Below are 144,179 nucleotides of genomic sequence, written 5' to 3'. Positions count from 1 at the left end.
ATACAGTAAGTGACTGAAATAATGCAGGAAATCCCAATACTAGTGTAGACCAGGACAGGACAGCACACTTGGCAGAGATCAATCCAGATCATATGAGGATAAAAAATAGGTCTCTGAGTATGTCCCACCATTCGATAAGATTATGGCTGATCTGATTCTGGTCTCAACTCCACTTTACTGTCTGTCCTACCCCACTTCCCACCCTCTCGATACCCAATAACACTTCATTCTCTATAGATCAAATATCTGTCTAGTGCAATTTCAGTCACCCAACCTCAACTGCTCTCAATTCAAGAAGACGATTCTAATTAATAACAATTATTGGAGAGAAAATAAATCTTTGTCATCTCTGTCTTAAGTGGAGGACCTCTCTAATTGAAACAGTGCCCCTTTAATTCTATATTCCTCCACAGAGGGAAATAGTCCCATAGTAACTGCTCCACAAACCCCTCTCAATGAGATCACATCTCATTCTTCTGAATTTCAATTAGCATAGGCCCAACCCCCTGAACATTTCCTCATAATACTACTCCTTTCATCCTGGATATCAGCCAAGATAAGCTTCTCTGAATGGCCTACAATGCAATTATATTTCTCCCTACATAAGGAGGCCATTAGGCATAATACATTAGGGGTGGTCTCACCAATGCTCTGTACAGTCATAGCAAGACTGCTAAACTTTTACACTCCATTCTCATTACAATAAAGGCCAACATTTCATTTGTCTTCCTAATCATTTTGCTGTCCGTGAAACATCAACTTTTTGTGACTCACGTGCAGATACCTCGAACTTTGTATGTGTCCTACAGCATTCTGCTTTCTGACTCAATTTGAATAATATAAAACAAAAAGCTGTGGATACTGAAGATCTGACATTAAAATGGAAATTGCTGGAGAAACTCAGCATGTCTGCCAGCAGCTGTGGGAATAAAACAGAGTTAATGTTTTAAGTCTAGTGACTGTTCGTCAGCACAATATTTAAATGACTAAATAAAATAATTAATATTCTGCATTTCTATCCTTGCCATCAAAGTAGACAGCTTCCCATTTTGTGCCATTATATTGCCCATCCTTTAACCTATCTATTAACTGACTGTGAGTCCTCCTCACAACTTGCTTTCCTATCTAGTTTTGCATTGTCAGATCATGGGGCTTCAACAGAATTGGTTCCTTCAGGCAAGTCATTATTAGATTGTAAATAATTAAGCCCTCAGTGCAGATTTCTGCCGCATCCCACTAGCTGGAGTTTTCAATTTGAAAAGGACTCATCTATCTTAATCTGTTTCTTCTAGCTCTGCTAAATATTACCCATAATATCATACACTCTTGGCCGGTACACTTAAGAGGAGGTGGTGCAGTGGTAATATCACTGGACTACTCATCAACAACCCCAGGTTATTATCCTGGGAGGCATAGATTCAAACCTTATCATGGCAGATGGTCAAATTGGAATTCAATGAGAAAGAAGAACTGGAATTGAAAAGTAGACTAGTGGTAAAAAGGTAACCACTATCAACTGTTGTTAAAACCCATCCGGTTCACTAATGTCCTTTAGGGAAGGAAATCCTTCTTTCTAACCTGGTCTCATTAAACTCTGATCTCGACCCAATGCAATATGGTTGATTCTTAACTGCACAGAGGGATGGGCAATCAATAGTGAGGCTGAACAGGCTGGGGCTGTTTTCCCTGGAGTGTCAGAGGCTGAGGGGTGACATTATAGATGTTTATAAAATCATGAGGGGCAAGGATAGACGAAATAGACAAGGTCTTTACCCTGTGGTGGGGAGAGTCCAGAATTAGAGGGCATAGGTTCAGGGTGAGAGGGGAAAGATATAAAAGGAACCTAAGGGGTATTTTTTTTCACATAGAGGGTGGTGCGTGTATGGAATGAGCTGGCAGAGGAAGTGGTGGAAGCTGGTACAATTACAACATTTAAAAGGCATCTGGGTAAATCTCTTTAGAAATGTGGGAGGACACCTGGGAAAATGCCAGAAAGATCTCTATCTGTAACAGAAGTCAGGCTATTCAATTAAATATACTCTACAGGGCTCACATGGCACCTGAATGACTCACAAAGTTCAAGGCAGGAGCATCCCCAATGTGTCCTAAATGCAAAACAGAAGTTGGCACTCTCACGCATTGTCTATGGACATGCTGTAAGATCCGTAGGTATTGGGATAGAGTAGCGAATGCCTTGACAGGGATCTTGGTTATGGAGATTGGATTAGATCCAGTCTCCCTACTTTTGGTCTCTCCAATTTTACCCTCCCTGGACGTATACGGGAGGAAATTATTTTCTATCCTCTCCTTTTGTGTGAGGAAAAATATTTTAGTGTATTGGGTATCCAAAGGCCCCCCCAGGACTTTCAGACTGGCACAAGATAGTCATGGAATATATCCCCCTTGACTTCCTCACGAATATGGTGCACCAAAAAACGGAATTATTTTAGAAAACATGGCAGCCATTTTTGGACTACATCGACACAGATATTTCGGCTACGTTGTTCAGGGCCTTTGCTTGGCTGTGGTAATGGTTCTGGCTGGTTCGGGGCCCCCGGGAGGAGGAATCCCGTATAAATACGAGTTCTATTGTGACTTGATGTAAATCTACTTTGAGCATGTATCTAGTTATTTAATTATTTTGTTGTTTACTGTTAGTAATGTATGATATCCTATTTTATGTTTCAGTTGTTTGTATAATTGATTAGTTGTTAATTTTTTAAATCTATTTATGTTGGCGTTGTTATTACGTTGTAAAGTGGAATACACAAGTTTGTATTATTTTTGTAATTTTGTAAAAAAATCTTTAAAATTTTCTTTTTCAATAAAAATATCTTTAATAAAAAGCATCTGGGTGGGTATATGAATAAGAAATGTACTGGCAAATGGGACTAGATTGGGTTGGGATATCTGGTCAGCATAGACAAGTTGGACTGGACGGTCTGTTTCCGTGCTGTACATCTCCATGATTCTAATGAAAGAATTGATTCCTCTTTATCCACCCTGCTTCCTACATACAGCGAGAACACTAATAAATTTATCAAACACAGTTTCCTTTCATAAATCCATGTTGATTTCACTTGTATGGTTAATTATTTTCAAAATATCCATCTACAACATTCATAGTAATGAATTCCCATATTTTCCCAATGACAGATGTTCAACTCACTGGCCCTAAGTTCCCCTATTTCTGGTTCTCTCCTTTCTTTAATAGGAGCATTAGATTTGGAGTTTGCCAATTCACTCGGATTATTCTAGAATCTAGAATATGAATATTCCAGAATAAGGTTGCTGGACAATTACAAAAAATACATCTAGTAATTATTCAGCTGTTTTTTTCAGACCTTCAGATGCAGGCCACCAGTCCAAGAAACCTGTCATCTTTGGGCCCATTAGTTTCCCCAATACTTTTTGCTCAGTGATATTAATTCTTTAAAGTTCCTCTCATATCTTTATTTTTTTTTAAATTTTCTACTATTATTGGAACTCCTTTAATGTCTATCATGTTATTATATAGGAAGTGTCTAATCAAAGGCTGTCATTTTCTTGTTTCACGTTACTATTTTCCAGTCTCGTCGTCCCAGGTGTTAGAAATGGGGAAAAATGTTGTTTTTACAGATATAGAAAAAGCATACAGAAAAGGGGGACAGCAAGAGAACTATTAACCTTGCAGGTATTTAGGGGAGAGTATCTCTACCTTTCAGTATATAATTGTGGCTAATTAAATACTAACTTTGGTGTGTAATTATTATAGCAAATAAGTTCATTTTAAAAATAATGTTTTCAGCAAAAAGCTGAGATAACCAAAATGCTTGGGCTAAAATAATGATACAAGTTAATGAAATATCCGAGGATGGAATGTACCAGCAGAATTGATACAAAATGTTAAACCAGATCTTGATGTACTGTCGACAAAATAATGTGTGTGTCAGCACTTAGAGAGAGGAAGGTTGCCAACCTGGGGAAGGGGGCAATGGGCGTGGAGCATAGATGGGCAGAGGCAAAATACTAAGAGAGATTGGGTGATGCAGGAATCGGGAGAGGTGACCTCACACAGCTCAAAATTATAACTGTGTGGTAGTTTGAATAATCATCACTTCAATTGCTTTCTGCAATTGGGGTCCTTTCTTGCAAGATCATAGAATAAATTGTCTTGTTTCCAGCTTTGGTGGCCTCGTCTAAGTTTTATTGAATTTTGTTTCTAACAAAGGAGCACTATTTGTTTCAGCTGTTCATTTCCTTTTCATGCATCAGTTTGAGTTCTTATGGTCTGCAATTGTATTTATTGTTAGTTTATACTCATATTCCAATTTCTAACTCTTGGAGCAGATTCTTCCCAACCTTTACATGAAGTGTCAGAAGTCATACGACGCCAGGATTATAGTCCAACAGGTTTATTCGAAATCACAAGCTTTCAGCGCGCTGCTCCTTTCTAAGGAGGAGCTGATGAAGGAGCAGCACTCCGAAAGCTTGTGATTTCAAATAAACCTGTTGGACTGTAACCTGGTGTTGTGTGACTTCTGACTTTATCCACCCCAGTCCAACATCGACATTGCCACATCTTTGCATGAAATGGGCATGGGTGAATCAGATGGGAAAAATGTCCAAATCTCCAAGCTGGTTTTGTATGGTATGGCATGCATTATCCTACCATTATCCTTAATCTGCTTAACTCAAACATATTTATGTAATCGGCCTTATTAAGTTTAACAGTTAGGAACCCGTTCACTCCTGTGTTCCGACAAAGGTTTGGAAATTGTCCATTCTGGATGTTTTTAATGAATCTGTTAGAGATGTTGTTACATGCCACTAGAGCAGAATCCTGCTGGGACTAGAAGCCAGGCCTCCTGACTCAGAGGTCAGGACACCATCATTGCGCTATAAGAGCCCCCTAATTTACTAATTCTATTGAAACAGCTAGAATGAAAACCAAGCACTGACTCCTCATTTGAATTATTTTAATGCGCAGCCTGACATGACACCATGCTGCTAATTGGAGGTGCTCTCAACCAGGGTCCCAGCAGTGTATAAGGCTAGTGACATTCCAGCAGCCTCCAGTTCTTAAAGGCAGTCTGTTCCTTTTAATAGAAAGGCTGCACTGAATCCATTGTTAATGCTGCAATTACTGTCCAATTAAAGGTAACATAAGCTGTAACAATTACACTAATCTATGTAACAAATACACTACTCTATGCTGTACTTTATTAGTTGTTTGTCACATGATGCCTTCAAGTTTAAAGGAAGCGCCCACATCTTCACTCCTGGTGCAAACCTTTTCATTTTAAAATTCATTTCAGAGGTACAAAAACTAACCACTGAACAAATATAGAAACGTCGGAAATAGAAGCAGGAATGGCCACGGTGGCACAGTGGTTAGCACTGCTGCCTCACAGTGCCAGAGGCCTGGGTTCAATTCCCACTTCAGGCAACTGACTGCGTGGAGTTTGCACATTCTCCCCGTGTCTGCGTGGGTTTGCTCCGGTTTCCTCCTAAAGTCCAAAAATATGCAGGTTAGGTGAAGGGGTAAATGTAGGGGAATGGGTCTGGGTGGGTTGCTCTTCGGAGGGTCAGTGTGGACTTGTTGAGCCAAAAAGCCTGTTTCCATACTGTAAGTAATCTAATATCTAAATCATTTGCCCGTTCAAGTCTGTCCGACTAATAATCCAGACCCCAGGCTAACTAGAGAAACTCAGCAGCATCTGCAGAGAGAAGACAGAATTAACATTGAGAGTCCAGTATGACCCTTCTCCAGGGTACTGTGGGGACGTGGGTTCAAATCCTAATACAGCAGCTGCTGAATTTGAATTCAACAAGAAATCTGAAAACTGGCATAATGGTGACCATACAGTCATGACTGAATATAGTAAAAACCCCAGCTAGTTCTCTAATGTTCTTTAGGGAAGGAAGTCTGTCTTTCTGATCAATATGTGACCCCAGACCTATTGGAATGTGGTTGATTCTTAACTGCACTCTGGACATTTAGAGTTGGGAAATAAATACTGGCCTAGCCAGTGTCACCACATCCCCCCCAAAAAAATCACAAAAATAGAGAGATCAAGTTGTGTAAAGCCATCTAGTGGTGAGAATTCACATAGATCTACACATAACATCACGGGCAGGGTGGTTTTGCATCAGGCAACACTACTCCCAAAGAAATGACCAGTGAAACATGAAATAAGACCCAAATGCTGGTGTGATTAGGCCTCAACTTGAATTTTCTTCTAGTTCAACCTTATCCAGTGTACCAGAATTATTTGATTTTTATTGGTTTTACATTAGCAATGCAGAAGTATTCACTGCTTTCTGTTGCACATGCGTGGGCGGCACGGTGGCACAGTGGTTAGCACTGCTGCCTCACAGCGCCTGAGACCTGGGTTCAATTCCCGACTCAGGCGACTGACTGTGCGGAGTTTGCACGTTCTCCCCGTGTCTGCGTGGGTTTCCTCCGGGTGCTCCGGTTTCCTTCCACAGTCCAAAGATGTGTGGGTCAGGTGAATTGGCCATGCTAAATTGCCCGTAGTGTTAGGTAAGGGGTAAATATAGGGGTATGGATGGGTTGCGCTTCGGTGGGTCGGTGTGGACTTGTTGGGCCGAAGGGCCTGTTTCCACACTGTAAGTAATCTAATCTAACCTAATCTTAAAACATGCTGCAAGAGATTTCCCTTGCACTGTTGTTGAGAAACCAGAGAGTCACACATTAAAAGCAGCAAGTATGCAATAGGTAAGATTACAAAAATGCTTACAGGTAGGAGATAGGCCCTGCAAATCTGTACCGTCTAATGGTGCACTTTGATAGAAAGTAAGTGAGAAAGGCATTTATACAGCATCTTTCACACCCTCAGGGTGTGCTTTACAGCCAATGACAAACTCAAGTTTACTCACTGCGACCAATTTACGATTAGAAACCCCCCGACAGACAGCACTGTCATAATAACTAGGTAATCTTTCTGAACAGTGTTGAGTGACAGATAAATATCTTCCAAGGCAGGATACATAAATCCTACTTCTCTTCAAAATAGTATCGAGGGTTTTTTTCTGTGCAATCGTAAGGAGAAATGTCTCAGCTGAAAGGCAGCATTATGTCTGTGTAACACTCCTTCAGTGTGAGCCTACACTTTGTCTCTGTTGGTCTTGAACCCATAATATTATGATTCAGAGGTGATTATTTCATTTGATGGAGATTGTTGGGAGTCTCATGAGTGAGCCGACATACAGGCTGGCTGGTGAAGGAAAATCTCCATCTAATCATAATATGGACTTTAATCACACAAGGTAAGGGTGGTTCTATGCCAGGAATTCTCTTCACATTAACTTCCTTTTGGCAATCCTTTAAGGATTATCTGTACCTTTAATTGGTGCCTAGGCTATCCAATGGTCTGATGTCTTTCAATGATAGGATTAGCAATCAATATCAGAAAGACTAAACTCAGTCACATCTTGCTATTTGGTCCAATGTAATTTTATTAATAGAGCCATAAAGTCATACAGTACAGGAAAGGAACCTTCAGTCCAACCATTCCATGCTGAACATAATCCCAAACTAAACTAGTCTCACCTGCCTATTCCTGGCCCATATCCCTCCAAACCTGTCCTATTTATATACTTACTTAAGTATCTTTTAAGCATTGTAACTGTGCCCACATCCACCACTTCCTCATGAAGTTCAATCCACACATGAACCACCCTCTGTGTGAAAAATTTGCCCCTCATGACTTTTATAAATCTCTCTCCCCTCACCGAATGATTCTTTGTGAGTGAAACATTTGGCAAGGCCACACTTAGGGGATTGTATTCAGAAATTGTCAGAAATAATTTCAGACATTTATTAATCAACCTTGAAATTCTTGTACAATTCATATTTATTAATTATTGAGGCCTGTTCTGTTCCAAAGCAAAATTGCTACATGACTGATGATATCCAGCTGCCTGGCATGTCTACCTTAAGCAAAGCTTTGGACCAAGTTTCTAAATCTATCCCATGAAATATCAGAATTATGGACCAAATCATCGATAATTTGATTACGGATCTTTAGGACACTGGAGCAACCTAGTGACGATGTCATGGAAATGCTCCCCATGGGACATAAATAGCACTATATGGGTGGAGCTTGATAGAAAGTAAATTTGAAGAAAGAGGCACATATAGAGAATTGTCTTCACAATGTAACAGCAAGATTAGAGACTGGTATACCGCAGGTTACTAGGTATCAGCATTTAGATTTAATATGCAATAAACAGAGTTCTAAAGAAGCCCTAAATCTCAAGACAAATTTTGACCATGCCTTGTTCTCGATCTGTCTAAAGTGGACCCAAACTCTTAGGTGCGGGCATAAAATCACAGGATCAAGCATGATGACAATGAAAGGGTCTACTGCCAAGGAAATGATGATGGTCGTGAATATTAAGAAACAAACTTGAGATTGTTTAGAGCAGAGAAGAACTCAGAACATATTTTTTCCAAAACAAATTTGTGCAGCTTTAAGACCAGCTGGCAGCTGGAAGAGCCGCAAAACAGAACAGCTGCTGTGGGGGTACAATATCTGAAGAGAAAAAAGAGAAACCACAAAAGGCAATGTTAATTCAAACTTCCTGACATGAGCAGACCATTCAGCCCATCCAGCGTGCCGGCCCTTTGAAAGATTTATCCCCTGAAGTTCTCACGCCTGTCTATATTCAAATCCAGTCATGCTGAGGGCCAGCTCACTGCTTGCCATGCTATCTCCTTGTTGCACCTGTCCACCAGCTCCCAGTGAATCAGAGGCAGGGTGAAGCTATCTCCCACTCGACTGCTCGCAGTGGGGGCAAGCTCCACATTCTCCCCGCTATGTGTGTGAAGACATTTCTCCACAATTCCCGATCAGATTTATCAGCCACTGTCTCGAGTTGATGGCCATCTTAGTTCTGATCTCTCATGACCAAATCACCTTGCCTCCCTCACCACAAGTACAAACACCTTCCCTTTCTCAATCCACCACAATCACTGACTACCCAGCTCCTTGGGACCTGCACATGCAGAGGGGAGCAGGCTGTGGGGTCGAGAGTGGGAAAATGGGAAACATAGAAAATCAAAGGAGTAGGCCTTTAAGCCTGGTCCACCATTCATTATGATCATGGCCAATCATCTAACTCAGTAGTTTGTACCTGCTTTTCCCCCATATTCTTTTGATCTCTTTAGCCCCAAGTGCTATACCTAACATCTTCTTGAAATCATACAATATTCTGGCCTCAATTACTTTCTGTGGTAGTGAATTCCAATTCACTCACTGGGTGAAGAATCATAGAATCTCTACAGTGTGAAAGCAGGCCATTCTGCCCATTGAACCCACACTGACCCTCTGAACAGCATCCCATCCAGACCCACTCTATCCCTGTAAGCCTGTATTTCCCAGGGTTGACCCACCTAGCCTGCACATCCTGAACACTATGGGCAATTTCCCATCGCCAATCCACCTAACCGGCACATCTTTGGACTGTGGGAGGAAACCAGAGCATCCGGAGGAAACCCACATAAACACGCGGGGAATGGAAAATTCCTGGGGAAAATTGATCTACAGAGAGATTAGATTACTTACAGTGTGGAAACAGGCCCTTCGGCCCAACAAGTCCACACCGACCCGCCGAAGCGCAATCCACCTACACTTAGCCCTTACCTGACACTACGGGCAATTTAGCATGGCCAATTCACCTGACCTGCACATCTTTGGACTGTGGGAGGAAACCGGAGCACCCGGAGGAAACCCACGCAGACACAGGGAGAACGTGCAAACTCCACACAGTCAGTCGCCTGAGTCGGGAATTGAACCCGGGTCTGCAGGCGCTGTGAAGCAGCAGTGCTAACCACTGTGCCACCGTGCCGCCCATCTGGGTGTTCAGGCCCATTCTTCCCTGAAGGTGGCAACACAGGTCAGTAGAGTGGTCAAGAAGGCTTTCCTTCATCGGACAGGGTATTGAGTACAAAGGTTGGCAGGTCATGTTATAGTTTTATAGACACTTTGGTTTGGCCACATTTAGAACACTGTGTAAGGTTCTGGTCACCACATTACCAAAAGGACATGGAAGCTTTGGAGAGGATGCAGAGGAGGTTCACCAGGATGTTGCCTGGTATGGAGGGTGCTAGCTATGAAGAGAGGATTAAGATTATTTTCAGTAGGAAGACAAAAGTTGAGGGAGGACCTGATTGAGGGCTACAAAGTCATGAAAGAAGACAGAAACAGGGGAATATATTACGGGGAACAAAGAAATGGCAGAAGAATTGAATTAGTACTTCAGATCTGTGTTCACTGGGGAAGACACAAGCAATCTCCCTGAGGTAACAGTGGCTGAAGGACCGGAACTGAAAGGAATTTATATTTGCCAGGTATTGGTGTTGGAGAGACTGTTAGGTCTGAAGGTTGATAAGTCCCTGGGGCCTGATGGTCTACATCCCAGGGTACTGAAGGAGGTGGCTCGAGAAATCGTGGATGCGTTGGTGATTATTTTCCAGAGTTCGATAAATTCAGGATCAGTTCTTGCGGATTGGAGGGTGGCTAATGTTGTACCACTTTTTAAGAAAGGTGGGAGAGAGAAAACAGGAAATTATAGACCAGTTAGCATGACCTCAGTGGTGGGAAAGATGCTGGAGTCTATTATAAAGGATGAAATTACGACACATCTGGATAGTAGTAACAGGATAGGTCAGAGTCAGCATGGATTTATGAAGGGGAAATCATGCTTGACTAATCTTCTGGAATCTTTTGAGGATGTAACTCTGAAGATGCACGAGGGAGATCCAGTAGATGCAGTTTACCTGGACTTTCAGAAAGCTTTTGATAAGGTCCCACATAGGAGGTTAGTGAGTGAAAATAGAGCACATGGTATTGGGGGAAAAGTACTAACTTGGATTGAAAGTTGGTTGGCTGACAGAAAACAAAGAGTAGTGATAAAAGGCTCCATTTCGGAATGGCAGGCAATGACCAGTGGGATACCACAGGGATCAGTACTGGGACCGCAGCTTTTTACAATATATATTAATGATATAGAAGATGGTATTAGTAATAACATTAGCAAATTTGCTAATGATACTAAACTGGGTGGCAGGGTGAAATGTGAGAGGATGTTAGGAGATTACAGGGTGACCTGGACAGGTTAGGTGAGTGGTCAGATGCATGGCAGACCCAGTTTAATGTGGATAAATTTATGGTTAGCCACTTTGGTGGCAAGAACAGGAAGGCAGATTACTACCTAAATGGAATCAATTTAGATAAAGAGGCAGTACAAAGAGATCTGGGTGTTCTTGTACACCAGTTAATGAAGGCAAGCATGCAGGTACAGCAGGTAGAGAAGAAGGCTAATAGCATGCTGGCCTTCATAACAAGAGGGATTGAGTGTAGAAGCAAAGAGGTTCTTTTGCAGCTGTACAGGGCCCTGGTGAGTCCACACCTGGAGTATTGTGTGCAGTTCTGGTCTCCAAATGTGAGGAAAGACATTCTGGTTATTGAGGGAGTGCAGCGTAGGTTCACGAGGTCAATTCCTGGAATGGCGGGATTACCTTACACTGAAAAACTGGAGTGATTGGGCTTGTATACCCTTGGGTTTAGAAGACTGAGAGGGGATCTGATTGAGACATATAAGATTATTAAAGGATTGGACACTCTGGAGGCAAGAACCATGTTTCTGCTGATGGATGAGTGCTGAACCAGAGGACACAGTTTAAAAGTACGGGGTAGACCGTATTAGGACAGAGATGAGGAGAAACTTCTTCACCCAGAGAGTGGTGGTTGTGTGGAATGCTCTGCCCCAGAGAGCAGTGGAGGCCCAGTCTCTGGATTCATTTAAGAAAGAGTTGGATAGAGCTCTCAAGGATAGTGGAATCAAGGGTTATGGAGATAAGGCAGGAACAGGATACTGATTAAGGATGATCAGCCATGATCATATTCAATGGTGGTGCAGGCTCGAAGGGCAGAATGGCCTACTCCTGCACCTATTGTCTATTGTGCATTGTCTATTGAGAGGTGTAGACAGGGCAGATACCAAGAAGCTTTTTCCCACAGTAGGGTCTCAATTACTAGGAGTCATTAGTTCAAAGTGCGAGAGGAAAAGTTTAGGGGAGATATGCATGGAAGGTTTTTCACGCAGAGGGTGGTGGATGCTTGGAATGCGTTGCCAGCGGCGGTGGTTGGGGCATCATTTAAGATGTAGTTAGGCAGATACATGAATGGGCAGGGAGCAGAGGGATACGGATCCTTAGAAAATAGGTGTCAGGTTTAGATAAAAGATCTGGATTGGTTCAGGCTTGAAGGGCCAAAGGGCCTGTTTCTGTGCTGTAATTTTCTTTGTTCTTTATTCCACATAGGCAGTCAACTGAGATGAGAAACAAACCTGTTTCTGGTGCTATGAGACAGCCGTTGAACCACTGTACCTTTTGATCTTCATCCTAAATGGGTATCCCATGTCCTTAGAATGTGAGCCCTGGTTCTGCATTCCCTGCTCATCAGAAACATCCTTCCTGCTTTTACTCGTCTCATCGTAGAGTCATAGAGGCCTACAGCACGGAGACAGGCCCTTTGGCCCAATGGTCAATGACCAAAATGTCCATTCATACTAACCCCATTTCCCTTCACTTGGCTCATATCTTTCTAAACCTTTCCTATCCATGTCCTGTTAGACTTTTATGTCTTTCAATGAGATTGTCTTCTTATTCTTCTGAACTCTAGTGAATATAATTCTAACCATTCCTGTCTCCTTCTTCAAGATAAATGGCAGAGTAGCAGCTCAGCATGGGGCCGCTTGCCCAGAGTTCATCTGCTCCTTCTACTTGGACATTTTTATCGTCTTTCTATTGCTTTTCGTTTTTCTTACTTTAATCTGTGTACCATCTGTGGTCAGTGAGTTTGTGCAGCTTGGAGGAGCTCGGGTGAGTATAGCAGAGAGACAGATCCCCAATATCTGTGGGGGCAGCGAAAGCAGGCAGCCCGAGGTCTCCCAGCATCTGCAGCAATGTCAAGGATTGAGTGGAGGGAGTCAGCACAGGGGAGAGGGAGTCAGCATGGGGAAAAGGACCTAGCTTGGGGGAGGAGGGAGTCAGTGCGGGGAGAGGGAGTCAGCTTGGTGGGAAGGGAGTCAGCGTGGGGGAGGGGGAGCAAGCACGGGGAGAAGGACCCAGCTTGGGGGAATGAGGGAGTCAGTGCGGGAAGAGGGAGTCAGCACAGAGGAGAGGGATCTAGCGGGGGGAGAGGGGCCCAGTGTGGGGAGAGGGAGCCTGCACAGAGGAGGGGGAACGAGTGCAGGGGAAAGGGGGAGTCAGCGTGGGGGAGAGGGAGCCACTGTGGGGAGAGGGTGCCAGTGTGGGGGAGCGGGAGCCAATGTGGGGAGGGGGAGCCAGCAAGGAGGCGAGGAAGTCCATTACGGTATAAGAGCTCAGAGCGAAGGAGGTCAAGCCCTTCTGGGGATTGCAAGTCCTGCATGGCTAAACAGTTAAGAAGGATTGTAATGTTGAAATAATAACTTTGTTCGTTCTTTCTACTTTATAAGGACTGTAATGTAAAACTTGTAATTTTTTTTCTATTTTGTACCTAAGATTTTGTGCCTCATTACCTTTGTACCTAAGATGACAATGGGAATGATGTCCCTGTACCTTTTCACCATATCCCTGTAATTGAGTACATGTGACAACAAAATCTCTTTCTAATTTTAATTCATACATGACTTCCGCCATCCCAAGAATCAGTCTCGTAAAACTTTGTGGCACTCCCTCCATAGACAGAATTTCCTTCCTCAGGTCATTGATTGGAAGTGAATGTATTGGGCCTTTGTGTTAGAGGATTACGGTTGTAAGTCAAGTCAAGGTCCAATAGTTATCTTACTTATAAACTTGAAATTCAAGAAGAAATCTGATCTGGAAGAGGTTCAGCAACTGGAGAAGCCACAGGAGTGTAGTGTAATAAAACCATGAGGACAAAACCAATTGTTTACCAAACTTAAAAAAGAAGTATTTGCTCGGCTGGACTTTCCTCCTAAACCTTACAGGAAACAGGAGAAATAACACATAAAAATCAATCATCAAGATCTACCATCAGATAGCCTTTCCCCAACCTCAATATTCCTTCCCCATTCTTGCAGGCATCAGTGGTAACCAAATGTGCTTGTCCATTACTTGTGAGTATCAGTCGGAACAGAGTACCCAACTGGGGGTGAATTCTTTTTAGTTCAATTTCTTTGTCTCCATGACAGAAGGATTTGCAATTGCAGGAAGACCCTCAATGCCATGAGAGAAAGAGAGAATCATGTCGCATCTAATTTATCGGCAGCAATTATTTTTACATGAGCTGACTATGTGAATTCAAGCTTTTGCAAGTAACACAAAATATCAAACTACATTTGCCAGTAACCAGCACTGATCTGGCATTCAATAAAATTGTCAAGTCTAACAACTTGGCTGGATGTTTAAGATTAGGAAAATGTCTTAAAATTACAAATGGAAGTTTCATGAATCTGCCTGTCATTCAATAAATGGATTTTGTTTAAAGTAAGGTTATACTTTTAAGGTTGAATGATGTAAATGATCATTAAAAATGAGAAATGTTTTGTATTTTCTTACTGATTAGAGGCATGCTTTAAAACATACATTCCTGTTTGTGCTCTGGTTCTGATTTTGTCCTGAACCCAAGGGTGTTTGGGAAGTGTATTTTAATTGTACATCATCTTGACAAAATGTGACCATGAAAGCAATCAGGAGTAAATTATGCAAATATGTCTACAAGACAACTGGAACCTTTTTTTTATGTAAGTACTTAGGTCTACCTTCTTAATGAGTGAAGTCCAGGTGTAGTGGAACATAATAATTACACTATTGTGTCATTTTGAAGCTATTGAATAAAACAATTAATCTATTCTGTGAAGAAACACAGATGACTCAGCCAGAAAAGAACATAATTGGCAGCAAATAAGTGAACAACTTGCAATTAACACCAACTTTCATGAGCTCAGGATATCCCAGAGCAATTTACAACCATTGAAGTACTTTTGAAGTACAGTTTACCGTGGTGATGTAAAGATTAATCTGCATCCTACAAACTAAACACTGTGAAAATGACCAAAAACAGGTGAACACAGGGAATTTATCAGTGGCTGGTTGCTGTTAGCAGGCACTTTCTAATCTGTTTTAGTGATGCCAGTTCAGGGATTAATATCAGTCAGGTCCATCCCACAGTGCATTGTGAGAGAGGATCAAACAAATGGTGTCAGAATTGAATTAACTGCCCTCCATCACAATCATAGAATCCCTACAGTGTGGAAACAGGCCCTTCAGCCCAACAAGTCTACACCACCCCTCTAAAGAATAAGCCACCCCCACTCAACATTCTTCCCTGACTAATACACCTAACCTACACATCCTTGAATACTATGGGCCGTTTAGCATGGCCAATTCATCTTGCCTACATATCTTTAGACTGTGGGAGGAAACCAGAGCATCTGGAGGAAACCCATGCAGGCACAGGGAGTATGTGCACATTCCACGCAGACAATCACCTGAAGCTGGAATCGAACCTGGATCCCTGACACTGTGAGGCAGCAGTGCTAACCACTGAGCCACCGTACCGCCCCGAGGTCAGAAGTAGGAATGTTTGCTGATGACTGACCATTGGTGACTGCTCAAACATGGCCAAATGCAGCAATATCTAGGCTTGGGCTATCACATGATAAGTAATAATCACACCACATAAGTGTCAGACATGGACCATCTCCGACAAGAGGAAATCTAATAATCATCCCTACTCATTCAATGGCATCATCATCATTGAATCCTCCATTATTGACATCCTGGGGATTATCATTGATAAGAAACTCAACTAGACTCGCCATATAAGTACCGTGGCCATAATACTAGGTCAGAAGCTAGAATATCAGTGAGTAACTCACCTCCTCACTCCTCAAAGCCTGTCCAGTATCTATAAGGCACAAGCCAAGAGTGTGATAGAATATTCCCCACTTGCTTGGATGAGTGCAGCTCCCACAACACTCAGGCAGCTTGACATCAGCCAGGACAAGGCAGCTCACTTGATTGGCACCACATCCACAAGCGTCCATTCCCTCCATATCTTGATGCACAGTACGGGCAATATGTACCATCTTTGAGATGCACTGTACAAATTCACCAAGGTTCCTTAGACAGCATCTTCCAAACACATGACCACTTCCATCGAGAAAGACAAGGGCAGCAAGTACATGGGAACACTACCACCTACTAGTTTCCCTCGCTGTTCTGACTTGGAAATATATTGGCATTCCTTCTGTGTTGTTTGGGCAAAATCCTGGAACTCCCCCATGGCACTGTGGGTCTACCTACAACACATGACTGCAGTGGTTCAAGAAGGCAGCTCATCATTTTCTCAAGGGACACCAGAACCATAGAGTCCTTACAGTGTAGAAACAGGCCATTTGGCCCAGGGAGTCTGCACCAACCCTTCAAAGAGCATCCCACCCAGACCAATCCTCCGTACTCTTTCCCTGTAACCCTGCATTTCCCATGGCTAACCCACCTAGCCTGAACATCCCTGGATACTATGGGGTATTTTAGCATGGCCAATCTACCTAAACTGCTTATCTTTGAACCATGGGAGAACACCAGAGCACCCAGAGCAACCCATACTGACACAGGAAGAATGTGCAAATTCCAGATTTTTGCTCAAGGGTGGAATTGAACCCAGATCCCTGGTTCTGTGTGCCACACACACTAGAGATGATCAATGAATTAATAATAAGCAATGATAAATTACTTCTTGCATTACTTGCTATCTTTAGCAATTTTGCTGTTAATCTTTGATAGTTTTCTATGAATATACTTAACACTCAATTTCAGAACAACATCGAAAGGAGAAGATGAATTCCCATTTCATCAACACAACCAAGATTTTCCATTTTAAAGCCAATCAATTTCTGGTCTTATATTTGTCCATCAACTCAGCTAGCAGCTGTAGCTGAACCAGACATTGTGTTGCTTCAACAGTTTACTTGACTCTAAGCTGCCCTTCCACACCCTAACCTGTGAGTATCCATCCTAAGTAAGTGTAGAGGGTGAGAGCAGGCAGAAGAGTTATGTTTTGGGTTGTGTGAGACAAAGGCTCAGCTAGCATGACTTGGATCATATAAGAACTTGCAGTAAACAATGAGCTACAGGATGCAAGGGTAGTGGGTTAATGAGGTGAAAAAGCACTCATTATGTAAAGCCAGTTAAAAAGATTAAGAATATTCATTGTATAACACCAGATAGTCTAATGTTTACTGATTGTAACAGTCACCCAGTCAATGTAGATGTTGCCTTATTTGGACATTGCTCCCTGTAAGTGACTATATAATTCATTAAGAATCTGCTGTTTGAGAGAAGAACATGAACTCATGTCTCTGTGCACACAGGCGATGATTCTCTCTCCCTCCAGGGCGAGGAGTAAAGCAAGATAGAACCAAACTGAACATTTGCTTCAACTGAGGTGGGAACAGGAAGACAATCCGAGAGTGTATTTTTCCCATCTCTGCAACGTTGTCCCCTCATGTCCTAAATCTTTCCCCTTATTATATAAAAACACCTAACCTCCATCTCAAATTTATAGTTAGGAGCCAACTAGCAGCAATTTCATTTCAAAATTGCCTTTTAGATAGACAAGTTGCATTGGTTCCACCTAATCTTACCACATCTCCTTTCAGCGTGTGAGAATACAATTGATACTATTGCAGCAGACACAGTAATGAAGTACATGCAAGTAAATCAATCAATTTATACACAAGTAAAAGATTTTCTGCATTTTAAATGGGGGGGGAGGGGAGAAAAACAAATGACTGTTCAAACACTCTCCTCAAGCTTCTGTTTTTCCTGTTTTACTGTCAGGTCTCAAGATGTACTCTTGCTTTTTTTCTGCAGTTTTGGAACTCTCACTTATTAACCCAGCGTGAGTTGTCTCATCCACTCTGAGAATATTGGCCTCAGTCTCCGTTTACACAGTGACTTCAACATCACAATGCAGCAGAAACTACTACACTGTGACACAATAGCTGACATGCCAATGCACTGAGATCCTCCTCATAGAAGGGATGTGAGACGCACATATGATGTTTTCGTCAGTGCCATTCTATTCCCATACTAATGGCACATTTCTGACATAATTCTTTCATGATGTTGGTGCTGCAGCATTTGGCATGAGTGTTGACAGTAATACCAGGTAAACACCTGCAGGATTTGCTATTTCAGAAAGACAAGTGGAAGGACTTGCTGCTGAAATCACAACATCGGTGGTAGAAATAGCAGGGGCTAGGTGATCCATTGAATGTGAAGCTTTGGTGGGATTCAAGAAGGGAGACGCATTGTGTTTCTAGAAGAAGGGGAAAGGGAGTGAAAGCAAATGTACAAGAAATCGAATGGACATGATGAGGGCCCTGTCAACCACTATGCATGAGGACCCTTGCTTAAGGAGAAAGGGAAGAACCTCTGACATTGAAAAGGGCATGACTCAAACAGATGTAATGGAGGCAGAGATACCAGCGGTTTCTTACAGGATTCCTTACAGGAGGCTGGGTGGGAGAAAATGGACGCAAGGTAGTTCCATGGGAGTGCTGGTGAAATAATGGATGAGTTCAAAGTTTAGCCCCAGAAATACAGAAAGGAGTCACCAAGGAAGGGAAAGAAAAAAGCTGGACTATGTGAAGGTGAAGGAATAGTGGAAGTTGGAAGTAAAGTTGATTAATTTTTCCAGCGCGTGGCAGCCGAACTAATACAAGATACATTGTAATACCAGAAAAAGAGGTGAGTAACAGAGTTTGATTACAATAGAACATTGAATGTCCCTCTTCCCCAAGAAGGTAAGCATTACTCTCACTCAAATAGTCGAAAGGATGGGTCCACCAGGGCAATGCTGGTTATGATTTCTGGGATAAATGTTGCAGTGTGCTTGTTACAACGCCAAAAGCACCAAGAGAGAAATCTGCCACATTAACCGTCAACGCAACTGTCTCTCAAAAACCTAAAGGTAACATCCAGAATAAAAACATCAGGAAGAATGCAGCAATCAGTAGACATATCTCAGATATAAAAAATGACCATTAAAATATTCAAATATTGTACACTGCACAAAATAACTGTAAAGACCATTAAATGCTAATCATCAAGGCACTCACAAAGGATTAAACATTGTGCATCTTTGCAAACTTCCAAAGCTAGTAGGTAACCTTGTGAATTTAAAAATACCTGACTGGCATTCCTCCAATCAGTAATAATATTTATTTTTACTTGCAAATGCACATTGTGTTAACCTAGTAACTTTATTTTATAAATTCATCCAAATTATTTGCATGACTTCAATTTTCAGAATGCCTACTCAGTTAGTTGTTTCGTGACAATTTTTTTTACTGAGATTATTGAATATTATATCTGGAATGAAATTAGACACAATAGTCATTTGGCCAAATTAGGGATGCTCAAACATTTGCTTTGGGGCCAGCTCCCATGTTATAAACATTCCATGGGTCCCCATAACAGCACATATCAATTTCCTGTATTAATCTTGCATACCTATCATAATTTTTGTTTGACTTAGTTAATGTGAAACATGGTGCTTGTACTGAGCAACATCCTGTTATGAGATTATGGTATCTTTAAGAAGCATACCTGCACATCACATTCCACCTTCATCCTTGACTCAACTATGTTGTATTTGGCAGACTGTCACTGAGCCAAATAAACTTGAACAGGTTAGTAAAGTTCTACTGCAATTAGTTGTCTGTCATTGAGGCTGTAATGTGTGACTGGTGTCCATTGGCTGCTGATGAGGCCAAAGGTACTTTAAATTATTTTTCCAAGAATGTATTGTGAAGATCCACTGGACCAAAAATAGATTGTTCTAGTTTTCATGATTGCAATGTGCGATTATGTCCCTTTGTCAAAGTAGACAGCATGTAACCTATTTTGTCCCAGCAGGGTTATGAGATGCAAACCTGATATGAAACATCCCACTGCATGGCAACATGCTCAGCAGGGGATCCAGGTGCATTTGTGGTTAGCACAAATTATAGCTAAACCGCACCCTTAAAGGGGATGTACAATCTGTCTTCTACAGCTGGTGGATATATATCTAAACATGTTTCAAAGAAGGCCTAAGAAATAATAAATGGAGCAGCAGGCCAAAGAGAGGTTTCTCAGCTACTCTCACAAAGATATTAGAGGTCTCCCATATTTGTTCAATGTCTGTGAATGGATCTTCAATGCTATTTCCAACCCACTGCAACACCAACTCTACACATTTGCTCAATACACCATACTGGCATTACTTATCCATCAGTAATTTCTAATGTTCACGGATTCCACCCTTACCCTTAAACTTTTAGCAGTCATGCAAGTTTCAGCTGGCATCTTCCACATACTGCCAGCTATTAACCAGTACAATGTAATCGTTGATACTGCTTTTCTTTCTCTTGAAAGACAAAACAGAGGGAAATAACAGAGAATCAGAAAACCAGTGGGGGAACTCGCACATAGAACCATAGAGATCGACAGCATAGTAAAAGGCCCTTCAGCCCTGTAAGTTTGTGCCAGTAACGAGCAAACATCTAACTATTTTAAACCAATTTTCCAGCACTTGGGCCCCAAGCCATGTATGTCCTGGCATCGCATGTGTATATCTAAATACTTCTTAAATGTTATGAAAGTTTCTGCCTCGACCATCCTTAAAGACAGTGAGCTCAAGATACCCACAAATGTTTTCCTCACATCCCTTTTAAACCTCCTGCTCCTTCCCTGAAGTCGATGCCTCCTGGTCATTGAACCCTTCACAAAGGGGAAACGCTCCCGCCCGTCTACGCCTTATCTGGCCCTCGTTATGTTACACGTCTCAATCATTTTCCCCTTTAATCCCGTCTGCTGCAAGGAAAACAACCGAAGTGTGTCCACTCTCTCTTCGTTAACTAAAACTCTGCAGCCCAAATCAACCTATCCCTGCTTCCTCTCCAGTGATTTCCTGAGCCACTTGGGGGAGACAGAGCTGTGAGTTATTCACTAAGTGACTGCAGCATTTGTAATTAGAATGGTCAAGAAATTCAGGAAGGTAGTGTGTTCCAATCGAACATCCTTTCTCTAATCCCACTTCCACCCTCATCTTGCCACCTTGCATATAGTGCAAGCTGTGGATGAATGGTAAGGCCGTGGCTTTTTCACTTTCCCTCCCATATCCCTTCCTCCTCAAGCCTGTCTTCCCCTTCTACAATTACACTTTCAGATGCTGAAGATCTGCTCCCTGACAAATCACTGCAGCCTCACACTGAACATGAGTTTGAGCAAAAACACGCATGAAACAGCAACATCTCTGAATGTGACACTTGCGGCTGCCAACTCAGCTAGAAGGGCTGGATACAGAGTTGGGATCAGCATTGTTTGCATCACTGACAACAAGTGGGCTACAGCCAGAACAGAAAGGGGGGAGACATCACAGATGTGTTCAACTACAGTGGACTCAAATGAGGATTTTTATGGGGTGATGTAAAGGCGAATGTTGACAACAATGCACACAGAAATGTTTGTATGCGGGACAATGTCCTGTCATGGAGCATGGAGGTGTTTGTCTCCAACATGGCAGAAGACATTGCAAAAATATTGGAGTCTATCCTTTCCAGCTCAGAACTGGTTGTGAATTTGATGAGAACACTATCTGCAATGTGCCGGATTTGCTGGCTGAATGTCTGAACATCCGATGCAGCAGGGAGGAGAAAGTGAGGACTGTAGATGCTGGAGATCAGAAACAAGACGTGTGGTGCTGGAAAAGCGCAGCCAGTTAGCCAGCATCCGAGAAGCATGAGAGTCGATGTTTCGAACATAAGCCCTGATGACACTGTCCACAAGCCAGTTACTCCATTAGTGTGCAATTGCTGTCTGGTCATATACAGAGCATTATGTTGATGGAAACCCACTATTCTGGCAGCAGGCATTTTGCTTGTATCCTGTTCCAGTCAGTGAACACGATGAATCAGAATGTAACCCAATCCTGACTTAACCATATCCTAGTTGGGGTGGATTTAGGAAGAGAGCTCCCCTGCAGATGTCTATATCCACTGAGGATATTGAGGGATCTCTTCTCTGACCTCCACCACAGGCAGGAGCTGTCTCCGATGCAGTTACAATTCATCAAGCAATGCAGGTCACTCCACTGTGTCACATCCTCTAAACAGAGAACTACCCTCAAATAACTCAGGATGATATGGCTTTCTACTGAAAGCCCTCCCCACCTCCTCCTCTATCCACCATCTACTCTTCCTCCCTCTGTGCATAGCTGCCCCTCTGTGATACCTGTGCTATAACCTGAGATGGATTCCAAGTTTAGAAACTGGGTGATGGAGGCTTTCTGTTCATCGGTATTCCAATGACCTCCTTGGAAAAGATCAGCCTTTTGACACAGCAATGTTTCAAACTCCTCGATATCACAGAACACAATTCTTCAGTTAACTCTGCAGCAGCAAAAGAAAATCCTTTGCACCTTAACTGTATGGTCTATGCTGAAAAAATTAAGTGACACTGCTGATACGCAGCTGAAGCTGAGAGCTTATGTGAGTTTGATTTTGATTAACCTCCCGGCCCTGCCTACTCTGCATGCTTCCAGCACACTCAGGGCAAGACCTCACTCAGTGCGTCTTGCAAGCCACACTTAAAGGGCAGATAGCTGCTGTTTTCAGGATTCCAGACTGCTAGACTGCCAACACCAGTAATGCTACAATGCTGAATATGGAGACCTTAAATCCTAAAAGCACTCCTTTCTAGTCAGTCACAGCACGCATTACATAAACCGTGCCAGATTATAACAACACTGTCATGCCCATGTTAAATAAGTCACTGCAAAGCACTTGCAGAAGAAAAACTCATATTCAAATCAGTCCCAGTTAAATGCAAATCATTTCCATTTCACCACCTATAGGTCTGTTTCTCAATTCTTAGATTACATTACAGTGTGGAAATAGGCCCTTCGGCCCAACAAGTCCACACCGACCCGCCGAAGCGTAACCCACCCATACCCATACATTTACCCCTTACCTAACACTACGAGCAATTTAGCATGGCCATTTCACCTGACCCGCACATCTTTGGACTGTGGGAGGAACCCGGAGCATCCAGAGGAAACCCACGCAGACATGGGGAGAACGTGCAAACTCCACACAGTCAGTCACCTGAAGCGGGAATTCTGATTCAAACTTACATATTCTAATTTAGCCCCACACTTTTTCATTTAGAAAAATGAGCACTAATCATTCAAATATTTCCTGAACCATTATTGCCTTCTTTATAATCCCCACTGTGGTGACCATACATTGCAGGTTCATTGGCAGTTAGGAACGTAACTTAGAGGCAGCACAGTGACTCAGTGGTTAGCACTGCTGCCTCACAGCGCCAGGGACCCGGATTCAATTCCAGCCTCAGGCGAATGTCTGTGTGGAGTTTGTACATTCTCCCCGTATCTGTGTGGATTTCCTCCTGGTGCTCCAGTTTCCTCCCAAAGATGTGCAGGTTAGATGAACTGGCTATGCTACATTGCCCACAGAGTTCAGGGATGTGTAGGCTAGTGCATTAGTCAGGAGGTAATAGGGTATTGGGCCTGGGTGGGTTACTCTTCGAAGGGTTGGTGTGGACCTGCTGGGCTGAAGGGCCTATTTGTACACTGTAGGAATTCTAAATGCAAAGTTGGCATTCATTTCAAGAAAGCTAGAATACTAGAGGAGGGATGTGCTGTTGAGGCTGTATAAGGGTCTGGTGAGACTGCATTTGGAATATTGTAAGCCGTTTTGAGCCCTGTATCTCAGAAAGGAAGTGCTGGCCTTTTACGGTTCAGAGGAGGTTTACAAGAATGATCCTGGTAATAAAGAGTTTGTCATATGAGGATTGGTTGAGGACTCTGGGTCCATAATCGACGGAGTTTAGAAGGATGGAGGGGGGGGGGGGATCTAATTGAAACTGAGAATACTGAGAGGCCTGGATAGCTTGGAAGTGGAGAAGCTGTTTCTACTGGTAGGAGTGACTAGGATCCAAGGGCACATCCTCAGAGTGAAGGGACAACCCTTTAGAACTAAGATGAGGAAGGATTTCTTCAGCCAGAGGAAACCATTACTGCCAAAGGTTGGGAAGGTCAACTCATTGAGTTGACCTTTCCATTGTCATTGTCTTTAAGACCAAGATAGACAGGTTCTTGATTAGTAAGGGGATCAAGATTTATGGGGAGAAGGCAGAAGGATAGGGTTGAGAAACATCAAACATAATTGAATAGCAAACGAACTCGATGGGCCAATTAGCTTAATTCTGCTCCAATATCTTCTAGTCTTACACACAGATTTCTTTTGCAATTCCTTTGCAATTCAACTACTGTCTCATCAGGTTCAAGGCAGTTGCCATCTCCCTGGCCCTATGCATATCTCTGGAAAATCTGGATAACAGGGAAAATGAAGGGTATGTAGGTTAGTTTGATCTTAGAGTAGGATAAAAGGTCGGCACAATGTCGAGGGCCAAAGGACCTGCACTGTGCTGTTCTGTTCTATTTTCTATGTTCTAGACACCTGAGATTAACTACAGCTTTGCCTTCAACTCTATAATTCCAAACATAATTTGTCGACTTCCTGATCCATAGACTGTAATCAGTAAGGACAGGCGATGACACTTCCTCCATGATAATCCTCAACGCTGGCGCTCTGCAAGGCTGTGTACTCAGCCACCTACATTCACGCCTGTGTGGCCAAATTCCACCCCAACTCCATTTACAAGTTTGCTGATGACACCACCTTTGTAGGTTGGATCTCAACAATGATGAGACAGAATACAGGAAAGAGATTGAGTGCTTAGTGGCATGGTGTAAAGACAACAACCTCTCCATCAATGCCAGTGAAATGAAAGAGCTGGTCATTGACTTCATGAAGCGGCATAGTGTGTGTTTGTGTGTGTGTGTGTGTGTGTGTGTGTTGGTGGGCGGGGAGCACGTCCCTGTCTGTATCAATGGTGCTGAGGTGGAGATGGTCGAGAGCATCAGGTTCCTGGTAGTAATGATCATCGACAATCCTTCCTGATCCCCCCATGTTGACACAACAGTCAAGAAAGCAGTCAGGAGGCTAAGGAAATTCAGCATGTCTACAAAGACCCATTAGTTGTTATAGGTGCACTATAGAAAGCATCCTATCTTGATGCATCGCAGTGTGGTATGGCAACTATTCTTCCCAAGACCACAAGAAACCACAGAAGTTGTGAACACAGCCCAGTTCATCACTCAAACCAGTTTTCCATCCATTGACTCCACCTATACTTCCTGCTGCTTGGGGAAAGCAGCCAACATAATCAAAGACCCCTCCCACCCTGGTTATAATCTCTATCATCCTCTTTCAGACAGAAGATAAAAAAGTTTGAAAACACATGAACAGATTCAAGAATAGCTTCTTCCTGGCTGTTATCAGACTTTTGGACAGACCTCTCAAATGTTAATGTTGATCTCACTCTCTGTACCTTCACTATGGCTGTTACCCTGTATTCTATTCTGCTACCCTGATGCACTTTGCCTGTACAATCTGCCTGTATAGCATGCAAAGCAACACTTTTCACCATACCTCAGTACAACAATAAATCAAATTCAAACTCAGACTTTGAAAAATTGAATATTTAACTTTGCTAACTTACGAATTAAACTTTTAAAAAGTGGACATGCACTAGAAACGCTTACATTCAGTTTGGCCCCTAGCAGTCGGAGCTCTGTGGGCTGTGGCCTCACATGAAACAATAATTGTACCTCAAAATACTGTCACCCATTGCTAACCATTAGGGTGCTCTTGGGCACCTTCAACTCTTCTTTATCTGTCCCAGCCCTATGTATTACCAAGCATCATGAACTACCCCACTACATTCCCCCATCCCCTGACTTATTCAGTTATGATACATGAATATATTGTCACATTGTATTGTGCATTACATTCCTATGGCTATAAAACATTGCATTCTCCAGACTGATGTGACCAATCCCATGGAAGATCCGTAATAATATTATTTTAAAAATCAGCATGCAGACCTCGCATTTTGGATTTTACAGCAAACATCAGCAAAAAAACCACTTAACAGCCAAAAGAGAATGCCTACAAAAAGAGAAAGAATGTCAATCATTTCCTATTGTTCTCTCTATCCTTGGGGGATACTGGCACCTTCTCAAGCAGAATAGCCAAGCAATTACCACCAACAAAAATACTTTTAATATCAACATTAATTGGCTGCTAGTTGGCCTGAAGTGGTGTGCATGTTTTGACTACCTTCCCACAGGTAGACTCAGTTGTGCCCCTGCAGCAATAAGCCAGTTCTGTAGAGAAACTACAGCCTAGAAATTGTGTTGCTCAGCATCATTTTCTCAAGTGCTTTGAAGAGACACAAAGACCCAAAGTGACCTATTGAAAGTGTGCCATCCGCTACATCACCTAAGGGTGAGCAAGAAGACTCCTTTACCCAATACCCAGCATGTGACATTTGGTTTTTTTAGATTAGATTAGATTACTTACAGTGTGGAAACAGGCCCTTCGGCCCAACAAGTCCACACCGACCCACCGAAGCGCAACCCACCCAGTCTCTCTAAGTTTGCTGTCCCTTGGCGAAGCACCTCACTCAGATAAAGCAGGTATAATAATCCCCTCAAAGAAAAAAATACACTTAACTACCATCCCATTAACAGCACCTGATCCCTAACCCTGACTTGACCTCAGCCCTGCCTAAGTTAACCTGTACTAGGCTATCAGACCCACCTACCTGAGGTACTCACAAAGACTCTATTCTTCTTTACTTCTCTCTAATCTTTGTAGTAGATTCTTCTGCTGAATCAGCTGTATTGAAATAAACCGCAATTTGTGTGTTGTTTTCAACGTCACCATTCATTGCTAAACAGTAATATGTGTTCCAGGCCTTGGCCTATCCATGAGCAAAGCCAAAGGTGATCAGCTGCTCACTCTCGGTATTGGGGAATTATGAGCCTTCTGCAAATCAAGCAGAAAATATATAAATGCTCTAAGCTCCATTCCACTTCGTAACTCAGCATGGCCTGCCCTCATGATAAATATGAAAAAAAAACAAGTGATTGCTGCTTGTGAGTAAAGCTTCCACAGTGGTTTGGTTTTTTCAGTGCGGATGAACTGCATATTTGTTTTGGAATGAGATATTGGCCAGTTCTGTGAGTAAAGTTGTCTGGAGCCCAGAGTTTTTTCTTAAGAGGCTGATGTTGCCAAAGCTCTCAAATGTCTATTTATGGAAAATATAATCACACTCGGGTTTTTCTCGATGAAGATTCTGCAAGTAGTGGTCGCAACATTAGTTGTAAATTAATCACTCCTCTGCATTTCTCTAAACATATGTGATTAGTAGCTTGATAATGTTAATATGATCATTGCGGCTCCTGCTCTTCCAATTTAGGTAAGGCTTTGTGCTGAGACCCTTTTAATGTTAGAGAAGTGCAGCTTCTGAAAATGTTTTATGCTGGTTGCAGAGGGGTCTTTTGAGATAGCTGCCTTGCGTACAACTCAAATTGTGCAACTCTTGAATTCCTGAGCCTGTGCATTCTTTGCACTATTATGGCTAAATAAGGAAGAGAATGTCAGAAATGATTTTAATTCCTTGGATTTTGTTTACGGATTAAGTCAGCAGCACTGATACATTCCTTATATGATGCATTTATGGAAGGAGATGAATTTAACCTGAGAATTATACTCTTTAGGGCATGCCTGACACTTGCTTATTTGGGAAGTGATTTGAACTGTCCTCTTTTGTGGTTCGAATTGTTGTATCTATGTTCCCATTCTACAATTGAAAGTAACTGACTCATTTGCCAAATTAAACCTGAAGACGAGAGCAAGATTAATCTGTCTCAAAAGGGTGACTTTTGGGAAATAGAGATTATTTACTTAGAACAAAGTCAGCAAACTGACAATAACATATGCCGGTTTTGTAATTTGAGATTCAGCTGAGTATTTGTAGGTATTAACTGAAACGTTTTATTGTTAAAATTTTCTGGAAGGATTCCCTGATTAGTTTACAGAGACGCTATTACTCAGTTTCAAACAGTTTTGGGCCAACTTTAATACCGTCCTTGTAATCAATTTCTCGAGACCAGTTTCACAACATACGCTTGTGTCCTACAGCAACAAATTCAATCACCTCATACAGAATCGACACTTCTCCTGATGCACAGTTCTGCATTATTCCTTACAGGGAAATGTTTGAACTCATACAAACAGATTACTCATTGTCTATAAGGTGCCGGATATGTTTGAGCTAGCTTCTGCAAAACCAGCAGTTTGTTTTACCCAAGATGGGATAGCAATTGTGTTCTGTAGATGACCATCGCTCAGCAGAAAGGGAGTACCATTAAGGTGTGGCTAATGACTGGAAAAGTTGAATGGGCATGGGTGACAAGGTCTCTGGCAAATGTTTGGAATATAATCAATACAAATACATTTGTTTTCCTCAAATTCTTGCTGCTTAAACCTCTATTACTAAACCAGGAAAAGAGCTGCTTTCCTCTCGCCTGGGTTAATTATCCTGTATAAGGCTAATGCTTGACATGTAATCTGTCAATGAGTACAGTAAGATTCCTCGGGGTTTCTATTCAGCTTTTTTCGGAATTAAATGCCTCCTTCCACTTTGCAGAAACTGTTTGGGATTTATTTGGAGAAGCTTTCCTTGGATCTAAAATGATTTATCTCCTGATTACACCCAAAGGTATCATCAACTCTGAATAAGCTTTTGGGCTTCTTATTAACAGTAGTCAAATTCCTGAAAATATTCCAAATGAACTTGATCAATTTATTCAGCCTTAGATATGAGTCAGAAATCATGATTTACTTTATTCTGATGAGATTTACTCTTATTAACCATAGACTTACTGTAGCAAGAGCACATCCTTTTGCATATCGGATTCAATAATAGACGTTCCACACTCTGTTTTGTCTGTATTGTCATGGAAAGTGATTAATACATTAATTTATCTTCTTAGGACTGCAATTCTTCTTTATGTTCTAATCCAATCATAATGCAAACTCCAAATTCTTTTGGCAAATCTATTATTAATCTATTTTTTGATTGTTCAGTTTAATTTTAAGTGTTATTTATCAAGGCTTTAGCAATAACGATGTAAAGGCTTTCGGAGAATTAATAAAACCTTAATGCACAACAACCTGAGCAGTGATATTTTAAGCATTCTGAATCCTTTGAGAACATTTTCAAGCCATGGTACAGGTGATTAACAGCAACACGGTGGCTCAGCGGTTAGCGCTGCAGCTTCACAGCACCAGGCACCCAGGTTCAATTCCAGCCCTGGGCGACTATCTGTGTGGAGTATGCACATTCTTCCCGTGTCTGCGTGGGTTTCCTCTGGTTTCCTCCCAAAATCCAAAGATGTGCTGGCCAGGTGTATTGCCCATAGTGTTAAGTGCATTAGTCAGGGTGAGTGGGTCTGGGTGGGTTACTCTTCAGAGGGTTAGTGTGTACTTGTTGAGCCAAAGGTCCTGTTTCCATACTGTAGGGAATCTAATCTAATTTATACACTTGTTATTCAGGTATAGATTAGATTAAATTACCTACAATATGGAAATAGGCCTTTCGGCCCAACAAGTCCACACTAACCTCTGAAGAGTAACCCACTCAGCCCCATTTCCCTCTGACTAATGCACCTGACGCTATGGGCAATTTAGCTTGGCCAATTCACCTAACCTGCACATTTTTGGACTGTGGGAGGAAACCCACGCAGACACGGGAGAATGTGCAAACTCCACACAAACAGTCGCCCAAGGCCGGAATTGAACCCAGGTGCCTGGCGCTGTGAGGCAGCAGTGCTAACTACTGAGCCACCATGCCACCCCATCTTAAATACAGTTCATATTATCTTTAAGAAGGTTGTTATGCTAATTGCGTAATGTAAATATTAACTCTGCACAAAGTGATAGAATTAATTAACATGGCATTGAAATGGTTTCACACAAGCACCCATTTCTCAGGTGCTAATGGAGCCTTTAGTGTTCCAATATGGTGACAGAACGCCTGCACACATTTCTGGCCAGTGTTGTTCACCATGAACCCCTAAGTGTCCTGTGCCTTTTATGTTGTTAAAAATCACACAACACCAGATTATTGTTCAACAGGTTTGTTTGGAAGCACTAGCTTTCAGAGCATTGCTCCTTCATCAGGTGGTGGTGTGATTTTTAACTTTGTCTACCACAGTTCAACACCGGCTCCTCCAAATCATGTCTTTATATTTGGACCTGTTGTAAATAGTCTATATTGCTGTATTGATCGGACTATCACTTTGGATTCTTAGCTGCCTCAGGCATTATGTCTGGCAGTGAAGTGCTTTGTTTAATAGGAAAGTGGTTCTGAAGAGGTTAACATCCATATTCCATTGGCTCCAACTATTCTCCTGATAGTCTGTAGGTGGAGGAAAGATTATCTGTACTGGCTTCCTATGTCCTAGTTATTATGTCTAACCAGATGCAGTCATACTTACAGCTATCATGCAATAAACAGTTGTGAACAGTGTAGATACTGTAAATACTCTTCAGTGTGTATACTCTCCCACTCATCACTGGATAGGCCCAAGACAAAGTGAAGATAATGGAAGGTTGTGGCAACAGACTACCTCAATAATCCTTACCCAGTATCAAATACTGGTAGAGATGGCAAATGCCACAAGATGCCAGCTGGGAATATAACTATACACTGGGAATATAACTGTACACTGAGAGAGTGGTGTGCATTTTGGATAAGATGTTAAATCAATGTGTCCTCTGATGGATATTAAAGATCCCATGTCACAATTTTGAAGAAGAGTAGTGCTTTCTCCCCAGTGTCCTGGTCAACAATTATATCTCAATCACTATCAGAATATAGGTTATACGGTCATTATCACATTGCTGTTTGTGGGTGATTGCGACCTGCAAACTAGCTATTTTGCATACCACTTCACAGAATTGGCTGTAAAGTGCTTTTGAAACACCCAGTGGGTGTGAAAAGTGCTATATAAGCATGTCATTAATTTTCTCTAAGCATGGTTCTTAATGCACATTTAGACCCCTCCACCAATATTGTCTTACCCTGAGGCAGCCCAGTACGGCTACTGCATTCAGGAGAAGCAGCCTTGGGCATCGACTGATACAAAGAACCAATTTACCTGAATGAGGAGTAGAGAAACACTGGACTGTCCTTTCCAATCTCATATTAAAGGGACTGACCGCCACTCCTCCCTGCTCCCCATTGCTTTCTGCTTTGGTCCCTGATCTCATGGTTCAAACTCTGAATCCTGATTCTCTCCATTCATTCCTCACACCTGACCATTGATTCCTGTGATCTCTGAACTCCTGGATCCCACACCTCACCCCTCTTCCTTTGTGTCCCGATTTCACAGCCTCATGGGCCAATCATCCTGCTCCACCACTTGACAGAAGATACAAGCAAAATGCAGAATTGGCTGGAAATCTGAAATTAAACCAAAACATACTGGACATACTCATCAGGTCATACAGCATCCGTGAAGAAGGAAACAAAATTAATGAGCAAAGTATAAAGGCCTCCCTTCCCACCATGGATGAGATTGCTGGCGGTTGGTATTTAATTGGGTATTTAATCAGGGGATCCCATTAACTTCTTGCCTCCATCCTGTTAAGTCCATGGATGTCCTTCCTACCCTGTCACCAATCAATAACCTTCAATAGATAATAAATATCTATTTAACGGCTGTCCCATTCCTACTGATATTAACCCAGTAGCAGGAAGAAACACTCACCATGTGAGGGACATGACCTGTCCCACCTGAAATGCCCACTGCCTCCATTAAATGCTGCCCCCGATGTTTCAGGTCAAAAATACAGAAATGTAGTAGGTTCCGAGATACGAAGGGATCAAGAAGGGGAAGGGGAAAGAAACAAGAGGGCTAGGGGTGAGGGACAGTAGAGAGAAAATGACAAAATGTTTCTTGGCATAAAGTCAAAGAGATAGCTCTGATGGAAGAAATAAAGAGAACAGAGGTGGCCCAGAGGATGTGTGAACAGCAGCTTTCTGCATAGCTGCCATCCGAAAACAAAAGCCAAGGAATTTGAAAGAGGGAGAGACAGCAACAAAACAGGAAATACAATGGGGCAGGGGTTACAATCTGAAACTGTTGAGCCCAATATTGTGTCCAGAAGGTCAGTATCCAATTAAAGGTGTGTTTCAAGAGACTTTTGCAGGAGAACAAAGACATTAGAGGGGTAGAATGGCCTCAAGGTGAAGAATTGAAATGGAAATTCAGAACTATGCTTTCCCTTCTAAAACCTGTTATGTTTCCCAGATTTGTCGATTCAGTCCTACTGTTTTCTTATGAAGAATGCGTTTGATTCTGATAAACTAATGGGATAACAAGGCAGCAAGTTCCAATTAATGCAGTAATTTTTTTGATACATGGAAATTTTTTAAATGACTCATTGGACATAAATGTCTCTGGCCGGCCAGCAATTATTGCCCATCCCTAGATGATGTCATGCCTCAGCACAACATGAGTTAGGAAGTTTCAGATACTATGTTTCCAAATCTGACATGAGCTCATCCATCCCTCTCCCAGTGACCTCCTTCAGCTCTACAACCCTGACTGATCATCTTCCTCAAAATCAAGCAGGGGTCTACACTTCTTTCTTATGAACATTTTGATTAAACCAAATTACCATCCCCACGCCTCCCTCTATGCACCAGCCCAGTTCCCCATAATATGAAACTTCCATTACTGAGTTTTATTTTACCTGGGCTGGCAACAGACTATCTCATTGTGCTTCCCGCAGCTGGCATTTTGCCAAAACAACCACTTCTTGGCTGCAAAAATGGAGTTTAAATATAATTGAATCTCAGAACAACGTTCAGAAATGAGATTTAACTGATGCTAGAATTATTTCACTACTTTCGCATTTTATTACCAAGAATTGTTTGAAAATAAAAATTAATGGCCTGGCTAGTAGACGATCGGAATGCTGCACCGGAAAACTAGGGCTTATGCCGATAAGATTCTCCACACATTTCTGAGCTTGGCCGTGCTATCAAAAGAAAAGCTTAGCAAATTTGCTTTAGTAGGCAACAATAGCACAACTGGAGGCAAGATGTGTGGAGTGTCCTCCATCCATCTGGTCCAACCTAATACTATTATTTTAGTTGTCAAGGTAAGTTAATAACTAATTATACAATAGGTGAAGATATCTTCCTCAATTCTGGATTTGATGTGAAGGTGACAGTGTTAGACTAGGATGGACACTGTCAAAAGTCACACAACACCAGGCTACAGTCTAACAGGTTTATTTGAAATCACAAGCTTTCGGAGCACTGACTCTTCATCAGGAGAAATGAAGACAGCACCAGGCACAGACTTTATAATCAAAGAGATCAAAAGATCACACAAGTGGTGTGAGTGGAGTGTTGACAGGCAGAATATTAGGTCTCTGCAGGTAATCAAGAGTGTCAGATAGTGTGAGTAAAGTGTCAACAACTTAAGAGCAAGTGAAGGGATGACCTATAATCTGATTAATTGAAGCAAAGAGATAATTGGAAAAAATTAAAAATGAGATGATATTGCAGACAAACCAAATGACTGGACTAACATGCTAGATAAAAGAGTCGCATGGATTTGTGAGAAGTGTATGAAAGGCATGTTTCACAATTCACAATGCCCAAATTTACCTTTCACTACCAGCATCTAGCAATTTTTCCACGAGACTTTCCCACTCAGTATCACAGATTTATAAATCTCTTTTCTCACACTTCGAGGTTATTTTTCCTCAATGGTCTCAAACAATGAATAACATACCACTGCAACAAAATGTTTCTGTTAAATTTAAAAGAAACATAAAACACCAGCTTAATTTTTGCAGCAGAGATCGGAAGCTAAAAGGCAGGACGAGCAGAGTAGTAATCCCAGGATTACTGCCACGTGCTAGTGAGGTGAGGAACAGGGAGCAAGTGCATCTAAACACGTGGCTACAGGGCTGGTGCAGGAGGGAGGGCTTCAGATACATAGATCATTGGGGTAACTTCTGGGTAAGGTGGGACCTGTATATGAAGTAAGGGAAGGTATTTAATTGGGGGAGGGGAATTTATTCTGCTGGTAGACAGGAGCCATGGAGTATAAATTGGGAACAATTGTTCCATGGGAAATGCACAACAGAAATGTGGAGGCTCTTTCAGGAGCAATTGTTGCAAGTGTTGGATACAGAGACAGGCAAGGAATGGTAAGGCGAGGAAGCCTTAGAGGACAAGAGAAGAGGAACTTCTGGTCAGGAGGAAGGAAGAAGTTTTCTGAAGATTGTGGAAGCAAGGATCTGGCACAGCTTTACAGGGTTACAGGCTAGTTAGGAAAGAACTCAAAAATGGACTGAGGAGAGGTCGGAGCGACACAAAAAAGCCTTGGCAGGAAGGATTAGGGAAAACCCAAAGGCATTCCACACTTACGTGAGGAATAAGAGAATGATCAGAGAGGGTTTAGGGTCAATCAGGGGCTTGAGGGGGCTTGTGCCTGGAGTCTGAAGAGGTATGAGAGGCGCTAAATGGGTTTTTTGCTTCTGTATTCACTAGAGAGAGGGACTTGTTGATAATGAGAACACCATGTACCAGGTTAATATGCTTGAACATTCTGAAATTAGGAAAGTGGATGTGTTGGACATTCAGGGAAGCATTAAGATAGAAAAGTCCCCAGTGACCAGAAATATCCAAGGTTACTATGGGAAGCGAAGAATGAGTTTGCTACACCTGTGGCGATGATCTTTGCATCCTCGCTCTCAACAGGAGTAGTACCAGAAGATAGAGGGAGGCAAATGTTGTTTCTTTGTTCAAAAAAGGGAATAGGGAAATCCCTGGGGATTACAGACCAGTCAGTCTTATGACTGTGGTAAGAAAGGTATTGGAAAGGATTCTGAGAGATAAGATTTATGACTATTTGGAAAAACATATTGGATTAAAAATAGTCAGCATGGCTTTATGAGGGGCAGGTCATGCCTCACAAGCCTTATTGAGTTCTTTGAGGATGTGACGAGACAAGTTGATGAAAGTTGAGCAGTGGGTGTGTTGGATATGGATTTTAGTAAAGCATTTGATAAGGGTCCCCACGGTAGGCTCATTCAGAAAGTTAGGAGTTTTGGGATGCAGTGGAATTTGGCTGTTTGGATACAGAATTGGCTGGTCAAAAGAAGACAGAAAGTCGTAGTGGATGGAAAGTATTCTGCCTGGGGGTCAGTGACCAGTGATGTCCCACGGGGATCTGTTCTTGGGCCTCTGCTGTTTGCAGTTTTTATAAATGACTTGGATGAAGAAGTGGAAGGGTGGATTAGTAAGCTTGCCAATGACACAAAGGTCGGTGGTGTCATGGATAGTGTTGAGAGCTGTTGCAGGCTGCAGCAAGACATTGACAGGATGCAGAGCCAGGCTGAGAAGTGGCAGATGGAGTTCAACCTGGATAAATGCAAAGTGATTCATTTTGGAAGGTTGAATTTGAATGCTGAATACAGGGTTAAAGACAAGATTCTTGGCAGTGTGGAGGAACACTGGGATCTGGGGGTGCATGTACATAAATTCTTTAAAGTCGCCACCCAAGTTTTTAGAGTTGTTGAGAAGGAGTACGGTGTGTTAGTTTTTATTAACAGGGAATTGAGTTTAAGAGACGCGAGGTTTTGCTGCAACTCAATAAACCTTGGTTAGATCACACTTGGAATATTCTGTCCAGTTCTGGTCACCTCATAGGAATGATGTAGATGCTTTAGAAAGGGTGCAGAGGAGATTTACCAGGATGCTTCCTGGTTTGGAGGGCATGTCTTATGAAGAGAGGTTGAGTGAGCCAGGGCTTTTCACACTGGAGAGAAGAAGGAAGGGAGGTGACTTGACAAAGGTATACAAGGTAATGAGAAACATAGGTAGAGTAGATAGCCAGAGATTTTTCCCCAGGGCAGAAATGGCTGTCACAAGGGGTCATAATTCAGGTGATTGGAGGAAGGTATAGGGAAGATGTCAGAGGTAGGCTCTCTATGCAGGGTATAGTGGGTATGTGCAATTCACTGCCAGCAGTGGTCACAGTAGGAACATTTAGTAACCATGAGGGTGGCCTCAACCGGGACCCTGGGTTTATGTCACACTATAGGTGATGCAACTGCACTACACATACCAACACACACACACACACACACACACACACACACACTCACGTAGACCCTCTCTCATGCGCACACACACCTCACACTCACACCCACGCACACACCCTCTACAGGCTGAGACCCCATCACACTCACACACACACTTTACACACATGCAAACACACAGTCTCTCGCGTGCACTCACACTTACACATAAGCACTCACATGTACACACTCATTCTGTCTCTCCCTCTTTCGTGCACACCCACACACATAAGTTTATGAAGTGAATTTGTATTTGCAGAATTATATTTGCAGATACATTCTACTTTGTTCAAAAAATGCAGAACCTGCAAGCAGTCAATCCATGTAATATTTGTAAATTCCACTTTGGAAATAGAACCAGTCTGGCTCAAGATTGGGATACAGAGAGACTCTAACCTCACATCTTTAATGTAATGTCTGAGCTGAGATGTCACTTTTCATTATAAAACCATAAATTACCTGAGAATGTGACTTAAAAGAAGTTCTGGGATTTACATATTAAATAACCAAAACCAGCAAATCCATTCTAAAGATTTAACAATCTAGGCTTGTTCAATGTATCATTGTATCACTGCTATAAATTTTTATGTCTTATGGTCCTGCTTCACAACCACCTGATGAAGAAGCAGCGCTTCAAAATAAACCTGTTGGACTATAACTGATTAGGGTGGCAGGATGGCTCAGTGGTTAGCATTGCTGCCTCACAGAACTAGGGTCCCAGGTTTGATTCCAGCCTCGGGCAACTGTCTGTGTGGAGTTTGCATATTCTCCCTGTGTCTGTGTGGGTTTCCTCCTACAATCCAAGGATGCGTGTGTCAGGTGAACTGGCCATGCTAAATTGCCCATAGTGTTAGTTAGGGGAATGGGTCTGGGTGGGTTACTCTTCTGAGGACCGGTGTGAACTTGTTGGGACGGAGGGCTTGTTTCCATACTGGAGAGATTCTAATTCTAAAATAACCTGGTGTTGTGTGATTTTTAACTTTGTCCACTTCAGTCCAACACCGGCTCCTCCAAACCTGTACTATGTTCTATGTTAATTTGGTAAATATGGAATTGACTAGTCTCTTTGCGCTGATCCCCACATCAAATCCTCCAGATCAGAATGGTGCTATGAATGTAATTCATGTAAGTGGTTGCAGCAATTGATGTCTACAGAAAGCCATCTTGATATGGAATGCTTTGCCACAGGGATTTGGGACAGTCATGGAGGAACATGTTCATTACACAGTCGCCTGTAAGAAAGGCAGCTATCTGTTTGTCAGAACAAACATGAATGATCAATGAGAAACAGAAATTCCAGTGAAATCCACAGGCTAATAAAAGACTATTTGTAGCTTCCAACAAAAAAATTGACAAACATTTGAAGCAGAAGATTAAAGAATGGTATAAAGAGAGTGCAGGGTTACAGGAATAGTTTTGGACTGCATTGGGAAGGAGTCAGCTCCAACTCAACAGGCGCCCAGGGAGGAAATGATAGATACAGAGGCAATTCAGCAGTTTTCCTATGGATTCCTTTTTTCCTTTCATAGGATCTGCACCTTTAAAAATGTTCCAATGCCAGATTCTTCATTTCTTCACAGTGCGACTAACCCTGCAATCTGCAAGGGAAGGCAGCAAAGCAATGGAGACCAGGGCAGCTCAGGAGAAGTTCAGGGCCAGGTTGCAATCAGGGAAGGTGGTGTCAATCTTGTTTCCTACAGACAGGAGGAATTTGTGGTCTTGAGTCCCTGTGTCCAAATATCAGGGCAGAATGCTAGCTCTTGCTTAATCGACGATGTGGTTGGGTTAATTTGTTTTTCTTTCACTCATGAGTTCATGAAGAAGTCAACAGAGATTACTGGATCATGATAAGGGATCTCCCAATCACAGTAGCAACTCCGGCTGTCTCAAGAACCGAAAAATTACTTAAATGGTAAAATGTGGGAGCGAGGAGCATTTAGAGTTAACTGACCTGAATTTTACACCTTCTAAAGAATAAATCTTTGTTACCACATTGGAATCTCTGATGTCAGCCTTCAAGTCTTGTTGCTTCACATGTTTTTTTTCCCTGTGAGTAAATGCACTTCTAAACACGGTCTGTCGCACCAGCTGATGTATTCCATACCTTACAGATGCACTGAGCTAGATGCCAGTGAAAATGCATTCCAAAAAGAGATGTTGCTTTCCAAACTAACATAAAATCAATTTAACTGTCTGAAGCCGAATGATATTCATGAAGCGCCGATTATTCAATATTTGCATAATTCATCCTTTTTTGATGCAATACATTAACTTTTTCAGTGCTTGTCTGTGGGGTTCATTCTCAGATTGTACATTAATTCTGTAACATATTTCTAGTCTTTGGACTAATTTATACTAATGAGTAATTTTAATGTTACAATAGAACATCTGGAGTAAATAGCGATGCATCAATGTAGCAGCAAACAAATTGAATTATAAAATCCAGAGCAACAAGGATGCAGCTTGGAAAAGGATTTAAGCATTCATTATTGAACACTATTTGCTTACATTTTTGTTTGCACTGCTGAGATACTTTTCCATTGAGAATCCAGCAGCATATACTGTACCTGGCACAGTCGATGGCGCTTCTTTGACAACATAATCTTGCTCAGCAGCAATGTCACTTGTCGTTTGATGTTTCTATATCAGTGTCCTTCACACCTTTAAATGTGATTGGATTTGAAATTTTAGAGAACAGTGGTTTGTAGATAATGCATTTCTTGGACTGATAGTCTGCATTCTTAATGAGGAATTCTAGGTCATGGTGCCCCCAAATACAGCAATTAGAAAAATATCTTAATTAGAAATCTCCAAGCCCTAATGTCACTGCAGTTAAGTGCAGTGCAATACCAAAACAGCCTGGCATGTTATCCAACAAGATCCAAGAATATTAATTGGTTGCAGGCCAGCGTTCTGACCCTCACTCAGGGTTCGAGAGTTACCAAGCTGATTGGTTGGCAACTCTGTAGCCCCAGGAGTTCCCATGAGAACAGTGACCACTGCTCAGACTACAAACACTCCCCAGGGTCAAAGCATAGGACTGAGAACTCCATAGCGAGGATGGGGTGAAAGGCGATGCAGAAAGGGTGGGATAGTGAGGGGTTGGGGTCCTGAGTTGGACAGCAGGAGAGGAGGGTGCATCCATTGTGCTAGGGCCTTGGAAGAAGGAAGGAGGGCCTGATCTTCAAAGGGGCCTAACTCTTCTGGCACTTAGGTCTGAGGAAGCTAAGCTGCTGGGCTTTCCCCAGTCCCCGAATTCCTTGTGTTGGCCTTAAAATTGGCCTCGTAACGGCACCGGTTGGGGTGAGAATGGATGGGCTGCTGCGGTCTTAGACTCACCCAATAAAAGAGAAAAATAATGGGGAAGCCAGCAGCAGGTGGGAGTGAGGCACAAAGACCACACAGGGAATTTTCTGTACTCCCTACTATAAAGCTGCTGGCTGGGGCCCATGAAAGTCTGAACACAGTTGTCATCTCACCTTATCCTAATTTGATGAATATCATAATATTGTTGGACAGTCACATTTGTTTCAGATACATGCCCTGTGTTTCTTTAATCCTGGCTCCAGCATAACCCAATATAGACAAGTAACTTAAAACAGTAGCCCCTCTTCCAAACAATATCCAAACCATTGTGTTTGACACTGATCAAATAGAAACTGTGCATTTATCCAGATATGTTTGAAAGGATCTGCCTCCTGAGAACTCTCTCCATGCAAGAATTCACATACAGAGCAGTGAAGAGAATCAGTGCAGAGACCCTCTCCCCTCTATACTGCAATACCTAACTCTAAATGCCTAGTGTGAACGCTATGAATCCATGGGTGAGTGGATGGATGAGTGAGTGGGTAGAGATTTAGAATGGGCAAGTGGCTGATATAAGTGGGTAAGGAAGTCAGGTAGACAGGGTAGCAGGTACATGTGATGATGGCTAAGTGGTGAGTCAATGGGCAAATCATGGCATAGTCTGGAGGGTGGGGAGTTGTCAGGCTGGGATCCAGTCAGGGGCTCACTGGGGATTTGGAGGGTCATGGTTGGGTTGTCAGGTGGTCATTGGGGTACTCAGGTTGGAAGACAAGGAAGTGTGAGTAATTGGAGAGGGATAAAAGGGGGTCAGTAGTGCAGTCAGACTTCTCTCATAGAATCCCTACAGTGTGGAGGCAGGCCATTCAGCCCATCGAGTCTACTGTAACATCCTGAAGAGCATCCCACACAGACCCACCACCCCTACCATTTCCCTGTAACCCTGCATTTCCCATGGCTAACCTACCTCACCTGCACATTCCTGGACAATTTATCTTGGCCAATCTACCTAACCTGCTCACCTTTGGACCATAGGAGGAAACAGGAGCATCTGGAAGAAACCCACACAGCTATGGGGAGAATGTACAAACGCCACACAGACAGTTTCCCAAGGCGGGAATTGAACCCGCATCCCTGGCGCTGTGAGGCAGCCATGCTAACTACTGAGCCACCGTTATGCCCTTGCTTTTCAACCCTTTCCTGTCTAACATTTCCAAAGGCAGATAGGTCTTGATTGTCATGGGATCAAATGTTATGGAGAGAAAGCAAGAGAATGGGGTTGAGCAACTTATCAACCATGATTGAACGGCAGAGCTGAGTCAATGGACCGAACGACCTAATTTCTGTTTCTATGTCTTATGGTCTTCCCTGGTAAATATCGAGGTAAGTACTATTGGAACTGTCCAAAGTCTCCAACTGGAGGTCAAACTCCGAGACATTTTCAGAGAGCCCTGGTAGCAACCAGATTGCCCACTAAAGGTTCACCATCATGGGCAGTTCCCTCAGAGATCAACGTGTGTGGACTGTGCACTCATCTTGGGTCATGCATCCGTTATTCTCCAATCCGAACATCATAAGATCTGGGAGAGTATTTTAAATATTTGATTAACTTACTATCACATGATCTCATATCCATTTGAGTGACATGCCATTTTGAACAGTGGGTTTTCCAATCGACATGGTATAGCAGTAGGAACTGGGCCTTTCTTTCCCTCTTACACTCTTTACACAGCCACTCATGCTCAACTTAAGCATTTTTTAAAAAAATCTCATGTCAATGAGCTTTATCAATTCATCCATCAGTTGCTGGAGATCTGTAAATCAGGGTTTGGGTTTTCCAGTAATGTTGCAATCACTTCAGGAGCTGTAAAAATCTTTTATTGGGAAAGTTAACTTTGGCATTCAAGAATTCTCAACAATGTAGGGCACTCCTGTTCTGTCCTGCTGAGCCATGTATTGGAGAATGTCTTGATTAAGGGTTACAAGTTGTAAAACTGCTAAAATTGGAAGTAGTGTGTAAGTAGATTAGTCTGTTTGCCGTTCCACTGTATCCATCTCACAGGGAACCACAGTGTTGGTGGGGGGTGGGGCGGGGGGTGGTCTTTCAAAGAGTCAAATCACTGATTAAACGTTATCTCAACCAGCCAAAAGATTTGTAGCAGCTGAGAAAGGCATTTACAACCTGAACATAAAGCTACTAAATAGGTGGGCACATTGTGAATGCCACAGCATGTTCCCTCAGACCACATGCAACATGTATAGATTTCCTTACAACTCTTTAAATGCTTACCAGAACTGTCTGGTGAGTTTTTAATTATGTTCCTTCTGGAAGGAGCATACATGTAGGTGGCTCAATAAGTTGGATGACTATTTCCCCAATGGCATTCTGGCATAACGCTCTTCTGATTTGCAAATATCTTTCAGCCTATCAATGGATCAGAATGGCCTGATCTTGCCCGTAGACAGTGATTCTCCTTGACCTGCAGGGTCACCCTGCAGGGCTATGGGTGCCAAAGCTATGAACCATACAGCAGATGACAATGGGCTGCAGAGTCTCATCTTTTCAGGCATTTGAGTGTTTCCTTCAATTAGTAGATAATCTGTCTACTTGGTGGACGTTGAGACTGTTTGTGCTCCATGGTTCTTGCAAGGATGTTACTGGTCAGGGTTGCAGAGAATGCCCCCTTATTTCTCCTTGAACTAAAACAGAAACAGGAAGTTACCATAACACAAAATAATTTTGGCTTGTTTCTGAGAGATTAGTGGACAGGCATCTTTGGAAATGTCCCTAAATCCCATAACGTCTACTATACAAAAAGGGAATCAGGTGCATGGGGACACTATCAGCTCCAAATTCCCTGCCAAGTCACACACCATTCCCAACTGAATCATATACCCACACTTTTGGCGATACTGGGTCGAAATCCCAAAACACCCTAACAACATTGCAGGGGTGCATGAAACAAACAAGCTGCACAATTCAAGAAATATTCACAAGGATAACTGAGGACCGGAAAAATGATACCAACTTTGCAAGCATTGCCCACATCCTGAGAATGAATAGATATATAATACTGAAAGGAAATATTTACAATTCATAGATGATAAGAAATTGTATCCAAGGCCAGGCTATGAATGTAGGCATTATCTGTGGGAAATCCTACAATATAACCACTTGCTTAATAAATTCTGATGTTGCTTTCTCTTTGGGTAAGTAATAATTGGGAATAAAAGTAACTACAATGTAACACAATCAGTTTCAACTAGGAATGATTTTCTGTCACTTAGCCCACCAAATTAAAGATTTGCTTTGTACATTTCAATCCTTGAAGTCCATTTGCTGCCAAGAATCTTGAATGAAATGGGTGGCACGGTGGCACAGTGGTTAGCACTGCTGCCTCACAGTGCCAGGGACCTGGGTTCAATTCCCACCTCAGGCGACTGACTGTGTGGAGTTTGCACATTCTCCCTGTGTCTGCGTGGATTTCCTCCCACAGTCCAAAGATGTGCGGGTCAGGTGAATTGGCCATGCTAAATTGCCCGTAGTGTTAGGTATGGGTGGGTTGCGCTTCGGTGTGGACTTTTTGGGCCGAAGGGCCTGTTTCCACACTGTAAGTAATCTAATAATCGTAATTGACTATTTATACATTATAATCAGCATCTATGCTTCTTAAATTTCATTTATGCTCCAGATGCAAGGCTTCAGTTATATTTCTATGCACTTTTTAAAATGTAATATATAGAAGGCAGAATTGGCTTGTACTGGGCACAGCACAGAACTGCAAATCACATTGAAAACTGCACATCTGCATGAACTACTGAAACATGAGGGAAATGGTCCACATTTATTGGGATGTAGGTTGGTTATGTGAACAGATCCGCAAGGAACTTGTTTTTAATCAGGTCATGAAAAGTTTGCCCTGACACCTAAGTTATTCCTATGATCACAAAAAAGGTGTGTTATATAAGTGGTGCCTATACTTAAAATTAAACTATAGAAGTATTAATACTCCTTTCAGTATGTCTGTGTCTAGGGGTGGAACTGAAGCTTTCCCTGCATGTTAAATGCCAAGAAAAGTTCATTAAGAAATTGTAATAAATGAATTCATACTTCCATGCTCAGGAATGCTTGCATTTTATTGCTCATCATTTGGTCTCCTTGAGCTTTAGTCTTGATCTGCTGTTGACCATTTGTGAATGTGTTCCTACTGTCCTATTAGGTGGGGAGTTTCAGAACCCAGTTATATATGATCAAGTTTGGATATTTTGTGACTTGAGTTGAAACTTGTGGCCTTATCTTTCTCCATAATGGATGCCATGGGTTTGAGAGGTGCTGTCAGAAGAATTTTGACAATTTATTGCAGACAGTACACAGGTGGAGAGAATTCTGATTAAACTGATGTCCCCATCTTGATATATGGAGTGTATTCAATTACATTCCCAAACTGAGCCTTGTAGTTACTGGAGAGTTTTACACAGTGAGGAGTTGAGCTACGCCTAGTAGGATACCCAGCCTTTGACCTGCTTTAGTAACAATGGTGTTATGTAACTGGTCCAGTCAAGCTTCTGCACATGATCTTCCCAAATGGTTAATGGTGGGTTTATGGTCAAAGGCAATGTCAGTGAAGATGGTCATTTCCTGACACTTTATTCACAAAATATACTTTATTCACAAAACATCTAAAAGTACCTTCCAAAGGAAAAAAAAATCAAATTGGACTTTATGGTGACTAATAATATATACCTTTTCTCCATTAACTATGTTACACTGTTGTGGTTCTGTTCGCTGAGCTTGGAATTTGTGTTGCAGACGTTTCGTCTCCTGCCTAGGTGACATCCTCAGTGTTTGGGAGCCTCCTGTGAAGCGCTTCTGTGATGTTTCCTCCGGCATTTATAGTGGTTTGTCTCTGCCGCTTCCCAGCTCAGCGAACAGGACCACAACAACAAGCACCCGAGCTACAAATCGTCTCATAAACTTTGAAAACTATGTTACACTCTTAGATACCTCTTGGGCAGTACAATGTGGCATTTCCCAAACACACTCAGCGACAAGTATACAGTCCATTGGGCTGTGTCACTGGCTATGTGTGAATAAGGGTGTGTGCATTAGAACACCTGTGCTGCAGTGGTAGTGTCCCAACGTCTGGTCCAGGAGGCCCTGGTTCAAGTCCTGCCTGCTCCAGCAGTGCGTAATAACATCTCTGAACAGGTTGATTGGAAAAATATCTACAGCCCAGGGAGTTTTATAAGTTATCAGTGTTTCAGTACATTCTGTCTGTAGCCTCTCATTTCCGTGCTGCTGCTCTGAGCTTTAGTGTGTCCCTGAACATAATAGTTCTGGACCTACAATGTGTCCGTCTGCAACACTCCATCAAGGACAACACTCTGCAAAGACCAAAAAGGAACTTTCAGCGAGTAGACATTCAACTTTCGAACCCAGACACTGAAACTGCTTTAATTTTCAACACGAGATGAGCTGTAAATGCAGAGATACCAGTCAAGTGCACCCCAAAGCAACAACAATCAATGAGATAATACACCAAGACCAAACTATCAGTCTTCAGTCAAACTGAAGTTGGTAAAATGTCTGCACTTCCCTTTATAGTGATGTCCCTTTAAATTCATGAAATCGAGTTGTTTCACAGAGGGATGTGGCTATCTCTCGGCTTTACCATCTAAGGATATTCCTCGTCTCCCCATAGATTGTGGTGCACTGAATCCTCTGGAAACTTTACGCTGCTGCTGGATGTGCCTCAGATATCAAAAATGATGTGCAGACATAATTGTTCAGCGGTCAGCTTATGGGATGAAGTTTAACCTGGCCGCGTTCAGATTCTCAGTGGTCACGCAGGATGATCAAACTATGGCAAGACCCATTTATCAGTGGGCTGTCAGTGTATATTTGCAGCTGCTGCCGAGTTGTCGCTCTGTTTACGCTAAACGCTGAGATTCCCCTTCACTCCATGAACTGCGCAGTTGGAATGTACACCGGCCACCCAGAGAAGGGCTTTTGTGAGAACCGTATATGGCTGTGGAACAGCAATCCATGCAGCCGGGCTCGGGGTCTGGTCCTTTTTTGGGGCTGATGTGGGTGGATCAGAAGGTGACGAGACTCAAGGGCTATAAAACTTAACAAAGCGGGGAGGAAGCGTGCACCATCCCAGAGTAAAGGACCCCGGCAAAGCAGACAGGGTGAGTCCCAGGCAAGGGTTAATTACCTGACTTCAATATCTGCATTTACTCACATCTTGTACTGATGGGCAAACTGTGAGTAGTGCGCTGCATGCATGGGGCTCTCTCAAATTAAAACCTGACATTTTGTTTTTTGAAGAAAATGCTAAAAGGCAAATGGATAACCATGACCTGTCGTTTTGCTTACTGAGTGGCGATAAAATACCAGAACGGTTTAACGTGGAAATCTGCCGCTTTCTGTGTCGAGTTTGAAAAGTGGGCTTCAGGACTGATAACAAAGTGGGTTTGATTTTTGTTTTGTAGTTGCTGACTGACAGACTTGTAGTAAGGGTTTCTATCTGAATTGAGAGTCAGCATAGGCAATTACTGCTTGTTTCTAGAAGCCATGAGTATCTGAGGGATAATTCATTAAATTGCTCTCCAGATTTTGACAGTTTTATGTTTGAGCACTCCTTGTTTATATCTCCAGATGTGCTGAAGTTTGACTCTGCTCCTGTTTATATAGACTGGCTGCCTACAGTGTATATAATGCTTTAATTTGGACTTCAGAATCTCCAGCTTTTTTACTCCTGGAATCAACTCCTTTTTCAGTATTATTTGTAGTGGCCTATTGTCAGAACGGATAAGGGTGACAGTGCCTGACGAAGAATCCACGGGTTTACGAACAGAGCCCGTTGCTTGTCGTGGACCAGCCCAGCTGTAACACTGGGTAGCAGCCGCTCCGTCTTGTGGATTTTCTGGGTTCATGACTAAATATGGTCCTTTCCCAATCCCTTTCCAGCGCCCCTCTGCTCGCTCGTGGTACTGCAAGTCCGAGGTGAATGCCCGAGGATGGGCAGGAGCAACTTGGACTAAGAAATACATACTTGAGGAGAACTTTTATGGTGCTGCAGGCGATTTCCTAATTAGGGAAAAAAAAGATGCATTAAAATAAATTGGACTTCCTGTTAGAGGGCAGGGACCTATTGGCTCTTTTGAAAACTCCAAACAGCCTTGAACTGAAAGAAACTGCCTGAGAAAGTGGGAATTTGATTCAGATTTATTTGTGCTGTATATTCTGAATTCACAAGAGAGTGCAGAATCATTGCTGGGATCTGTAAATTAAAGAAGCGGTTCATTCCCAAAATTGTTTCATTTTGATCTAACAAGTGCCAAGTTGTTCCACATCCCATCCTGGGATCTTTCTCAACACACTAAAGATTGCATTGAATCTATTACTAACCACGTGAATCAACACACACACACACACAGAGGTCTGGTTGTGTTGTCTGGTCTGAAATGGTATCTCTCCTTTCTCCTCACCAGATCCATACAGATTGACCATGTGTGACGAGGAGGAAAGTACAGCGCTGGTTTGCGATAACGGCTCCGGACTGTGTAAGGCTGGCTTCGCCGGGGATGACGCTCCCCGAGCGGTCTTCCCCTCAATCGTGGGCCGCCCTCGCCATCAGGTCAGCAGCCAGGCACATGCAGCAACTGCTCAGCTACAACAGCGGCCTGTGGCTTCTTATTAACTCTGCTGGATGTGTGCACTAGATACTCATCGATGTTTCAAATCACTTTTAGACAGACAGGGAGAGACAAAATATTGAGTTTTGATAGAGGCAGGGTCATCTCCATTAGTCAGAGGGCGAAAGGGGGACACTGGCAGTTGGGAAAACAGGCAGAGTGGAGCTGGGATATGTTTCACACTAGAACCATTCTGATCTGGAATCCATTTCCTGAAAAAGTGGTGCAAGTAAAATCAGTGGTAACTTTCAAACAGTACATGCACATAAAAGGATTCATGGCAGTGGAATGAATAACTTTTATATTCAATGATGGCATGTGGGAGCAAATTGCCTTCTGTGCTGCATAATTTTATGAAAATGACAAGCTTTGATGCTGGATGAAATTTATCCCATAAGAGCCAAAAGTCATCATCGGAGCAAATTACTACAGATGCTGGATTCTGTACTGAAAACAGACATATGCTGGAAATCACTGTGGGCCAGACAGTATCCGTGCAGAGAGAGCAAGCTAAGATTTTGAATCCAGATCACTCTTCATCAGAGCTGAGTCGAAGAATTAGAAACATTAGCTTGTTCCCTCTCCACGGATGCCTTCTGACCCACTGTGATTTCCAAAAGTCATTTTAACTTATAGCTCTGCAGCTAGCTAAATGACAAATTCACAGTAACTCCATGTTAATTATTCCAGTGATAGTTGTTGCATTCTGGCTCCCCTAATTGTATATTGTCAAACATTGCTGTAGTGTGTTGATCATACATATGAACTCTACGTGTTCTGTTCGACCTTACAGGGTGTTATGGTTGGAATGGGCCAGAAAGACAGCTACGTGGGCGATGAGGCTCAGAGTAAAAGGGGGATCCTGACCCTGAAATATCCAATCGAGCATGGCATCATCACAAATTGGGACGACATGGAGAAGGCAAGAGAGCATTTGCAACCTTCCTGAACAACGTGGCTGGGAACATCCAAAGGCCTGATATTGAACTAAGCTAATTGATATAATAATTGACAGTGGGATGAACAGAACAGCCGTATTTTAAAACACTGCTCTTTTTCCCACAGATCTGGCACCACACTTTCTATAATGAGCTACGTGTAGCTCCTGAGGAACATCCAACTCTGCTCACCGAGGCTCCCCTGAATCCCAAGGCCAACCGCGAAAAGATGACCCAGGTACTGTGCTGCCTGTTTGTTGCTAGCTTCTCACTAATGCACTTGCTCTTGACTCGCTACACTATGCTGCAATGATTTGGCAAATCCATTAAGTGGATCTAGCACATCCACTAAATAAACATTCTGTTAAAAAATATTGATGTAACAATTTCCAAGCCATTGAAAGCTTTGAACGTGGTTTTCAGTTATGCCAGTTTAATCAATGGACTGACAAGTGTTTAATTACGTAATGGCATGACATACTATTTTCTTCACTTCCAGATCATGTTTGAGACTTTCAATGTGCCAGCCATGTATGTTGCTATCCAGGCCGTGCTGTCCCTTTACGCGTCTGGCCGTACAACTGGTGAGTCTGGGTGGTGTTACCTGCATTGCAGGATGGGAGGGCCTACTTCTGTGGCTGTTTCTGATCAGGTGGTTGTTGTGTGCAGGTATCGTGCTGGACTCTGGAGATGGTGTCACCCACAATGTGCCAATCTACGAGGGTTATGCCCTGCCCCATGCCATCATGCGTCTGGATCTGGCCGGCCGTGATCTCACTGACTACCTCATGAAAATCCTTACTGAACGCGGCTATTCATTTGTCACCACAGGTAAGGAGCAGGATGGCTTTTTTAAAAATACAGCCACAACTCTACATGGCTGTGGTTTTGAGGACAACTACTTTCTGTTAAAAGTACATTTAAGCTTACAGTGATCCAATAAGTGTAAAGCAGGAGGCTTTCATGTGCTGAAGTACAGACATGAAAAATGTGTTGCTGGAAAAGCGCAGCAGGTCAGGCAGCATCAAAGGAGCAGGAGAATCCTGAAGGGCTTATGCCCTAAACGTCGATTCTCCTGCTCCTTTGATGCTGCCTGACCTGCTGTGCTTTTCCAGCAACACATTTTTCAGCTCTGATCTCCAGCATCTGCAGTTCTCACTTTCTGCTAGTTAAGTACAGACATATCATACATCTTTCAACTAATTGTTTTTTTAATGAAAGGAATTAAAAACTGTTTGTATCCCCAGTTTAGAATAATTTGAGAAACGCCTAATCCTAACAGCGGTGACAAAGCCTATTTCCCCCAGTTGTCTCACTGATGAATTCAAAGTCAAGTCTTCATGTAGGATCCTTGAGATTATTCAACCAACAGATGGATATAAACAGCTCCAAATAAAACTAACTCATGTTCCCCCTTCCCTCAGGAAAGGCAAGCAGCATTTTACATAACAAGGAAAGACTGTGATCGATGTTATCCACCTGGAGCAAGTGCAAATTCAATTGATGCAAATGATCAGATCATTAGAAAGTTGCTGGGCAGCCATTAAAAGATTTGTTTACTTTTACTTCTCATTTTTTTCAAAATATTCCTTGCAACATGATGCCTCAATAATTTCATTTCCACTTTAAATTTAGTGGGAAGGAGAGCAAACACAAGCCTATGTGCAGTAGAATTATCAAAGACAAATCTTATGTACTACTTCCCTTTGATTCCCAGCTGAACGTGAGATTGTCCGTGATATTAAGGAGAAGCTGTGCTACGTGGCTCTTGACTTTGAGAATGAGATGGCCACAGCTGCCTCCTCATCCTCCTTAGAGAAGAGTTATGAACTGCCTGATGGCCAGGTCATCACCATTGGCAATGAGCGTTTCCGTTGCCCAGAGACTCTCTTCCAGCCATCTTTCATTGGTGAGTTGATTTTATGGAGTAAGCATTAGTTGCTAATTCTGTTAAGTGGTTCATAGGATCTAAAAAGCACACATTGGTGAGCTATGCTGTATCCTGGACCATGGTAGCTGGAATACTATCATGACCAACATCCTCCTTATTGAATAGGAAAACTGCATCCACATTTGGGACTACAATGAATTTTTATTACTAATTCACACTAACATCAACTGACTCAGGAGTAGTCAACTCTCAAATGAGTCATTCATGGCCAGAGCCATCATCATTGTATTCTGAAACTGTGTACTGTATGTTCAAACATCTCCATGGGTAAATGATGTTCTGGTTCAGAATTAGCCAGATCTAACTGACTGGTGAAACACGTTCAAGGGACTGAATGGCCTACTCCTGTTCCTATGGTCCCCATGTACCTGTTTGGAAACAGTATGTGCCATAATATAACTAACAACACTTTATCTAACCAGTATCTGCTTAATCCATTTGTGATTATGAATTAAATCACATCTCAACAAACAGCAGGTTTACAAGCTTGCATTTTTCTCCATAGTCAGCATGATGAAATATCTTTTACATAGGTGTCTGGAATTTAAAACTTCCTTTGATCTTACTGATTTACTATATATACCATCTACTTGGCAGGAATGGAGTCTGCAGGGATCCATGAGACCACATATAACAGCATCATGAAGTGTGATATCGACATCAGGAAGGATTTGTACGCCAACAATGTACTGTCTGGAGGTACCACCATGTACCCTGGTATCGCTGACCGTATGCAAAAGGAAATCACAGCATTGGCTCCCAGCACCATGAAAATCAAGGTTAGTAATTAAGGAAATTAAACAGCAGTATTATTTTGTGTCTGATCATTACTAATAGTATCAAACAGAATGGTTGTTTCTCCAACAAAATGAAGCAAAAGGGATGAAAAAGATTATGTTTTTCTGTGATTGTATTGTTCAAGCCAGAACAAGGCAGAAATCACTCATGTTGATGTTCAGACCATGTAGTCACCATAAACATCAGCTGATACTCACATTGTTTCTGCCTCAATGCATTCTGTCAATGGTACCTTTAACACAGTACAATACAGACAACATAGGTATCCACCATATATGAAAGGCAAGTTTCTCTAATGTGCATTCCATTGGTAAGTCTATTTATAAAGTGCACAACTATAAATTATTTAAAGCCAATCTCAACAATTCTTGACTTAATATTTTGTCTTCAGAGATAATTTTAAGAATTTTCTTGACCCAACTCATAAAAGATCTATGTTAAATATCCTTATTGATAAAATGCACTTCCAATTAGATAGGTATTTATGTTCAACAAATATGGTTCTACATGGGTTACATGTTAAAAACAAATCTACAAATTTCTTTTTAATTAACAGAACTCTGATAAACGTTGAAGAATCTTTCTAAAATATATTAACTTTAAATAACTGTATATTTAAAAAAGACTTATAACTCTTATGTCTGAAGTTATTGGAGTTGAACAGTGGCAAAAATAGCTAAGATAGATGGATAAGCATGGAGAGATGTTAATGCAAACTATTCATCCAAGTCCTGACCTTGAGCCTGAGGAGTGCTTTTCCTTGAAGTGATACGAGAAAACAGGTATCTGTCTTCTTTGACTGGCTGAACAATAGTGTGAGAGCAATTTATCTCTCTTACTACTCAGTCAGGCAATGATGTCTAATGACAATGCGGAACAGAGGCCAAATTCATGAAAAGGAGCACTAAGTATTATTTCATGGCATGTGGGAGTCCCGGGCAAGATCTGCATTTATTGCCCATCCCTAACTGCCCTTGAAACGTGTGGCCTGCTCAGTCCTTTCAGACGAATGTTTCGAATCAACCACATTACTATGCGTCTAGAGTTAGAGAGAGACTAAACTAGGTTAGGACAGTAAATATTCTTTCTTCAAGGACATAAAGCAAACCAGATAGGCTTTTACAACAACTAGTAGTAGTTTCATGGTTGCTGTGTCAGTGACTAATTTTCAATTCTAGATTTATTAAGTGAATTTAAATTCCACCAGCTGCCATGACAGGATCTGAAACCCTATTCCCAGGGAGTTGCACAGGGCTCTGAATTACTTGTCCAGTGATATTACCATCACACCACCATCTCTCTTGCAGTAATATATTTTAGCATTGGCAATTGGCTGCATGAAAATGAAGTTTAGATTACCAAAACGTAACATTTTAACACTACTTCAAACCAACAACAATTTCAAGTTCTCTAATACTTCAGCCTGTAGTAAGTCTTGTAAATTATAGTTTAATTTCAGAATTTATGTGTACTTTAATCAGTATTGTAGATTGACTGTGTGCAACCTTTTAATAACAGGAATTGGAGTTTGACAGCACATCTGTTTGTTGGGGAAGTGGGTGTAGGATTTGGCTTTTGGTCACAATCCTAAAAATATTGTGATTTTGTTTTAATAATGTTAGGAGGCTTATTTCATCCACCGAGTAGGAATATGTTACATCATTTTAACATCTCATCCAAAAGATTGCACTTTTGGATATTCAATATTTAGTACAGTAGGCCATGCTAGAATAAGGTGCTGAGATAGGTCTTGAACCCCCAGCCATGTTAGGACAAAGTAGAGCTAACAGGCATCAGTGCCCACAAATAAGCTTGTATCCACAGTACCAGAAGGTCTCCAAATGGTGATATTCCAAAGGATGAGGCGCCTCCTCATGGACAGGAAGTGGAAAAATGGCAAGTAACTAAGCACCTTAGATCATCATCATGTCCTTATAGCCAACTGAACAGCTGCACTGACAAAGCCAGATCCCCAGCCCACCTCCACAGTTAGCAAACGTTTGTGGGAATTTGAAGAAAGCAAAATAAAAGTTGTAAAATAACAATTCCAATAGAAAGCCACTTTCTCAAAGAATCAAATGAGTGAACCTTGCCCATTATTTAAGTTGTGATTGCAAACTGGTTATGTATAAGTCACTGATATCATTTTGTTATGTACCTTTTATAATAGATCATTGCTCCTCCTGAACGCAAATACTCAGTCTGGATTGGTGGCTCCATCCTGGCCTCTCTCTCCACCTTCCAGCAGATGTGGATTAGCAAGCCCGAATATGATGAGGCTGGTCCATCTATTGTACACCGCAAATGCTTTTAAACCATCATCTTTCCTCTTCCTCTTTTTGTATCTTTTTGCAACAAGAAAACTGTGAATGTGCAATTAGAGAAACATACTTTCTACTGTTTTCATTCCATTGCTCTGTCACTAGACATTAGCTGTAGCTTTACCTGAATGAATGGGAGTTTTTAAAATAAAGTCAGAATGTACTGCCAGAATATTCACAATTGTCTTGTTGTCCTGAAATATTTGACACCTATTTATTTCGTAGAGTAATGGTGAACTAATCAGACTTAACTATAAACAAAGATGACAGAGAAAATTTAAACTGTATCTTGGTTTATTTATTACAAGATATCACCTTTAATTTTAAATTTGGTTTGAAACTTTTGGCTTCAGATTAAATAATCTCCCATTGCCAATTTATATAAGTTTTGTTCACATTTTCCTAAACTGCTTACATCTCCTTTCATTGTTGTCTGCTTCTACTTTATTTTCTGGGAAATGCCGTCATCTTGGATTTAATGCTCAATAAAAAAAATGATGGTTTAATAAACTGTTACAGGGGATGCTTGATTCAAGCAGTCCACTGGGTTTCTGAACTCAGGTGTGTCTTGTGCTGTTAATAATAGAAATTAATAATCCAATTTAACAAAGAACTCAATTGGAAGACCCATATTGAAAACTTACTTTTTGTTATTCAGTTTCAATTACTCTGAAAACAGTACTATTTCAAGCAGAGGTGTTACATGTGGTTAACAGTACTGAACATGAAAACTAAAGAAATTAAAATAACAGTATTTTTGAAATATAACATGACTACCAGTTACCTTAAATCTTTAGATTTTTCTTTGTTCCCATATAAAGTTGGAATGAGTACAGTCTAACAATATCATAATGTTTGCTGCATGAAACTGCTCACCCATAAAAATTATTATACAGTAAATGTTACCTTTGAAGTGTTCCATGTTGAATTCAGTAATAATCCAGTGTGTTGCTAATTAAGCATCATTCCTATCAGTGTAAACTGTTCCTTTAAACTAGTTACTTTGTGTTAAACTATCCAAGAAAATTTTGGGTCATTCAAATAGGTTGAGAATCAAACAAAAATAATTTTCACTATTTTTACAATATGCATTTGTGAAGGAAAAGCAATTATTCATGCAATTCATAGGAATGATGTAATATTTACAATATACTAATATGGCTACTTTCATCAAGACCCAACTGATTCTGTACACTAGTGTTCACCAGTAGCTCTTACATCAGGCACATCCCACAGCAATTCATATGTTAAAAGGTTAAATTCATCACTGGTGATGTTACTATCCCATCCTCTCAGTTAATAGGCAGCTAATTAGAATAAAACCAAATAGGTTTACTGGAAACCTACAAAAATGATAGCTAACAGAACAACATTGTCCATTGCATTAGTTATATGACTAACTGAGAAATTAAATGTGCCCACTGTATTACCCAATAAGTAATTGTGACATATGTGGTCTTGGTGTTCACATTTGTAAGTGAACTTTAACCCTTTTGGGTGTTTGGTGGTAAACAGTTAGACAAAAAGCAGAGTTCGTAAGTATTTTTAAACACTGAATGGTCTACATCAATTAAACATTGATATATACTTAGGTTGTGTGAGTATTGCACACTTAAGATATTTTCTATTCAGATTAGTCGATCTGGCTAAGACGGTGTCACCGCAGCTATGGCTGTGGTCACTCAACAATTTCTTTTGGTAACAATAGCTTGGAAACTTTCTGCACCTTTCTTTTTATAAAAGTAACTTGGACAAAACATTTTGTAGGATTCCCCTGGCCACATGGGATCAAACAGATGGTTAAATTGAATGAGAATGATTGAATGACAACATTACAAGGTGCAACCTAAAAATCAGTAATGAAGAAAAAAACACCACTTCTAAAAGCTTTAACTTTGCTAAGTTGTACGTTTTAAACACACAACAAGAAAAGCACACACCAAACATAGCAAAGAAATGAACAGCATTTATTGGCTTCTGAGTGAAGTTCAGGGTCAATTTTATAAACACTTCTGGACATAACTAGCATTTGCAATTTCACATCATACATGTGAAATACTTGGTGCATTTCAAAAAGAAATATTAACCACCTTATTTCACTTTGCTTCACCTGAATGTACAAAAAGTGTTAAATAATCCAGTTGTCTGAAACTGGTCATAAAAACCTGAAAGCAACATATTGTTTATTCTAAATAATTTATACAGACTCCAGGATTGTAGTAGTCTCATGCTGTCACCTCATGTCCATGATGATGATACTCAGATCCTTTACAACGATGTGTTTGCAAGTCTGAAAGAAAATTAGTCATGAGTTTGGCATGTAATGTTTACATCGTACTGTATTAAATAAGCAACCATCCAGAAAAATGCTTCTACTAGATGCTGTATATTTCATCAACTTGTTAGACTTCTTTTAACTACATAATGAATGTTCCTTCATTGTTTCTATCTGTAACACTTTTTTTTCCCATCCTCTGTACTTTATCTATTACAACCTCCAACTCTGGCCTCTTGTGTTCCCTCCACTCCTTCATAATGCCCCTCACCAGCACCAGCATCCAATTAAGCTCTGAAACTCCATTGCGACACCTCTTTCCATCTCTCACAACCCCAATAAATCAGGACTTTATGATACCTGGATGAATTTACTGCGGTGACCAAACTTTTAGACAACGTTCCCAAATGTTTGATTCAATATCAGATTTTTTTCTGGGACATTTATCTTAAAAGTGACTTGTCAGGGTACATTAGATGGAGACATGAAGACATCAAGTGAAACCAAGGCACAACAGAATCAGGAAAGCAAAAAGGTCAATGGAAAGACTACGGTTACACTGAACCACAATAGAACTTTTGTATTTAGCATGTATTCTCTATAATATTCCTCTTCCACTTCACTGGCAACACTTCACATTATAATTTATGAACTTTATGCTCAGAAATACAGAAGAATGGACAAGGAAAATGAAATAACTCCACAGAGTCTGGTATTCCTGTCACCAAATCTCCCTTTACTTACACGTGGAGAGTCCTTGACACTGATCCAGCTCCCTCAGAGCCAGCTCTCAGAGTGAACAGACCTTCTGACACTCCTGTTTATATCTGTCAGCCAGGGCTTCCTGATTGGAACAGATTAACAGCCCAGCCAGGGAACTCATATTGTCGCCAGTCTGACTGAGTTTGGGGAACACCACTTGACTGAAGACAACTGCATAGCCTCACTCAGGACATATCCTAAACTGAGGGACTGTAGGTCAGCTCACAGTAAAACCCCAAAACAAAGCCAAGCATGGGCTAAACAGTTAAAATTTTCTTGAGAATCTGGACCAGCAGACATTTGTAGTTGCTGCCTGTATGCAGACTCGAGACAGCAAAACGGTCCCACTAGACCTAAATAGAGTAAGAGAATTCATAGGCTGGTATGCAGGAGAGTGCACACTCTAGAAAGCCCACCTACATCTGGTTTGGAACAGTTAAATTGCTTAGCAACATCCAAATCAAAACCAAACAAAATAAACATATGTTTAAATGGTCACCCAGTTCTAATGGAGGTCAATACCAGTGATCGCAGAACCAGTCTTTAACAAAACTTGTTCTGAACTCCAGCCGTTAAGTTTGCGCGAGACCTCGGCTAGACTGAGAATGAATACCGGGGAACCTTTACAGATTCCAGACTCTGGTGAGAAGCAGCTGATTCAGTCACCACTGATTCTAATGCAAGGTTCAGGCTCAAGCTTGATGGGGTGAAATTGGTTGAAATAGATTCACCAAGATTGGTGCAACATTTTCAATTACAAAATAGCTGCCTGAGCAAAGTCCAAATTAAATACCCAAAAGTTTCTCAGGAAGTTCTAGGGACTATCAAAGGAGCCAAGGCCACCTTCCTTGTTGACCTGGAAACCATTTCACAATTCTGCAAGGCTCACTCAAAAGCACGGGCAAACGTAGAGGCAGAAGTCAGAAGGTCGGAAAGCGAAGGAATGATCAAACCAGGACAGTTTGCAGAATGGGCAGATTGTGTTAGTCCAACTAATTGGTTCACCTTTGTGGGGATTTTAAACAAATAGGTAGCTGCTTTTTGCAGCTGGCTAAATACCTAATCCCTCACACAGAGGATTTATACACAAAGCTGGCAGGGGGGTGTTGTCCGTCAAGAAGCTGGACAGAAACGATCCATATTTGCAACTGGAGTTAGATGAGGATTCCCAGAAGTACTCTCCAATTCATATCCCATTAGGGTTTGTACCAATATACGTGACTGCCATTTGGGGTATCATCAGCCTGTGCAATTTTTTAGCTGACAATGTAGAACATTTTACTAGGTATACCTCAGGTCACCATTTATCGGGATGATTTGCAAATTATTAGGGAGACTAATAAGGAGCACTTAGAGAACTTGGATATAGTCCTTAGACATTTCTCCCAGGTGGGGTTATGACTTAAAAGGAAAACATGCGTGCTTCAGGTACCCTATGTGACCTACTTTAACTACAGAGTCAACAAGACTGGGGTATACCTGTTGGAATATGAAGTGAGGGTGATCAAAGGTGCCCCGGCTCCCATGTCTGTACCAGAGCTTTGGTCTTTCCTTGGGCTGGTGAACTATTACGGAAAATTCATATATAACCTGGTCTTCCTTTGGTACCTTACCATCAACTCATAGAAAAGGGTCAACCTTGGAAATGGTCATGTGGCCAAGCCATAGTCTTCAGGGAAGTGAAGAAATAATTGTCATCCTCTAAGGTGTTGGCACACTATGGTCCCAAGCAAAATTTGATATGGGCATGTGATGCCTCTCTGTATGGCATTGGTTAGTATTAGTTCATAGTTGGCTCAATGGAGAGAATGCCCAATAGTCTATGTATCCATGACTTTGGCTAATGCAGAGTGTAAATACGCCCAGAGAGGGAAGGAAGAATTGGTGGACATGTTTGGAATCAGGACATTCCACCAAACCTAAAAAACATCAATTTGTAATAATAACAGACCACAAACCCTTTGTTAGGTCTATGTGAAGAGGTCAAAGCAATGCCACTCATAGCTTCAGGCCAAATTCAGCAGTATAATTACAAGTTAGAACACCATCCAGGAAGCCAAATAGCAAATGCTGGTGCATTAAGTTGTCTCCTGCTGGCAGATGCATCACTGGTGGTACCACCACTGAAAGAGTCTGTACGGTTTTAAATTATCTTCACCCTTCCGGTCACAGCTGGCAGTATCAGATTGTGGGCGCAGATAGGTCTGGTCTGGGCATAACTGAACCAGCTGGTGGTGATGGGGGAAACCAAAGGGCCATCACAACCAGAGGTGACACCTTTTTGGATCTAGGAACACCAGACCACAGTAGAGGACAGCATATTATTATGGAGAGCAAGGACGATTGTCCTGAGCAAAGGTCGATGCCAGATACTGGCTGAACTCTACCCCATGGTCATCCAGAAGTTTCCAAAATGAAGATGTTGACGAGAAGTTATGGCTGGTAGCCAAGACTGGATGCAGACAGAGCCACATTGGTGGGGCTGTGCCCAGAGTGCTAACAATGACAAAAATTACCACCAGCAGCTCCCTCACATTTGTGATAATGGCCAGGTAAACTGGACTCAGTTACATGGCAACTATACAGGTCTTTTCATGGTCTCAATGTTCTTAGTCATTGTAAACTCTCAGTCAAATGGCTGTCGTGCATGGAGTGGCTGTCATGCACAGAGTTCATTCATCAAACGTGGGGAGGATGACAGAAACACCACGTGCATCTTTTGCAATACACCGACTTGTTGGTCACAGATAACGGCCTATCATCTACCAACAAGGAATTTGTGTGTCAAGGACTCTCCACATGTAAATAAAGGGGGACTTGGTGACAGGATATTGGCTTCCGTCATGTTTGGTACATTGTTGAATGGGACAGATTTTGAATAAATCTAGCAATACAAAAGCAGAAATCAATGAGTCACTACGGGACATCAGCAACAGCAAGATTGTTTTCAATCACAATCTGTAACCTCACAGCCCAACATATCCCTCCCTCTACACATACCAACAGATGGGAGGAATCAAGTTTGGTTCAATGAAGCGTTTTCATTCAAGGACGGAGAGAGTTGAGCACATATTGCCTGCCCCTAATTCGAGTCATAGAGAAGTACAGCACGGAGGCAGACCCTTCGTTCCAACTCGTTCATGCTGACCAGATATCCTAACCTAATCTAGTGCCATTTGCCAGCACTTAGCCCAGATCCCTCTAAACCCTTAATACCTTTAATTACCTTAGAGAAGATGTTGGTGAACTGCCTTCCTGAACTGCTGCAGCCTATGAAGTGTAGGTAGACCCACCGTCCCATTAGGGATTCAAGGATTTCGACTCAGTGACACTGAAGGAACAACGATACATTTCCAGGTCAGGGTGATATCTGGCTTGGAGGAGACCTTGTTGATTCTCCTCCTGACTCCTAAACCCTGGCCACCATCTACAAGGCACAACTCAGGAGTGTGATGGAATAGTCCCCACTTGCCTGGATGAGTGCAGCTCCAACAATATTGAAGCAGCTTAACACTAATCAGGACAAAGCTGCCCATTTGTTTGACATCACATCCACACAGATCGTCTCGCACCAGCAATGACCCTCAGTAGCAGCAGTGTGGACCATCTACAAGGTACACTGCAGAAATCCATCATGGCTCCTTAGACAGCACCTTCCAAACACACAACCACTACCATCTAGCTAGACAAGGACAGCAGATACATGGGAACACCAGCAAGTTCCTCTCCAAACCACTCACCATCCTGACTTGGAAATGTATCACCAATTGAAAAAGAAAGCTTCTCCAGCCATATAAATTCTATGGTTACAAGAGGTGGCTAGGAATCCCGCAGCAAGGAATTTATCTCTTGACTTCACATAGCTGACCCACCATCTTCTAGACCCAAGTCAGGGGTGTTTTGGAATACTTTGCACTTGCCTGGATGAGTGCAGCTCTAAAAACACGTGAGAAACTTGACACATTCCAAACCCATGACCCCTGCGATCTGGAAAGGCTAGGGTAGTAGATACAGGGGAACATCGCCACCTGCAAGTTCCCTCCAAGCCACTCACCATCTTAACTTGGAAATACATCACCATACCCTTCAGCGTGACTGGGTCAAAATCCTGAGAACTCCCTCCCGAATAACATTGTGGGGTGTTTACACCAAATGGGACTACAGTAATTTATAAAGGCAGCTCATCAGCACCTTCTTCAGAGCAATTAGCAGAATCCCTACAGCGTGGACACAGGCCCTTCGGCCTAACAAGTCCACACCGACCCTCCAAAGAGTAACCCACCCAGCCCGATTCTTCACCCTATATTTACCCCTGGCTAATACACCTAACCTAGACATCCCTGAACACTACGGGCAATTTAGCATGGCCAATTCACCCAACCTGCACATCACTGGACTGTGGGCGAAAACCGGAGCACCCAAAGGAAACCCACACAGGTACGGGGAGAAAGCGCATGCTCCACGCAGCCCAAGGTTGGAATCGAACCCAGCTCCCTGGTGCATTAGTAGTGCAATCAACACAGGACAGACCTGTGAAGCCCACATCCCTGAAGGAATAAATTTTTAAAAAAACTATTGTTTCTTTATTTGCCTCATTGCTATCCCATTTTGCCTAGCACCACCACTATTGTTTTTTTATCTACAAATATACACTTTATTCATAGAATTTGCAAACAAAAACATTTTAACTTAAACATTACAGATCTTTTGCAAGGACATTTCAAGTTCTCTATAAACATGTTTCACTCTGAGGTACTTCCTTATGTTTGTGATATTCTTGATTTATAAAATATATTCTTTAATGGTACACAGAGTGAGGAACTTTACAACTTCCATTCCCACAATGGACTGTGGCTGACCACTATTACCATCCTCTTGTTAATTAATCTCGCTTGCCTTCCACTTTATCAGATATTACAGTTTACTTTCCAAACCACCCTAACTTTCCTACATTTCACTGTTCTGTACTGGCTTTAATCTGACACATTTCAATCTTTTTCCAGCTCTCATAAAAAGGTTCAAAACATTTTTAAAAATGAAATGCTGAAAATCGAAAACAAAAACAGAAATTGCAGAAAAGTCTCAGCAAGTCTGGTAGCGTCTGTGGAGAGAAATTAGAGTTAACGTTTCGGGTCCAGTAATCTTTCTTTAGAACTGCGATGAATTTTTCCAGCAATTTCTGTTTCTGTGTCCAAAATGTTAATTCAGTTTCCCTCACACAGATGCTGTGTATTATCAGCCTATTCTGCTGCTCCTTCAGTGGTTTAAAGCCAGTGCATGTTGAATGTCTGCTTCATAAGGATTTCTATATTCAACTCTATTATTTGTATGTATTTGCACAGAATTTATGAATTTTGTAAATTTGGCACTATTATAAATCTTATTTTGTAAACAATGTAAAATTATTTCTGAACCCTGTTGTAATGTTTAAGCAGTGAAAACATCCAGTCATCTGTGTGACCTTGCCAGCCAATCAGTTCATTTCCTTTCAGTTTTAACCTAATTCATTTTTTATTGCTCCTGCTCATTTAATGTCGTGAGAAATGAGCTAAACCTGTTCTGCTGTTATATTTATTCAGGAATTATCGTCACTTGGTTGATGTTGATGGAGCTGAAAATGTGTTACTGGAAAAGCACAGCAGGTCAGGCAGCATCCAAGGAGCAGGAGAATCGACGTTTTGGGCATGAGCCCTTCTTCAGGAATTCCTGAAGAAGGGCTCATGCCCGAAACGTCGATTCTCCAGCTCCTTGGATGCTGCCTGACCTGCTGCCCTTTTCCAGCAACACATTTTCAGCTCTGATCTCCAGCATCTGCAGTCCTCACTTTCTCCGAGATGATGTTGATGGAGAGCAAGACGCACTTTGGAGCTGAATCTTATTCAAGACTCACTGGCTTCAGAACAGGAGCCGAGAACACTGATAAAATGAGCATATATTTAAAATTGAAATTCACTTTTTTACAAATCATAGGGATTCAGCAAGTGGAGCCTAATCAGTAGATGACATTATCAGACCTTGACCTTACATTTTTTGTTTAAGTGAACTTCAAGTTGCACTATACAATTTTGATCATTTCACAAAAAAAATTGCTGGAGAAACTCAGCCGGTCTTGTATTATCTGTGGAGAGAAATACATTGAGTTAACCTTTCAAGTCCTGTCACCCTTCTTCAGAACTGGAAGTGGCTAGGAAAAGATGGCAGTTGTACTGACGATGGGGTTTTGGAAGAGGAGTGAGCAGAGAGAAAATATAGGGCGAGCAGAGAAAGGAATTGTTGATTGGAAGTCAGGAAAGAAGAGAAGCTAAAACGGCGATAATGCGGAGTAGGAGCTAGCTGTGTTGAAAGCAGTCCATGTCATGACAGAACCTGGGGTGTCAGGGTAGGCAATATTCATTTTGCATTGTGCCAGATTGAAAGGTACATGCAATACTAATTTTGAGCAAAATTCTCCTAAAATTAAACTTAAGCCTACATTTTATTACATTAATTCTTAAAATGAAATTTTAAAAATAGCATAAATTCAGAAGTCTAACAGAAATTGTCAAATTGGTAGTTGTGTCCGATAAAAGAGCGTACATACTTGATACAGAGGTGGCTCCTTTGAATGTGGGTGAAAGCCTTTCTTTCGGCAGGAGGACACTTCGTGTATCCCTGCAGGAGTCAGGCGGAAGGCTCCAGTTCTGAAAAATATCAGAAGTTGATCATTAGTTTTTACTGATTATACATAAAGTCAAATAAACCATACGCAATGTATTTCACACTACCAATGCAGAACAAAAACCAACTGTGTGTCAAATTTGTCCACATTTCAAAAAGTGAAATTTAAAACTTAGAGATATCTATAAATCCAGCAGCAGGATTATTGGATGTGTACAAGGTTATATCTGTAATTGTATTCACTGCTGCTGAATCAAATTGCCGTGAAGGGCTGTCACATCACAACACGTTTAGCACGCTTGCCTTCATTTCTCAGACCTTTAGTAGAGGAGTTGGGATGTCGTGTTGAGATTGTACAGAACATTGGTTAAGGCCTCTTTTGAAGTAGTGCATGCAGTTCTGGACGGCCTGTTGTAGGAAGGATGTTACTAAACTGAAGAGGGTTTAGAAATGATTTACCAGGATGTTGCTGGGAATGGAGGGTTTCAGTTATAAAAATTGACTGGAGAGGCTGGGAACTTTTTCACTGCACATGTAGGAGGATGAGGGATGACCTTATTGAGGTTTATAAAATCATCAGGGACACAGATAAGGTGAATAGCAAGGGTCTTTTCCCCAGGGTGGGGGAGTTCAAAACTGGGAAACAAACTTTTAAGGTGAGAGAAGAAAAAAAGACAGTCACAGAGATGTAGTGCACAGAAACAGACTCTTTAGTCCAACTTGTCCATGACGACCAGATATCCTTAATAAATCTAGTCCCATTTGCCAGCACTTGACCCATATCCCTCTAAACCCTTCCTATTCATATACCCATCCAGATGCCTTTTAAATGTTGTAATTGTACCAGCCTCCACCACTTCCTCTGGCAGCTCATTCCATACACGCACTGCACTCTGTGAGAAAGTTGCCCCTTATGTACCTTTTATATCTTTCCCCTCTCACCCTAAACCTATGCCCTCTAGTTCTGGACTCCACCACCCCAGGGAAAAGACTTTGTCTATTTATCCTATCCATGCCCCTCATGATTTTATAAACCTCTATAAGGTCATCCCTCAGCCTCCGAAGCTCCAGGGAAAACAGCCCCAGCTTATTCAGCCTCTCCCTTTAGCTCAAATCCTCCAACCCTGGCAACATCCATGTAAATCTTTTTTGAATCCTTTCACGTTTTACAGCATCCGTCCGATAGGAAGGAGACCAGAATTGCACACAATATTCCAACAGTGGCCTAACCAATGTCCTGTACAGCCGCAACATGACCTCCCAACTCCTGTACTCAATAATCTGACCAATAAAGGAAAGCATACTCAACGCCTTCTTCGTTATCCTATCTACCTGCGACTCCACTTTCAAGGAGCTATGAACCTGCACTCTCTTTCTGTCTCTTTGTTCAGCAACACTCCCCAGGACCTTACCATTAATTGTCTACGTCATGCTATGATTTGCTTTTCCAAAATGCAGCACCTCACATTTATCTAATTTAAATTTCATCTGCCACTCCTCAGCCCCTTAGCCCATCTGATCAAGATTCTGTCGTACTTTGAGGTAACCCACTTCGCTGTCCACGACACCTCGAATTTTGGTGTCAGCTGCAAACTTTAAGTATACCTCCTATGTTCACAAACAAATCATTTATACAAAATTATGAAAAGTAGAGGACCCAGCACTGATCCTTGTGGCACTCCACTGGTCACAGGCCTCCAGCCTGAAAAATAACCCTCCACCACCACCCTCTGTCTTCTACCTTTGAGCCAGTTCTGTATTCAAATGGCTAATTCTCCCTGTATTCCATGAGATCTAACCTTGCTAATCAGTCTCCCATGGGGAACCTTGTTGAACACTTTACTGAAGTCCATATAGATCACATCCACCACTCTGCCTTCATCAATCCTCTTCATTATTTCTTCAAAAAACTCAATCAATTCATGAGACCTGATTTCTGACACACAAAGCTATATTAACTATCCTTAATCAGTCCTTGCCTTTCCAAATACATGTACACCCTGTCCCTCAGGATTCCCTCCAACAACTTGCCCACCACCAACATCAGGCTCACTGGTCTATAGTTCCCTGGCTTGTCCTTACCACCTTTCTTAAACAGTGGCACCATGTTTGCCAACCTCCATTCTTCCAGCACCTCACCTGTGACTATCGATGATACGTATATCTCAGCAAGAGGCCCAGCAATCACTTCCCCAGCATACCACAGAGAATTCCAGGGTACACCTGATCAGGTCCTGGGGATTTATCCACCTTTATGCATTTTAAGACATCCAGCATCATCTCTTCTGAAATATGTCACCATCTACTTCCCCACAGTCTATATCTTCTATGTCCTTCTCCACAGTAAACACTGATGCAAAATACTCGTTTAGTATCTTCCCCCATCTCCTGTGGTTTCATATGTAGGCTGCATTGCTGATCTTTGGGGGGCCCTATTCTCTCCCTTGTTACCCTTTTGTCCTTAATATATTTATAAAATCTCGTTGGATTCTGCTTAACCGTATTTACCAAAGCTATCTCATGTCCCCTTTTTGCCCTCTTGATTTCCCTTTTAAAGTATACTCCTACTGCCTTTATACTCTTCTAAGGATTCACTCGATCTATCCTGTCTATACCTGACATATGCTTCCATCTTTTTCTTAACCAAACCCTCAATTTCTCGAGTCATCCAGCATTCCCTACACCAACCAGCCTTTCCTTTCACCTATCAGGATATACTTACTCTGGACTCTTGTCATCTCATTTTTGAAGGCTTCTCATTCTTCAACTGTCCCTTTACCTGTGAACATCTGCCCCAATCAACCTTTGAAAGTTCTTGCCTAATACCGTCAAAATTGGCCTTCCTTCAATTTAGAATTTGAACTTTTAGATCAGGTCTATCCTTTTCCATCACTATTTTGAAACTAACAGAATTATGGTCACTGGCCCCAAAGTGCTCCCCCACCGATATCTCAGTCACCTACCCTGCCTTATTTCCCAAGAGTAGGTCAAGTTTTGCACCTTCCCTAGTAGGTATATCCACATACTGAATCAGAAAGTTTTCTCATACACACCTTACAAATTCCTCTCCATCTAAACCCTTAACACTATGGTAGTACCAGTCTATATTTGGAAAGTAAATTCCCCGACCATTATCACTCTCTTATTCTTACAGATAACTGAGATCTCTTTGTAAATTTGTTTCTCAATTTCCCACTGACTATTGGAGGGTCTATAATATAATCCCAATAAGGTGATCATCTCTTTCCTATTTCTCAGTTCCACCCAAATAACTTCCCTGGATGTATTTCCAGGAAGATCCTCCCTAAGTACAGCCGTTATGCTATCCCTTATCAAAAACACCACTCTGCTTCCTCTCTTGCCCCTCCTTTCTATCCTTCCTGTAGCATTTGTATCCTGGAACATTAAGCTTCCAGCCCTGCCCATCCCTGAGCCACGTCTCTGTAAATGCTATGATATCCCATTCCCATGTTCCTAACCATGTCTTGAGTTCACCTGCCTTCCCGTACTAGCTCATAGCACTGGGAGTAATCCAGATATTACTACCCTTGAGGACCTCCTTTTTAAATTTCTGCCTGACTTTCTATCTTCTCCCTTCAGAATCTTATCCTTTTCCTTTCCTATGTCCAATGTGTACAATGACCTCCTGCTGATTCCTCTTCCATTTGAGAACATTCTGCATCTTCTGAGATATCCCTGATCCTGGCATCAGGGAAGCAAGATACCATTCTGATTTTTCACTGCCTGTTGCAGAAACAGCTGCTTGTGCCTCTGACTTGAAAGTCTCTTGTCACAATCGATCGCTTGGAACCCGAAGTATCCTTCATTACATTAGAGCCGTCCTTGATACCAGAAACTTGACTGTTCATGCTACATTCCCCTGAGAGTCCATCAACCCCAACATTTTCCAAAACAGTATACTTGTCTGAGATGGGGTTAGCCACAGGAAACTCCTGCAACATCTGCCTCCCTCTCCTACCTTTCCTGGAGTTAACCCATCTACCTGACTGTATCTGGGGCTTTTCTCCCTAGCAATAGTGGTCATCCATCACACCCCTTTGCTCCTGCAAATTCCTTATTGCCTAACTGCCACTCCAATCAATCCATGCAATATGATAGGATTCACAACCAAAGACACTTGCTGCAGACATGATCATCAGTAACATGGAAACTTTCACCAATCCGACATCCGCTAGGAAGAGCACATCACTCTTCTCAAGGCCATCTTTGCTCCTTCACAAACTACAGTCCCAGAAAATAACACCATCTTATTGCTCTAAAGAAACATTACTCCAGGCTAACTTAATACTTATTTTTCATATTTTTAAAATTAATCAAGAGATAGATCTCAAGAAAGAACCCACTCTACTCACTACTGTAGATTTATGGCAAGACTACACTCAAAAACTATGTACTTATCTGTTCCTGCGCTGAGCTCTTCTATACAGGTTCCTCCGAGGTCAGCTGTGAATTTTGTTGTTTGTTAATTTTTCCTAGGCGCACTCCAATGTCCAGAGATACTTGAACTCAAACAGCAAAGGCAGTAACAGTAAAAGCAGATTCACTGCTGTGACAGACAGTAGTATAGGTTTCTTCTTCCAACCATGTGGTCGCTGCCTTTGTCTGTCTTCCACCTTTTTAAGAGTGTCATTGTTTTGATCTTTCTTCCTCCAAAGCTCCAAAATAATGCAACAGCTTATAAAACAGTAATTGCTGCTCTTGGAATTCAAGGAAATCACCTAAAATACCTCAAAAAAAGGAGTAGCTCTTACAGCCACAATTTGTTTCCCGTCCTCCATCTTGGATTACCCAGAATCCTTGAGGGGCATTGTTCTTTCCACAGAGTGATTAGTGTGTGGAATGAACCTTCTGAGGAAGTGTTGGACGCAGCTACAGTTCCAATGTTTAAAAGGCATTTGGATAAGTACAATAGGCCCTCATACTGCAGGGGATACATTCCAAGAACTACCATGGGAGCCTGAAAACATGGAAAGGAGCGAACCCATTCATTTAATGGGAAACCTACCGCCCTGGCAGCCTCCTGGTCCCTGGTTCTGCAACATTCCCTACAATATGTTTGGGTCACAGTAAACCACGGGTAACTGAAACCGCGGAAAAATAATTCCACAGATACGGGGGTCACCCTGTACATGAATTGGAAAGGTTTGGAGGGATATGGGTCAAACACAGGCAAGTGGGACTAATTTAGTTTGGGAACATGGTTGGCGTGAACTAATTGGACCAAAGGGTCTATTTCCATTCTGTACGACTCCATGACTCTACTCAGTGCATTCTGGGTGTGCTGGCAGCCATTTCTCATTTCCATTCCATATTCCCAAATTGGATGGGGATAGAAGGCAGCAGAGCAAGCGACTCAAGACAGGATTACAGCTTTGTTTGTTATTCTTGGTGCCCCACCAACCTTCATCTCCCTTTCTGCACTACAGTCCCTAATCAACCTCAAAGCCCATCTTACGCGTTATGTAGCTTCCCTTCACAGTAATCCTGATCTCTGAATGCCAACTTGACTTCCCCAAGCGTGGCCCCTGATAAATCCCCTTGACGTTTAGTGCACAGATTCCCCTCTCCCCAAAACCTACTGTGGCCCTTTCCCCTGACTGACTTGGAACAACTGTCTCCACTACTGACCAACCAGATACCTGAATGATTTCTATGCAGTTCCCTGACTGATTTACTGCTCATCCATATTTTGGTTGGGCTTTACCTGCAGAGCTGACTGTGGCTCCTCCCAGGACTTTAATGAAATGGATCCCTAGATCATGATCACACCAAGCAGCTGACTGACCACGGATGTACCCCAGGACTGAGATCAGACGGCGTCCTTGACAGAATTTGCTGGGATCCCCTGACTGATCATTGTCCTTTTGACAGGGCTAAGGACAACTTAGCACCTTAGGCTTTGAGACATTCATTTGGTTGTTGAACATGCACAGTGTGTTTGCCTCATAAGCTGCTGGCACATGGCACAGGTATAAGACTGGCATAGCATGGTGCCAAACAGCAAGGTGTCCACCCCCTTGACTGATCATTGCTGGCAAATCTGCCTGGCTGGCTGTCTGTATGTGTTAAAAGTCAATGCAGACAGAACCACAGATTGTCTATAAGTTCTGAATGACATGACAATGTGCAAAAAGGCAAGATATGGCAAGACAAAAATGCTGTGAGTGATCAAGTAAACGCAAAGTTAGTGAGAGCTACAAAAGCAAGCTAGGAGTCCTGAGATACACTTTATTCTGATGCATCTGAGCAGTGACCTGCAGACATATCAACCTAGTAGGAGCAATGTAAGTCGTCAGTGAGCTCCAATTTGCGGTGGTGAAGTGCTGAACTTATAATAAGTTGACCCAAGATGTGCCTTGGCAGCAATTCCATTGACGGAGGGTGCAGGTACAGACTGCCCGTGACAAATGCCCTGCCATGTTGAGCAATGCGAGCCAAGGTGAAAGCATGCAGTTAGGAATTGGCGCCATCTAGCTTCTCTCAAAATAGCAGGCTGCATAGAAAAGAGGCATGTTCAGGTGATAATGAGATGTTCGAAGATGCAAGTAGGCCTCTCAGAATAGAGATCCAGCTTGCTGCTAAAACCTTCTCTGGAAAATCGGACATCTTTTTATCTGGATGTCAAAAATTTAATATTCATTCTTAAGGTAGTTTCCAATCGTCGTGTCACTGCACATGTTGTTAAGAGTCTGGGAAAATTCCATCCAGAGTTTCTATTTGTGAGAAAGAGCTAAAATACAGACCATCAATATAAAACACAGTCAGTAATAAAAACAATAAGAGATTCAGAAGAAGCCTGTTTTTTTACCTGAGAGTGGCAAATATCGGGAACTCGCCACCAAAAGGAGCAAGTGGACAAAAAGATGCATTTAGGACAAATATATGGGCGGCACGGTGGCACAGTGGTTAGTACTGCTGCCTCACAGCGCCTGAGAACCGGGTTCAATTCCCGACTCAGGTGACTGACTGTGTGGAGTTTGCACGTTCTCCCCGTGTCTGCGTGGGTTTCCTCCGGGTGCTCCGGTTTCCTCCCACAGTCCAAAGATGTGCAAATTGCCCGTAGTGTTAGGTAAGGGGTAAATGTAGGGGTATGGGTGGGTTGCGCTTCGGCGGGTCGGTGTGGACTTGTTGGGCCGAAGGGCCTGTTTCCACACTGTAAGTCTAATCTAATCTAATAGAGCATCAAAAGGAGAAGAGAAGAGAGGTCTTCGTTGATAAGAGTTTGATGTGAGGAATGGGAGTGAGATATTGACTAAGCGGTACTGGCTGGAGGCTGGAGAATTGCAAATATTACCCACTTAGATGATACGCCCAGCAACTACGTTTTAATCTCTGTGATGGAAAAGTACTTTTAGAAACTGTATACCAGGACAAAATTAATACCATAAAATATGCAGACAACCCAAGAAAGCCAGCATTGGCTTATTAAACGTCAAATCGTCATCTTTAGCTAACTTGCTTGAGTTTTTTGATTGGGTAACAGAGCAGGTCGATGAGGGTAATGCTATTGACCTGGCGTACTTAGACTTCTCAAGAAAAGGCATTTAATAAAGTGCTGCAGAACAATTATGTGACAAATGACAGATCACATGGAATAAAAGGAACAGTGGCAACATGAATACAAAACTGGCTGAGAGACAGGGAACAGAGAGTAGTGGTTCATGAAACAAACAATAATAGAAATTGCTGGAGAAATTCAGCAGGTCCAGCAGTATCTGTGAAGAGAGAAGTGGTTGTTCATGGATGTTCTTCAGACTGGAAGAAAGTTGGACTTGGCAGGGATGGGTGTTAGGACCCCTGTTCATCCTGACCGTCATTAATGACCTACACCCTGGTGTACAGAAAATGATTTCAAAAATTTGTAGATAATACAACACTTGAAACTACTGTGAACCATGAGGAGAATATTGTAGAATTTCATTTATAGGTTGGTGGAACGGACAAATTATTGCATTGAAGTGTGGAGTGATGAATTTTAATTGAAAGAATAAAGAGAGAGAATCTTAAATAAAGGGCATAATTCTAAAGATGGTGCAAGAACTGAGGGAGCTGGAGTGTACATGTGCACAAATCATTGAGGAAGCAGCTAAGAAGGCAGATTGCTTCCTTGATTTTATCAATAGGAAGAGAAAGGACAAAGAAAAGAAGTATTATTGAACCTGTGGAAAATATTGGTTTGGTCTCATTTGAAGTAGGACCTTTCGGAAGGACATGAAGGTATTAGAATGGGCGCAGAAATCATCACAATGATTCCAGAGATGAGAAACTTCATTCACATAGAAACGCTGGAGCAGTTGGTACTATTCTCCTTGGAATAGAGAAGGTTGAGTGGGAGATTTGGTAGAAGTGTCCCTCTAAGCAGCTTTGTCACACAGCTACTCAGAGATCCACGGAGGTCGCTGCCACACATAGATCTTCGAAGTCTGAAAACAGTAAGGAACTGCTGATGCTGCAAGTCAGTCAATAAAAGGAGCAGGAGAAACACAGCAGGTCAGACAGCATTGGAGTCAGAAGCCCTTGGAGATCCGCCCAGCAGAAAAAGAGACAGAACTTGGATCATGACGGAATGGATAGAGAGTAAATCTTCCCATTCATGGATAGATAGAGAACTAAAGATCTGAGGTCATTAGTAAAAGAATCAAGGAGGAAACCTTGTCACATAGCAGGAGGGGGGCTTTGCCTGAGGGTATGGAGGAGGCAGGGTCCACTGAAGACTTTCCAAAGGGAATTTAATCATTACCTGAAAAGAAAAAAAACTGTTTGCAGGATTACCCATAAAAGCAAAGCAGTGGTATTCAGTTAAATGTTCCTTCAAAGAGCAATCACAAATTGAATTGAATGACTGAATGGCCTCAATCTGTACTGAAATCATTCATTGATTCTATGAGTTTCAAGTGGAGCATGAAGACTGGATAAGCTTAATGGTCTGCTTCTATTTTGTATATTCAAGAAATATCATTTTAAAGAAACCTTCCTGACCTCATATTTCCAGACCATGCAGAGGATAGCACTGACAGGAAATGGTTCAAGCTGTTATTATTTCAATGGGAATCATGATCTTGAATTACACTGAGTTCGTTGGAGATCTGATTAACCTCCTGTGAAAACACGCTCGCAGTTCCCTATCTGTACACTTGGCTGAAAGACTGAAAACAAGTCGCTACAGGAAACCAAGATATACAATTTAAGGGTCATTTCACAAATCCTTATTGCTGATTGGATCTTTGGTTGCTAACAGTGCAGCTCAGAAATTTCAAACCTGCACACAACTTTACAATTCTATTAAAAAGTCCTGATTGAGAGTCATTGTGTTTATACGGTGCCTTCCAATATCTCAACACATCCCGCAAAGCCCTTCTGAAACTGTACTGTAATATAAGAAATGTTGCAACCATAGGCACACAGCAAGATCCCATAAGTGGGCATATGATCGAGTGCAGTGATCTGTTTTAGTGATTTTAGTTGAAGGATAAATAATGCCGAGGACAGTCAGCCAAACTCCCCTGTCCTTTGTCTAAATAAAGGTTTGGATGCTTTACATCTGGCTAAGAGTTACGGCAGGACCTTGGTTTCACATCATCCAAACATCCCCAACTGAGTCCCTTTAGCACTGCTTTGGAGTGTCAAAGTAGAGGTTAGATTAGATTCCCTACAGTATGGAAACAGGCCCTTTGGCCCAACAAGTCCACACCAACCCTCTGAAGAGTAGCCCACCCCTACCCTATATTTGCCCCTGACACTAACTCTATGGGCAATTTAGCACGGCCAATTCACCTGACCTGTACATCTTTGAACTGTTGAGGGGGGGGAAGCCCACGCAGACACAGGGAGAATGTGCAAACTCTACACGGACAGCTGCCCCAGGTGGAAATCGAGCCCGGGTCCCTCGCACTGTAAGGCAACAGTGCTAACCACCGAGCCACCATGCCACCCGTCGTGTTGCACGTTGCACTCGTATCACCGGTGCGTGACTTATATAACAATATTTGGCTCAGAAACAAAAGTCACAGTCAACACAGTAGCACAATACAAATTTGTAATACATGCTTCTTACACACAAGCACCAGGGGATTGTAGCAGGTCAGACCCTCTGGTAATTCAAGGCTTTCCAAATCACTCCAATATGTTCCCAAATTATAAATTCAGAAACTATTAGATTCTGATTAACTCAGTAAGACCAGGTTGATCGACACGTTCATTGGCCTTTCACATAGTAGGAACACAACAATTTAAATTTGCTTGCTTTTTGAAAAACAAAACCAACTTACTCGTTGTGTTTAGGAGCGCACACAATTGCAATAGACTCTGGCAGCATCAGCTGGTAAGAGCAGTGAGTGTGAAGATCCACGCTTGACAGAAATGCAGTCTGTGTTGGATGAGTCTGTAAAGAGATGGCTTTTTTTAAAAAAACCTCCTTTAATGCAAATGTCATACACAAACCTTTTGTGAGACTAATCAATAATTGTGCATTTGTATTAATTTTTCTCCTCCGAAGCAATCATTTATAAATCTTGATCAGGAATACAGGACAATGCTTCCTGTGACTATCTCTTTCAACAAGAATCAGTACAATTGGTTGGTGCACCAGGAGGTACACTTGTTCCCTGACAGAAGTCACGGAAGTTAGGGCGGCACGGTGGCACAGTGGTTAGCACTGCTGCCTCACAGCGCCTGTAGACCCGGGTTCAATTCCCGACTCAGGCGACTGACTGTGTGGAGTTTGCACGTTCTCCCCGTGTCTGCGTGGGTTTCCTCCGGGTGCTCCGGTTTCCTCCCACAGTCACAAAGATGTGCGGGTCAGGTGAATTGGCCATGCTAAAATTGCCCGTAGTGTTAGGTAAGGTGTAAATGTAGGGGTATGGGTGGGTTGCGCTTCGGCGGGTCGGTGTGGACTTGTTGGGCCGAAGGGCCTGTTTCCACACTGTAAGTCTAATCTAAAAAAAAGTCATGAGATGCTTTGTAGAAGAAAGCCAAGATTATGTACAGAGATTCTTCCAACATAAGTTTTCCTTAATTCTGTCAAAGGATTAATCCAAAAACACACTGTCTAGTCTGCTGTAAGCATGAATCACAAAGGTTTTTGGACACAAGTCCCATCATCTGGAAAATTCTGTCAGCTTTAAGGGAGAAAACTAGCCAGCTCTTTCTTTTCTTTTGCCAATCTTTCCATCTGCCCACACCTTCTTTCGCTTCAATGGTCTACCAATTCTCCTCTTAAATAATCCAACACAGTCTTCCTGTGGCAGAGTTTTGCCTACTCAAAACCTCTGACCACCACCAACTTCCCAAATACTCAATTTCAAAACCTTCGCTTATATCTTTTGCTACAGTGGAAATAATTTGAAATTCAAATATCTCCCTAAGATAAAATCCCAAATTAAGAGTCTAATAATGACCATGAATCCATTGTTGATTCTCAGGAAAAACCCATATAAGTTCACTAATGTCCTTTAGGGAAGGAAACTGCCATCCTTACCTGGTCTGAGACAAAACAAACTGCAGATGCTGGAATTCAAAATGTATAGGCAAGAGGCTGGAAGAGCACGGACAGCTGCCCCAGGCGGAAATCGAGCCCGGGTCCCTCGCACTGTAAGGCAACAGTGCTGAAGAACACTGCAAGGCAGACAGCATCAGGAGATGGTGAAGTCGACGTTTCAGGTGTAACCTTTCTTCAGGACCTAAAGAAGGGTTACATCCAAAACGTCACCTTCTGCACTTCCTGACGCTGCCTGGCTTGCTGTCTTCTTCCAGCCTCCTGCCTGTCTATCCTTACCTGGCCTGGCCTACATTTTGACTCCAGACCCACAGCAATGTGGGTGAATCTTAACTGACCTCTGTGGGATTAGGGATGCGAACTAAATGCTGGCCTAGCCAGCAATACCGGCATCCCATGATTGAATTTAAAATAAAAGATGATAGCACTTGCCCTGGCATAATCCTGGTGTACCTTCATGTGTTGGAACACTTGTTATTTCTAACTGATATAAATAATTTAGAAATGGGTTTATAAATAGGTGCATAGAGTATAAAAGCAAGGAAGTAATACTACACCTCTACAATCCATTGGCCAGACCACATTTGGAATACTGTATTCAGTTTGGGCACCATATTTAAGAAAGGATGTTAAAAGCCCTGAAGAGAGTGCAGAGGAGATTTACTGGAATGAAAGCAGGAATGAGGGATTTTAAATACAAAGAAAGGTTAGAGAGATTGGGATTATTTTCCTTGATGCAGAGAAGATTAAGAGGGGATCTTACTGAGGTATTCAAATTTATTAACGATTTTGACAGGATAAAGGCAGATAGTCTGTTTTGAATACAAGTTGTTATGTCAGTAACTAGGGGTCACAATTTAAAGATTATTAGACAGCTTGGAGTGTCACAAGAAGAAACTTCTTTACTCCGAGAGTTGTTAGGATTTGAAACGTGCTGCTGGGTGAAGGGTGGGTTCCACAGAAGCTTTCAAAAAAGTGCTGGATATTTATTTGAAAGTGATGAATTTAGATGGCTGTAGAGGTAGGGCTGACGAATGCAAATTGCTGGCTAACTCTTTTGGGTGCCACTATAGACACGTTGGTCAAATGGCCTCCTGCTGTACTGTAAAACTCTATGATTTCTGGTAACATAGCTAAGGCAAAGAATGATTCTTTTCCTCTCTCAGTAACCTATCACTCTGCACTTGCCCTTACTCTTTATCCTTATTTCGACTATCCACATCTTCCTCTTTCATTCACATACCATTTTCACCCTCTGCATTCACACCGTCATCTTGACAGATCTAACCTGTATTACTTTCATAGTCACCACAAAAGTAAACCTTAGTGGACCTGTTAAGGACATGCATTTGAACAACAGATCAGAGAACCTGTTTCATTATACTGCTCAGGTGTTGAAAGCCCAATGTGCACAGTAATTATAGTTGGATTTGAATGGTGGTCTCTTGCTTGAGAATGCTTCAGTTAATTCAGATGGTGAGCCCCCTTAAATTATGTGGAATTAATTCATACATTTTATTAGTGCAAGACAAACATATGAGTTTTTTAAATTCATTCATGTAATGTGGGCATCACTAGCTGGGCCGGGATTTATTGCCCATCCCTAGTTGCCTTTCAGAAGGCAGCCTTTTTGAATTGCTGTAGTCCACATGCTGTAGGTCAACCCACAATGCCATTAAGGAGGGAATGCCAGGAATTTGACCCAGCGACATATTGATAGGAATAGTGACATATCTTCAAGTCAGGATAATGAGGGGAACTTTCAGATGAACTTTCCCATGTATCTGCTGCCTTGTCCTTCTAAATGGAAGTGGTTGTGGGTTTACTGTTTTTAGGAATCTTGATGAATTTCTGCAGTGCTTCTTGGAGATAACACACACTACTACTGAGTACCAGTGGTGGGGGGGGAGTGGATGTTTGTGGTGCCAATCAAGCGGGGAGTATTCCAACACATTCCTGACTTGTGCCTTGGAGATGCTGGACAGGCTTTGGGGAGTCAGGAGGTGAGTTACTCAGCATAGTATTCCTAACCTCTGGCATAGACTTGTAGCCACTGTATTTATGTGATTATTCGAGTTCAGTTTCTGGTCAATGGTACTCCCAAGGATGTTGATAATGAACGATTCAATAATGTTAATATCATTGAATGCCAAGGGGCAATGATTAGGTTCTCTCTTGATGAAGTAAAAACAATGACCGCAGATGCTGGAAACCAGATTCTGGATTAGTGGTGCTGGAAGAACACAGCAGTTCAGGCAGCATCAAGGAGCAGCGAAATCAACATTTCAGGCAAAAGCCCTCCTGATGAAGGACTTTTGCCCGAAACGTCGATTTTGCTGCTCCTTGGATGCTGCCTGAACTGCTGTGCTCTTCCAGCACCACTAATCTAGAATCTCTCTTGATGAAGATGATCATTATTTGGGATTTCTGTGATGCACAAGTTACTCACCACATTTCAGACCAAGCCTGGACACTGCCCAGGTCACGGAGCACAGTGGTTAGCACAGCTGCCTCACAGCACCAGAGACCCGGGTTCAATTCCCACCTCAGGTAACTGACTGTGTGGAGTTTGCACATTCTCCCCGTGTCTGCGTGGGTTTCGTCCGGGTGCTCCAGTTTCCTCCCACAGTCCAAAAATGTGCAGGTTAGGTGAATTGGCCATGCTAAATTGCCCGTAGTGTTGGGGGCAGGGGTAAACGTAGGGGAATGGGTCTGAGTGGGCCGTGCTTCGGAGGGTCAGTGTGGACTTGTTGGGCATTAAGGCCTGTTTCCACTCTGTAAGTAATCTAATCGAACCAAAAGGTCTTGCTGCATTTGGACATGGAGTATTTCAGAATGAATCATTTTTAAAAAAATTTCTTTCAGTGTTATTAGAACAGAAATTTGCCAGTACACTTGTTTTAGACAAACAGGTTAAACATATCCTCCAGTGCTTCAATTCATTTAAAAATATGGCACCTTCCTCACATCATCAGAATATTCATTTCACTAACTTACATGGATCCAGCCCAGAGTGATGAGGCCATGCTGGTCCTGAATTGTAAATAGTTCTTCTTCATTCTCTGTGTCACAATAATCTGGTCCCCCGGACTGTTTGGGTATTATCACATGTGTAATTATGAACTTATCGTGTGTCTATAAAAAGAGAATGACAGAGAATCACAAGCGTTACTACAATGAGGCTTTCTCCAAGATAGTTCAGTGTCATAACAAATCAGGCTGAAGGCAAACTGTTGCACTTCAGAAGTTACAAGTGTCCATTGCTTTGACTTTGATATAAAGTGAGGGTTATCTTTCTTCATGAATGTAATCAGAACCAGTGTGCTAAAGCACTGAGTCTGCTTAAGGGAAAACAAATTTGAGGCAACTATCTTATACTAAAACCTGATAACTATCAATGAACGGTGATACAAAAGGCATGTGGGCAAAGCAGTAAATTTACAGTTAAGAATCATCATTTACAGACACTAAGTCATACATTTCTATAATTAGTTAATCATTTCCATTACGGAGGACACATAACCTGGAGACAATAGGAAGGTAATTAGAACCGTGTTCAAAAAGATAAAATCCCCCACCCCATCTCAATCCCATTATTAAACTATTTTAGATTATGGAATTAAGATACGTGTTGCTGACAAAAGATTTGAAGATGACAATATTTCTGTCATGAATATGCTGAAAGATTCCCAGAACACAAACAGAAGAAAGTAAGGCGGCGTGTTAGGAAGAAAAAGAAAATTTGACTGTTACACTCGTATCAGTTCCGCAGATCTCAATTCGGTTCATTGACTAACATTCCTGACTTGTTTCTTGGATTTTACCTTCTAATGCAGCTCTCCTCCATAAAGCAGAATCAGAGACTTGCCAACGAGTTCATTGTTAAGCTAAAGAAGCCAGTTTAGCAGTTTCAATATTACCATCCAGACAGGCACATCACCCTTGAATTCAAATTCTTCCATTACTTTTTGTTTATACTAAATAATATTTGTTGCTAGTTAATCAAAAGAGAATTACATTGATATTGTATCATTCACAACCCGGAGACACCCCTAATTGGTTTATGGGAAACATAATACCTTTTAAGTGTAGTCACTGGCATAACGTAAGAAATGAGGCAGCTGACTGATGTGCAGCAAGATCCCACAAACAGCAATTACATTTAAAAAAAGACAATCTGCTTTTGGTGTTAAAAAGCAGCATATTTGCACAATATCCAACCTCCCACCCCCTTAAAATGGCTCAATGCACCCTGTAGTCAATTAAGTCTTTTGAGCAGTAGTTACTTTTGTGTTGAGACACAGAAGCCAATTTGAGCACAGCCAACTCTCTCCAAATAGTAATGTGATAATGGTCAGTATATATATTTCCCTGTGATGTTAACAGAGGGATCAATATTGGCCAGGACAATTTGCCCAGCTCTTCTGTAAAACAGTGCTCTGCAATATTTCGCATCCAACAGGTTTAGCAGGTAGAAGCTTGATTTAACATCTCATTTGGAACCTACATTCCTGTCAGAAGGATGTTGTGAAATTTGAAGGGTTCAGAAAAGAATTCCAAAGATGTTTCCAGGGTTAGAGGATTTGAGCTACAGGGAGAGCTAGAATAGGCTGGGGCTGTTCACTTCTGGAGCGTCGGAGGCTGAGGGGTGATCTTATAGAGGTTGATAAAATCATGAAGGGCATGTGTAGGATAAATAGACAAGGTCTTTTCCCTGCGGTGGGGGAGTCCATAACCAGAGGGGATTGGTTTAGGGTGAGAGGGGAAAGATATAAAAGGGACCTAAGGGGCAACGTTTTCACACAGAGGATGGTGTATGTATGGAATGAGCTGCCAGATGAAGTGGTACAATTGCAACATTTAAAAGGCATCTGGATGTGTATTTGAATAGGAAGAGTGTAGAAGAATATGGGCCAATTGCTGGCAAATAGGACTACATTATATTGGGATATCTGGTTGGCATGGACGAGTTGGACTGAAGAGTCTGTTTCTATGCTCTATATCTCTATGACTCTATCAGCAGAGCACTCCCTCCCTGAAGGGTCAGACTTATATTTTGATCGGCACTTCTTTGAGAAGCATCAGGTATTTTTTATGTTCATCTGACCAACCAATTAAGACCTTGCTTTATACATTATTCAAAAGATGGCATTTTCTAACAGTGCTGCACTCCCTCAGTACTGTGAAGCATCAGCCTAGAATGTGTGTTCAAGTTTCTGAAGTGAACCTTTAGAAATGAGATTCACAACACAACTGACATTAAAAATGGGGCAGAACAACATAATATTGTAAGAAAACAAGAAACTGCGGCTGATGGAGATCTGAAACAAAAACAGAAATTGCTGTAGAAACTCAGCAGGTATGGCAGCATCTGTGGTGTGATCAAGTTGTTCCTTTAACGATGTTATGTTGTCCTTAGCTGTTTGTTCAGAGATGTCATAAATGACACAGACTCCAAAAAATCTAAGTTTGAAGGGTTTTCAGGGTAATTTGACTATAACGAACAGATACTACCTCAGACAAAAGGTTTTTCAATTTTTTTTAAAAATCACTTGTACAATGAAAGGGGAGTGGCCAGTTCTCCCAGCTCAGCTTTTCTATAGTTTGGTTTTTAGCAGTAGTGTTGAAAAAGCTGCTGGACCCGAAAAACGCAGATCCAGACTAATCCTTCTCTTTCTGCCCTCTCTCCTGTAAGACCCTGTGTTTGATTTTACCTTTTGTGTCAAGGGGTGTTTATGGGGATTGTTGCAAGTATTTGGAACAGCATCCTTAAGTTGGTATGGTCTGTTGGGTTCTCAGGAAGATTAAGTTATTCTGTATTCTGTTCTCTTTTGTTTGTGTTTCATTCAGTAATCTTGTAAATAAATTCTGTTTTGTTTACAACTAAATGCTTTGACCAACTGCATCCCTCCTGGAATATCCACATTACTCCTGCTTAAAACAACTAGCAAAGTTTGGGATTGGGTTACTTTCTTGAAATGTTTTGAAGGGGTCTGGCCTGGTCCATAACAATGGGAAGAAAGCAGAGTTAATGTTTCGAGTCCAGTGACTCCTTATCAAAACTATCCTTTACACACATTCCCACAATAGGTTGGAGGTGGGGTTTCCTCCATCTGTCAGCGTGTAGGAAGCACTGGCAACATGCAGGTATTACATTTGTATGCAAGGTAAAAGATATAAGACAGGGTCAGGGTTATCAAAATGTAGCTCAAAGCTTTGAAGACCTCCATTTACACTTGTTTTGTCATGAAATACATCACCCATTTTGACAAGTACAATGGAAGTCATGTGGTAAACGGGACAACATAAGCAGAATGCAGGGGACTTGACTGCTGATAAAAATTAACAGCCCATTTTCGTTCATTATACAGTGAAACAAAATAAAACCTAGACTGAACAAGAGCGTTACTGCAAGACCTATAGCTGATAATTAAAACTAATTTCAGAGCAGGTAAAAGGAAGGGAACCTGAAAATGATTATTTTCCCACAGAGGCTTACCAGCTTTCCGCTAAGAATTCCACAGGTTTCTATTCCTCGTGCTGTATTGGTCTCAGCCTGCATCAAAAATCTTTGGCAAAGGTTTTTCGGAAGGACAATATGTTGAAGGCCATCAACACTCTGCCCTGTAAAACATTATTAAGTAAACATTACTTATGTGCCTGATCACTACCAACGATACAGAGAGATCATGGAAGCTTGATTTGCAGCAATAGCAGGAAATTAATTTTATTTGAGTCAGTTTATAGTCAACCGTGACGTTGTTGAATTTTACACGGTGATGGTTTCTCTTGTCAAAGCTGGTAATAACCTGCTGTCGGAGTATATCATTCCCATATATTTTAGACTCATCTAGGAAATCTCTGCTTTGAGGAGAATAATCCAGCTTCTCAAGTCTGTCTTCATCACTGATATTAGAATTCAAAACTTATTTGAAGAGCATGCTCAGATGAATTCCTCGCCCATAATACAATGGGCAGTGCTACAGTCAGCACATTAATGTTGTAACTTTCACACTGCAGGCTCCCACAATGAGATCGTAGAATCATAGAAGCTTGCAACTTAGGAGGAGGCCATTAGGCCTGCCATGCCTTGTGCTGATGTTCGAAAGAGTCGTCACAGTTCGTCCCATAACTTCACATTCTGTCCACCTTGCTGCAAATTCCTTTTCTGAAAATGTGTTGCTGGTTAAAGCACAGCAGGTTAGGCAGCATCCAAGGAACAGGAAATTCGACGTTTCGGGCCAGAGCCCTTCATCCTGATGAAGGGCTCTGGCCTGAAACGTCGAATTTCCTGTTCCTTGGATGCTGCCTAACCTGCTGTGCTTTAACCAGCAACACATTTTCAGCTCTGCTCTCCAGCATCTGCAGACCTCACTTTTTACTCGCAAATTCCTTTTCCTCAACTTGCTTTTACAAATATTTTCAGAATCAGCTTCCACCACCTCTTCAATTAAAATACCAAAAGTCTCAGCAACTCTCAATGGAAGAAAAATGATCCCTTCCAAGCTCACAATTTTGTTAGCAACGATTTCAAATTTATCACGTCTTATCATGGGCTAACTTGCTGAGGAGAATACGTCCCCATCTATTCTATCAAAATGTCTCATTATCATGAAGAACTGTTTTTGGCCATTCCATTCAACTTCTTTCCAGTAAACCTGTGCATGCTTTATTCGAAGGCTTTACATCTTCCCTGAGTTGTGTTCTCCAGAATGGTCTACCCTACTCCAACAGAGGCCTAACCAGTGATCTACTGGCCTGACAGTGGTAACCCCAGAATAGATGGGAATTATTCATGAGGATTCATCAAAATCCCTATCATACCACACTCGAAAGGAACTGCATAGGGACTGCAAGATTGTACTGTTAAAATGTCTTTATTAACAATGTCAGAAGTTACACAACAATAGGTTCTAGTCCAACAGGGTTATTTGAAATCACAAGCTTTCGGAGTGTAGCCCCTTCGTCAGGTGAAGTGTTAACCATTACCGCACTATATAATACATAGTCAAACTCATGAGTAACTATTCAACCAACTCCATATTTACCTCACAAACTGCCAACTACACCTTCTCCAGACCAACTACACATACCTCATCCCGACCTGACAATGCCCTCTCCATCCGCAGGATCAGACAAGCCCTCCGGCTCAAGATCTGTTCCCCAAACACCTCCATACCCACAACCCCTTCCCAAATCCCAGACCTACTGCACTGTTTCCCCTGCTCCAGGCCAGAGCCCCAAATCCCTTCCCCTGCTCCAGTCCAAAGCCTCAAACCCCATCCACTGCTCCAGGCCAGAGCCCCAAACCCCTTCCCCTGCTCCAGGCCAGAGTCTCAAACTCCTTCCCCAGCTCCAGGCCACAGTCTCAAACCCTTTCCGCTGCTCCAGGCCAGAGCCCCAAACCTCCTCCCCTGCTCCAGGCCAGAGCCTCAAACCCCTTCCCCTGCTCCAGGCCAGAGACCCAAACCCACTCCCCTGCTCCAGGCCAGAGCCCCAAACCCTTTCCCCTGCTCCAAGCCAGAGCCCCCAACCCATTCTCCTGCTCGAGACCTGCCCCAGTTCACCCCTTGCACAGACACATCAACACCACCTTCTTTCACCCTGGTAATAACACCTCCTCCCATTTGCCCTGCTTCAGGCCGCTCAGCCATCTCCCTCTTATACTCCTGAGATGACTGTCCCTCCCCCATGCTCCGGAACTGACCTCCCACTGTCCCCAGCCCCTCCTCCCACAACCTGACTTTCTCTCTCTCTAACCACTGATCCTGACACCCTCCCAGGACCTGATGGCTAAGGTTCCGTATCTCACCTGGACCCAATATCTCCCACCCACACCAACCACACTCAAACACTGCTTCACATCCTACCTTACACCCTATTCATCCAATACCTGTCCCAATGTACCCTTCCTCCTATCCTCTTGGCACTTTACCCACTGCATCCTGTGCACCGTATCCCCTACTAACTTGGGATTTTAGCCTCTGGCATGTTACTCTCTACACACAGCATCCTACGCACTTGGCACCTTACTTAGTAGGCAACCTATCCCTGTACCCATCCGACATGCTACACATTTGTCACCCTATGTCAGCAGCTGTCAAAATGGCTGTCTGTCATGGAGGACTGGTCATGTTCTGAAACTAGCAGCACATTACTGTGTAAACGGGAGGGGGGGGGGGGGTTAGTTTGTCCATTCTCCACCAGCCTCCACGATAGGAGAATCATCAAATGAAAGCACACAGTCTGCATCGAGATTGCAACTGTGCGAAATATCCAATTAGTCAAAGTCCCTTTCCCTTGAACAAATCAATGCTGGCTCTCATTCATTAACCCACGCCCTTCCAAATCAAAATTTATTTTCTGACTGACAATGGTTTCCAAAATCTTCTGTGATACTAAGTCTTACACTGATTGTTCTGCAGGGTTGTGGTGCATTTTTCTTCCATTTCTTGAAGAATACATTAGCAATCCTCCAGTCCTGTGATAGTACTCCTGTACTACGCACAGATAGTACCCACAGAGAACTGAATAATATAACTTTTTGCTCTGCTTTTTCTATCCTCGCTTCTTTTGGAAATCTAGGATGCAGATCATCTGGACCAAATAACTTGCAGATTTCAGCTTAGTAAAGTTTCATTATCTATTAGCTTCCTGACCATTTCTTCTCTCTCCACTTTTACTGTAAGCTTTAAATTATCTGCCACTTGGATGGTCTCTGTTAGCCATGTTGATTGAGGGATAAATGTCACATGAGGGAGAGGTTTCCTGCTTTCCTTTGAAACAATAATATGGGGTCTACAATGTCTAATTAATGGGGCATTTGGGACCCTTAGTTTTTAATCGCATGTAATAATATTGACTGAAGCGTCAATCTAGTTTATGTACTTAAACATTTGGAGAGAGACTTGAATCTATAAATATTTGACTCAGAGTGACAGAGCTACCAAAATAGCCAAGCCGGTGAAAATTAATTAGAATTAAACAAAAGAGTACAATTCCTGAGGTCATACTCCAATCATAGTTAACGATCTGACATTTAACAATTAGATTTTACACTTAGGTCGCAAATTTAAAGAGACCCATAACTAACTGTGTCATCTTAAATAGCTTACATTCATCCTGACATTACAACGAGATGACCTGGTCTGATAGATTATTGTTAAGCAGGGGTACAGAAGCAAGGCAGGTAATAGAGTTCACATAAAGATCGACCATGATCATTGAACATCAGGACAGATTCAAGGAGATTAATAACTTCATAGCGGTCCTATCATCTTCTTATCTGCTAAATACTTACTTGCAGCTGAGCTCTGTGGTTTCAGGGACCTGTCCACTGGAGGGCACCAACCTGGTTGGGCATCGCTTGGCACTTGGCTGGCAGCGTTTACTGTGCGCCACGCAGACATGGTAGGCTCAGTCTGTTCACGTGCTGCTGCAGTGCAGGTTAACATCCCCCCATCACTCTGTTCTGACATTCTCAGCTTCAGCTCTTTCTGTCTCTCCTTCTGAAAATCCTGTCTCTTCAGCTGCTCTTCGAAGAAATGAAACTGTTGCACTTCCAACTGCTGTTGCCGAATCCTGGCCACACGTAATTTTTCTTCCTCAATCAACTTATTATGTAGCTGCTTTTCAGAATCACCATCTTTGGCTTTGCTCTGAGAAAACCAAACAAACATTTGTCCCTTGAAGGTAAAACAATCCGTCACAATGAAGACTAAATTTACAATTAATTCCTTACCATTGTCTATTAAACAATTGTAAATATAAGATTCTTCTGATCATTTCATCTTCAAACAGGAGGTTTTTAACCTAACATAGCTTACCATCTGCACAGATTGTATGTAGTCAATGATGCTTTAAGAAATATGTGCTTTAAATTCCATTGTCATGACAATAGTAGAGTGAACAGTGGACTTTCACAGAACACATCTCAAAACGGAACAGATTTGAAAATCTGAATACCACACTGTGTTGGGCCCCTTTAAACGTGTGTTTGGAAAACAGCCAGAAATGCAGGTCAATATTTTGCTTATTAGCCTCACATAGGTAATTCAGTGCCAAGATTAATGTGCATGCTCTTCCAATGACTATTTTTAGAAAGATTAGAGGAAATAGTTCAGTGTAGAGTTTCACCTTTCAAGTGATATTGGGGCTAGAATACAAGGTGGTACTGAATTGTACTTGACCCCGGACACAAAGATGAATTAAGTCATCATCTAGCATTAGATTGGAAAAGCCTCTTTCATCTGGGCTGTTGACAGGCACTTAAACACTTGAGCCATGATAGTCTACTGGATTAAGGCACAATCTGATGATTTATTAAGACACAGCCACACAATTTCTTGTCAGAGTTTGCTAAGGTCAGTTATTCAGGTCACAAATTGAAACTCTGGCTTCATTACAATTCAAGAGAGCTCAGTGCCTTGAGCTAATGCAGGGGAGAAATAATCGAGGAATCTTGTTGCTGATCAGTACGCTGGCTAGACATTGTGGATGTACAGATATGGGGCAAGGTTAGATGGTTAGGCTCTGGTATTGTCTGTCACAGGGAGATGAGTGAGTTAGAAAATGGTCCACATCAATTCCAGCTCAGACTGGTGAAGTGACAGGCTGCTGCCTGTAGGCATTGCACATGAAATAAGTTTAGGATATCTTTACCCAGTTTCTGATCATTGTTAGTAGCTCCAAATTCAAGCTAATTGGCACTGTCACTCAGGGAGCTATGCTCTGTGCCTGCCTGCACTAGAATTGGAGCTTGTTTGATGTTCTTACTGACTATTGGAACACTCAGCAAAAAGAAAATGAAAGTAGTTTCAAATTTGGCTAGTCCATGACAGTGAATACCCTCCGCACAAAATACCCAAATGGTTTCTGGGGTTTAGGGACCCATATATACAGATAAGTACATTCAGCGGGAGAAAGTGATGAATCAACCAATTGTTTTAATTTGGACAATAAAGCATATAATTCTGTTCAGTGTCCTAGTATGAATCTAAACGTAAGTGCATTTGTTACAGTTTTGAGAGACAATTTTGCTTGGAAATATGTGGATATTTTGACCTTTTGACCATATATGTTAATGCCTAAACATTAATTAATTGAAGAGCAAATTGAACCAAGCTGTGCCTGCAGCAGGGAGCATTGGTCAAATATCACTTGGAGAATAAATCAGTGGCAAAGAATTATAGGCCTAGCTGTCTGCTGTTTTTGATCACAGCGCCCTAAAAGGCATACAGAGAACTTGTTTTTATGCAAAGCCAGTCCCCGGGGCGTGAATGAGTTGCATCCCACAGTCCATTCACAAGTCGAGTTGTACACAAGTGCGAACACAATGTACAACAACATAATGTAGCCGTTCAAAAGTACAGAAAATGTCTGAATGTCGGATCTTTAAAACTGCACCCCATCATAAGGACAAGTGTTCACAAGTCAGACCATCGTAACCCCTTATAGTACCTTTCACAGTTTCAGAACCATGCACCTTACAGACAATTTCTGCCGAGAAAGGATTCGAGAACAGCGATAAAATAAATGGCCAGACAATTTGTTTTACGGGTTGGTAGTTGGTTAATTATTGATTAGGACAGTAAGAGAAATTCTCCCTAATAGCCAGCAGCAGAAAGCCTCGGCTAGGGACGATGCTGGGGAACTAACACGTGGGCACACAGTATCAGATTCTCATCCACCCCCTTTCGGAAGGCCTACAGATTCAGCCCACGGTGTAATCTGAACAGTATCTGGTGGATTTTATGAGATAGGCTTCCCATTGTGGGTCTCCCCTCCAAAAAGGGGGCCAGCAACCATGGCCATTTTTCATTTCAGATTTTGTTTAGAGTTGCTGAATGCTGGAGCAGGCTCATTGGGCTCAATGGCCTGCTCCACGTCCTTTTCTCCATGTTTACATCTTTTTCAAGAGGCTGCCTTGAAATGGAAGGCCTTGTATTGGCTGTCAGCTTCAAGAGCCTGCCCATCATTTCTCATTGGATTGGAGCGTGTGTTTTGTGTCTGCCAATTGACCAATCCAGCAAAAACACGTCACATGACAGCTCTCATCAACCCATAGGGTTTCATCAACGTCAGGGCACAAAATGCGAAATGATAAAAACAGAGAAAACAGGACCTGAAGTAGACCATTCAGCCCATTGAGTTTGCTTTACCATTCAATATGATCCTAGGTAATCCTCTTTCTAAACGTTACACTACCACTCTCTTCCCATACTCCTTGACAGCTTTAGTGTATAGAAAACTATTGTATTTCTTTAAAATATTCAGTGATTTAGCATTCATAAAATTATTGTGTTAGAGAATTCCACAGGTTCATCCTCTCGGTGAAGAAATTTCTCCACATCTTAGTCCTAAATGGCCTACTCTGCTTTCTTAGACTTTGAACCACATTCTGGATTGCTCACAGCCAAGAGAAACATCAAACCTGTATCCAAACTGTCAGAATATTATACATTTCAGTGAGACCCCCACCCTCCGCCAACCTCAGTCTCACATGGAAATGAACCAACATATTTATTTGTAGGGAATACATTTTCATTCTGACGGAGGATCACTCAACCCAAAATGTTAACTTCTGATTTCTCTCCACAGGTGCTGCCAACTCAACCTCTCTTCATATGACAATCTGCCATTCCAGGAATCGGTCAAGTGGATCTTAGCTGCACTCCCTCCATGACCAGTACATCCTTTCTTAGGTAAGGAAACCAAAACTGCACATAATACTCCAGGTGTGTGGTTTCATCAGGACCCAATGCAGCTGTTGGAACTCTTCCTTGTTCCTGGACTGAACATGACTATTTACCCTTCTAACTTGTATTACCTGCATGCTTACTTTCCGTGACTGGTGTACAATGACACCCAGATCTCTTTTAAGTATCAACATCCCTGAAGCTATGACCATTTAGTTAATAAAGTCCCACTTTCTTTTCCCTGCTGAAGTGGATAGTATCACACGTATCCACATTATACTGAATCTACCATCCATTTGCCCACTCATTCAACTTTGGGCGGCACGGTGGCACAGTGGTTAGCACTGCTGCCTCACAGCGCCTGTAGACCCGGGTTCAATTCCCGACTCAGGCGACTGACTGTGTGGAGTTTGCACGTTCTCCCCGTGTCTGCGTGGGTTTCCTCCGGGTGCTCCGGTTTCCTCCCACAGTCACAAAGATGTGCGGGTCAGGTGAATTGACCGTGCTAAATTGCCCGTAGTGTTAGGTAAGGGGTAAATGTAGGGGTATGGGTGGGTTGCGCTTCGGCGGGTCGGTGTGGACTTGTTGGGCCGAAGGGCCTGTTTCCACACTGTAAGTCTAATCTAATAAAAAAAAATAAAAAATTATCTCAACTGCCTCAAATCCTCTTTATATCCTCCTCAGCACTCACAACCCCATTAGTTTTGTGTCATCAGCAAAGTTGGAAATATTCTGAGGGAAGGTCACTGGACCCAAAACATTAACTCTAATTTCACTTCACAGATGCTGCCAGACCTGCTGAACTTTTTTGTATCTGATTTACAGCATCCGCAGTTGTTTCAGTTTTTATTTGGAAATATTACGCGTGAGTCCCTCATCCAAACTGAGGACATATGCATTTTGAAAAGCTAGGCTCAAGCAATGATCCCTGCAGTACCCTACTAGTCACTGCCTTCCACTACAAGAAAGACCAATTTAAACATGCTCTCTACTTCATGTCTGCTAATCAATTCTCCATCCCCAATCCCTATGCCCACGGGCTGGAGCAGTATGTGGAGAAATAATCCAAAATCCAACTATTCTGCTAATAAATTAGAATTTATGCAGGCAAAAATCAAAATCAAAATCAATCAATTAAGATGCTCTCTATAAATAGTGACAGAGTAATGTGAGGTCAAAGGTTGGTACGTGGAGGACAGGGGTTGGCACTTGGTTGCTACAGGAGCTACAAAGGGCTGGGGTGGATACCCAATGAAGGGTGTGGGATGGACATGGGGTTACAGGGGTAGAGGTTGGCATGGAGAGTGCAGGGGGACTTGAGGGTGGGTAGAAAGCATTAGGAGGCAGGAGTAGCATGAGGAATGAGTGTGATGGTGAGACGGTCAGTAGGATTAACCTCTATAAATGTTGAGCACAGCATCACAGCCACTAGCCTGGCTTTTTCCTCGACCCACATCCGCAATGAGCATCCTCTTCAGGATTTTCTAGGTCACTCACCCTGACTTCCTGCCCAGGCCAAACCCATAGCACCAAAGTTCAGGCGGCTAACTTGAATGGGCAGGCTCATGCTGCCAGGAAGTTTCCTGTCACTGCACACCGACCCAGAAACAAAAACTGGGGCCGCAGTTACTTTAAGAGATGGTAGTTAATTTTAGTCGAGGTAATAGAATTGGGAAGACTGCTAATGAGTAAACAAACTACAGGGTAGCACAAAGAAAATCAAGTCATTAACTTTACCTGGGCAGATAGATATTCTTGGTATTCAGCACTATATTTGGCAATCAGCTGTGTCTTCAAATCATCTGCTCTTGGAAATGCAACTTCTTTCAATTTCTTGAATTAAAACAGAAATGAATTGGTAATACAGTAAAAAAACAATATAATCCCTCACTACAGAGAGCGCCCCAGACTTTACCAGGGTCAGCTTGACTGGTCAATGATGTTGCTTATCCAGCAAGGACAAGATCCATTAGTTAACAATCATGGCTCATTCTATAGAAGGCCAATCAGCATGGGCCTACACTGCCAATACATGCAGAGTTTATGTTGATTTGATTGATAGATTAGGTGAATGGGCAGAGTTATGGTAGATGGATTTTACTATAAGCAAGTATGAGGTTATTTATTTTAGGAAAGATCGCGATAACATTTTAGAAGGTACAATATATAAACACAATGAATGCTCAATTAGATTTGCAGGTTCAGATACATAGGTCTTCAAGATACCACAAACAGATGCAGAAAATAGTCAAGATGGCGAGGGGAATGCTAGCATTCATGTCGAAAGGGGTGATGTACAAGGATGCAGCTGTTACACTGCAATTATACAAAACCCTAGTTTGACCGCACTTAGAGTGCTGTGAGCAGATCTGGGCACCACACCTTAGGAAGAACGTATTGGCCCTGGAGAGAGTTCAAAATAGGTTTACAAGGATGATAGCTGAACTTCAGAGATTAAATTGTATGTGGAGATTAGACAATTTAAGCCTTCTAAATTCTAGAGAAAAAAATGCCAAGAGGTGATCTAATTGAGGTTTTAAGGATATAAAGACAGAATACATAGAGATTATCAACTTCCAGTGGTTGAAGATTCCAGAACTGGGGGTATCATCTAGGAATTAAGACCAGGCTATTCAGGAGAGATGCTAGAAAGCAATTCAATGCAAAGAGCAGTGGAGATTTGGAACTTTCTTCCACCGTTAGCAGTCGACGATAAGTCAATTGTTAAATTTAAATCTGATACAGATGGTTTTCATTAAACAAGGGTATCAAGGCATACGAGACCAAGGCAGGTCACAGATCAGCCAAGATCTCATTGAAAGGCAGAGCAGGCTGGAGGGGCTGAATAGCCTACTCCTATTCCTGGAACGATCGAGGAGGGGGTAACCGATTGGGGGGAGGGGGTGTGAGCAATCGGAGGGGTGTGGCTGACTGGGAGAGAGGGAGGTGGGGGAGACTGACTGGGGGAGTGGGGGGTGACTGACCAAGGGGAAAAGGATATGGACTGACTGGGGAAAGGATGCAAGAGCCTGAATACTTAGCTGCGGGTATCCACTCCAAAAGCTGAAATGATGCTCTAGGCTTATAATCTGTTTGGTGTCCATTAAAGATGATGCCAGGAACTTTGAGACCCCCATCTCCCACCTAAAGGTAATGGTGGGGAAAGCAGGGGAAGGCCCAGCCCTACCACAATCTTCACTCTGCCTCTTAGGCATCGAAATGTAAGGAACTGAGAATGGGGTGATCATGAAAACAAAGATGGGCCTCCTCAGAGACAAAGTGACACTCACTTCCACACCCTCCAGAGAAATAATTAAACTGTGTGACAGAGGATTCTGCCCTGAATGTTTAACAGTAAGAAGGATTGTGAAGCAGTGTTGGTGGTTTGACCTTTTCTTTTAATGTAAGGAGACAACCACAGATAGAGATACATATTTTACAATCACAATTTCACAGCTACATAATAGAGTAAGACTGAAAATCGTACTTATGAGCTGCTTGAGGCTATGATACACAAATAAAGCATTCCCACTGGCTCCAACACATAGAATTGATTCACTTAATTAAGGGAAAAGGAGTAATATGCAAATTTTCCATCACAAGTGACTCCCTAATAAAGGAAGAATTACATTTCTTTAGTCAAAAAAAGTGTGGTGCTGGAAAAGTGTAGCCAGTCAGGCAGCATCTGAGAAGCAGGTAAGTTGACATTTCAAGCATAACCTCTTCATGAAGAGCTTTATATCCAATGAATTGTTTTTCAATTGTAGTCACTGTTGCAAAGTCAGAAGCGTAGTTATTGTTCCATGCACCACAAGGTCCCACAAATGATAATGCAATTATGACCAAATAACCTGTTATGGGTGGGAGCTGAAAGACAAATATTGGGCTGGACACCAGAGGTAACTTGCTAGCTATTTTTTAAAACAGGCCCAAGGGATCTTCTACATTGGGCAGGTGAGGCCTTGTTTTAACGTTATTTCTGAAAGAAGGCATTTTCAACAATACAGCACTTTCTCAGTAACACACTGGCATCTCAGAATAGACTGTGTTCAAATTTGAAATCCATATGTTCAAAGCCGGTGAAAGCGCAGTACTATAGTGATCTTATAATTTCAGTTTTACAGCACTAAATTGCTCCCAATCATAATGTCAAGGTTTGTTTCCTGACTTTAGCTCTGACATTCTGAAGGGTCACCTCAATGGCATTTATAGTGCACCTGCTGTGCCTTGATCAGTAGGTTCTCTGAGTTGGAAAGGGACTGATGGTGATGGGAAATCAATGGACTAGCATAAAATGAAAGTAACAAGGAAAATTTGGAAGATATATGAATTCTACCACAACACTTCTTTTGAAGGAGATATGTTAATAAAAGATTAATAACCATATGCAATTATCATTAAATTGATCATCTTTCTACAACAATTAGATCCGATTAGATTCTCTATAGTGTGGAAACACGCCCTTCGGCCCAACAAGTCCACACTGCCCCTCCAAAGAGAAACCCAACCCAGACCCATTCCCCTAACTAATGCACCTAACGCTGTGGGCAATTTAGCATGGCCGACTCACCATGTAATTCACCTCCCACACCTCTGAATCATGGGAGGAAACCAGAACACCCGGAGGAAACCCACGCAGACACGGGGAGAATGTACAAATTCCACACAGACAGGCGGGAATTGAACCCAGAACCCTGGTGCTGTGAGGCAGCAGTGCTAACCACTGAGGCACTGTGCCAATAAATTGCTGCAGATAAAAGTGATGCAATTTATAAATGATTAACATTATTGTAAACACGTTGGGTTATCCTCACCTCCATCCACCTATTGCACTCTTAGCTACCTTCTCCCCAACCCCATCCCCTCCCCATTATCTCTTTCCACCCTGAAGGCTCCCAGCCTCATTCCTGATGAAGGGCTCCTACCCAAAACGTTGATTTTCCTGCTCCTCAGATGCTGCCTGACCTTCTGTGCTTTTCTAGCACCTCCCTAATCTTGAATTTTCATCAAGACAGGTAGCAGGAATCGGGAATTTTCCTGACACAACTCTGCAAAAAGCCCCCACAGCGCTTGAAGCATTCATCATTCCTAGGGCTCAGCTAAACATTCATAATGAAATAACTTGGCAAAACAAATGTATGACCATCGGCCTGCCTCTGTCGATGGGGCTGCTAGATGGTCTCGTTCTGAATGCTGAATCAAACTTCAAGAATGACCAATGCATTAAGACCCATAAGGGGCTGTATACATTGTTGCAAAGAGTACTGCTAGCTTGTTTGATTTACAGTTTCATGACCTATTAATAACTTGACCAATATTTAAAGAGCTTTCTAATGCCTGTATGTTTACTTATGTTGAACTGAAGGGTTCTTCAATGAGACGCTCACTGGCTGTGTTTAATTGACAGTTTTATGAGTAGGTGAAAAGAGCAATGTTTTGAAAATAAATGTTGAATGTATGCCTTTGCTTCAAGCTCCTGTTTCCAGATTCGAGTTCACCAAGCACCAAGCACCAAGCACCAAGCACCAAGCACCAAGACTCTTCTGGTGAGCCACCTCTCCTGGAAAACCATCCCAACTCCATCAAAGTTCTGGGGATCGGAAATGCCTAGTCCAAAATGGAGCTGGAAAGGTTGTGAATGCTTCATCGTGATTCGTGCCCTTATCTCACAGTGGCATAACTTGCCAGGAACAGGAATGGGAGTGGGAATTCGGGACTCAGGCCTCATTCACCATTTTCAGAGCTCTTCCAACCCCAATGGAAATTTTGGTTCCTGAACAATATTATGAATAAAAAAAGTTGCACTTACTTTCAGAATATCCTGTTTTTCTGGTATTGCACATGTTTGGTAATCACGATGTTTCGGTAATTTCTCTACAAACAAACTGCAAAAATATGTTTGTACAGCATTAATGACCATCAGTTTAAAGTAGGTTTTTTGATTTGCATGTGCATTAAAGTCATAAATAAACTTACTGTCTTCCTTTTAGTTATTTCTTCTCTACTCTTGTACAATCATAGAATCCCTACAGGGGATAAAGGCCATTTAGCCCAGCAAGTCACACTGACTCCCCAACCCAGACCCTGAAAGCCTGTTTTGCCACCATAACCCCACATGTATACCATGGCTAATCCACCTAGCCTGCACCTCCCTGGACACTATGGGCAATTTAGCATGGCCAATCCGCCTAACCTGCAGGAGAAAACTGGAGCGCCTGGAGGAAGCACACACAGACACTGGGGAGAATGTGCAAACTCCACACAGACACTGGGGAGAATGTGCAAACTCCACACAGACACAGGGAGAATGTGCAAACTCCACACAGACAGTCGCCCAAGGGTGGAGTCAGACCTGGCTCCTTGGCATTGTGAGGCAACAGTGCTAACCACTGAGCTACCATGCTGCTGTACAATCAGAAAGACCACAAGCTCTCTTGAAAATTAACACGAAATTCATTAGCGAAATGTTCCTTACGTTATAAACTTGTTGTAAAGGACAAAAGCATTTTCAAGATTTCCTTCTTCCAGGTAAACAGCTGCCATTTGGACCATCTCGACTCCAGACCGGAAATAGCGGCGAGGTGTAATGCACTCACTGATTTCAATGTTGCAACCCATTTTGGTGAGAACCCTCACTCGCTCTTGTGGTGACAAGGTGACATCCGTGTGACTGGGAGTAGCCAGTTTTTTCTGTGGAATCACAAGTTCACTTTGTTAAAAAATGGAGCTAGAAACCGCCTCAGCGGATCACATTTCATAAATGACCCAGAAAACCCCTCTCAAATTCCCTTTGAAATCCATAGAAACAAAATAAAAGCTATTGTCTTTCCTGTCACTTTAGTACGTCAATGATGGAATTATGAAAGAAACAGATCGCTTTAGAAGTTCTAGGCTCAAAATATTTTTTATATATCTCATTGTCATGGAGATGTATAGCATAGAAACAGACCTTCAGTCCAACCAGTCCATGCCAACCAGATATCCTAACCCAATCTAGTCCTGCCTGCCAGCACCGGCCCATATCCCTCCAAACCCTTCCTATTCATATACCCATGCCAATGTCTTTTAAATATTGCAATTGCACCAGCCTCCACCACTTCCTCTGGCAACTCATTCCATACACGCACCACCCTCTGCGTGAAAAAGATCCCTTAGGTCTCTTTTATATCTTTCCCCTCTCACCCTAAACCTATGCCCTCTAGTTCTGGACTCCCCCACCCCAGGGAAAAGACTTTGTCTATGTATCCTATCCATGCCCCTCATGATTTTATAAACCTCTATAAGGTCAACCCTCATATGTGTAGATATCTGAATCAAAAATGAATTTTCATTTATTTCATTTAACTATTGATGGGGGTATTTTACATTAATTATGCACACCCATTTTTCTCTTTCCTCCACTAACTTCTTGCTGGGATCAGTCCAAACAATTGTTGCCCTTTTGTAGTTTTAGACCATTTTTCTGGGCTTCGACTGACTATTATCTAACAAATCGACACTTTCTACAATTACAGCACCGTCAATTCCATCCTCACCTACTGTCCTGCCACTCAGAACCAATGAATCACAGAAATGTTACAATGTACGAGGCCATTCAGCCCACAGTGCCTACTCGATTACCTAGAGCCAATCGTATGCCTTTTCCCCATATAACTACACGTATTTCTGCTCAGATAGTCTGCCAATGCTCTCTTGAATGCTCCAATCAAACCTGCCTCCTCCACATTTCCAACATTGCAACCTTAACTCCGAACTAATTGCTGTGTGAAAAAGGTCTTTAATACCACTGTTACCTCATTTGCACATCAAACGGGACCTGTGCTCTCGTTCTTTTTTCTCTTGCAAGTCGACACAGCTTCTCCCTATTTATTCTGTCAAGCCCACTCATGATTTTGAAAACCCCTAATAAATCTCGTCTTAGCCATCTTCTCTCAAGGAGAGCAGTCCCAACATCTTCAATCTAACTTCAATAGCCACTTGGTTTGAAAAATGCACCTGTGGCTGGTGTTTGGAGGGTCATTGCGGGGAACAACTTTAGCTAGAATCTGCACCTTGCCCATTTGGTCGCGATGCTGTTAATTCTATTTACCTATCAGAAATGAAAAGTCTAGCTTTGACCTGGTTAGCCTGTGGCCAAATAAATATCTGATCAAGAGAAGATGGACATCAGTAGGCATTGGGCCCAATTTCAATTATAATGGGAAGTAGGATAAGGGTGATTGAGTCACCAATTCACCCATAAAAAGTAGATTGGTATAAAATAAATTTAAAGATAATATTGAGGCCTTCATTGTAACTGTCAATCTTGGTGAACATGATTTCAACAATTCAGGAAACTCAGCAACGGAAAGAATCATAACATCCCTACAATGTGAAACAGGCCATTCGGCCTATCGGGTCCGCAGCAACTGTCCAAAGAGCAGCCCACCGAGCCTCACCCCCTCACCCTATCCCTGCAACCCTCATTCCCCAAGGCTAACCCACCCAGCCCCACCTCCTCACCCTATCCATGTAACCCTGCATTCCCCAAGGCTAACCCACCCAGCCCCACTCCCGCACCCTATCCCTGTTACCCTGAATTCCCCAAAGCTAACCCACCCAGCCCCACCCCCTCACCCTATCCCTGTAACCCATCATTCCCCAAGGCTAACCCATCCACCCCCACCCCCGCACCCTATCCCTGTAACCCTGCATTCCCCAAGGCTAACCCACATAGCCCCACCCCCTCACCCTATCCCTGTAACTCTGCCTTCCCCAAGGCTAACCCACCCAGCCCCACCTCCTCACCCTATCCCTGTAACCCTGCATTCCCCAAGGCTAACCCACCCAGCCCCACCCCCTCACCCTATCCCTGTAACTCTGCCTTCCCCAAGGCTAACCCACCCAGCCCCATCCCCTCACCCTATCCCTGTAACCCTGCATTCCACAAGGCTAACCCACCCAGCCCCATCCCCTCACCCTATCCCTGTAACCCTGCATTCCACAAGGCTAACCCACCCAGCCATCCCCTCACCCTATCCCTGCAACCCTGCATTCCCCAAGGCTAACCCACCCAGCCTGCACATGGCTGGACACCCCGGGACCGTTTGGGTGGGTGAGGAATGAATCCATGAAATTGGTATTTTTGCAGCACTGCTTACAATAATAGTCATAGAGATGTACAGTAAGGAAACAAGCCTTTCGGTCCAATTCGTCCATACTAACCAGATATCCTAACCCAATCTAGTCCCTCCTGCCAGCACCTGGTCCATATCCCTACAAACCCTTCCTGCTCATATACCCATCCAAATGCCTTTTAAATGTTGCAATTGTACCAGCCTCCACCATTTCCTCTGGCAGCTCATTCCATTCATGTACCACCCTCTGTGTGAAAAAGTTGCCCCTAAGGTCTCTTTTATATCTTTCCTCTCTCACCCTAAACCTATTCTCTCTAGTTCTGGAATCCCCCACCCCAGGGAAAATACTTTATCTATTTATCCTATCCATGCCCCTCATGATTTATTAAATCTCAATAAGGTCACCCCTCAGCCTCCGACACTCCAGGGAAAACAGTCTTCGCCTATTCAAACTTTCCCCATAGCTCAAATCCTCCAGCCTGGGAACATCCTTGTACATCTTTTCTGAACCCTTTCAAGGTTCACAACATCTTTCCGATAGAAAGGAGACTAGAAGTGCACACAATTTCCAACAGTGGCCTGTACAGCCGCAACATAACCTCCCAACTCCTGTACTCAAAAACTGACCAATAAAGGAAAGCATACCAAACGCCTTCTTCATTAGCCTATCTACCTGTGACTCTACTGTCAAGGAGCAATTAACCTGCACTCCAAGGTCTTTTTGATCAGCAACACTCCCTAGGACTTTACCATTAACTGTATAAGTCCTGCTCTAATTGGCTTTCCCAAATGCAGAACCTCACATTTATCTAAATTAAACTCCATCTGTCACTCCTCAGCCCATTGACCCATCTGATCAAGATCCCGTTGTAAGCTGAGGTAACCCTCTTCGCTGTCCAGTACACCTCCAATTTTGGTGTCATCTGCAAACTTACTAACTGTACCTCTTATGCTCACATCCAAATCATTTATATAAGTGATGAAAAGCAGTGGGCACAGCACCGACCCTTGTGGCACTCCACTGGTCACAAGCCTCCAGTCTGAAAAACAATCCTCCACCACCCCTCTCTGTCTTCTACCTTTGAGCCCTTTCTGTATCCAAATGGCGAGTACTCCCTGTCTTCCATGAGATCTAACCTTGCTAAACAGTCTCCCATGGGGAATCTTGTTGAACGCCTCACTGACGTCCATATAGATCACATCTACTGCTCTGCCCTCATCAATCCTCTTTGTTACTTCTTCAAAAAACTCAATCAAGTTTGTGAGACATTATTTCCCATGCACAAAGCCATGTTGACTATCCCTAATCAGTCCTTGCCTATCCAAATACATGGATATCCTGTCCCTCAGGACTCCCTCCAACACCTTGCCCACTATCGACATCAGACTCACTGGTCTATAGTTCCCTGGCTTGTTCTTACCACCCTTCTTAAACAATGGCATCACATTAGCCAACCTCCAGTCCTCCGGCACCTCACCTGTGACTATTGACGATATAAATATCTCAGTAAGAGGCCCAGCAATCACTTCCCCAGCTTCCCACAGAGTTCTAGGGTACACCTGATCAGGTCCTGGGGATTTATCCACCTTTATGCGTTTCAAGACATCCAGCACTTCCTCCTCTGTAATATGGACATTTTTCAAGATGTCACCATCTATTTCCCAACATTCTATATCTTCTATGTCCTTTTTCACAGTAAATACTGATGCAAAATACTTGTTTAGTATCTCCCCCATCTCGTGCGGCTCCACACAAAGACCATCTTGCTGATCTTTGAGAGGCCTATTCTCTCCCTAGTTACCCTTTTGTCCTTAATGTATTTGCGAAAACCCTTTGGATTCTCCTTAACTCTATTTGCCAAAGCTATCTCATGTCCCCATTTTGTCCTCCTGATTTCTCTCTTAAGTATACTCCTACTGCCTTTATACTCTTCTAAGGATTCACTCGATGTATCCTGTCTATACCTGACATATGCTTCCTTCTTTTTCTTAACCAAACCCTCAATTTCTTTAGTCATCCAGCATTTCCTATACCTACCAGCCTTCCCTTTCACCCTGACAGGAATATACTTTCTCTGGACTCTTATTATCTCATTTCTGAAGGCTCCCCATTTTCCAGCCATCCCTTTACCTGCGAACATCAGCGCCCAATCAACTTTTGAAAGTTCTTGCCTAATTCTGTCAAAATTGGCCTTCCTCCAATTTAGAACTTCAACTTTTAGATCTGGTCTATCCTTTTCCATCACTATTTTAAAACTGATAGAATTATGGTCACTGGCCCCAAAGTGCTCCCCCACTGACACCTCAGTCACCTGCCCTGCCTTATTTCCCAACAGTAGGTCAAGTTTTGCACTTTCTCTAATAGGTACATCCACATACTGAATCACAAATTCTTCTGGTACACACTTAACAAATTCCTTTCCATCTAAACCCTTAACACTATGGCAGTTCCAGTCTATGTTCAGAAAGTTAAAATCCCCTACCATATCCACCCTATTATTCTTACAGATAACTGAGATCTCCTTACAAATTTGTTTCTTAATTTCCCTTTGACAATTAGGGGGTCTATAGTACAATCCCAGTAAGGTGATCATCCTTCTCTTATTTCTCAGTTCACTCAAATAACTTTCCGGGATGTATTTCCATGGATATCCTCCCTAATTATAGCTGTAATGCTATCTCTTATCAAAAACGCCACTCCCCCTCCTGCGCCTCCCTTTCTGTCCTTCCTGTAGCATTTGTATCCTAGAACATTAGGCTGTGCTAGTCCTGTCCATCCCTGAGCCACATTTCTGTAATTGCTATGATATCCCAGTCCCATGTTCCTAAACATGCCCTGAGTTCATCTGCCTTCCCTGTTAGGCCTCTTGCATTGAAATAAATGCAGTTTGTCAGTCCTACCTTGTTCTTGCTTTGTCCCTGCCTGCCCTGTTTGACTCGCCTTTGTTCTCAACTGTACCAGTCTCAGATTGAAATCTTTCCTCACTATCTCACTGGGTCCCACTCCCCCACCTTAATAGTTTAAATTTCCCTGCCAGTATATTAGTCCTCTTGTGATTTAGGAGTAATCTGTCCTTCTTGTACAGATCACTCCTACCCCAAAACAGCTTCCAATGATCCAAAAATGTGAATCCTTCTCCTGCACACCAGCTCCTCAGCCATGCATTCATCTGCTCTATCCTATTCCTACCCTCACTAGCTCATAGCACCCGGAGTAATCCAGGTATTACTTCTCTCGAATACCTCTTTTTTAAATTCCTGCCTAACTCTCTGTAATCTCCCTTGAGAATCTCACCTTTTTCCCTTCCTATGTTGTTGATCCAATGACCTCCTGATGACCCCTCTGCCCCTGAGAACATTCTGCACCCTCTCTGAGATATACTTGATCCTGGCACCAGGGAAGCAACACAACATTCTGATTTTTCACTGCTGCCACAGAAACGTGTATCTGTACCTCGGACTAGACAGTCCCCTGACACAATCAATCACATGGAACCCGATGTACCTCTCATTACATTACAGCTAGTCTCAATACCAGAAACCTGGCTATTCGTGCTACAGTCCCCTGAGAATCCATCGCCCCTTACATTTTCTAAAACAGGTTACTAGTGGGCCAGGAGGAGCAGTACTTCCTCAGAGTTCATCAAACCACCTGGCAAATTCCCCCAGTCACACTCACAATTGGTTTATTCCGCATCCTCTCTTTCGTATCGATGTACACCTTCTGACCGGTGTCTGACATGCCTTTGGCAATTGTGTCACCTCTTTATAGGACTCTCCCCCAGCCAACTGGACCACCACACCTCTCCCGAACAACCAGTGGACCTGTGCCCCTCACCATACAATTTCACCCCTCCACTCTTCCCCTCTCCTCCCCACCCCTTATATTGGAAACCATTGGTCTCTCTTAACTCTAACCGCACCTGCATGCAGAAAGTCTTTGGTCCCATGGAGCAGACTTCTGCCTGAGTGACCACAGGCCGACCACAATGCCTTTGTATGGGAACAGTGAAGAAGTCAAGTTACAGTCATGATGCAGTTAAGTTCAGCAGGGCGTCTGGGGAAACCTCATCTTTAAGCTTTCCTGACCTCACAATGGCATTTTCCCCGACACTCTCTTCCCCTTAAGTCTAAAATCAAAGCCAAGAAGTCAGGTTTAATCCCACCATCCTTCTTGAAAACTCTAGATGTGGTAAAAGTTTAATTGCAGAACATTGACTGAGCATTGACGTAAGAGTAGCGAGTTCCTAGTCACTTCTGCAGGATGGACTTACAATCATTGAATCACTACAATGTGGAAGCAGGCCATTCAACCCATCAAATCCACACCGATCCTCCACCGGTGAGTATGATTGAAAAGCTGATCCCTGAACATTAATGCTGCAAAACTGATGGCTCTGTGAATTCTGGAGTGAAGGTTTAATTAAATACTGTAACTTTACAAATCAATTAGATAAAACCTGAAATGACTCACATTGTATTGCATACCAGCAACAATAATTCCTTGCATTTATACAACTTCTTTCCAAGCTAATAATGAATTCCCTACATTAAAAATTCCAAACGACTTCATTCAGCCTCTCCACTCAAGTAAAATACCATACTTGCATATTACTGTAGCTGGCAAGGACTGCCAAAGGAAGAAATACAGAAAAACATTTTGGGTTGGATAAAAGGTGGTTAATAAGTAATCATCAAATAAACTAGATATAGGAAAACTTAGCTTAAATTACAGCTGCACATAATGACAGGGATCCAAACCAGTAGAGGCATAGAGATGTACAGCATGGAAACAGACCCTTCGGTCCAACCCGTCCTTGCTGACCAGATATCCCAACCCAATCTAGTCCCACCTGCCAGCACCCGGCCTATATCCCTCCAAACCCTTCCTATTAATGTACCCGTCCAAATGCCTCTTAAATGTTGCAATTGTACCAGCCTCTACCACTTTCTCCGGCAGCTCATTCCATACACGCACCACCCTCTGTGTGAAAAAGTTGCCTGTAGGTCTCTTTTATATCTTTCCCCTCTCACCCTAAACATATTCCCTCTAATTCTGGATTCCCCCACCCCAGGGAAAAGACTTTGTCTATTTATCCTATCCATGCCCTTCATGATTTTATAAACCTCTAAAAAGTCACCCCTCAGCCTCTGAAGCTCCACGGAGAACAGCCCCAGCCTGTTCAGCCTCTTGCTGTAGCTCAGATCCTCCAACCCTGGCAACATCCTTGTAAATCTTTTCTGAACCCTTTCAATTTTTCCAACATCTGTCCGAGACGAGGGAGACTAGAATTGCAGGCAATATTCCAACAATGGCCTAACCAATGTCCTGTACATCCGCAACATGACCTCCCAACTCCTGTACTCAATACTCTGTGCAGTAAAGGAAAGCATACCGAATGGCTTCTTCACTATCCTGTCTAACTGCAACTCCACTTTCAAGGAACTATGAACCTGCACTCCAAGGTCTCTTTGTTCAGCAATACTCTCTAGGACCTTGCCATTAAGTGTATAAGTCCTGCTAAGATTTGCTTTCCCAAAATGCAGCAGCTCGCATTTATCTGAATTAAACTCCATCTGCCACTTCTCAGCCCATTGGCCCATCTGGTCCAGTTCCTGTTGTAATCTGAGGTAACCCTCTTTGCTGTCCACTACACCTCCAATTTTGGTGTCATCTGCAAACTTACTAACTGTACCTCTTATGCTCGCATCCAAATCATTTATGTTAATGACAAAAAAATTACATCTTTAAAAACAATAAAATTTTAAACATTTTAAACATAATAGCAATCGACCAACAAATAAGATATTACCAGAGTGGTGAATGTAAATGGCTGATCAAACTCCATATTGGGATAGGAATTAGCTTTAGAGTTTCCACCAAATGTATCCATTCCTGACCTCACCTATTGAGGGGGAGGGAAAAGTACATATTATAAGGTTCTTCATCAAACGACATCTCTCCATTGCACAACCACAATCATAAAACATTTCTAATTAATGATACCAATGAACATTGTACATTAACTATTCTCCCATTTGCAGTGTTCAATTCATTATAAAGCACAGCATTTACCAGCTGGAAAGAGAATGGGGAACACTGAGAACTGAAACACTCAGCATCATCAGAAGTTTAGAGTGTTTCAAATTGATATCAATTCATTGGAAATAAATTTCCACAAAATGTATTCATGCTGTAGTCAGACATGAGTCAAACTACAATTATATTAATAAATCCTCTTTGTTGATACTTTACGTGTACACCATGTTACCCTTATGACAAGGTCAATAAATATTTTTATAGCTAATTGTAAGTAAAATAGAAACATTTACAAAGACAAGACAGAGCCATAAAGCTTATCCACCCTCATTTTGAATATTAGATTTTGCAATAACAAAGGATAATTTTGAGGGAAAACAGCAGAAAACATTCAGAAGAGAAAAATATCATGCTGATTTCAGGGAATTCTTCTGATTTTCCAACACAATGAAGCAAGTTATGGGCAGTATGTTAGCCCGTACTGTATGACTAGATGTATTTTACAAATCTGTACCCGTATATCCAAAATAATCCTAAGAATCCAGGTTCTCTTAGGGAAAAAAATAAAAGTGCCTGTTTTCCTAATGCACTTTGCCTGACAAAACAATTTCTACAATATCTACTTGAAATTGATAATATTCTCCACTATTTCGCAGTTAAAAGGCCTCTTTACATCCCCTCGCAGGTCAGAACATCCATCCTGGCAGTTCAAAACATCAGTCTCAATGCAGCTCTTAAAGTGGTGGAAGCAAGCCAAAGTTTTGTATCGTCTAACTAACACTTTCTGTGATTTATGCTCTGATTCTCCAACACAATGGAGCAAGTTATGGGCAGTGTGTAGTCTGCACACGACAACATGGTCAATCTACCTAACCTGCACAACTCTGGACTGTGGGAGCAGCACCCAGAGGAAACCCACACAGATGCAGGGAGAATATGCAAATTTCACACAGACAGTCACCTGAGGGTGGCATGAAACCCAGGTCCCTGGTGCTGTGAGGCAGCAGTGCTAACCACTGAGCCACCATGCCAGCCCAATGTATAATATGTATAATCGAATCCGAAGGGTTCTTGTGATGCAGTGGTAGTGTCCCTAGCTCTGAGCCAGAAAGGCCTTGGTTCAATTCCCACCTGTGCTACAGGCTGATTAGCAAATATCCACGTAAACCTTATAAAGAATAATTTTACCCACCCACTACCAGGTGGCAGTACAGCACCTTCACTAGAATGGATAATGTCTATTCAGCATGATAAGGTTCAACAGTACTAGTTCCTTTATGAATGTGACATGCAAATTTAACTTGCAAAACGTTAATAGGAAGTGCATCAGACATACGGCAGTTATTACAGGTATTAAAAAAAAACAAGTGCTGCACTTTCCACAGAGCTGCTGCTTGTTTCAACTTTGCCTCTTCTGACTCAACCATTCACTTATCAACCCCAATAACATCCCAGGCTGCACCTTTCACCATTGTATTCTCTGATAATGGTAGCATGCCAAAGTGTTTTATAAAACCCATGTATCATTAACCAACTGAGACAGGATTACAACAGGATTGTGTGTACTGATCTGTCAATGTGGGATTTAGTGGTGCTGAATAACGTAAAATATACAAATAAGAACTGTTGGTTTAAACATATTATACATATTAGCTCACAGCCAAAGGAGCAGGTGGTAGGGTTGGGGGAGTGGGGTGTGGAGACAGAGAGAAAGAGAGAGAGAGAGAGAGAGAGAGAGAGAGCGAGAGAGACAGACAGACAGAGAGCAAAGGATTGTGTTGGGAAGGGGATGGAAGTTATGTAACTATTAGAGTAATGTATTTAAAACCTTTGTTCCTCACCTCCCTCCTTGGACAACATGAATATAAGCTACCTGGATCATTGAAAAGCCATGCACAGCCTAGCTGCCTTTGCCAAGCTATGTACTATATGTAAACAATGGGTTGTATTGTGTAAATAGCCTGCATGGCACTGTGACAATATAATTATACATTTCAAAACAAAATATAATGCTTAGAAAACATGCGTATGAACTCAGTGATCACGTTGGCTGCTTTGACTGCACGTCAAAGGTGCCTGCCACTTGATCTCACTGCCATCCAGGTACTTCACAAGATTGGCTGCACCCCTCAATGGGAACAATACTGTTCCCCTGTACAGTATCAGAGTCTCTGACCCCTAACCTGCCATGATTAACCAGTATTATAACCCACTGCACCACAGTTCAGTCAGCAGGTATTCCTATTCCAACAAGAGAAAGGAAGATCCTGAATTTGGGAACATGAAACCCAAAAAAAATGGCCTGAATTTTAAAAACCTCTACGTGTTCTGATCCTAAATAAAACAAGATAGTCATAAAGATATCAGTCTGCTGACAATCATCCCTCGAGGCTAAAAGATTCCTGATGAAGGGCTTATGCCCGAAACATTGATTTTCCTGCTCTTCGGATGCTGCCTGATCTGCTGTGCTTTTCCAGCACCACTCTAATCTTGACTTTGATCTCCAGCATCTGCAGTCTGCACTTTCATCTAAAAGGTTCTAAAAACAACCTCCACACTCAGAGTTTGAGCTCAGAGTCTGATTTGACAACCAGACAGCTTTGAGTGAGAGTGCTGCATATTCCAGTTTTTGGGTGTGGAGGTTACCTGAAGTCCAATGTGCCCATTTCAGTTTTGATCAATGACTTCACGGCACCAAGAATCCTCCTCATATCTTAGACAAACACTAAAGTCGCCAAAAAGATATTGAATACTCCCTCCCTTCACTGCCACAGCATTGAAGTACAGCAAATGTCTACAACATTTCTTTACCACCTCTGTGACTCTGAAAGTAATATACTGTGTCAAACATTTGAGACAATTATGAGGGCTGTGCTAAGCTGCAATGTCACGTTTTCATCTAACTAGAATACTTCAGGTTGAATTGAAAAAGAACAAGAGTTAGGATGCTTGGTACACTCAATGTCACGCAAGATGTCACACTAAATAACAGTAGGATTTTTCTTTTGCAAAGAAGACAAGTACATGACATGTCTTGAGACACCTGACTCATTTCTGAAAAACAGGGAGTGACGTCATTCTCCTGCACAAATTTATCCAGCAAGAGAAGTACAATTGTGGAGCACAGGTTGATTAGATTAGATTAGATTAGATTAGATTACTTACAATGTGGAAACAGGACCTTCGGCCCAACAAGTCCACACCGACCCACAATCCACCCATTCCCCTACATTTACCCCTTTACCTAACACTATGGGCAATTTAGCAAAGCCAATTTACCTAACCCACACATTTTGGACTGTGGGAGGAAACCGGAGCACCCGGAGGAAACCCACGCAGACACGGGGAGAATGTGCAAACTCCACACAGTCAGTCGCCTGAGTCGGGAATTGAACCCGGGTCTCTGGCGCTGTGAGGCAGAAGGTTCCACCCTGCATCGATCCTTGTGGGATTCCACTACCTTGACCAGCTACCTGATACCCCTAATTACAGCTTTGTATATTGTAGTCAACTAGCCTTCTATTCTGTTCCTAGTCAACAGACTCTGCACGTGCTAATCTAATTCTTTAGTCTAGTACTAAAATTTCTATCAAAAATCATCAATACTCTCCATGATCTCTACAAAAGTTCATCGCAATAGTAAAACTCCATGTTGACCAATCTTATTACAATTGTCATTTTAAGTCACAGAATTGTAGAGCACAGAACAGACCAACTTGTTGATGCCGACCAGATGTCCTAAATTAATCTAGTCCTATTTGCCAGCATTTGTCCCATTTCCCTCCAAACCCTTCCTACTCATATACCCTTTCTATTCATATACCTATCTGGGTACCTTTTAAATGTTGCAATTGTACCAACCTCCAACACTTCCTTTGGCACCTCGTTCCATACACACACAACTCTCTGTGTGAAAAAGTTGCCCCTGAGATCCCTTTTTAAATCTTTCCCTCTCACCTTAACTCTATGCCCTCTCTAGTTTTGGACTCCCCTACCCTGGGAAAAAAAGACCTTGCCTATTCATTCTATCCTTGTCCCTCATGATTTCATAAACCTCAATAAGGTCACACCTCAACCTCTGACACTCCAGGGAAAATAGTTCCATCCTATTCAGCCTCTCCCTATAGCTTGAACCCTCTAACCCCAGCAACATCCTTGTAATCTTTTCTGAACCCTTTCAAGTTTAACAACATCTTTCTTCAAGCAGGGAGACCAGAGTTAAATGCAGTATTCCAAAAGTGGCCTAATTAATTTCTTGTACAGCTGCAACATAACCTCCCAACTCCTATACTCAATGTACTGACCAATAAAGGCAAGTATTCCAAATGTCAGCTTCACCACACTATCTATCTGCGACTCCACTTTCAAAGAACTATGAACTTGCACTCCAAAGCCTCTTTGTTTGGCAACACTTCCCAGGATCTTACCAATAAGTGTATAAATCCTCACCTGATTTGCCTTTCCAAAATGCGGTACCTCACATTTCTCTAAAGTAAACTCCATCTGGCAATGCTCGACCCATTGTCCCACTTGGTCATAATCCCGTTGTACTCTGGGATAACTGTCTTCACTGTCCATTGTACCACATTTGGTGTCATCTGTCCACTTATTAATTATACCTCCTTTCTTCACATCCGTTGGTAGTGCTTCTGTCTCTTAACTGGGAGTACCACTCCCAGTTCCTGTTTATTACAGAAGAACCCAGCAACAGCTACAAGCAAGTCCGAGTGCATCATTCCAGCCAGCTCCTCAACCTGGATACATTGGGTTGGTACAGGGTAGCAACATACTGTAAAGCAAATCCAAAGACAGAGTTGGTATGAAGGGGAGTCAATGTCTTGTGACATGGGCTGAGCTAAAGGGGGGAGGGGGGAGAAGAGAGACAGAGAGAGAGAGACAGAGAGAGGCAGAGAGAAACAGGCAAAAATAAGGGAGAAGCTAAGAAAGTAATTCTATCTCAAGGGTTGTCTAGTATAAGCCAGAATTTACCTATTCAGCCTTTAAAAAGTAATTGGGTTAAGTTCCAGCAAAAGTTGAGAGTGTGGTGCTGGAAAAGCACAGCAGGTCAGGCAGCATCCGAGGGGCAGGAGAATTGACATTTTGGGCATAACCCCTTCATCTGGATGAAGGGCTTATGCCTTAAACATCGATTCCCCTGCTCCTCGGATGCTGTCTGACCTGCTGTACTTTTCCAGGACCACACTCTGGACTCTGATCTCCAGCATCTGCAGTCCTCACTTTCTACTAAGCCCCAACAGAAGAATGTCGTGTAGATCTAATGTTTCTTCTTTCAACAATCAAAAAAAAGCCAAACCAATCCAAATGAATAAGGAGGGATGCATGTGCATCTCAGGGGGCATGAAAAGACACAGAGCGCACGAACTGCAGCGTGTACACAGAAGCAGAAACAAAAACACATTGAGAAAATGGAAACAGAAAAAGGGGAAGCACAACTGAAACCAAGAAAAGAACATTCAATAATGTTAGAGTTTTCGACAATTAGGTTAGAACTAATGTGATGAAATTGAGAGATTGCCTACTAAAATAATTCAACAGCGATTAATGGTTCACACACAAAGGGTTAGTATGGAGTGAAATACAATGGAAGTAATAATGGTATGTTATATGAAAGGCTACAAATGTGTCATTACTATACAGCTTGGTGTATAACATCAGACAGATGGTACTGTCATCGGACAAAGAGCAAGCCTGTTATCGGTCGAAGATAACACAGTTTCACTCATCACTTAGGATTACAGAAGGTCATACCACAGCTGTAGAACCATCTGGTAATAGTGGTACAAAGACAAGCAGAATATTGTCCTTAAGTACATATGTGGCATAAATCAATGATTAAGTTAATACAGTAGGCATCCTGAAATTGTGAACATTGCAATTAATTCAATGGAAATTAAAATTCAATGTGCAATATTAAAAGCTTCTCTCATCCCTCTAACCATAATGTGTTTCTTGATGTCTCTTTCACACTTCAGCCCACCATTCTTACCCCAACCCTGCCTTCAGTGAACTATATCAGCTTTGCAGCATCTCTAAACAGCTCACTGGTCCTCACAGAAGTGTGCTCCCTTGTTTTCAATTAATCTATTGAGAAAATTAAACGCAATAAATCCAATCCAGAGCAAATTAATTTTGTGAATGAGGCTCACTGTGTTTACAAAATCAATTCTGTCACTATTACTCAGTCACCTGAAAAATCCCTCTCCCAGCCAGGTATATTGTAGGTAAACCTGCAATAACGAGTTCACACTGCCTTCAACAGCCCTCTGTGGTTGTCACATTATAACGCTCTCAGGTTGTCATTACACCATATACACCAAGATGATGGACCTTTTTTAAAAAAAAATCTACATTATCTAGTATGGTGTGAAACTCAGCTTCTCCCATAATAAGAATACAAACTGCCAGAGGTCATTTTAATTCACATGCAGAATATCAAAAAAATCTCAAAAATTTTAAGATGAACAGACTTAGAAATGGACCAGACAACACTCAGGGTATGCCAAGTGAACATAAGCTAACAAAAGTCAGCTTAATTCTCAGTCTGACCTTTTGTCTAACATGTGCCAAATGGAAGAAAAGATACACCTGAAAAGCAGTAAAATGTGCTAGCAGATGTATAAAAATTTCCCGTCTATGCTAACCGTTTGCAGCAAGTGACTTCAAGGCTAGAATCTCATCAAACGATCAATCTTAATTGCATGAACTTTTCCACTGATGCACAAAGACCTATGAAATTATGCAAGTCCTTCAGAAAGCCCATCAGCTATTGAGCTAATACTGATATTTGATGTAATCTAACCACTGGTGACATTTGCCGTTTGTGATATTGTTCAGTAACATTAGTTCCACATCTTTTGCAGAAAAATAAAGTGCTTGGTGAACACAGTGCAAGATGCAAGTTATTGAACATTTTAAATCATTTTACATTTAAATAACTGCAGGGCATCACAAAGCACACATAACACCATAATGAATGAAAGAGATTTTTTTCCACATGAATATCAGAGACTATTATAATCAGAATAGTTTTATCTTGGAAACACCAGTGTTGTAATAGTTTCCCGCTGTTATATTCTCCAGGAGCACTGGGGAAGTCACAACAAAGGATTGTGAAATAAATACCTACGTGGCTCACCATCAAATGATTTCAAGATGGAATGAAAATAATATTTTCCACACAGAGTCAGTCAACTAAGATTGAAGTGGAAAAAAAGTGATAAGGCAGGGATAAGCAAAATAAAGAACTTCTGGCATTTTTAGTAAAGGAACAAAACTATTTCCTGTTTCCTTCAAATAATGTGGTAAATAAAGATTATTCAAAACAAAATAGCTACCACATTTTAAAAACCAAGAGTATTTCAAGTTCAATGTCTGATTTGTAATTAATTAGTTGGTTAGGAGTAAATATACTGAAAGCGGTACCAGAGCTTGCCTTAGGAACCCTGGGCTACAGAAAGAAAAAGTCAATTTTATTTCCTACTGTTGAAGGGCTGTGATTAAAAAGGCTGCTTGAGGATACAGGTGAAGGTTGTATTCAGCTGCCTTCCATCTGCCCATTCACTACCTAACATTCACATAAACCATTGACCAAGGTTCAAATAAAGAATCAAAACTGCTCATATTCTTCTAGAAGTGATCTCACCAACTCTTTGCACAGCTGCAGTCAGACTTCCCTACCTTTATACTCCAACCTCCGTGAAATAAGGGCTAATATTCCACTTGCCTTCCTGATTATCTGCTGCACCGGTGTGCTAGCTTTCTGTGTTTTGTGCACAAGTTACCCCAAGTCCCTTTGTATTGTAGCGTTCTCCATTTTAATTCTCCATTCTTTTGCTTTCCCCTCCAAAGTGAACAACCTCACATTTTCTGACAATATTCTCTATGTGCTAATGTTTTGCCCACTAACTTAACCAGTCAATATATCTCTGTAAACTGTCTGCATTCCCTTCACAACTTGCCTTTCCAACTATTTTTGTGTCATCTGCAAATGTGGCTACAGTACACTTCCTTCCTCCAAGTCATTAACATATATTGTAACTAGCTGCAATCCTGGAGATCCCTGCAGATCACCCACTGGTTAAAGGTCACCAACATGAAAAAGACTCACTGTTTCCTGCCCATCAGCCAATTCTCTATCCATGCCAAATATACTACTTCCAACACCCTGGGCCCTTATATTATGATTTAACCTTTTGTGAGGTACCTTGTCGAACACCTTCTGGAAGTCCAAATACAACACCTCTGCTGGTTCCCCTCTATCCACTCTGGTTGAGACTTTCTCAAAAAACTCTAATGCATTAATCTAACATGATAGCCCTTTTATGAAGCCACGCTCACTTTGCTCGATTAAATTATGATTTTCCAAACGTTCTGCTATTACCTCCTTAATAATCAATTCCAAAACTTTTCCAAAATAGATGGTATGCCAATCAGCATACCATTGAACAATTTTTCCCTCCTTCCCTTTTTGAATAGGGCCATCTTTCCAAACCTCTGGCACTTACCCATATTATATAAACATTATAATGTTTATTATAATTAAACAATCATAATACAATTGGTTATAATTGTATTGTAACCAATACAACCATTATCTCTGTAGCTAATTCTTTTCGGATCCTCTGATGCAAGCCATAGAGTCATAAAATCACACAGCACTGAAACAGTCCCTTTGGTCCACTTTGTCCATGCCAACCAGACATCCCAATCTGACCTAGTCCAACTTGACTCATATTCAGCTAAACCTTTCGTATTCATATACCCATCCAGATGCCTTTTAAATGTCGTAATTGCATCATCCTCCACCACTTCCTCTGGCAGCTCATTCCATACACGCACCACCCTCTGCATGAAAATGTGTTCTTTCAGGTCCTTTTCATATCTGTCGCCTCTCACCTTAAACCGATGCCCTCTAGTTTTTGACTCCTCCAACCTAGGAAAAAGACCTTGGCTATTCACCTTATCCATGCCCCGCAAGATTTTATAAAGCTCTATAAGGTTGCACCTCAGTCTCTTACACTCCAGGGAAAGTAGCCCTAGCCTATTCAACCTCTCCCTATAGCTCAAACCCTCCAGTCCTGCAAGTCTTTTCTGTACCCTCTTGAGCTTAATAACATCCTTCCCAAAGAAGGGTGAATTCTATGTAGTATTCTAAAAATAGCCTCACCAATGTCCTGCCACAACATGACATTCAACTCCCATACTCAATGTTCTGACCAATGAAGGCAAGATTGACAAATGCCTTCTGCACCACCCTGTCTACCTGCAGTTCCATTTTCATGGAACTATGCACCTGTACTCTAGGTCTCTTTGTTCAGCAACGCTCCCCAGAGACCTATCATTAACTGTATAAGGTCCTGTTCTATTGTGAAATAATCTTTGCTGTCCACTACACCACCCATTTTGTTGTCATCTGTTTCTAACCATGCCTTCTGTATTCACATCCAAATCATTTAAAAAATGACAAAAAGCAGTGGACCTAGCACCGATCCTTTCAGCACCTCACTGGTCACAGACCTCCAGTCCGAGAAGCAACTCCCTGCCACTACCACTGTCTCCTACATTCAACCTAATTTTGTATCCAACTGGCTAGCTCTCTGGATCCTATGTGATCTAACCTTACTAACCATTCTATCAGGTGGAACCCTGTCAAACCCTTGATGAAGTTCATAAAGACAAGCTATCAAGATCAGGGGACTTATCGTTCTCTCCACCCCCTCCGTTAGTTAGTAAAATACTGCTTCTCTAGCAATGGGTAATACAACCAATTCTTCTATTCTTTCGTATGAATGGGATGTTTGAAGTATCTTTCACTGTCAAGACTGATGCAAAATATCTGTTTAACCCCTCTGCCACTTCCTTGTTCCCCAGAACTATCTCCTCAGATTCATTTTCTAAGGGGCTTATGTTCACTCTGACCTCTCTCTTCCTTTTTATATCATATCCGCATGTGTTAAACAATACCCTCAACGCACCTGCCTGACTCACAAGACTACCTGCATTAAAATAAAACCCTTTAACCGTGCCAGGTTCCCTTGTGGCTTAATTGAAAAGTATGTTTTGCCTGTCGGACAGACTTGGCTTTCCATCTGCATTTGTCTGTGGATCACCCACTGCTGTATCTCCACTCCATATTCCAGTCACTTGCCAAGTTAGCTTAAACCACCATACCCCCACCCCCATCAATAGCAGTAGCAAACCCATCCCAACCCCACGCCATGATAATGCTGACCTGTTACACATTCATTCTAGTCTGAATAGTTTGTGGCAACTAAATGGCTTGCTCGGCCAGTTCAGAGCTGCACCCCCTCAGAAACTGGAAGTGAATGTGTTGGGACAACGTCAGCACATCCTTCAGCATGTGCAGACTCTTGGTGGGCCTGTGGGGAATGTTGTTCAAGTTGACAGTAAAGATTCCCAGACCCACCACCTTCAGCTGTTTCATTAATGACTTTCCCTCCACTTTAAAGTCACATGGGGATGTCCACTGATAACTACATAATATTCAGTAGCATTCACATCTTCTTAAACACTGAAGCAGTTGGTGAACAAACAAAGCAAGCCCTGTCTTGGCCTGCCAACATTCACGCCACACAAGTGTAGGACCATGACCATCTCCAACAAGAGATAGTCTAATGATCTCCACATGAACCTCAACAGTATTAGCATGATTGATTCCCCTGCTATCAACATCCAGCAAGTTACTTTGATCAGACACTGAACTGAATCAGCCATGTACATACTGCAGCTAAAAGTGCAGGTCAGAGTCTGGGGTTGCTCACCGCCTGACTCCCCAAAGCCTGTCCACCATTCACACGACACAAGTGATGGAATACTCTCCAAATACCTGGGTGACAGCAGCTTCAACAATACTCAAGCAGTCCAACACCATCCAGAATAAAGCAGCCCGTTTGTTCAGCAATTCATCCATACCGTAAACATTAACTTCTGCCTTGGCTGATGTATGGCAGCAACATTGGGTACCATTCACAAGATGCACTTCAGTAATTCCTTCATTAACTCAGAGGGTCCATCAACAGCACCTTCCATATTCCTATCCTGTCCTGTCCTATAAATGATCTAATGCCACCACCTGCAATCTACTCCCAAAGCCAAACATTATCCAGATTTGGAAATATGTCACGGCTTATTCAATGTCACTGGGTAAAATGCTAGATTTCCTAAAAGTAGTACGGGTACAGTACAGTAGTATGCACTGTATTAGTTCAAGAAAACATCTCACCACCACCTTCTCAAGGGCAATTAGGGATGGGTCATAGCCTGATCAGCGATGTCCACATCTTATGAAACAATAAAAAGAATGTGTTGGACTGTGTCATCATTGAGGAGGAACATTGAGGAGCTCCCTCATCAAGTTCATTGTTCCCAACCATTCATAGCTGGATGTGACAGCACTGCAGGGCTATGATCTGATTCATTAGCTTTGAAATCACTTAGCCCTATTGCATTTCCACTACGATTTAGCTTACATGCTTTATCCTGCATTACAGCTTCACTATCTTACCACTTCATTTTTTAAGTATGTGTTGTGTTGTTCCTGGCACATTCTCTTGCACTTTTGCTGGAACCATGGTTGACTCTCTAGCATGATGGCAATGGTAGAGTGTTGGATAGGTCAAATATAGAACTACGGATTGTGACTACATGCTGATGACCAAAAGGGCCTTGTGGATGACCAGTTTTGAGTGGCTAGATCTGTTCTATATCAATCCCTCTTTCCACAGCCATGCCATACAATATGCTGGAGGGTGCCCTCAATGTGAAGACCTGATTTTGTCTCCACAGCACTATGTGATGGTCACTGCTACAAATACCAACGTGGACAAAGACAACAGTTATGACACGTAGATTCGAGAGGGCAAGCTCAAGTATGTTCTTCCCTCTTATTGGTTTTTTCAACTCCAGTCATTGTTTTCTTCATTTCTTGGAGAACATTTTATTTCATATTCTCAAATCCCAAATTAAAAATACTGATAGTGTAAAAACAACAATGACATAGTTCGACAAAATCACTGAGAACAGGAAGTAGTATGTCTTGGGGATCTTAAAGAACTGTCATTTACATAACACCCAACTGGAAGTCCCAAAGTGCAGCCTATTAATTACTTTAGTAGTCACAGCACTAGGTAGATCATTACCTGGAACAAAAAAATGTGTAAATGGTAGAGAATCAGCAGCCCATCTATGTATGTATTTCCATACATTTCAGTGATCATCGAAATCAAAAAGATGTAAAATGGGCCACTGGCCTCCTCTCACTTACTTAACACTGTCACACAATGTCAAGATCTCACCATTTTGTTTTGAAGACATAGCAACTAACATGGGCACTGCAAATTCCAAAAGCAGCAAATGACTGAACAGACAATCAATATTCCTCCTGATGCTGATTGTGTGAGAAACGTTGATCCAAATAATGCAGGAACCCCACCCCCCAACTTTCAAATATCACCACAAGATCCATCACATCCACCAGGGCAGAAAGATGGGGATGCATTTAGCAACTAAAACAGAGCATCTTTGGCAATGCAGGAATCCCCACAATTACTCTGACATGTCAGGCTATATTTTGTGCTTAAATCCATAAATGGGGCTTGAGCCTATCACTGTCAGCTCAGGCAAGTGTCAACAGTGATCAATATTGTAGCGTATTGCGAAAAAGCAAGTAGTTACCTTAAAAAAAGGACCAAAAATTGTCAAACTTATTCATATGCACCTTTACAATGATAGCTCTCTTGTTTCAATCTTAATGTTGCCAATAAAAAGGAACTAAATGGCCTGTATGAAGTTATGCAAGCAATAACAAAAAACACAAAGATCTTTCGATTTTAAAAAGGTGTGATTCTCACCAGCGTACAGATAAGAATAGGAGATACCATTGTAAGTATGGACATTCATTTCTGTGAAACCACTGAATACAGCACCCTGAGGCTATTTACATTTTCTATGACCAGTATAAATACTCAGGTTGTAAAGGAATATATCTTCGAGGAAAAACTGAGGTCTGCAGATACTGGAGATCAGAGCTGAAAATGTGTTGCTAGAAAAGCGCAGCAGGTCAGGCAGCATCCAAGGAACAGGAAGAAGGGCTTATGCCCAACGTCGAATTTCCTGTTCCTTGGATGCTGCCTGACCTGCTGCGCTTTTCCAGCAACACATTTTCTGCTGTAAAGGAATATACTTGATTGAACAATCTCAAACAACTTTAGCAGACTTGGTTATTTTAGTAATAATAGTAGTTACAGTAAAACCTACACAAGTGCTAATATAACTACCTGTGAATTCTACAGAGCTTATACAATTTAAAAAAAAGTTGCTCAGCATCTTTATCAAACACTTCAGAATACTTACCTACTTATTTTACATGAACAATTAATCACTGTTTGAATAATAATTCTTAAATAATTCAGTCCATTATAATTTACTGTATAGCTTTTTCTCCTATTGCACTGGCTGTCTCATTATGTATTTTAAATTTGTGTCTTTTGCTCACCAACTCTTCTCTTTACAGAATCAAACTTACTCACTATTGTGAAAAGTCTATACACAACTTTCTTAGTTTTAATGAGTTGCAACATGTCCATTCAACATCAAACCACAGAAGTTAAAGGTCCAAATCATTTTCCAATTCAGCCAGGATAGAATTTGGGCATTAGAAATAACACAGCATCTCTAAAATAGATAATGGAAAATTCACAGTTGGAGTCTATGCTCATTATTTACATTCGATGGTCCATTGAAAAGTTCACTTGATCGGTAAGAAGGAAGATAAGAAGCTAAGAAATAGGAACAGGGCTAACAGTTTTTAGGCCTGCTCGATCTTTCGACCCAATTAAAGTCTGATCTTTTGCGTTAACTCTATTTTTCTGCTCACTACCTTGATTTCCAGAGTTTACAAAAACCTATCAATCTCAGCACTAAATACCTCTAACCATAAGCTATAGGAGCAGGCAAAGGATCTGGGTGGGTTACTCTTCAGAAGGTCGGTGTGGACTTGTTGGGCCAAAGGGCCTGTTTCCACACTGTGGGGAATCTAATCTAATTTAATCATTCAGCTCAGCACGTCTGGTCCAGCATGCAATGAGATCCATGGCTGATCTGATCATCCTCAACTCCATTTCCTGCCTTTTCACTATAACTCTTGATCCCCTTACTCGAGTCATAGAGTCAAAATGTGTCCATCCCATCCTTGAGTATATGTAAAGACTCAGCCTTTACAGCCCCTTGTAGATTTAACATCCTCTGAGAGAAGAAAATCCATCTCTTATATCTGGGTGATTGCCCACCCTAAGATTATGGTTGGAGACTCTACCATATGGGGAAATATCCTTTCCATATCTACCCTATTAAGTGCCTGAAGAACACATTGAAGTATCACAACTGTCTAGGGTAGAGAATTTGGAAGATTCACAAACTTCTGAGCGAAATAACTCACTCAGGCTGCACAAATACGACCTTAGGGTGCTTGTTCCTTATGTTTAAGTAAGGTTCTCCAACTCCTAACAGGTATATAATTCCTGTATGTATTTCTTCATACATAACAGGTCATCAAATACAGCCATCTATTACAGTGTCTAAGACCTCTCTCTTCACATACTCAATCTAGCTTTCTCACTTACTGATGAGTCATGTGGTTGGTTACATCATTATGGTTCACATAATTCAATCAAGATTTAATGAACCTCATTACCCTAGTTTGCCCACTTACTTAACCCATCTTCGCAGCCTGGCTGGGTTCTCTTTACAGCTTACATTTCCATGTGGAGATCTGATGATCTGCATGCATAACGGTTTGCTGACACTCACTCTATGGATTCACACACATAAAAAGGCCACTTGAGGGAGAAACTACTATATCACCAAAGGGTTAATGCCTCCAGGAGAAATGGGGCGAAAATAGGGATCATAAGAAAAACTCACTGAATAGGAACAAGCTTAACAAGGAACGGTGGCACAGTGGTTAGCACTGCTGCCTCACAGTGCCTGTAGACCCGGGTTCAATTCCCGACTCAGGCGATTGACTGTGTGGAGTTTGCACGTTCTCCCCGTGTCTGCGTGGGTTTCCTCCGGGTGCTCCGGTTTCCTCCCACAGTCACAAAGATGTGCGTGTCAGGTGAATTGGCCAAGCTAAATTGCCCGTAGTGTTAGGTAAGGGGTAAATGTAGGGGTATGGGTGGGTTGCGCTTCGGCGGGTCGGTGTGGACTTGTTGGGCCGAAGGGCCTGTTTCCACACTGTAAGTCTAATCCTGTAGGAACGGGATGGGGGGGCACAATAAGCTTTTCACAGATGGCTTACAGAGCAGGGTGACCATCAGCAAGTAAGATAGTACTTAATGCCAGTCTACCAGCTTCTGAACTACTTCATCCATATCCTTAGATTTCTGTTTTAAGAACGGAATTTGTTTGCAGGAAGTAGACTTGCACAAGAGGTGAATTGCAAATTGGACCTTTAAAGTCTGGTACAAAAACAGAAATTGCTGGAAAAAAACTCAGCAGATCTGGCAGCGTCTGTGGAGTGAAATCAGATGCTTCAGGTCCAGTGACCTTTCTTCACAACATTAAAATACTAGTCCCTTACTGTTTTCTAAAGCATCTCACATAAAATAATACATAAAGCTGATCTTAGTGATTTTTTAAAATAGAATTTTATAGAATCCCTGCAGAGTGGAAACAGGTCAACAAGTCCACACAGACCTCTGAAGAGTAACTCACCCAGACCCATTTCTCCACCCTATTATCCTATATTTACCTACATGCTGGTGAAGTTTAAATTAATTATCTGTAGGGTCATGTACTTACTGTTTTTTTTAAACTGTCAATTTATATGTCACATGTTACATGAAATAGCAAACATACATAACTTCTCATGCACTTAGCACACTTTCAACTGTTGTAATAGCCTTAAAGCAGTCTGCAAATATATTTCAGCTACCATAATGCAAAATGCTAACACAAATGTATTATAAACATGGATACTTTTTATGAAACTGGGTAGGAAAACAAAGTAAATGTAGTATTTTGAGGATCTGCATTTGCAATTAAATAGTCCAAAACCTAATTCCCACTGGATTATGGAGAAAGCTGAGAGTAGTTCACAGGTCAGCACAACATCAAGGGCCAAAGGGCCTGTTCTGCGCTGTATTGTTCTATGTTCTATGAAAGCCCGCCTAGACAAATAAATCAAGTTTGAAGTACATTTTATTAATTCAAATTAGTAATTCAAATTAGAACTATTCATATTTTGAAATTATCAAAAATCTTATGGTCTCCAGATTGTATCTCACATGGAATTGAACCAACATATTTATTTGCAAGGAATGCATTTCCATTCTGATGGAGGGTCACTCGACGCAAAACTTTAACTTCTGATTTCTCTCCACAGATGCTGCCAGACCTGCTGAACTTTTCCAGCAATTTCTGTTTTAGTTTCTGATTACAGCTTGCAGTTCATTGATCGATAGAATCCCTACAGTGTGGCCTTCAGCCCAACAAGTTAATTTTGTTTTTGTTTAGAAAATACATTTCCATTGCCTTGTTCCTTTACAACATTGTCCACAATCTAACATTATACTCACTTTAGAGGGTTGGTACTTACTGGTTAAGAATCCATTCGATTAATTCAATGCGGGGCTATTTCTGACAGAGCGAAAGTGCAAAATGCCACTACTCCCTTGCAAGCAGAATTTGAAACCAATCTACCGCACTCTTTTCTTTGCAGGCCTTTGGTTTCTCTTAAAAGATCTGCCTCAACGACGATGCACCTGCATTGTTACTGACATGCATCAATGTCAAAGTTTCACACTCGCACGTACACTTCACTGAATTAAATAAAGTGCATGTTTCTGCCACACAAATGACCGAGGTGAAATCTTGTTCCCTCTTACTTACAGTGCAGTGCTGAAAAACTATCTTGCACACGAGGTAGCCAACCTTCAACAATCAGCTTAAACACAATAGATTTCATCTATAAACAAGACACAGGGAAAACCGGAGTGACGCATGTTTGCCACTCCTCCTGGGCAGCTCTCCAGAAACAAAAGGTCATCCCACACTTCACACCGATTCCTTCAAAAAAAACTTGCTGCTCCCTCACAGTTCCAGGCCGGAACTCTCCAGGAGAGATGCAGCAATCTGAACAGAAAGCTCACAGTAACACATTCGAAATGTTTATCAAAGTCGATGAAATCACCGAGGATCTTCAACACTGTAAAATTTACAACAGTTCCTGTTCGACATCACGTGGTGTTGGCAGTCCCCTTCCTAAATTTGTTTCCAACCTGAGACCGTGAAATGAACATCCTGGAGGGTCAGCAATCACGTATAACACAACTCTCTTACAACTTATTATAGAAATTAAAATTGCTGAAATAAATGGACTTCCCACACATTTAAAATGCACGGGATAAACACAGTCTTTGAATCAGATCGCAGTTAGATAGGGAACCTCCTGCGTGCGACACAACACGATGGGTTACTCTGGATACTTTTCCCATTTCAGGGGGTAAAGGTATATGAAAGTTTAACCTACAATCCAGTGCCACCGAGCCTCTTAAACTGCTCACTGGCAATGCAGACATAATCTGAAATACTTCCTTTTACACAGTCATTCATCTGTACTTAATCAACACTCCTCATAGGTTTGAGCCAAACTTAACATGTTCCTCAAAAAGATCACTTGTGGGATTGTTTAAGGACTGCTTCCTTCAAAAGGATGTTTCTCTGTAATATATCTGCCACCCTCCTCCCTCCCCCCATGATCTGAAGCTGCTCTCACACTTTAACCCGCCTGCAGATTGGATGGAGGACAGATCTGACCTTACCTCTCAGAGCCGAGCGGCAGCAGCAGCGGGGAAATCAGCCAGGCCGAGCCGGCACTATTCAGCGGTTCCACCGGGCGGATGATTCGGGAGCTACTGGAAGTCGCTGCCTCGTCAGCAGCTCCATTGTATCCTCTCCACAAAGGCAGGGCTCGATCGGCTGCGGCTGGAGCCCAGTGCCCGCTCCCTCAATCACAGGGCCGTCCTTCAACAACAGGGCAGCCGCATAGTGGCAGCTCCAGGGAGGAGGAGGGGAGAGTATGCTGAGAAACTGCCTTCGGATTTATTACCCTCCCCACAACATAAACTAACATCATACACTCACAAACCCAAATGTTATGTACATTCCTCAACGCAAAGCCTAGACAGAAATACAACTTACTCCCTAAACTCAAACGTCACATACTCCCTAAAACCCAAATATCACACACTCCCGAAAACGCAAATAATCACACTCTCCTGAAAACCCAAATATCACACTGTCCCTAAACCCAAAGATGACATACTCCCTAAAACTCAAATATCACACATTCCCTAAACACAAATATCACATACTCCCTATACCCAAATATGATGCATTCCCTGAAACACAAATATCAAACACTCCCTAAACTCAAATATCACATACACCCTAAAATGCAAATATCACACACTCCCTAAAACCCAATATCACACTTTCCCTAAAACCCAAATATCACACATTTCCTAAAACCCAAATATCACACATTCCCTAAAATCTTAATATCACACACTCCCTAAAACCCAAATATCACATACTCCCTAAACCCAAATATCACACATTCCCTAAACCCAAATATCAAACACTTCCTAAACCCAAATATCACATACACCCAAAAAAGCAAATATAACACAGTCCCTACAACCAAATATCGCACACTACCTAAAACCCAATATCAGACACTCCCTAAAACCCAATATCACACATTCCCTAAACCTCAAATATCACACATTCCCTAGAACCCAATTATCACACACTCCCTGAAGCACAAATATCACACACTCCCGAAAACCCAATATCACACAAACACTAAAACCCAATATCACACACTCCCTGAACCTCAAATTTCACACATTCCCTAAATCCCAAATATCACACACTTCCTAAAACTCAAATATCACACACTCCCTAAAACCCAATATCACATATTCCCTACACCTCAAATATCACACATTTCTTAGAAACCAATTATCACACACTACCTGAAGCACAAATATCACATACTCCCAAAAACCCAACATCACACATTCCCTAAACCCAAATATGATACATTCCCTGAAACCAAATATTAAGTAATCCCTAAACCCAAATATCCCATAGACCCTAAAACCCAAATACCACACTCTCCCTAAACCCAAATATCACACATTCCCTAAACCCAAATATCAAACACTTCCTAAACCCAAATATCACATACACCCAAAACACAAATATAACACAGTCCCTACAACCAAATATCACACACTCCCTAAAACCCAATATCAGACACTCCCTAAAACCCAATATCACACATTCCCTAAACCTCAAATATCACACATTCCCTAGAACCCAATTATCACAAACTCCCTGAAGCACAAATATCACACACTCCCGAAAACCCAATATCACACAAACACTAAAACCCAATATCACACACTCCCTGAACCTCAAACTTCACACATTCCCTAAATCCCAAATATCACACACTTCTTAAAACTCAAATATCACACATTCCTGAAAACCCATATATCACACTTTCCCTAAAATCCTAATATCTCACACTCCCTAAACCCAAATATCACGCACTCCCAAAGACCAAATATCAACCACTCCCTAAATCCAAATATCACATACACCCTAAAACCCAATATCACACACTGCCTAACACCCAATATCACACACTCCCTAAAACCAAATATAATACACTCCCTAAAACTAAATATCAACCACTCCCTAAACCCAAGTATCACATACACCCTAAAACCCAAATATCACACACTCCCTAAAACCCAATATCACATATTCCCTAAAACCCAAATATCACACACTCACTAAATCCCAAAAAACACACACTCCCTGAAACACAAATATCACACACTCGCTAAAACACAAATATCACACATTCCCTAAACCCAAATATCACACACTCCCTAAAACTCAAATATTACACTCACCCTAAACCCAAATATCACACACTGCCCAAACCCAATATCACACACTCCCTAAAACCAAACATCACATACTCCCCAAACCAATATCACACACTCCCTAAAAACCAAATACCACACACTCCTGAAAACTCAGATATCATACACTCCTGAAAAGCCAAATATGACACACTCCCTAAACACAAATATCACACACTCCCTAACCCAAATATACAAGACTCCTAAACCCAAATATCACATACTCCCTAAAAATCAAATACCATATACTCCGTAAACCCAAATATGATACATTCCCTAAATCCAAATGTTAAAAACACTCCCTAAATCTAAATATCACATACACCCTAACACCTAAATATCACACTTCCTGATGAAGGGCTTATGCCGGAAACGTCGAAATTTCCTGTTCCTTGGATGCGGCCTGACCTGCTGCGCTTTTCCAGCAACACATTTTCAGCTAAAACCAAATATCACAAACTCCCGAAAACCCAATATCACACACTCCCAAAACCTCAAATATCACACATTCCCGAAAACCCAAATATTGCACACTCCCTAAACCCAAATATCACACACTCCCTTAAACCGAAATATCACCCACTCTCTAAATCTCAAATATCATAAATTCCCTAAAACCCAAATATCACAAACTCCCTAAACCAAAATATCACACACTCCAGAAAACTCAAATTTCACACACTCCCTAAATCCAAACATGACACATTCCCTAAAATCAAATATCACACACTCCCTAAACCCAAATATCACATACACACTAAAACCCAAATATCACACACTTCCTAAATCCAAACATGATACATTCCCTAAAATCAAATATCACACACTCCTTAAACTCAAATATCACATACACCCTAAAACCCAAATATCACACATTCCCTGAAGCACAAATATCACACACTCCCGAAAACCCAATATCACACAAATACTAAAACCCAATATCACACACTCCCTGAACCTCAAACTTCACACATTCCCTAAATCCCAAATATCACACACTTCTTAAAACTCAAATATCACACATTCCTGAAAACCCATATATCACACTTTCCCTAAAATCCTAATATCTCACACTCCCTAAACCCAAATATCACGCACTCCCAAAGACCAAATATCAACCACTCCCTAAATCCAAATATCACATACACCCTAAAACCCAATATCACACACTCCCTAAAACCAAACATCACATACTCCCCAAACCAATATCACACACTACCTAAAACCGAAACATCACACACTCCCCAAACCCAATATCACACACTCCCTAAATCCAAATTTCACACACTCCCTAAACCCAAACATCACATACTCACTAAAACCCAAATATCGCACTCTCTCTAAAACCCAAATATTACACACTCCCTAAAACCCAATATCACATATTCCCTAAAACCCAAATATCACACATTCCCGAAAACCGTAATATCACACACTCCCTAAAACCGTAATATCACACACTCCCGAAAACCCATATGTCACACACTCACTAAATCTCAAATGTCACACACTCCCTAAACCCAAATATCAGACACTCCTTAAAACCCAAATATGACACATTCCCTAAACCCAAATATGACACCCTCCCTAAAACTCAAATATCAAACATTCCCTAAACACAAATATCACAAACTCCCTAAACGCAAATATGCTGCATTCCTAAAACAAAATATCAAACACTCCCTAAACCCAAACATCACATACACCCCAAAACCCAAATATCACACACTCCTAAAACACAAATATCACACATTCCCTAAACCCAATTATGATACATTCCCTAAAACCAGATATCAAACACTTCCTAAACCCAAATATCACACACTCCCTAAACCCAAATATCACACACTCCCTAAACCCAAATATCAAACACTTCCTAAACCCAAACATCACATACACCCAAAAACGCAAATATAACACAGTCCCTACAAACAAATATCGCACACTTCCTAAAACCCAATATCAGACACTCCCTAAAACCCAATATCACACATTCCCTAAACCTCAAATATCACACATTCCCTAGAACCCAATTATCACACACTCCCTGAAGCACAAATATCACACACTCCGGAAAACCCAATATCACACAAACGCTAAAACCCAATATCACACACTCCCTGAACCTCAAACTTCACACATTCCCTAAATCCCAAATATCACACACTTCTTAAAACTCAAATATCACACATTCCTGAAAACCCATATATCACACTTTCCCTAAAATCCTAATATCTCACACTCCCTAAACCCAAATATCACGCACTCCCAAAGACCAAATATCAACCACTCCCTAAATCCAAATATCACATACACCCAAAAACCCAAGTATCACACACTCCCTAGAACCCAATATCACACATTCCCTAAAACCCAAATATCACACACTCCTTAAAACTCAAACATCACACACTCACTAAACCCAAATATCACACACTCCTGAAAACCCACATATCACACAGTCCTGAAAACACAAAAATGACACACTCCCAAAACCTCAAATATCACACACTCCCTAAACACAAATATCACACACTCCCTAAAACCCAAATATCCCACACTCCCCATACCCAATATCACACTCTCCCGAAAACCCAAATATCACACTCTCACCAACACCAAATTTCACACATTTCATGAACTCAAACATTACATACACCCTAAAACTCAAATATCACACACTCCCTAAACCCAAATATCACACACTCTTTAATTCAAATATACAACACTCCCTAAACCCAAATATCACATACACCCTCAAATTCAAATATCACACACTCCCTAAACCCAAATATCACACATTCCCTCAAACTCAGATATCACCCACTCACTAAACCCAAATATGATACATTCCTAAATCCAAATGTTAAAAACACTCCATAAACCCAAATATCACACACTCCCTAAAACACAATATCACAAACTCCTGAAAACGCAATATCACACACTCCCTAAACCTCAAATATCACACATTCCCTAAAACCCAAACATCGCACACTCCCTAAACCCAAATATCACCCACTCCCTAAATCTCAAATATCACGTATTCCCTAAAACCCAAATATCACAAACGCCCTAAAACTCAAATATCACACACTCCCTCAACCCAAATATCATATACACCCTAAAACCCAAATATCACTCTCCCTAAAACTCAAAATCACACACTCCCCAAATCTCAAATATCACACATTCCCTAAAATCCAAATATCACACACTCCTGAAAACCCTAATATCACACACTCATTAAACCCAAACATCACACACTCCCCAAACCCAATATCACACACTCAAACTCAAATATCACATACTCCCTAAACCCAAATATCACACATTCCCTAAAACTCAGATATCACCCACTCACTAAACCCAAATATGATATATTCCTAAATCCAAATGTTAAAAACACTCCATAAACCCAAATATCACACTCTCCCTAAAACACAATATCACAAACTCCTGAAAACACAATATCACACACTCCCTAAACCTCAAATATCACACATTTCCTAAAACCCAAACATCGCACACTCCCTAAACCCAAATATCACACACTCTGTAAAACCCAAATATCACCCACTCCCTATATCTCAAATATCACACATTCCCTAAAACCCAAATATCACAAACTCCCTAAACCCAAATATCACACACTTCCTAAAACTCAAATATCACACACTCCCTCAACCCAAATATCACATACACCCTAAAATCCAAATATCACTCTCCCTAAAACCCAAAATCACACACTCCCCAAATCTCAAATATCACACATTCCCTAAAATCCAAATATGACACACTCCTGAAAACCCTAATATCACACACTCACTAAACCCAAATTTCACACACTCCCCAAACCCAATATCACACACTCCCTAAAACACAAATATCACACACTCCCCATACCCAATATCACACACTTCCTAAAACCCAACTATCACACACTCCCCAAACCCAATATCACACACTCCCTAAAACCCAAATATCACACACTCCCTAAAACCCAAATATCACACACTCCCTAAATCTCAAATATTACACATTCCCTAAAATCCAAATATCACACACTCTTGAAAACCCATATATCATACACTCCTGAAACCCCAAATATGACACACTCCCTAAAACTCAAATACCACACACTCCCTAAACACAAATATCACACACTCCCTAACAAAATATAATACCCTCCCTAAACCCAAATATCACATACACCCTTAAACTCAAATATCACATACAACCTAAACCCAAATATCATACATTTCCTAAAACTCAGATATCACCCACTCACTAAACCCAAATATGACACAGTCCCTAAATCCAAATGTCAAAAACACTCCCTAAACCTAAATATCACATACACCCTAAAACCCAAATATCACACTCTCCCGAAAACCCAATATCACACACTCCCAAAACTTCAAATATCACACATTCCCTAAAATCCAAATATCACCCACTCCCTAAATCTCAAATATCACAAATTCCCTAAAACCCAAATATCACAAACTCCCTAAACCCAAATATCACACACCCCCTAAAACTTAAATATCACACACTCTCTAAATCCAAACATGATACATTCCCTAAAATCAAATATCACACACTCCCTAAACCCAAATATCACATACACCCTAAAACCCATATATCACAAACTCCCTAAAACCCAAAAATCAGACACTCCCACAACCCAAATATCACATACACCCTAAAATCCAAATATCACTCTCCCTAAAACCCAAAATCACACACTCCCCAAATCTCAAAAATCACACATTCCCTAAAATCCAAATATCACACACTCCTGAAAACCCTAATATCACACACTCACTAAACCCAAATTTCACACACTCCCCTAAAACTCAAATATCACATACTCCCTAAACCCAAATATCACACATTCCCTAAAACTCAGATATCACCCACTCACTAAACCCAAATATGACACAGTCCCTAAATCCAAATGTCAAAAACACTCCCTAAACCTAAATATCACATACACCCTAAAACCCAAATATCACACTCTCCCGAAAACCCAATATCACACACTCCCAAAACTTCAAATATCACACATTCCCTAAAATCCAAATATCACCCACTCCCTAAATCTCAAATATCACAAATTCCCTAAAACCCAAATATCACAAACTCCCTAAACCCAAATATCACACACCCCCTAAAACTTAAATATCACACACTCTCTAAATCCAAACATGATACATTCCCTAAAATCAAATATCACACACTCCCTAAACCCAAATATCACATACACCCTAAAACCCAAATATCACAAACTCCCTAAAACCCAAAAATCAGACACTCCCACAACCCAAATATCACATACACCCTAAAATCCAAATATCACTCTCCCTAAAACCCAAAATCACACACTCCCCAAATCTCAAATATCACACATTCCCTAAAATCCAAATATCACACACTCCTGAAAACCCTAATATCACACACTCACTAAACCCAAATTTCACACACTCCCCTAAAACTCAAATATCACATACTCCCTAAACCCAAATATCACACATTCCCTAAAACTCAGATATCACCCACTCACTAAACCCAAATATGACACAGTCCCTAAATCCAAATGTCAAAAACACTCCCTAAACCTAAATATCACATACACCCTAAAACCCAAATCTCACACTCTCCCGAAAACCCAATATCACACACTCCCAAAACTTCAAATATCACACATTCCCTAAAATCCAAATATCACCCACTCCCTAAATCTCAAATATCACAAATTCCCTAAAACCCAAATATCACAAACTCCCTAAACCCAAATATCACACAAATACTAAAACCCAATATCACACACTCCCTGAACCTCAAACTTCACACATTCCCTAAATCCCAAATATCACACACTTCTTAAAACTCAAATATCACACATTCCTGAAAACCCATATATCACACTTTCCCTAAAATCCTAATATCTCACACTCTCTAAACCCAAATATCACGCACTCCCAAAGACCAAATATCAACCACTCCCTAAATCCAAATATCACATACACCCTAAAACCCAATATCACACACTCCCTAAAACCAAACATCACATACTCCCCAAACCAATATCACACACTACCTAAAACCGAAACATCACACACTCCCCAAACCCAATATCACACACTCCCTAAATCCAAATTTCACACACTCCCTAAACCCAAACATCACATACTCACTAAAACCCAAATATCGCACTCTCTCTAAAACCCAAATATTACACACTCCCTAAAACCCAATATCACATATTCCCTAAAACCCAAATATCACACATTCCCGAAAACCGTAATATCACACACTCCCTAAAACCGTAATATCACACACTCCCGAAAACCCATATGTCACACACTCACTAAATCTCAAATGTCACACACTCCCTAAACCCAAATATCAGACACTCCTTAAAACCCAAATATGACACATTCCCTAAACCCAAATATGACACCCTCCCTAAAACTCAAATATCAAACATTCCCTAAACACAAATATCACAAACTCCCTAAACGCAAATATGCTGCATTCCTAAAACAAAATATCAAACACTCCCTAAACCCAAACATCACATACACCCCAAAACCCAAATATCACACACTCCTAAAACACAAATATCACACATTCCCTAAACCCAATTATGATACATTCCCTAAAACCAGATATCAAACACTTCCTAAACCCAAATATCACACACTCCCTAAACCCAAATATCACACACTCCCTAAACCCAAATATCAAACACTTCCTAAACCCAAACATCACATACACCCAAAAACGCAAATATAACACAGTCCCTACAAACAAATATCGCACACTTCCTAAAACCCAATATCAGACACTCCCTAAAACCCAATATCACACATTCCCTAAACCTCAAATATCACACATTCCCTAGAACCCAATTATCACACACTCCCTGAAGCACAAATATCACACACTCCGGAAAACCCAATATCACACAAACGCTAAAACCCAATATCACACACTCCCTGAACCTCAAACTTCACACATTCCCTAAATCCCAAATATCACACACTTCTTAAAACTCAAATATCACACATTCCTGAAAACCCATATATCACACTTTCCCTAAAATCCTAATATCTCACACTCCCTAAACCCAAATATCACGCACTCCCAAAGACCAAATATCAACCACTCCCTAAATCCAAATATCACATACACCCAAAAACCCAAGTATCACACACTCCCTAGAACCCAATATCACACATTCCCTAAAACCCAAATATCACACACTCCTTAAAACTCAAACATCACACACTCACTAAACCCAAATATCACACACTCCTGAAAACCCACATATCACACAGTCCTGAAAACACAAAAATGACACACTCCCAAAACCTCAAATATCACACACTCCCTAAACACAAATATCACACACTCCCTAAAACCCAAATATCCCACACTCCCCATACCCAATATCACACTCTCCCGAAAACCCAAATATCACACTCTCACCAACACCAAATTTCACACATTTCATGAACTCAAACATTACATACACCCTAAAACTCAAATATCACACACTCCCTAAACCCAAATATCACACACTCTTTAATTCAAATATACAACACTCCCTAAACCCAAATATCACATACACCCTCAAATTCAAATATCACACACTCCCTAAACCCAAATATCACACATTCCCTCAAACTCAGATATCACCCACTCACTAAACCCAAATATGATACATTCCTAAATCCAAATGTTAAAAACACTCCATAAACCCAAATATCACACACTCCCTAAAACACAATATCACAAACTCCTGAAAACGCAATATCACACACTCCCTAAACCTCAAATATCACACATTCCCTAAAACCCAAACATCGCACACTCCCTAAACCCAAATATCACCCACTCCCTAAATCTCAAATATCACGTATTCCCTAAAACCCAAATATCACAAACGCCCTAAAACTCAAATATCACACACTCCCTCAACCCAAATATCATATACACCCTAAAACCCAAATATCACTCTCCCTAAAACTCAAAATCACACACTCCCCAAATCTCAAATATCACACATTCCCTAAAATCCAAATATCACACACTCCTGAAAACCCTAATATCACACACTCATTAAACCCAAACATCACACACTCCCCAAACCCAATATCACACACTCAAACTCAAATATCACATACTCCCTAAACCCAAATATCACACATTCCCTAAAACTCAGATATCACCCACTCACTAAACCCAAATATGATATATTCCTAAATCCAAATGTTAAAAACACTCCATAAACCCAAATATCACACTCTCCCTAAAACACAATATCACAAACTCCTGAAAACACAATATCACACACTCCCTAAACCTCAAATATCACACATTTCCTAAAACCCAAACATCGCACACTCCCTAAACCCAAATATCACACACTCTGTAAAACCCAAATATCACCCACTCCCTATATCTCAAATATCACACATTCCCTAAAACCCAAATATCACAAACTCCCTAAACCCAAATATCACACACTTCCTAAAACTCAAATATCACACACTCCCTCAACCCAAATATCACATACACCCTAAAATCCAAATATCACTCTCCCTAAAACCCAAAATCACACACTCCCCAAATCTCAAATATCACACATTCCCTAAAATCCAAATATGACACACTCCTGAAAACCCTAATATCACACACTCACTAAACCCAAATTTCACACACTCCCCAAACCCAATATCACACACTCCCTAAAACACAAATATCACACACTCCCCATACCCAATATCACACACTTCCTAAAACCCAACTATCACACACTCCCCAAACCCAATATCACACACTCCCTAAAACCCAAATATCACACACTCCCTAAAACCCAAATATCACACACTCCCTAAATCTCAAATATTACACATTCCCTAAAATCCAAATATCACACACTCTTGAAAACCCATATATCATACACTCCTGAAACCCCAAATATGACACACTCCCTAAAACTCAAATACCACACACTCCCTAAACACAAATATCACACACTCCCTAACAAAATATAATACCCTCCCTAAACCCAAATATCACATACACCCTTAAACTCAAATATCACATACAACCTAAACCCAAATATCATACATTTCCTAAAACTCAGATATCACCCACTCACTAAACCCAAATATGACACAGTCCCTAAATCCAAATGTCAAAAACACTCCCTAAACCTAAATATCACATACACCCTAAAACCCAAATATCACACTCTCCCGAAAACCCAATATCACACACTCCCAAAACTTCAAATATCACACATTCCCTAAAATCCAAATATCACCCACTCCCTAAATCTCAAATATCACAAATTCCCTAAAACCCAAATATCACAAACTCCCTAAACCCAAATATCACACACCCCCTAAAACTTAAATATCACACACTCTCTAAATCCAAACATGATACATTCCCTAAAATCAAATATCACACACTCCCTAAACCCAAATATCACATACACCCTAAAACCCAAATATCACAAACTCCCTAAAACCCAAAAATCAGACACTCCCACAACCCAAATATCACATACACCCTAAAATCCAAATATCACTCTCCCTAAAACCCAAAATCACACACTCCCCAAATCTCAAATATCACACATTCCCTAAAATCCAAATATCACACACTCCTGAAAACCCTAATATCACACACTCACTAAACCCAAATTTCACACACTCCCCTAAAACTCAAATATCACATACTCCCTAAACCCAAATATCACACATTCCCTAAAACTCAGATATCACCCACTCACTAAACCCAAATATGACACAGTCCCTAAATCCAAATGTCAAAAACACTCCCTAAACCTAAATATCACATACACCCTAAAACCCAAATATCACACTCTCCCGAAAACCCAATATCACACACTCCCAAAACTTCAAATATCACACATTCCCTAAAATCCAAATATCACCCACTCCCTAAATCTCAAATATCACAAATTCCCTAAAACCCAAATATCACAAACTCCCTAAACCCAAATATCACACACCCCCTAAAACTTAAATATCACACACTCTCTAAATCCAAACATGATACATTCCCTAAAATCAAATATCACACACTCCCTAAACCCAAATATCACATACACCCTAAAACCCAAATATCACAAACTCCCTAAAACCCAAAAATCAGACACTCCCACAACCCAAATATCACATACACCCTAAAATCCAAATATCACTCTCCCTAAAACCCAAAATCACACACTCCCCAAATCTCAAATATCACACATTCCCTAAAATCCAAATATCACACACTCCTGAAAACCCTAATATCACACACTCACTAAACCCAAATTTCACACACTCCCCTAAAACTCAAATATCACATACTCCCTAAACCCAAATATCACACATTCCCTAAAACTCAGATATCACCCACTCACTAAACCCAAATATGACACAGTCCCTAAATCCAAATGTCAAAAACACTCCCTAAACCTAAATATCACATACACCCTAAAACCCAAATCTCACACTCTCCCGAAAACCCAATATCACACACTCCCAAAACTTCAAATATCACACATTCCCTAAAATCCAAATATCACCCACTCCCTAAATCTCAAATATCACAAATTCCCTAAAACCCAAATATCAAACTCTCCCTAAAACCCAATATCACAAACTCCCTAAACCTCAAATATCACACATTCCCTCAAACGGAAATATCACACACTCCCTAAAATCCAAATATCACACAATCCCTAAATCTCAAATATCACGCATTCCCTAAAATCCAAATATCACACACTCCTGAAAACCCTAATATCACATACTCCCTAAACCCAAATATCACACATTTCCTAAAACCCAAATATCACACACTCCCCATACCCAATATCACACACTCCCAAAAACCCAAATATCACACACTCTCCAAACCCAAAATCACACATTCCCTAAAACTCAAACATCACACATTCACTAAACCCAAATATCATACACTCCTGAAAACCCAAATATCACACACTCCCCATACCCAATATCACACACTTCCTAAAACCCAAATATCACACTCTCCCTAAATCTCAAATATCACACATTCACTAAAATCCAAATATCACACACTCCTGAAAACCCTAATACCACACACTCACTAAACCCAAATATTACACACACCAAACCCAATATCACACACTCCCTAAAACCCAAATAACACACACTCCCAAACCAAATATCAGACACTCCTGAGAACCCATATATCATACACACCTGAAAACCCAAATATGACACACTCCCTAAAACTCAACTATCACACCCTCCCTAAACCCAAATATCACATACACCCCTAAACTCAAATATCACATACAACCCAAACCCAAATATCACACATTTCCTAAAACTCAGATATCACCCACTCACTAAACCCAAATATGATACATTCCCTAAATCCAAATGTCAAAAACACTCCCTAAACCTAAATATCACATACACCCTAAAACCCAAATATCACACACCCCCTAAAACACAAATATCACGCATTCCCTAAAATCCAAAATCACACAGTCCCTAAATCTCAAATATCACACATTCCCTAAAACCCAAATATCACACACTCCCCAAAACAAATATCACACACTCCCTAAAACCCAAATATCAAACACTCCCTAAGTCTCAAATGTCATACATTCCCCAAAATCCAAATATCACACACTCCCTAAAAGCCTAATATCACACACTCACTAAACCCAAATATCACACACGCCCCAAACCCAACATCACACACTCCCTAAAACTCAAATATCACACACTCCCTAAACTCAAATATCACACATTTCCTAAAACTCAAATATCACCCACTCACTAAACCCAAATATGATACATTCCCTAAATCCAAATGTTAAAAACACTCCCAAAACCTAAATATCACACACACACCCTAAAACCTAAATATCACACTTCCTGATGAAGGTCTTATGCCCGAAACATTGAATTTCCTGTTCCTCGGATGCTGCCTGACCTGCTGCGCTTTTCCAGCAACACATTTTCAGCTAAAACCCGATATCACAAACTCCAGAAAACCCAATATCACACACTCCCAAAACCTCAAACATCACACATTCCCTAAAACCCAAATATTGCACACTCCCTAAACCCAAATATCACACACTCCCTAAAATCCAAAATCACACAGTCCCTAAATCTCAAATATCACACATTCCCTAAAACCCAAATATCACACACTCCCCAAACCATATATCACACAATCCCTAAAACTCAAATATCACACACTTCCTAAAACACAAATTTCACACTCTCCTTAAAACCCAAATATCAAACACTCCCTAAGTCTCAAATATCACACATTCCTCAAAATCCAAATATCACACGCTCCTGAAAACCCTAATATCACACACTCACTAAACCCAAATATCTCACACTCCCTAAATCTCAAATATCACAAATTCCCTAAAACCCAAATTTCACAAACTCCCTAAACCCAAATATCACACACTACCTAAAACTCAAATATCACACACTCCCTAAATCCCAACATGATACATTCCCTAAACCCAAATATCACACACTCACTAAACCCAAATATCACATACACCTGAAAACCCAAATATCATAAACTCCCTCAAACCAAATATCATAAACTCCCTAAAACACAAATATCACATACACCCTAAAACCCAAGTATCAGTCTCCCTAAAACCCAAAATCACACACTCCCTAAATCTCAAATATCACACATTCCCTAAAATCCAAATATCACACACTCCCTAAAAGCCTAATATCACACACTCCCTAAAACCCAAATATCACACACTCCCCAAATCTCAAATATCACACACTCCCTAAAAACCAAATACTACACACTCCTGAAAACTCAGATATCATACACTCCTGAAAAGCCAAATATGACACACTCCTTAAACACAAATATCACACACTCCCTAACCCAAATATACAAGACTCCTAAACCCAAATATCACATACTCCCTAAAAATCAAATACCATATACTCCGTAAACCCAAATATGATACATTCCCTAAATCCAAATGTTAAAAACACTCCCTAACTCTAAATATCACATACACCCTAAAACCTAAATATCACACTTCCTGATGAAGGGCTTATGCCCGAAACGTCGAAATTTCCTGTTCCTTGGATGCTGCCTGACCTGCTGCGCTTTTCCAGCAACACATTTTCAGCTAAAACCAAATATCACAAACTCCCGAAAACCCAATATCACACACTCCCAAAACCTCAAATATCACACATTCCCAAAAACCCAAATATTGCACACTCCCTAAACCCAAATATCACACACTCCCTTAAACCGAAATATCACCCACTCTCTAAATCTCAAATATCATAAATTCCCTAAAACCCAAATATCACAAACTCCCTAACCCAAATATACAAGACTCCTAAACCCAAATATCACATACTCCCTAAAAATCAAATACCATATACTCCGTAAACCCAAATATGATACATTCCCTAAATCCAAATGTTAAAAACACTCCCTAAATCTAAATATCACATACACCCTAACACCTAAATATCACACTTCCTGATGAAGGGCTTATGCCCGAAACGTCGAAATTTCCTGTTCCTTGGATGCTGCCTGACCTGCTGCGCTTTTCCAGCAACACATTTTCAGCTAAAACCCTATATCACAAACTCCAGAAAACCCAAATATCACACACTCCCTTAAACCGAAATATCACCCACTCTCTAAATCTCAAATATCATAAATTCCCTAAAACCCAAATATCACAAACTCCCTAAACCAAAATATCACACACTCCCGAAAACTCAAATTTCACACACTCCCTAAATCCAAACATGACACATTCCCTAAAATCAAATATCACACACTCCCTAAACCCAAATATCACATACACACTAAAACCCAAATTTCACACACTTCCTAAATCCAAACATGATACATTCCCTAAAATCAAATATTACACACTCCTTAAACTCAAATATCACATACACCCTAAAACCCAAATATCACACATTTCCTAAAATCCCAAATCACACAGTCCCTAAATCTCAAATATCACACATTCCCTAAAACCCAAATATCACACACTCCCCAAACCCAATATCACACAATCCCTAAAACCCAAATATCACGCACTCCCTAAAACCCAAATATCACACACTCCTGAAAACCCTAATATCACACTCACTAAACCCAAATATCACAAATTCCCTAAAACCCAAATATCACAAACTCCCTAAACCCAAATATCACACACTCCCGAAAACTCAAATATCACAACATTCCCTAAATCCAAACATGATACATTCCCTAAAATCAAATATCACATACACATGAAAACCCAAATATCACATACACATGAAAACCCAAATATCATAAAATCCCTAAACCCAAATATCACACAGTCCCTAAAACACAAATATCACACACTCCCTAAAACACAAATATCACACACTCCCTAAAACACAAATATCACATACACCCTAAAACCCAAATATCACAGTCTCCCTAAAACCCAAAATCACACACTCCCTAAATCTCAAATATCTCACATTCCCTAAAATCCAAATATCACACACTCCCTAAAAGCCTAATATCACACACTGCCTAAACCTAAATATCACACACTTCCCAAACCCAATATCACATACTCCCTAAAACCCAAATATCATACACTCCCCATACCCAATATCACACACTTCCTGAAACCCAAATATCACACACTCCCCAAACCCAATATCACACAATCCCTAAAGCCCAAATATCACACACTTCTGAACACCCAAATATCACACTCTCCCTAAAACTCAGTATCACACACTCCCTTACACCCAAATATCACCCACTCTCTAAATCTCAAATATCATAAATTCCCTAAAATGCAAATATCACAAACTCCCTAAACCCAAATATCACACACTCCCTAAATCCAGACATGACACATTCCCTAAAATCAAATATCACACACTCCTTAAACTCAAATATCACATACACCCTAAAATCCAAATATCACACACTCCCTAAAAGCCTAATATCACACACTGCCTAACCTAAATATCACACACTTCCCAAACCCAATATCACACACTCCCTAAAACCCAAATATCGTACACTCCCCATACCCAATATCACACACTTCCTGAACCCCAAATATCACACACTCCCCAAACCCAATATCACACAATCCCTAAAACCCAAATATCACACACTTCTGAAAACCCAAATATCACACTCTCACTAAAACTCAATATCACACACTTCCTAAAACCCAAATATCACACACTCCCTAAAACCCAAATAACACCCACTCCCCAAAACACAAATATCACACACTCCCTAAATCTCAAACATCACACATTTCCTAAAATCCAAATATCACACATTCCTGAAAACCCTAATATCACACACTCACTAAACCCAATATCATACACTCCACAAACCCAATATCACACACTCCCTAAAAACCAAATATCACACACTCCTGAAAACCCATAAATCATACACTTCTGAAAACCCAAATATGAAACACTCCTAAAACTCAAATATCACACCCTCCCTAAACACAAATATCACACCCTCCCTAAACACAAATATCACACACTCCCTAACACAAATATACTACACTCCCTAAACCCAAATATCACATACACCCTAAAACTCAAATATCACATACTCCCTGAACCCAAATATCACACATTCCCTAAAACACAAATATCACCCACTCACTAAACCCAAATATGATACATTCCAAATCCAAATGGTAAAAACACGCCCTAAATCTAAATATCACATACACCCTAAAACCCAAATATCACACACTCCCTAAAACCCAAATATCACACACTCCTGAAAACCCTAATATCACACACTCACTAAACCCAAATATCACACACTCCCCAAATCCAATATCACACACTCCCTAAAAACCAAATACCACACACTCCTGAAAACCCATATATCATACACTCCTGAAAAGCCAAATATGACACACTCCCTAAAACTCAAACATCACACACTCCCTAAACACAAATATCACACACTCCCTAACCCAAATATACAAGACTCCTAAACCCAAATATCACATACTCCCTAAACCCAAATATCACACATTTCCTAAAACTCAAATATCACCCACTCACTAAAACCCAAATATGATACAATCCCTGAATCCAAATGGTAAAAACACACCCTAAACCTAAATATCACATACACCCTAAAACCTAAATATCACACTTCCTGATGAAGGGCTTATGCCCGAAACGTTGAAATTTCCTGTTCCTTGGATGCTGCCTGACCTGCTCCGCTTTTCCAGCGACACATTTTCAGCTAAAACCAAATATCACAAACTCTCGAAAACCCAATATCACACACTCCCAAAACCTCAAATATCACACATTCCCAAACACCCAAATATTGCACACTCCCTAAACCCAAATATCACACACTCCCTAAAACTCAAATATCACCCACTCCCTAAATCTCAAATATCACAAATTCCCTAAAACCCAAATATCACAAACTCCCTAAACCCAAATATCACACACTACCTAAAACCGAAACATCACACACTCCCCAAACCCAATATCACACACTCCCTAAAGCCAAATTTCACACACTCCCTAAACCCAAACATTCACATACTCACTATAACACAAATATCACACTCTCCCAAAAACCCAAATATCACACACTTCATGAAAGCAAACATTACACACACCCTAAAACTCAAATATCACACATTCCCTCAACTCAAATATCACACTCTCCCTAAAACCCAAATATCACACACTCCCTAAAACCCAAATATCACACACTCCCTTAAACTCAACTAGCACACACTCCCTAAATCCCAAAAAACACACACTCCCTGAAACACAAATATCACACACTCGCTAAAACCCACATATCACAAACTCCCCAAACCAATATCACACACTACCTAAAACCGAAATATCACACACTCCCTAAACCCAAATATCACACACTCCCTAAAACTCAAATATCACACACTCCCTAAATCCCAAAAAACACACACTCCCTGAAACACAAATGTCACACACCCACTAAAACTCAAATATCACACATTCCCTAAACCCAAATATCACGCACTCCCTAAAACCCAAATATCACACACTCCCTAAACCGAAATATCACACACTGCCCAAACCCAATATCACATACTCCCTAAACCCAAACATCACACACTCCCCAAATCCAATATCACACACTCCCTAAACCCAAATTTCACACACTCCCTAAACACAAATACCACACTCTCCCAAAAACCCAAATATCACACACTTCATGAAAGCAAACATCACACACACCCTAAAACTCAAATATCACACACTCCCTAAACTCAAATATCACACACTCCCTAAACCCAAATTTCACACACTCCCCATACCCAATATCACACACTCCCCAAACCCAATATCACACACTCCCCAAACCCAATATCACACACTCCTGAAAACCCATATATCATACACTTCTGAAAACCCAAATAACACACACACTCCCTAAAACTCAAATATCACACCCTCCCTAAACACAAATATCACACACTCCCTAACACAAATATAAAACCCTCCCTAACCCCAAATATCACATACACCCTAAAACTCAAATATTACACATTCTCTAAAACACAAATATCACCCACTCACTAAACCCAAATATGATACATTCCCTAAACCAAATGTTAAAAACACTCCCTAAACCCAAATATCACATGCACCCTAAAACCCAAATATCACAAACTCCCTAAATCCAAATATACATACATCCTAAAACCCAAATATCACATATTCCCTCAAACGGAAATATTGCACACACCCTAAACCCAAATATCATACACTCCCTAAATCTCAAATATCACAAACTCCCTAAACCCAAATATCACACACTCCCTAAATCCAAATATACATACATCCTAAAACCCAAATATCACACTCTCCATAAAACCCAATATCACACACTCCATAAACCTCAAATATCACACATTCCCTAAACCTCAAATATCACACACTCCCTAAACCCAAATATCACACAGTCCCTAAAATACAAAATCACACAGTCCCTAAATCTCAAAACATCACACATTCCCTAAAATCCAAATTTCACACACTCCCTAAAACCCAAATATCACACACTCCCTGAACCCAAATATCACACTCACTAAAACTCAAATATCGCACTCTCCCTAACACCCAAATTTCACACACTTCATGAAGTCAAACACTACATACACCCTAAAACCCAATATCACACTCTCCCGAAAACCCAAATATCACACACCTGAAATCCCAAATATCATACATTCCCAAAACCCAAATATCACACTCTCCATAAAACCCAATATCACACACTCCATAAACCTCAAATATCACACACTCCCTAAACCCAAATATCACACACTCCCTAAACCCAAATATCACACAGTCCCTAAATCTCAAATATCACACATTCCCTAAAATCCAAATATCACACACTCCTCAAAGACAATATCACACACTCCTTAAAACTCAAATATCACACACTCCCTAAATCCCAAATAACACACTCCCTGAAACACAAATATCACACACTCGCTAAAACACAAATATCACACACTCCCTAAAACTCAAATATTACACTCTCCCTAAACCCAAATATCACACACTGCCCAAACCCAATATCACACACTCCCTAAACCCAAACATCACATACTCCCCAAACCAATATCACACACTACCTAAAACCGAAACATCACACACTCCCCAAACCCAATATCACACACTCCCTAAAGCCAAATTTCACACACTCCCTAAACCCAAACATTCACATACTCACGAAAACCCAAATATCACACTCTCCCAAAAACCCAAATATCACACACTTCATGAAAGCAAACATTACACACACCCTAAAACTCAAATATCACACACTCCCTCAACTCAAATATCACACTCTCCCTAAAACCCAAATATCACACACTCCCTAAAACCCAAATATCACACACTCCCTTAAACTCAACTAGCACACACTCCCTAAATCCCAAAAAACACACACTCCCTGAAACACAAGTATCACACACTCGCTAAAACCCAAATATCACAAACTCCCCAAACCAATATCACACACTACCTAAAACCGAAATATCACACACTCCCTAAACCCAAATATCACACACTCCCTAAAACTCAAATATCACACACTCCCTAAATCCCAAAAAACACACACTCCCTGAAACACAAATGTCACACACCCACTAAAACTCAAATATCACACATTCCCTAAACCCAAATATCACGCACTCCCTAAAACCCAAATATCACACACTCCCTAAACCGAAATATCACACACTGCCCAAACCCAATATCACATACTCCCTAAACCCAAACATCACACACTCCCCAAATCCAATATCACACACTCCCTAAACCCAAATTTCACACACTCCCTAAACACAAATACCACACTCTCCCAAAAACCCAAATATCACACACTTCATGAAAGCAAACATCACACACACCCTAAAACTCAAATATCACACACTCCCTAAACTCAAATATCACACACTCCCTAAACCCAAATATCACACACTCACTAAAACTCAAATATCACACACTCTCTGATCCAAATATGATACATTCCCTGAAACACAAAATATAAAACACTCCCTAAAACTCAAATATCACACATTCCCTAAACCCAAACATCACACACTCCTTAAAACCCTAATATCACACACTCCCCATACCAAATATCACACACTCCCTAAACCCAAATTTCTCACACTCACTAAAACTCAAATATCACACACTCCCTAAATCCCAAATATCACACACTCCTGAAAACGTTAATATCACACACTCACTAAACCCAAATATCACATTCTCCCCAAACCCAATACCACACAACCCCTAAAACCCAAATATCACACGTTTCCCATACCAATATCACACACTCCCTAAACCCAAACTTCAATCACTCCCTAAAACTCAAATATCAAACACTCCCTAAAACCAAATATCAAACATTCCCGAAAACCAAATATCAAACACTCCCTAAACCCAAACATCTCATACACCATTTAACCCAAATATCACACACTCCCTAAAAGCCAATATCACACACTGTCTAAACCTCAAATATCACACATTCCCTAAAAATCAAATACCACATACTCCCTAAACCAAAATATCACACACTCCCTAAACCCAAATATATTACATCCCCTAAAACCAAATACCAAACGCTCCCAAAACCCAAACATCTCATATACCCTAAAACCCAAATATCACACTCTCCCTAAACTGCAAATATCACACATTCTCTAAAACCCAAATATCACACACTCCCTAAACACAAATATGGCACACTCCCTAAATCCAAATATATTACATCCCCTAAAACCATATACCCAAATACTCCCTAAAACCAAACATCTCATACACCCTAAAACCCAAATATCACACTCTCCCTAAACCGCAAATATCACACATTCTCTAAAACCCAAATATCACACACTCCCTAAACACAAATATGGCACACTCCCTAAATCCAAATATATTACATCCCCTAAAACCAAATACCCAAATACTCCCTAAAACCAAACATCTCATACACCCTAAAACCCAAATATCACACTCTCCCTAAACCGCAAATATCACACATTCTCTAAAACCCAAATATCACACACTCCCTAAACACAAATATGGCACACTCCCGTAATCCAAATATATTACATCTCCTAAAACCAAATACCAAATCACTAAACCCAAACATCTCATACACCCTAAAATCCAAATATCACACTCTCCCTAAACTGCAAATATCACATTCTCTAAAACCCAAATATCACACACT

The 144,179-nt window shown here is 41.5% G+C and overlaps 2 protein-coding genes across 5 annotated transcripts; one reads left to right on the top strand and one right to left on the bottom strand.

Moving 5' to 3' along the window:
- Positions 1-45,563: 45,563 nt before the first annotated feature.
- On the top strand, positions 45,564-53,742 carry acta2 (actin alpha 2, smooth muscle). Of its 2 annotated transcripts, none has more exons than XM_060841889.1 (9): positions 45,564-45,669; positions 46,975-47,120; positions 47,972-48,100; positions 48,244-48,354; positions 48,616-48,700; positions 48,786-48,947; positions 49,834-50,025; positions 50,665-50,846; positions 53,036-53,742. In XM_060841889.1, exons 2-9 carry the CDS (start codon positions 46,992-46,994, stop codon positions 53,177-53,179), a joined length of 1,134 nt encoding a protein of 377 aa, XP_060697872.1. In that variant the 5' UTR covers positions 45,564-45,669; positions 46,975-46,991; the 3' UTR covers positions 53,180-53,742. The 2 variants fall into 2 exon arrangements, with proteins under 2 accessions (XP_060697872.1, XP_060697873.1); XM_060841890.1 differs by lacking the exon at positions 45,564-45,669 and adding an exon at positions 45,927-45,948.
- A 1,390-nt stretch (positions 53,743-55,132) lies between these two features.
- stambpl1 (STAM binding protein-like 1) lies at positions 55,133-121,441 on the bottom strand. 3 transcript variants are annotated; one of them, XM_060842353.1, is made up of 11 exons: positions 121,110-121,441; positions 103,022-103,114; positions 94,568-94,782; positions 93,902-93,977; positions 89,830-89,925; positions 84,696-85,053; positions 80,895-81,019; positions 77,393-77,530; positions 73,170-73,282; positions 62,804-62,903; positions 55,133-55,476 (listed from the first exon to the last, which is right to left on the bottom strand). In XM_060842353.1, exons 2-11 carry the CDS (start codon positions 103,100-103,102, stop codon positions 55,420-55,422), a joined length of 1,359 nt encoding a protein of 452 aa, XP_060698336.1. In that variant the 5' UTR covers positions 103,103-103,114; positions 121,110-121,441; the 3' UTR covers positions 55,133-55,419. The 3 variants fall into 3 exon arrangements, with proteins under 3 accessions (XP_060698336.1, XP_060698337.1, XP_060698338.1); XM_060842354.1 differs by lacking the exon at positions 121,110-121,441 and adding an exon at positions 120,178-120,265; XM_060842355.1 differs by lacking the exon at positions 121,110-121,441 and adding an exon at positions 119,885-120,149.
- Between the last annotated feature and the right edge of the window lie 22,738 nt (positions 121,442-144,179).

Source organism: Hemiscyllium ocellatum, chromosome 22 (assembly GCF_020745735.1).
Source record: "Hemiscyllium ocellatum isolate sHemOce1 chromosome 22, sHemOce1.pat.X.cur, whole genome shotgun sequence".
Lineage (NCBI taxonomy): Eukaryota > Metazoa > Chordata > Chondrichthyes > Orectolobiformes > Hemiscylliidae > Hemiscyllium > Hemiscyllium ocellatum.
The sequence above is the reverse complement of the archived record's forward strand: the minus strand, read 5'-3'. Positions and strand labels throughout refer to the sequence as shown.

Excerpts from the sequence above, each read along its gene's own strand:
- stambpl1 (XM_060842353.1), bottom strand. The coding sequence starts at position 103,102 with ATGGATACATTTGGTGGAAACTCTAAAGCTAATTCCTATCCCAATATG. Across the intron at positions 94,783-103,021 it reads CATTTACATTCACCACTCTG|AAAAAACTGGCTACTCCCAG; the intron begins GTAATATCTTAT and ends GTGATTCCACAG. Across the intron at positions 77,531-80,894 it reads GAATTCTTAGCGGAAAGCTG|ACACACGATAAGTTCATAAT; the intron begins GTAAGCCTCTGT and ends CTCTTTTTATAG.
- acta2 (XM_060841889.1), top strand. The coding sequence starts at position 46,992 with ATGTGTGACGAGGAGGAAAGTACAGCGCTGGTTTGCGATAACGGCTCC. Across the intron at positions 48,948-49,833 it reads CTATTCATTTGTCACCACAG|CTGAACGTGAGATTGTCCGT; the intron begins GTAAGGAGCAGG and ends TTTGATTCCCAG. Across the intron at positions 50,847-53,035 it reads CCAGCACCATGAAAATCAAG|ATCATTGCTCCTCCTGAACG; the intron begins GTTAGTAATTAA and ends CTTTTATAATAG.